The 144,179-nt window shown below is 39.3% G+C and overlaps 3 protein-coding genes across 4 annotated transcripts in view; 1 reads left to right on the top strand and 2 right to left on the bottom strand.

Moving 5' to 3' along the window:
- The first annotated feature begins 6,856 nt into the window (after nucleotides 1-6,856).
- syt6a (synaptotagmin VIa) lies at nucleotides 6,857-86,558 on the top strand. 2 transcript variants are annotated; one of them, XM_055013047.1, is made up of 8 exons: nucleotides 6,857-7,139; nucleotides 65,433-65,823; nucleotides 68,021-68,041; nucleotides 68,445-69,003; nucleotides 77,682-77,802; nucleotides 78,817-78,988; nucleotides 80,095-80,245; nucleotides 81,840-86,558. In XM_055013047.1, exons 1-8 carry the CDS (start codon nucleotides 6,983-6,985, stop codon nucleotides 81,909-81,911), a joined length of 1,644 nt encoding a protein of 547 aa, XP_054869022.1. In that variant the 5' UTR covers nucleotides 6,857-6,982; the 3' UTR covers nucleotides 81,912-86,558. The 2 variants fall into 2 exon arrangements, with proteins under 2 accessions (XP_054869022.1, XP_054869023.1); XM_055013048.1 differs by lacking the exon at nucleotides 68,021-68,041 and having other exon boundaries at nucleotides 6,862-7,139.
- Nucleotides 86,559-86,807: 249 nt separating this feature from the next.
- Nucleotides 86,808-99,837, bottom strand: olfml3a (olfactomedin-like 3a). The gene is made up of 3 exons (XM_023297584.3): nucleotides 99,500-99,837; nucleotides 92,553-92,865; nucleotides 86,808-89,111 (listed from the first exon to the last, which is right to left on the bottom strand). Exons 1-3 carry the CDS (start codon nucleotides 99,608-99,610, stop codon nucleotides 88,327-88,329), a joined length of 1,209 nt encoding a protein of 402 aa, XP_023153352.1. The 5' UTR covers nucleotides 99,611-99,837; the 3' UTR covers nucleotides 86,808-88,326.
- Nucleotides 99,838-130,689: 30,852 nt separating this feature from the next.
- c1qtnf12 (C1q and TNF related 12) overlaps nucleotides 130,690-144,179 on the bottom strand; it is a 19,808-nt gene continuing 6,318 nt past the window's right edge. Inside the window, exons 2-8 of the mRNA XM_023297582.3 lie at nucleotides 137,636-137,740; nucleotides 137,412-137,523; nucleotides 137,050-137,234; nucleotides 135,428-135,536; nucleotides 134,052-134,145; nucleotides 131,372-131,450; nucleotides 130,690-131,293 (exon numbers count right to left, since the gene is read on the bottom strand). Of these exons, the coding sequence (XP_023153350.2) occupies nucleotides 131,195-131,293; nucleotides 131,372-131,450; nucleotides 134,052-134,145; nucleotides 135,428-135,536; nucleotides 137,050-137,234; nucleotides 137,412-137,523; nucleotides 137,636-137,740 (783 nt within the window). The 3' untranslated portion in view covers nucleotides 130,690-131,194. The remainder of the gene's footprint in view (nucleotides 131,294-131,371; nucleotides 131,451-134,051; nucleotides 134,146-135,427; nucleotides 135,537-137,049; nucleotides 137,235-137,411; nucleotides 137,524-137,635; nucleotides 137,741-144,179) is intronic.

The raw sequence follows: 144,179 nt of genomic DNA on the forward strand, positions 1-144,179 counted from the left end.
ATGTCCACATCCTCCAAGCATGTGCAAGTCGGCTGTTTTGAGTTCACTTAAACCATGAATTGGCTTTAACATCACAGCCAGCAGAGCTGTTTACCAGAGGCAGAGCTGATTTTCTTCCTGTTACAAGGGAGTCGTTCCTCTATGCTGCTGAGAACAGAAGATAACAAAATATTTAAAAATTGAAAAATATTATTAAATAAATTAAAAGAATTTTTAAAAAAATCTACATAAGATAAAAACAAACAAAAAATTGCACATTGAATTTGTTGTGTTTCATGTATATTTTTTGTAGGGTCAAAATTTTAGCCATAAATTACTCAATTTGCTCTCTATATAATCCTTTTTGGTCTAAGTCCTTATATTCACATTAGATGGGTTAAGTTCTGTCATTTATACTACAGAAGGGTTTTAGCTATAATATTACATAAGTAGATTATTCTCCATAATTAGAAACACTGTAGGATTTCAACCTTAACATGTATTATAGTTTGTGTTTTAGATAATTTTTGTATGGTTTCAATACCTGTTATGTAAAGCACTCAGGTATAACCACACTATAAATAACACTATATGCTCTAAACCCCAATATTTAAACTTGCTGGGTTAATTTGTAACATCAATCATATTTTTTTCTTGCAAAAACACTTTGGTGTAAAGGCTGTTTTTAATATGCCGTATAAAAAAACTGTAGCTTGACTTGACCTGACCATGGTCCTAATTTCCATGTAAAGTGGATGCATTCTTCTAACTGCCGGCTTTTTGTTGAGGGTTTGCATTGTGTTCCCCTGTAAAGCAATTATTAGAACATCCGATGGAAAAAGGCTGATAGGTGATATTTACATGCCTTAAGATTGATATGCATGACAGCGGAGGCAGAGAATCGACTCTGCTGGACTCCATCGCTCTTGTGGGACGTGCTGACAGGAGCTCAATTAACCACCTCATTTCAGTGACATTCAGGACGTGTTTGGATGAGAAACTGCTCAGTGCACATTTTACCTGGACACAGAATGATAATGCTGATCCCTATCCATACTGGGGTTAATGTCATTCGCATTCATCACTGTGTTGTGTGCTCAGCCTTATTGAAAAACATTGTGATACGCCTCCATAAGTATTTTAAACCCCTCTGAGGGCCTCACAGAAATAGCACGTCTGTATTTCATTGTAAATCCTACAGGCTCTTGTGTAATATTCATTGGCAGATCTATTTGTTCGCAGATCATCGCTTCATCTGTATTGTAGCTGCAGAACAGCATCCATCAAATCCTGCTCACACAATTTAAGACTGTTACTAATGAGCTTAACTATGAGTCAAAATAGAAATATTTTTCTCATTGCCCCACAGCCGAGTTGGAAATCTTTGATTAACATGTCGTGACAATGAAACACACACACACACACACACACACACACACACACACACACACACACACACACACACACACACACACACACACACACACACACACACACACACACACACACACACACACACACACTAGGTTACCCACATACACACTCCCTATATACTGTATAAATCCTGCCATTGAAGCCCTCAGGAGAAGTTGGAAGTGCTGATGTTGATTAGCATAGCTTTGAGAGAGCCAGCCCTTTGTCATGCGTTTGACACGATGAATCAAGTTCAACATCTGCAGCCACCGGGCTGTCAGCACAGAAAGATTTGCCACAGATGAAGTTGATTTGCATATCAAACCGAGGACCTCGTGTGCCACATCCCTCTCATTTGCTGTGAAAAATATGCCCACACCTGCTACAAAAGTATATGGCCTCCGCAACCTTCCTCATTTATTTATAGCTTATAGGCTGAATCCTTAATGACAGCGGAAAGACAAGTCCTTAATCTGCTGGATTATTAGTTAGTGATGCTGCCTAAAATGAGCGCTCTCAGCAGCTGTCTTGATTATCGCATTTATTCACCACTACCAAACAGAGGGCTGTTTATTGCCTTTAAAGCACTTTTTGTCGCTGCAGAGCTTTAAATTATTTAGACACATTTGTAAGAGACACAGTATTTGGTCTTCTTTATAACTGTCCTTCATGAATAATTAACAAAGACAATAAAATGTACTTTGCAGTTGAATCCAAGCCGTTCAATCAATATTTCATTCTGTTTAACTTAAAGTACCTCTGAGGATTGATTAAACCCCTAAAAATCATCTGTGTGTCTCGAAGTTACATATTTAGGTTTTTTTTTTTTAAATTAAAATAATCGCTCTCTGTCATATATTAGCTTAGATGTGACTCTATGACTAGTCAGGTCTATGAAGTCTCCATTTATTTCTTAAGCTATCTCCGAGCACACCAGCTCACCTATGACTCTGTTTAAACACTGTTAAATTGCTCTACACTGCACACTGTAAGTAATAATACCGGAGCAATTCTGTCATGCATGTTTGAACCGGAAACCAGCTCTGAAGAAAAGTAATAATACTTAAAGCTCCACCTTGCAAGCTGACATAATCAACCCCTTAGATTTATAGCATCTGAATCCCAGGAAGTCTGAGTCTGTGTTTTTGAGACTGTTTTAGGTAGTTTCAAGGTGGAAAATACTCAGCCATGGCATCAACTGCTTATTTCACTCGTGATATTCTAGTATATAAAAAACACAGTATGAATGTGTTATGGTAAAAAAAAATAAATAAAAAAAAGATTTTCAACTGAGGGAGTTTCCAACACTGGTGATCAGCTGTGGTACCTTTTTTTTATTTAGTTCCTGTTGCCTTCTGCTGAATTCTACCCATCTAGTACAGTATACACCAGAAGCCACAGCATTAAAACCACCTGCCTGTTATTGTATAGCTCAGAGTCTGAGTCAGACATGACTCCACAGACCTCTCAAGGTGTCCTGTGGTTTCAGGCACCAAGACGTTAGCAGCAGATCCTTGAAGTTAAGAGGAAGTTAGGGATTCATGAATCTGGCTTGTTTTCCAGCACATCCCGCAGATGTCTGATCACTCGAGATCTGGGCAATATTAAAGTCGAGACCTTCACTTTGAACGCCTTGAACTATCTGTCATGTTCCTCTAACCATTCCTGAATAATGTTTGCTGTGTAGCAGGGAGCTTTATCCTGCTGAAAGAGGCCACAATCGAGAAATACTGCTGCCATGTAGGAGTGTTAGTGGTCTGCTATAATGTGTAGGTACAGGTGTCAAAGTAATACCCACATGGATGTCAGAACCCAAGGTTGCCTTCTTTTCAACATGCACCCTGCTGCCATCTCTTCCTCGGGCAAACTCCGCACCAAGCTGTCCACATGATGTGAGAGAAAATGTGATTCATCACGGCCACTTTCTTCCATTGCTGTATGGTCCAGTTCTGATGCTCACGTGCCCGTTGTAGGGGTTTTCAGCTGTGGACAAGGTTCCCCAATGTCTACATACATAGCACATATACAGCAAGCTACTCTGTTCTGTGTGTTTTGACACCTTTCTATGATAGCCAGCATTGAGTTTTTCAGCAATCTGTGCTACAGTATCTTTTCTGTTGAATCACACCACACAGACCAGTCTTCATCAGAGAACTTTGGGCGACTGTGACCCTGTCACTGGTTCACCTGTTGTCCTTCCTTGGACCACTTCATACTGGGAACAACCCACAAAACCTGCCATTTTGTAGATTCTCTGACTTAGCTGTCCAGCCATCACATTTGTCGAAGTCTCTCACATTATTCTACTTTTCATTTTTCCTGCTTCCAACACATCAACGTCAAGAACTGACTGTTCATTTTCTGCCTAATACATCCCAGCCAGCCATTGTAACCAGATAATCAATGTTATTCACTTCAACCGTCAGTGGTTCTGATGTTGTGGGTGATCTGTGTATATATTACACTTGTAGACATGCATTGGGATGGGAAGTTTATCTAAAACTCTACTGCATACATAGGATTGTTATTAAAGTGGACAAGAAGTAACAAGTTGCAATCTCTCCATGGTAATGGTGCATTATCTGCTTTTATGGCAGGTTATTTCCTGGCTGCCTCAGGGTGATGGAATATGAGCTAACAAGGAACCATTATATACAGATGCATCATAGTCGAACATCCTCTGACAACACTTTCTAAGCAATGTGAGAAAAAAACGAACTGCTACATCTCAACTCTGTTTTCTTCCACCATTAAAACTGTTACATTGCTAGTGTTAGCAGCACTGGAGGTAATTATTCAGCCACTCTGTTTTGACATGTAAGCTTGTGAATACAGGTAGCAGTGAACCTGTATGCACTGACAAGGAAACAGGGAAAATGAAGGGGGTGAGTCAGTTTGAGCTACAGCAGACGCAGCAAAGTAATTGACCCTTTCGAAAACCTGCAGCCCGAAACAATTTGCTATTGGCCTGTTAATCGGGATTGCCAAAGAAGAGTAGATACGATCTAACGGTGCCAGGAAGCTCAGTAGACCCCAGATTCAACCTTTAAGGGAGAGATGAGGGGGACTTTGATAAGCTCTCAATTACATAAGCTATCTCGAAACAACAGCCCGCCAACGTAGACAGCATAGTATTTACAGCCTGGTTTAACTCAATTAAGGTGGGGAGTCCAATAAGATCTGCTTGAACTCAATATTGTTTTGTAATTAGAGAGGCAAGAAATCATTTTTTGTCACTGGGTTTATTAAATCACTTTGATTGATGGTTAAGTGGGTAAAAACATAATTAAGAAATAAGTTCAAGCAAGTTCATATATAGTTCAGTGTAATGTAAAGTTAATGACAAGGCACTTACAGTACGTGTTTTTTTTCTTTCTTCGCAGCCTTAATTTGAAAGTGAACACATCTATATGTTCTGATATGAGACATTAGTTTGAATGAAATCCTCAGGGGTTTATGGAAAAAAACTGCACTGGGATCAGCTCCTAGAATGTGTTTTTACTTAGCTTCATTAGCTGCAGTGTCCCTGCAGAAACATTAAGGCAATTTCACAGTTTTATACAGCTGAAAAGTTACATTAAATCATACGAAAAAGAAACGCACTCACTCAGTCTATAGCTGCTTAAGTACACTGCAGTCAGACTAATGCAATTTAATGTAATGGTAATGTTGAGTTTTTGTGAGGAGCGGTTAGAGCAGATTCAGCTTTCTGATCATTTTATACAGAGGTGTTTCTGTTACTGTCACTGACATAACCGGATGGACAAAATAAGAGAAACTTCTGCTAGTACAGCACACCACAAATTACATCCTACAAAAGGTCATAGAGTTGAATCATCACCAGTGACGGCATACAAAGATGTACAAACCCTCAGTGATGTCATCCTCAACAGTGGTGTTGGAGCTAAGGCTGCATTCCAAGTGGCATACTTTTTCTATATACTTTAAGTATGTATATAGAAATTACGTACTGCTTCGTGCAGTATGTATACAACTGGGACATACTACTTCTGGGTTCTGGGTCCAAACAGATAAGCATGTTGTCTTACATACTGAAAAATCCATTTTTGCCACACTACATTTAACACACTATGCCTGGAGACATAATACATCTTTTTTTCCTGGCATACTACACAGTATAGAAATGTACATATATTGGAACATATATGAAGTATGGTGGCTCTAACTTTGGCAGAGATTCCTTTCCAAAATTATGCATAAAATGTATTCTTAAAACAAGTAAAAATGGGTCACACACACACACACATATATATATATATATATATATATATATATATATATATATATATATATATATATATATATATATATATATATATATATATATATATATATATATATATATAAAAATTCATCCCCCATACAGAGCATGAATAGGGATGTTAGCTGTAGAGCCTAAATCCATTTCTTGTTCCAGGTTATAAACGTGCTTTTTTACTGCTGTAAAGTTGGACATTTTAACATTAGAATGTGTGAGAATGACTTGCTTTTGGAACCAGCCTCAAGAGGCCATTCACAGAACTGCAGTTTTTGGCACTTCTGAGTTGGTTTCATTTTTCAGCCCCAGAGGTTGCAACTTGATCAAACTATCTTTCAATCCAGAGACAAAAAACGAACATAATAACCCTCACGAAGAGCAGATTTATGAGACTGCACTTGTTTTAGCTAGATGGACCAAACAGACAGTGTGTATCAGCATTTCTACATGATTGCTTGAACACATCATATACACCCTCTCTCTCTCTCTCTCTCTCTCTCCCTGTCTTTCTCGCCCAGACTATTCAACCATCATCATTACAGGTTGTAAACACTCAAGGGTCACCATCGGGGCAATGTGGGATTGTCTCGGGGAGTGGTGAGACCTGGCAGTCACAGGTGGTTCAGCTCGAGGGAAACTTATCACAGGAGACGCTCTGAACTCCGGGGACCAGCCATGTCAGTCGACTTGAGAAAAACAAGCCTAGTGGTCGTTATGAGGGGTTATTTTTGTTTTTTTTTTTAGATTGTGCACAATTAGAGAAGCAGCGGTGGTGTAAAGGTTAGCTCGAGTGAGTAGGGGGTTTGGATACAAGAGGTTAGCATTAGCATTTCAAGTTTTGCCCCTGATTTTCATGGTTCATTTAAGCTGCTTCTGTAGCATAGATGTGATGCAATAACTCTGCCCTTTTATCACCTGGGGACAATTGTGATTCATTATGGCTGCACACATACACATACACATGCACACCCACACATACACATACACATACATATACATACATATATATACATAATGGCACAAACACCACATGTTCATGCAGTTAACAATATTGGCCCAGCTTACACACACGGCAATGTTAGAGCAAGCTTGCACACATTGACAAACAAAACAAACGCCAACATGCGCACACACTCGAGTGCATTTATGTGTACACACTGTTGAGCGACCGTGGAAGAAGCAGAAGAATCAGCCGGGGACGGAGACAAGTTGCATTTATCTTGTGCATGCAAGGCTGCAGCGTGTGTGTGTGTGTGTGGGAGTGTTAGTCCCCTCGGATGAGCACACACGGCTGAGGATGCAGCTGGGAGCATGAGTTCTGACCGAGAGGAGTATGACATGGTCTGTCAGAAAGCTGTGACCCTAATTGTTGACCTCTGCCTCCACAACAGCACACTGTTGGATCAGGACACCTGTCAGGATTTCCTCTTCCTATTGTCCGGTCAGACCTCTGACCGCAAAGACCCGGGTGAGTAATATAATTAACTCCTGATCTCTATTGGGTGTAAGGCTTTCCTGTTGTGCTTTGTAAGGCTCAGTGCTCATTTGTTCCTCAGAAGAGAGCTAATAAGGATTTTGTTTGTGGTTGCTTTTCTTGCATGCGTGTGCCAAAGGTAGCGACAATCAGCTGGCATTGTAATTTAGCACGTGGTTGTCCTTCTTTTTCCTTTTTCCTTTTTTTTTTTGAACCACGTGTATGGTAGCAGATGATTGCTCTGACGCAGCTTCGACTGAACGCCTTAAGCCACGAATATATCCTTAATGAGTTTTTGTGACCCCAGGGCAATAGGGAGCAATAGGTGTATAAACAAAACCCACATCGACTCCCCAGTTTGCTCCAGAGAGCAGAGCTTCTATACCATTAATAGACAAGCCTTGAGGCTGAGTAATGCCAGCTGATGCTGCACTGACCACTAAGACTGACAATAAAAAGAGATGAAGGAACAGGAAAAAAAAATCTTTTAAGGAATGCATGTTTTATGCCTGAATGAACAACAAATACAAACACATGTTAGACAGTGAGGTTGTGTGTTTAATCTGCTAGGCAAAATTTGGACATCCTGAAAGGGATTTTTGACTTATTCATGAAGACTGATTTGCACATCTGTTGCAGCCTTGTGCATCTGTTGCTTTGGCACTTGTGGTGGGCTTCACCCTCTTTAAAGGAATAATCCCTCTCTTCAAATGCAGCAGCTCCTCCACAGACTCTGTTTTAAGTCTTTGTTTAATGAATTCTATCTATTCAGTGTAGCAAATACTGGCTGAGGTTTCTAGAATGTAGAGAAAACCGGAGAAGATATGCCCAAAGGGTCTTTGAAAAACTGAAGTGTTATAGATTTAGAAAGGCAGGATTCCCCCAGCTTTCACTGTCGAGATTTTTAGATAGCAGCACTTAAATAGTAAATGTGTCTGTGCAGTGTGAAAAGTGATACTTTATTTCTTCTTCTTCCTGTCTCATCACAGAAATAATTTGTGTGAAAAACGAAAAAGGCAAATTTTAACCGAAGCAGAACAGCAGCTTTTGGAATACTAATGCAGTAAATGTATCAGCACAAACAATTTCATAGCAATTACATGATCTGTTGCATATTGGATATCCGTAACTGGGATCATCCGTCTAATTTTACATTTTGTCTTCCGACCAAACATTTCGTTGTGAGCATTGATTTGGGGTTCTGTGTTTGATAGAAAAATGGGTTTTTAGCTTCGTCAGCAGGTGAGACAGCAATGAGGAAATAATATTTCTGGCTGCTTTTCAGAGGGAAGGGCCCCTCTTCAGAGAGTGCATGTCACACCAATCCTGACAAAATCCACTGTCACCTCACATCATCTTCAGCAGAGGAATTGAACGTACATCACAGTGCCACTGGCATCCACCACTGAGCTGTGGGGACATTAAATGCCATTGCATGTTATGTAGCCATTGATGTAAATTCTTTCTGCCACGTGGAAGCTAAAGACAAGCTGCTTCTCATAATGTTGGAGGATGTGTAGGTTGGGGGTTGTAGTAAATGTCTCCTTGCATGTATTTTCTGTGCAACAATGCGTAGGTCCCACAGAGAGGAGTGTGGGGTTGTGTTCATCCAACAGGACATACAGTGTAATGGAGGTGGAGATGAAAGTCTCACAGAAACTCCGGCTTATTAAACCTTATTTTCTTGCAACACATGGCTGTTAATTGTCATCAAAGTCACAGTAACTGAAAGCTGGAGAAAAAAAATTCTCACCATTCTAATGCCTAACTGCATTTTCTTATCTCTCATTTTTATCTGTTAGTTGGAGTGTGGCTGAAATTAAAATTTTGCTTTGCTATTGACTTTGTATGGTCAAATAGAAGATAATTAACAGATTTATTTTATTATTTATTTTCCAACAGTGAAAGCGTCCTTATATAAGCATTCTCTACTAATAATTTGATCCGTACATTTTCTGTCTGTTGTCTCTCAAATTAAGCGTGGTGTTCAATCACTTTCTGAAAAAACTGTTCTGAGACAAAATAGCGTCAACTGCAGCTATAACCACATTTACTGTAAGTCTGAAATTTCACCTCCAAGTTATGTTCCAATAGTGTATTTTTTTGCACATTTTGAAATAACACATTAGAAAGACTTGATGGAGATGGCAAAATTGAAAAAAAAAAAAACTTACCCAGTTTTTGCACTCACTCATTTGAGATGGTTTCATTCTCGGAAAGAGTTAAAGTGCATAATGAGAGATGAATTTTCTGACACATGAGACATTTAATTGACATGACTGATCTGCTGTTTCTGCTTCTTTCGGCGTTTTCACTTCTGGACAGCAAGACACATGTTTAAAACCAGCTGACATGAAAGAAGAGTTGAAACTTTTCTGACTGAAAACATTTCCTGAAGACTTCACTCTCTCATAGATCGTCATAATTTTTTGGTCTCTTCTTTTCTGAGGCGTTTTAGTAGTTGGCAAACAACTAGCTTTGTTTTCAGCTTCTTCTGCTCCGCTTATTAAAGTCATGTGCAACATACTCTATAGCGCCACCTTCTGATGACACTAGTTCTGATAACCTAGTTTATTTTGCTCCAGACAGTGAATGGAAACAAGCTTTTTTACTGTTTTCATTTTGATGTTTGCTCATGTGTTCATTTTTGTGTTTTCTAAATTAGTAAGTTGATGCTATAAAAAGGGTGTCTGTCTGATTGACAGCTGTGATAAACAGTTGCTTTGAATACAGTAGTTGTGGAGGAACTTGTGGATCTCTGTTCAGGAATGGTACAAAAGAAAACTGAAGGACTGTTCCTTCAGTTCCTGTTCTCAACTGTGTGATTTATCATCAAACTACAGTGAGTTGTTCTGCAATAAACTGATACTCCGAGGGAGGTGGGGAACCACTGCAATGCTTTTAGCAGGTGAAACAGTGTGGAACTTTTTTCTCCCCCTATGGCAATGAGAATGATTACATAAACCCTGTTGCTGTGTGCTTATGATATATCCCTCGCCATCCAGCAACTTTTTTTTAGAAGGTTTCTAGGTTTTTCTGCCAGACTCCATAAGCTCCTCTGTTTCTGCCACTATGATTGCTCCCCTCTTCAGCTCTGGATGCAGCAACCAAAACAGTATTATGGAGCCTATGGAAGAAAAACCTATAAAGCATCTATAAAAAGTAACGGTTGCTCCAGATTAAAAAAAAGAAAGAAAGAAAGAAAAGGGGAAAAAACTGCTGCTTTCAGTGTGAAGAAGAAAACAATCAAGGGCAAGGTGCAATGTGCTTGTCCCTGTAGCTACTCGCACTGCCTGAAGGGGGAGACAAAAGTTTTGAAGTTTTAAAAGCTCTTGTTTTGAAGGCTAGCTTAAATGAGAGGCATGATTTTTCACTTCACTACAGTACAGTGAGAAGAACTACTGATTAAAAAAAAAAATCCTAGTGTACAGAAAATTATGCGCATAAACACAAACCACTGACCCATTCTATGGTTTATTGTAAGTGGGAAATATTTTTTTAATGTAATGGTACAATCAAATGGTGAATTTTGACTTGATAAGCAGAAGCTGTGTAGCAACGACTGCACTGGAACTGGATCCGGACACAAAAACATTTGTGACTTGTTGCACAGTCAAAAGGGTACATAAAGCAGACTTTCTAACTAGCTAGCCTATTTGGTAGTTCACTTGATTGGCTCACTATAGTACTGTGGGCATGAGTAAGATAATAAAATAGAATTACTGCCGTGTAGTTGAATGCCTCTGCCAACCAGTCAAGTTGTAGCTTACATCCATGCCGGTCTAGACTTGGATACAGTATATACTAAAAACTTCAAAGTGTGCAAGTTCATTGAGAGAAACAACAAACAGTCATATTTCCTGCATTTCTTCATGTGCTTAGCCAATGTTGTAGCCATGACTGGAGACAATGTTTAAAATATGGATAATGTTGCAAAAAAGCTACAAATTTACCTCTTAAACTTAACAGCACTGGTGATTGATAGAATCACCAAAGACTAGTGTAACCAATTCAGTCTCCAGCCAAATGTGAAATGTGGTCACAATCTCTCCTTCTGTTCCTGAATTATGGGGTTGAATCATGACCAGAACTGGCTTTTGCAGAACGTTACAATGACAGAGTGAAGCTGACCCGTGACATTTTGGCTTCAAAAATGTCATCCCTTCAGGATTTCTATCCGATTAGACATTTATGTGAAAATGAGCCACAATTAACATTTGAATTCTCGAGTTACAATCAAAGACGTGTTTTGTGAGGTTACAGTGACTTTCAACCACCAAATTCTACATCAGTGAGTCCAAGCGAACATTTGTGCCAAATTTGAGGAAATTTTCTCATGAGAATGGGATGGATCAATGGGCTACCTGAAAACATCGTGCTTGAGCATAAAAACACCTAGAAAAGGATCACAAAATCTCATCTTATGCTCTATAGGTTGCAGCAAGATGGATAAGCAACAATGCCACATGCTGCATACTCCAGATTTATCGTTTGTGCTCTGACTGCAAATCGACCATTGCAGACTTATCGGGACTTATCCGCTGGAAATCGTATAACGACTGAGCAGCCTTGGTGGAGTACTGCGCTCTCTGAGTGCTTTTCTTGTTGGAATTTGAAAAATACTGATCATAAATAGAAAAAATTATTGTTTGAGTACAATAATTATCCTATTCTTTATATTCTAGCATTGAGGATAAGCTACAAAAAGGGTTAGAGATAAAAGTCTTGTATAATTTTAATCTATCGGTAGCATACTTTGGGATATTAATAAGGTGTTTAGTTTACAATCCACCATCGAAATAAGAGGCAGTACAGTTATGGTTCCCCACTCTCTCTTGACCTCCTTAAATTGTATTTTGAATGTAATTCAGATGCAAAAAAAGGAGAAAAAACAAACGGTAAACAAACTTAAAAATGAGTTTTTTAGGTTTATTAGTTAAGATTTGCTAGCATTATTATCATTCATTTTATATATATTGTTTTGGCTGTGAATCATGCAAGTAAAGTCTGTTATCATGGTAATATTTTACCATACATATATAAGGCAGTTAATTTAGCTTTTTTTGGTAAATAATTTACAAAATGTTCATAAATAAAGTCGCACTAATTGTCTGACTTCTAGCCCCAATTGGCTGCATCTGTGTTGAATTAGGTGTGTCACTTTAAAGAGGTTAATTATTGATGCAATCACTTATCTGGCATTTTATATTTTCAATTGACATTTCTTTGTAGAAATCTGTTTTTAACTTTGACATGAAGGAAACGTTTTGTTTTTTTTTTAAATTGTCAGAAAAGCTTAAATAAATTCATCATAATACAATGTTGAAAAGCAACAAAATATGAAAAAGAGGTCGTGAATACACACACACACGCACGCACACACACACACACACACACACACACACACACACACACACACACACACACACACACACACACACACACATGAAATAAAAACTAGAGCCAGTCGCTTTTTCATCTGAATTTCAAAGGTGTAAATTAGCAAAAATAACAATTTGTCACTTTTGCTCTACTGTGAACATACTTTGGAGGTCATTATATGATTTTTTTAATCTCAGTACTTGAGGCCAGAATTGAGGGAGACTGAAAAAAACATCTTTTGCTCTCATTCTCTCCTCTATGACACACAGCACACTTGTTTTGTGACCGTGCAGCTGCCTGAATGGAGCTGCAGCTATCCCACTCACAGCAGCAGAGTTATTTTATCAGAGCAAATGTCCCTCTGAACTCCCTGTTGTTGGCTGAGGATCCCCTCAGTAGTTTCAAACCGATTATGACAAAATAAGAACGCCTAATTAGAAAGCCCGGGACTTCAATTCCCCTGTCCCGACGTGGCTGGGAGATAATAAGCCGTCGTCTTTATTGACCAATTTGTTGAATCTTGAGATGGCTGATTGTATTCCAATCAAGTCACCGTGCCAGTCCCACCTGCTGTGAGCGGCAACGCACGACTTTTTCAGGGAGATAAATGAGAGCTCGGTTCAGCGTCTCACACTCTGCTGAGAGAACATTTCCCACTGATCAGCTGCCTGCCTTAGATATTGATATTCACTCCAGAGCCTTGATACAGGTTACAAAGCATATCCCTTAAGCCTGTGTAGCTCCTAAATGGCTGAATGCACCTTCCACCCCCTCCTCCAAACACTCACCCTCATTACAGATTCCACTTTCATTATCAGCTGCAGCTTCAGGTGTGTGTGGGCTCGAATTGACGAGGCTTATTTTTCGATCACGTTATTTCTCGCACGCCCATCTCATCTTGAGGTTTATTAAGCAAGACCTTGGCTGGCAGAGGACATTAGCATCAGCACATCATTCATTTAGTTCCCACCGGTCTGCTCCTCTCTGTCCGTGGTATTTGCAGGGACGGATGGTGCATTGCAGGTTGAATCCAAAACAGAAAAACAAGAACATCAAATTAACTGCACTGTGGAGATTAGAACCCCAGCCGAACCACTGTGCCTTTCAATAATTCATACCCACTGTCTACTGTCTCGGTATTTTATTGATACAACATTTCACTGTAGACCACAAAAGAACACTGGAGACAGTCTGTTTCTGTTGTGAGAGATAACACATGGAAAAATATCTGTCTCAGCTGTCAGGAAAAGACCAAACGCCAGTCCTCAAAGGGGAGTGCCATTATTGCTGTAATCATTAGAATAATAAATAGCACTTGGTATGTTTTTATCCAGACTTTAATCCCTTCTTTGCACCTTGAAGTCGGGAGGTAAAGATAGTCTAATGTAAGGGTCTTTTGTTGACCTGAGATGAAAATCAAACATGGCACACGGGGTCAGTGAGCCAGTTCAGTGGGCGGAGGAAGCAAGAGCAGCGATGTGGAATACATTTTTCATTCAATTTGATGCACAAAAGACAAAAGTCCAACAGTGGCCTGAATACCAATCAGCTCTTCTGTAAGACGTCTGTGAACAGCATTACAAATGCCTTCATGTCTTCCTCTGAAGGTCTCACTGGTGTTTTCCTCAGCAGCATTTTAATTTTAAAGTTCAGTGGCAACAGGGATGTCCCTAAAGATGCTAATTTCAAGTGATGTTATCTGCTCCCCAGTTGAACAGCTGTGGAACCACCATGAATGCCGATCCATCTCCATGAATAAATGATAAAAAAAATCCTCCTTCCCTGACTCAATAGCACAGGCAACACCAGGCTATAGTGCACCTTGTGTGTCTCACTCTCTGGATGGTTTTCTCCTACAAAATGCATCAGTGTCATTAATGACAAAAGTGTTAGGAGGATGAGTAATGTAGAAACCTGCAGGCCAGCACACTGGGCAAGGCCTCCGCTGAGCAATCGAGCAGTAACATTGGTTTATTGATTAAAGAATCAGGCCCCAAGCGAGCACAGCGGTGAGAGCTTCACAGGACGAAGAGAAACACAACAGGGCATGAGAAAATCTTTTTTTCCGCTCCAATTTGCCCCTCTAGACCTTAACATTATACAACAATTTGGCACAGATATACGGAGCTGAGTGGCAACTAACCCTTCGCTAACCCCTAATACTGGGGCTGTTAGTCAAGCTTTGGTTTCTCGCTTGGTGTAAATTAACCATCACAATTCAATGTCATTTTTAGTTAGTTATTTCCCAGTTTTAGGCACAGGTAGATAAAAGCAGGTGTTTGTAGTTGAAGACCCTCGTTTTCTATACTTATTTCACCACTGTCACTAGCTAGGTAAGCTAATATTATGCTAGATCCACGTCCTCTTGACCAAAGAGCAGACAGACACAAGCTGTGTTTCCTTGACATTTTATGCAGTTTCAAGTACTGCATTACAAGAAGTTACGGAAATGGCAAAACTTGAGAAAATGCCAATTTTGACGTTAATATGTTGTGACATAGAAAACATTTAACTGACGCATCTGCTGAGCTGTTTCTGCTTCTTTCGTCGTCTTCGTGTCGAGACGGCATAAACATGGCCGATACCTGCTGACACAAAGGGGAATAACTTAACTTAGCGTAACGTAGCCACCTTCTGATGATTACAGTGAACCTACTTTATCCACTTCATACCAGTTAATGGGAATAAGCCTAATTAGCATTTACTTTTTCTACAGCTGACCACTAGCTAGTATCTACAGTGAAGCATTTAGCAGCTAACAAGTCAGATAAGAATTCATTTTGAATTTGCTCTAGAAAAGGACCCGAATATTTGATTACTCCTATTTTAGGATTTGGAGATTTGCTTTTTTATGCAAAAAAGTCTGCATTGTCTAGCAATATATTTCTAGTTTGTAATTGTGCTGTTTTTTGTTTTTTTTTTAAAGTTATTTTTTTGGCCTTTTTGTCAGCTTTATTAGATAGACGCAGTGAGAGAAAGACAGGAAACAGGGGAGAAGAGTCGGGGGAAGACATGCAGCAAAGGGCCGTGAGCGGGAATCGAACCCGAGCCAGCTGCATCGGGGACCAGTCCCTGTACATGGGTCACCCGCTCAACGCGTTGAGCTATACGGGCGCCCTGTAATTGTGCTGTTAAAATATAGATATATATACATCTGAATATATCCTTAAACATAACATGGGCACTTTATGTCTCTCAGTAGCAGTCAATTCCCCTTGGTAGTTCAACAAAAGACAAAATGCTTTTGCTCTCAATTGCGTTGGAGCACTTTAAACAAAGGCAGCGAGCCCGTTATGCAGTTTGCAACTAGTGTGAAAGCATGAAATTTCACCTGAAAGCTCTAAATTGTAGGCTTTTTGTTAATGGCTTAAAAAACTGAGCCCACACTAGATATAGAATTTAAACATCTATTGTCCAGTTGCTATGGTGAAGCTGCTTTAATCCTCTGTGTGAACGTTATTGTTACACATGATAAACACATATACTTACTGGGCTTGGAAAATAGTTGCAGCTGATCTAAATCATTAAAATAAAACACAACATCTGAGACTAAGGTAGAGCAGCCCAATCTAATAATAACTTGTCCATAGATGTATCCCCAGGCATCGCAACCATCAACACCCTCAACCACACTCACGAGTAAACATAGACCTTACAGTTCCTAAAATCTGCAAGAGAAAAGAAACAGAAAGATAGCAGATGTGAAGTTAATCACTGTGGATAGGAGACCCATTAGTGTAGGAAAATGCAAGTAAATAGAACTCTGGTTCAATGGACTATAGACTTGTTAAACAACCTGTAAAGAAGCCCAAAATATTTGCTGTTCTTTGCTATCTGCTTTGCCTGCTGCCCCTGTGACCTGAACTTGAATAAGCTGAAAGAAAAGGCTGGATAGATGGATGTTACTGAAGCTCCAGCGCCCACAAAAGGGATTTAGGATGTTTAAAAAGTTTGGGAGGTCGACTCAGAGGATGATAACAATGGTGTGAGAAAACTGACGATTGAGCACACCAGAAATAAACTTTTACAGCCTGGTACGAAAACAGTTTTTGTCTCTGTAGTTAATTCCCTTGTGTATGACAGCTGAATAAGGGTTGAATTTCTACATAACTCTGCATTTCAGCTGTATTAAGAATTAACGTTATATATAGTTAAGGATGTGGCCACTTTGAGGGACAGGTCTGTACTGCCTCATTAATGTAACATTGATTGTATATAAAAAACAGACGTAACGTCTGAGTCTGAAAAGTGAAGCCAAGGCAAACATGCCTAAAACTTGCATTCTTTGCAATAGCTAGCAGAGGGCAACTCCTTTTGATGCAAAAAGATTTCCATTTGCACAGGAAATGAGTGTACTTCTGACTTGATTATTGTCTCATTAAACATTTTTCTAATGAGTTCATGGACTGAATCACTCGTTTCAAGACTTGTTGAATACAGCATGAAATTCATTTAGTAAATTATGGTTCCATTTACAGTAAAACAGGTGGTAGAGCAGCGGATGTCTTAGGGTGGGGATGTCTTGTTGTTGACAAGTTGCTACTGTATCACTGTGTGTAGTGTCTTTGAGATCTCAAGACACAGACCAGCATGGTGTCAGGTGTCAAAGTCGAGCCTTCAAAACAGCAAGCTAGAAACCGATGGGACATCATGATTACTACATCCATCTTTTATGTACAGTCTATAGACCGTCCATGGCCCGTAGACATTTGCATGGCCTTCAGTTTAACACATGCTCCATCAATTTTTGCTCCATCATTGCATATTGGATTAGCCGGGAGTTAGGAGGAGTCAGGCAATGCCAAGATGGTGATGGCTAGAGCCACCATATTGAACTTCAAAACCACTTTTCAGAAGTCACGGAGGGTTCATCCATTTTTATATGTATCCAGTGCATTTAACACATAAACACAAAACATTACACAATCATAAACAAGGCTGGTCTTAAGTATAACCTGTAGCTCTATAAAGTCTAACATATTACATGGCTGTGGATGCTAGGTGTCTAAGAATGCTGATTAGTCAGACATGCTAATGTTTGCAGCTTTGAGCACATAGAGGCAGTAGCTGTGTTTAAAATTACCCTCTTATTTTTTCATTATTCCCCATTTCATGGACAATCACTAGATACTCAGGATGCTGAACTGTATTCTACTATAGGATGGTGTAAATTCTGTGCAGAAACAGAAAAGGAGGAAAGGCTGTAGGTTTTTGGTTTCTCTCTCTGGTTTTCTGATTTGCCTTTTTGACTTCCTTGTATCACTGATGTCAAGCCCTTCTCGTTTTCCTCTTCTAACGAAGCTCCATGTACCTCGTCTGTCTCAGAGTTCCACTGGCTGGTTTGGTTCATGAAGCTGTTGTGTCATAATGGCTGTTGAGCTGTCTGTCACGCTGAAAGCTTCAGGCCTCTGGGGCTGACACTCCTGTCACACTCACAGGGTCGATGGTGTAGAATAGGATGAGGAGTCTGTGCACTTCATCACCCAAATTAATGCACAGTCTTACAGGGTGGTATCCCTAAATGAATGAACACTAGAAATACTGTAATAGAACACAAACATAAAAAAAACTAACTGATATTTTGAAAGATGCTGCTCAAAGACATTCTTTCTGTGTAATTTAGATGAACAGTGCAATGTTGTCCTGGGAAGTCTTGGGTCTTTGCATTAATATAGATGTTGCTTTGACATGCACCACCAACCTAAATATTGTTGCATTGTTGTTACTAAGCACACCCCCTCCATAGCAACCACACCATACATGTGCCCTGCCACAGTGTAAACTACTTATGACTAACTAGAGGAACACTACAAAGAGCTCGGGTTGACCTGGCCTCCAAACTGCCCAAATCCCAATCTGACTGAGGATCCATTGGATGTGGCAGAACAAACATGATCCACTAAGGCCCAACCATGAACCTACAGGAACCCTGCCAACTTCCTGGTGCCGGACACCAGAGGCCATCTCCAGAGGTATTGTGTTTATGCCCCGATGGGTCAGAACTGGTCTGGTGACACAAAAAGGACCTACACAATATTAGGTAGGTGGCTGTAATGTTTAAAATTACAAGTCCATAACAGTCCAAAACCAAAACATATCCACTCTACTATCAAATATGACAAAGAAAAGCTTCTAATCAACACTTTAGAGAAGCTGGAAATGACCAGTGTTGCTTGAAAAATTACCAAAAAGAAGAACTGATTATCAAACTTTAAAAAAAAAAAAAAAAAAAAAAAGTGGATAAGTGACTATTTATTTGAGCTTTCATGTGATTTCTGAGTTGTACACCTCTGTATTATGCCAGGAAGTTGTTTCATACTGTCACTATCATAATTTTTTACTGTTTTGTATGGAGAATATTTAATGGATATGTCTACTTTCAGCAAACTAACTAGTTCTGTCTCTTTTAAAACCAGAAAATCTGATTACTTTGTGTGACAGTTCATTATAATCCACTGAGACAAAAGTATTTTTGCCAGAGACTCACCTAAGACAGTAGTGTAAACGGCATATACTCAAATACTACACTTCAGTACAAATTGAAGACAGTGAAAAGCTGCTCTGACAGTGATGATCAACAGTTAGCAACGTTTGCAATGCTAGATTTTTGCTTGTAATGAAATATTTTAATGAAGTGGTATTACTTAAGTAAAGGATTTAATACTTTATCTAGCACTGGCCTTAAGGGACACAAGCTGTACTGACATTATTGTAATTCCTGTAAATCAACAGTAGAGGTCAATAAAGGTAACAAACAACAAGATTCTTAGGATGTTGTTCTTAAACCAGTTATTTTCTAAAAAAGCGATATCCCTAAACTAATACAAGAAGGAGAAAAAACACACATACATCAGATATGGATATAATTTATCATGGATTTACACTTCAAATAAAGACCATCCTCTCCAAAATAAAAAACTAAAGATTCTTAATTTCATGCTCACGCCGAACCAATTTTGTGCTGGTCGTCACAATTCAGAAAAGTATTAGTTTTATTTTGCAATCAGAAAGGTCACCAAAGCAGTATAATTTTAGGCTGAGCCTGACATTCCCTACTGTTTTTTTCTGGCTCAAAAGTGCCTCAGCAGTGACCCACTGAACTTTTACCTGATTCATGCATTTTTAATGGAAAATAAATCCCAGCTTGCATGAGGTTGCAAGCGAGTGCATGAGGGCTCATCTACTTTTTTGTGTTATCACACATAAAAATAAATCTAAAATCTCTGTGAATATAAATATCACATTTCCAAACATGCATATCCTACTGCAGTGAAATGGTGCTGTTATTCTCGTCATGTCTGAGGTCCAGTCAACAGCAGGATGTGAGCTGCTTCATCTGCTGCCTGTGGGCGAAGGATGTGAGATGTTTTCTTTCTACTAAAACTGTAACCACCCACAGGCTATGACAACATAATGAGGAGGAGGTCTACTACATTAAAACTTTACTCACTAATTAGATAGAGACGTTGCAAGCATGGGAGGCTAAATTAAATACAAATACCAATGCTTAAGGGACAAACCAAGGGTGTAATAAGCATTCAACACGGCATTGTTTTATACTATGATTCCAGGAGTATGATAAATTCTGCCGCCGGGTGTAATGACATTGATTGAAGATGTTTTTCTTCATTTATTTTAAGGTTCAGCCAAAGGCGAAGAGCAGCAATTTGAATTTTAGACGATGACTCGTCCACTACACGATGTGTACAATATCTCTTTTAGATTGCAGACCCTTTTGTGTCTGCATGTAAGTCCTGTTTGTGAGCTGCAAGAAAATGTGTTAGTCACAGTGTACCTAGAACATATGGTGCCTTGGGCCCTCCATCAGTTCAGACTATATCTTTCCCATTTCCTGGAATCTGTGCTGCTTCCTGTATTTTGTGTTTTTCACTTATACTGCCATTAAACAATCCCCCGAGGAAACATGACCCACAAGAAGTACAATCACAGAGATGGGGGAAGGACAAATTGAATAACAACCTCATGACAAAAGACTAGGAGGCACAGAAAAAGTGCGTCAACATGAGTGTGCACTCGTAGATTTGTGAGCATGTCAATATGCACATGTAAATGTGCAGAGTTTTATATGGTCAATCACGCAGTTGTGAGGACACAAGGTACACACAGAGGTGATCGTGTTTCATTACAACAAAAGACAGAACAGTTTTCTTCTCCTTCTTTGCACAGAACGGGGAAACAGAGGTGCAATTTGAGGTTTGTTGTGACATTTCATCCTGTGATTATATTAGCGCCCTCTGCAAAGCAGCCACTGCCTGGTCTGAAATGATGTTACCTAAGCTGACAAGAATTGATGGGATGACCTTACAGCTTGTCCACAAGTGGAAAATTGCTCTGCAGTTTCACCGCAAGACACTAGAGATGTGAAAGCAGTCATGTAGCCGTAGCTGTTGCATTTTCATTCCTCTTATTACATCAGCAGAACAACACATGACTGACACACGGGAGATCACAGCAATGAAGAGTTCTTGGAAAAACCACCAAAAAAACTCCAAAATAATATGGTATTTTATGCAAAACACTGTGAAATATATGACAGATTGAATTTTTGACATGCAGCCATACAACAAATAGATTTTATCACCACGTGCACATACACTCTGGGGGCCATGTTCCATTATTCATCTACAGATGCAGCCATTAAATCTGCATATTTCATTTGTCTGTCAGATGCAGTAATAAATTTCCATCTACAGATTGTATTCTACAACAAAATTACTTGAAAACCATTAATTCTGAGGCAGAGGGGCAAGTTTTGCCCAGAAAACAATATGACAAGAAAAAATGCGAAGAAATGCAAATTGTAGGGGTGGAACTTTTCTGAAATGTATAAATAATTCTGACACATTCTTGAGCAAGTGAGTTCCAACTTTGAGTTTACATATTTTGAAATTTTTGCTAGATGTAGGAGATTACAACAAACTTTAAAATAAAAATTAAAAAACAATAATCGGCAGTTAAATTGAAGTCCAATCTATCACTTTTTTCCCCTGTGTATTTTTAATTTGCATATTGCAAAGAGCCTGAGTAGACATAACAAATTTTAAAAAAAAAAAAAAAAACGTGAAAAAAAGGTTTTCATATTTGCTTCAGTAAGCAGTGACACACAGAAGCTTTCACTTTCACTGAAGAAACAAACACAAAAAAGCAACAGCAGTCAGAAACAGCAAATCTGTGTGCAGCGATGAAGAGACTAACGTTCCTTTAATGCATTTTTTACATTGTTTTCCACTGTTTGTGGTTTGAGTGCTGCTCTTTTGTTTCATGGATGTGTTAGGCAGAACTGCTTACTGTGCTTAGAGATGGTGCCCCATTCATTCCTTTGAAAGTTGCTCACTCAGTACATACACCAAAAAAAGCCTCCGTGGGCTTCCTCACATCCGTCTCGGACAAGTGCTTCAGAGATTTAGACCATGTCCACGCTAAGCCGACTATATTCATAAAGGCTTATTTTCTCTCCCTTTTGACCACATGTCCACATATAGACAGAGCTATTCTCCTCCAGTAAGTGGGCTTTTCCAGAATGGTCTGTGAAGTGTTTATTGATTGTTTATTTGAGTTTCCTGCACCTTTGTGGTGTCCAGCCCATACAGGCTTATAAGACTTAACAATAAACCGGATGGTCACGTAATAAATCGAAGTGTGCATTTCCACAAATTCCAAAGAAAGTACCATTTACAACATTTAATTACATAACAGAAATGTAATGTTATAAATGGATGCAGTGTCTTCCATTTCAGCTGCTGGGCATCTTCTATATAGTTTGCCAAACAAAGGTCTTGTATGCGTATTGCCCACCTACAGTACTGTAGCCCAAGCAACTCCTCCTAGCTGCCAGCCACACCACAAAAACTGCTCAGGAACAGCTCAAGGAATGTATTAAAGATGTCAAGGAGTTGACAGCACCTCCAAACTTTCCAGATCCAACCAGTCATCCATGGGAATGAGTCTGATCCACAGAGACCCACATACACAACAAAGACCCCCAAAGCTACCAATGTCTGGGTGCCAGACAGCACCAACATCTCCACAGAGCCCCTCCTTTGGTCCAATGGGTCAGAGCTGTTTTGGTGACACAAGGGTGACCTACACTATATTAGTCCTGCCTAGCCAGTCTATTCTGTAGTGCATCCATGCTGGGACTGTGCCCCTGCAAAACAGTAAAGAAGTAAAACTTGCATTCGCAGTTTCACATCCTGAGGTGAAAAGAATACACAATAAGGAAAAAAACAACAACAACAAATGACTACTGTAAACTTTGTGACAAGACTTTTACTAATAAAAGAGACTGTTATGACCCAACCTCTAGGGTCAGCTGGATGTAACAAAAAAATCAGATGTTAATGGTTCAGGTAAAGGAAGTTTATTGCTCAGTGGCAAATTGAACAAAAAAAGTGATCAGAAAGAAAATCAAGGCTGATGGGCGTTGCCAAATCAAAGAACAGAATATAACAAAACGAAGGTTGACAGAGTTTGTAAAACTATCTAAGCACAGGCAAAGTAACAAAACTCCCTAGCCAAACTTAGATACAGGAACAACACCCACCACGAGTAACAAAAATGAATACAACAGTGAATAGAGTGAATGAAACAAAACTGGTGCCTCTGAACACAGCCTCAATCTCCATTGAGTCTGGAGGCTCCAAACCAAATTAGCAGCCATCAACAGAAGCTCAAATTTGTTCGTAGTACCCACCACAAGTAACTTACGGACCAAAGGACCACACATTAATAGAAACAATACACAGAGGCACCAGGGCAGACTGGTCACAAATACCAGCCACCCAGACTGAGAGCTTGGCTGTAGATATATACTCCTCAGGTGTGGTGATGACTGTGCCCGGTTGGCTGAAGGTGGAGAGGAACTGGATGGCGGCCCAATCAGGAAGGTAGGGAGGCGGGGAGAACAAGGCTGGAGTGCAGGTCGTCTTCTCCGGAGTCATCAATTGAGCTGGCCGGCAGCTGGGTTTCCAGAGAGGCTCTGAAACCAGCCACAGCTGAGCTTACACGTCATCTACCCATTCAAAGGCCCAAAAAGAATCCACCCCCAGAAATAAGACGGCACACAACTACATGTGGCCGTAACAGAGACAAACATAATTGGATATTTAGTGCCAAACAGGTGAAGCCTGCCTATACTTTAGCTCTAGAGGATCTCACTGGACTCCACAGACAATTTGATAGTGGTGTGTGGCTCTTCCAGAACTTTATTAAAACATCATCATATGTGCTTTGTTCACAGTGATCGCCAACAGTCCATCTCACAACATAGATCTGTAAAGGACAGTCCTCCATCTATAGCTGTCAACAAATATTTCAGGAGTTTGTGTATAATAGAAAACAGACTGGAAGTTATTTTCTTGAATGTGTCTAGATCTGGCCCAGTGTAAAAACCCTAGACTGTAGCATTTTCACCTGGTTCCTCATTTTGGTGCTAATGGGGACACGACCAAAACCAAGTTTTTTTTGACACCCTTTGTCTTTGTCTACCTTCCCTAGCTCAATACAAACAATCAGCCAAGCTTGGAAAATGAAACTTTGTCCGTAGCCAGTAAACACAAGACATCCCTGTTGGACACTAAATGCTATAAAAATATTTTTGCAGATCTTTGCTGCTGTAGGTTGCTGCTTGGAGGCTGCGGTTTGTTTCCTGTAGTGAGGAAATTTTAAAATGGTAACATGCAGGAAGCAGAAGGGGAGGAGAAAACCAGCTGAAATGAGCAGGTTTATACCATCAGCCTACTTTCAGTGAATTAGACTAACATGATAGTAATGTTGTGGCTGATTGGGCTTTTAAGCTTCCAGAAAATAATCAGTGCAGCCTGTAGTTATACACCAATACTCAATAAAACTGAGATAATGCTGCCAGAATGTTAACTGTTGTCACTATAATTAGTGGAACAATTGTTTTTCTACCCAGGAAAGGTAAAGTGTCATTAATCAGCAATGATTAGTTTTTCTTGCTTCTTATATCTGTGAAATAGCTGGACTGCATTGTGATTGTAATATTAATTATTTTTACTCACATGGCAATTAGGCACATGTGTTGGTAGGTCAGTGCTGTCTGCAGACTGTGGATTGTTACCTGTGTGTGTCTGATATAATAACAGGTAAAACCTACCGGGAGTAGTAGACACGAGACACACCAATTTACAAGCGATCAGTAATGACCTAGGGGTCATTTACAGAACTCTCTCTATGTAAATAAGTTTTACAAATGGTAATTTGTCCCCTGGTAGATCATAGCCCCCTCTTTGACAAGCTAATCTCCAGCCAAGCATGTAATTACGATCAGTCGGGTATGCTGGGAATGCAGTGCATGCTTGTGATATGACAGTGAAGCAGCGGTCCGTGCCATCAATGTGGCAACTAATCACCTGTCACTGGCTGTTACTGACCAAACAGCAGCTAAAGCATTCAGTGAGCTTCAGTGGGTTTGGATGAAGACAGAGAGGATGAGTGTTACAAAGTGATGAACAGAGCGTTATTATCAAATTTTTTACCTCTGACAGATGCAGCCTGTCACTTGGACGTGTTATTTCATCTGTAGGACGCTGGAACAACCCGGATTTGTGTTTCAGAATATTACAGTAAACCCAGCAGGAATAGTCAAGGTTTAGAGCCTTAGGCATAAACCACCCTTTGCTGTGCAGGATCCATATCATTTCATTATCACTTCATTGCAGCAAAAATGGCTCACACACCTAAGGGTTTGTAGCAGAGTTATCCTGTGCTACATTCTAATATTATGATGATTACCTTACTGAAGAAACCACAGAGAGATTTACAAAAATTAGGTGAAAGGAATTATTCTCACTTGGCAATATGTCCAAGTAATGTGTACATTCTGTTTAATTTCTTTCTCATTCTGGTGAATTGAATCTTGAACAATACGGGCACATAAATGTTTTTTACAATTTTTCTCATTGACAATGCTGTCCAGTTCAAACACTAAAATGTAGGACAACAACCAGCATTTTTGACATAACGTAATTTTCAGCTTATTTTCCTGATTATTTTGTTATTCTCTGAAATTTCAAGAAAACAAAACTGAGGAAGAACAGCTTCTAAGGTAATATCTCTGAGTGTCATTGGTTGTCTGACTAATACGCAAAACCCCAAGATATTTAATTTACTATCAAATATGACAAAGCTAAAAAATTAAGAAGCAGAAACTCGAACTTTTCTAGCAGTTTTACTTGAAAAAATAATTGATTAAATTCTCTGAATGAACTTATAAATCAATTCAGTTCTGCGGTTATATAAAATATGTATTTAGAGCAATTATACTCAAATCTTTTATTAAAAATGTATAAATATAAGTTTATTTTAGAACCCTCTCTCCAAAAACACAAAGTATTATGCAAAAACAATGCATTCTCAATTACGTTGTGAGGGAAAGGTATTTTCTCCTGGATGATGCTTCGCTTGTGACATATCACTACAACATCACAAATATCTTTTTCATTTATTGTATTGTGTTGCTGTTGCTCCTTTTAAGCAAACCATTTATCAGACAACTATATGTCCGATTCGGCAGGATCCAGAGCCAGAACTTGTGGACATTTGAGGTTCTTCCAGACTAGGATCTACTGCAGATCCAATTTGGCCCCCTTGGTGCAGTTGGTGTTTAAGCTGTTCTCCCAGCCAATCCATCCCCTCCAGGTGGTCCAAACTGAGCTCCACCACGTGTTTCAGATGCTGATGTAACATCAAAGTTAAGCACCCGTGCCTTGATGTAACCCAGAAAATGGGGAAGCTTAAAAGGTGCTATGAAATGGTGTATTTTATCTAAAACAATGATATTTTTCTAAATCTAGCCAGACGCTTTTGGTGCTTAAACCCATCCAAACAGTAAGTGAAAATGTAACATATGTCAAAAATAAAGGTCCCAACGTGGGACACTAACCTATATCCAGGTTAAAAATCTATGATATATATGTCAGACTTTGCCTGTACCACCCCTCCAAACACCTCGTATGGACTTTGTGGTTTTTTAAAGTGGAAATATTTCCAACAGCATCATACTGTCACTTTACCAGGAGAAAACACCATTTCTTTGAAAATGTACCTGAGAATGCAGTTCAGTCATATAGAAGCATGCACATTGTCTGGCTGGGTTAAATGGTTACCTTTCACTGCTCTGAAGTCAGCATCATGTTGCACACACAGTATACAACCTTCAGTGAAGCTTCAAGCGTTTTTTCCCCTTATATTATCATACACCTGACAGTAACTGAATCCCTTTTCAAGGATGCTCTAAATTCACTCTGCGTCCACTGCACTCTACTAAAAATACCCATAACAGTGAGTAGGCCCTGCATACCAACAGGTTCCACATGGTAATGAGCCTGTCTTCAACACCCTATACAATGCAAAGATAATATATTCAATAGGAAGGTGTTCTTGTAGCCACAGCCTTTGTGGCATTTGGCCAAGGCTGAAGAAAAGAATGTGTCAGTGTTGGAGCGCTGCCCTGCATTCAGAGTGGAGCAGGTCAGTCTGAGAGAGGAAATGGAAACACTCTCCACGGACTGCTCAAACCACTAGAAGGAGAAGTCCTGTAATATCCGGCCTCTGCCCGACTTGATCGGGAACTGATATGTCCCTGTGTGCCTCTACTGGCTTCTGTGCTTAACTTTTATCTGTATTAGTGCAGAGAAAACTGCCAACTGCCCTCCACCCTTGGGTTTTAAACTCAATCCAGTTCTTCTGGAAGCCCCAAGAACATTCGTTACTGTCACACTATCTGTGACACGGCATGTAATGCAGTTTACAGTGACAACAGTGGCAGATTTACAACCTAAAATTAGCCATAATGTTCACAATAATGGGCCCTTGATTTCACAGAGGCAGTTAGCATAATCCTGCCAGATTGTATCAGCTGTAGCTACTTAGCAGTCTGACTTTTTACTGTTTCAAGCCGATTTGATTTTAAACAAGCACCATTTAAAATAATCTTTAATATCCATGACCCATCTCTGCAAAGGAGAAGAACATAAAGCCATTGCTTCTATTTTGAGTATAACAAGTAAAAAATATACAATCATGCCCTTATTTCAATTTAATATACCACTGTTTGACTGATTAACGTACAGACTAAAGGCAAGGGTTGAATTTGTGCTTTATTTTTGCATGTTCCAACAGTTTCAACATTAAAAAAGAAAAGGTCTTTACTGTGAGGTCTAATCCCTTAGTTTGGCCAATGTAACTATCTCAGGAAATGAGTTTGGCTCATTACATGTGTTAGGTGTTTTGGCATACATCAAACCCTAAAATTTGTGCCTCACAAATTTGACTGACTCACCCAGAAAATTAACCTCAGTCAAGCTCAAACTAGCAGCCAATAAAGCTAACATTGGAGCCCTGTAAAATCACCATCACACCCCACTGAGAACAGAAGCCATTAAAACAATGGTGACGGGAGTTAAGAATCTGTTCACTGTGAGCTACCAGCAGCCGTCACCAGCTAATTGTAATGTTCACCGTAAAAAAAAAATGGCACAAAATATGAACAAAATGGATCAGTTGCAGGCAGGTGTGTGCGGCACCAGCATGTTAACATGCCCAGTGTTTCATCAGATCCTTGGACAGCTTTGGGCTACTGTAGATGAAAAAAACAACACTGTAATACTGGTGATTCAAAGAATGAAGATTTAGGTTCATTATTATCAAACCAGCACATGGATCCACATGAAACGGCACAAAATTAGGTGCTCGGGTGCCAGTTGTAAGCCATAGAAAAAAATAAGGGAAATGACAAGCACAGTAAAAACAATATAAACAAGTGTATGCATGCTGATACTGGTGACAATACTGCCAGATCCCAGGCAATCTCACTTACACGATTATGCAAATATCTCTGCTACCAGCAAGTCATGGTGAGATACATGTACATACACAGCAATTTACAAATACAAAATGTTAATTTTACTTGATATAATAGTTAATCTACCCCATTTGCAAGTATTATCATGTCAAACGATAGGAGCTCTGGTTAGCCTAGATACAAAAACAAAACAAAGAGACAAGATACAGAATATACTAACCAACATGATGACCAAGATAACTGCTAAGAAGTAAAGGTAGTGAAATGACACTAAAATGGTTCTGGGTTCATGTGGTTTCCTAATTACACTGACAGAAAACAATAGAAATGATTCATTCAAAATGTAAAGAAACAATGTCTAGGACACAAGGCTATTAGAGTCATACATAGACATTACTGATATTTCCTTAATAACAGCTTCAGTTCTTTATTCCCTCAACATACTCTATTGCCTTTTCTCCACTCCATCCAGCACCTCTTGAGTCCCGGCCTGCTTAAATCTCCTTTAACCTTCTTCCCGTCTTTTCAGAGTTACTGTGCAGTTTCAGGTCAGTTTTGCTGATGCATAGAAGGATTTCAAGGGGTTGTATTAAACCTCCTCAGGTGAATACCAGAGTGGAATTTGATTTCATTTCATTCTCCAGGCATCAGCCTCCGGGGAGCACAGCCCTCCAGCCTGAGCTCACTTCCCTTTGAACTCTGCTTAGATTTTCTCACTGAGCTACTGGCCACAAGCAGATCCAATGTGTCGCTGAGGCCTAACAGGACAGGAGGCTCTTGATTTATAGTTCATTAGAAAGATGAATTGTGCCGGGTGCATCTCCACTGAGGACTAACCCTGCTAGATATACCGGAGCAATTTTGGAAGTTATGTATGTATTCAGGACATTGATTTCTCCACATTCCCTGAGAGTAAGGAACCACGTCAACCCTCCTAATAGAATGAAATGTTCAGCCAGGTTTGTCATGAACTAGAACATTTCAAATTCAAAGACAACTTAAGACATTTAAAGTGAGAACAAAAAATACTATGCCTGCAAGCTTTGTCTAAATCTGACTTGTGATACTATATTATAGCAGAATCAAACAAATTCATGTTTATTTGTTCAGCACTATTCAAAGAATGATCTGCCTCCCAGGACCATCTGGTTTGCAAACAAGGATTAAAGGCTTAAAGCTTTTTTGAATGGTTCCACAAAGCACAGGCTGTAAGTGCTGACAGATTTTTGATCATTTTCTGGTGAAAAGCTACAACTCAATGGGGTAAGAAATAACATTTAATTGGGAGAGGTGTTGGACCAATCAGATGATCTCTCTTTCCTTCCCTTTAAAAGTAGAGCATACTGTGCCATGGCACTCTGACATTTTCAGGATGAAGAGAGCAATAAGGAGTGGATGAGCCACAAGAGCTTCCCCTCAGAGAATATTTAGTCTATGTCCTTGTGTGAGAGACAAGGAGTCATTTTGAGAAAATCTCAAATTAAACCAGCTAGGGAGAAGAAAACATTCTTTCTTTTCCTAGGAAAAGCATTGCCCGTGCATGTGCCACCTGTAGAGGAAATGTTCTTTTATTTGAACAACCAAGCAGACTGTAAACTAGTATGGAAAAAATAAACAAAATTGACTTAAAGCCCCCGTGTGGAAAGTTTGACACTATTCACAAACATAGAGAGACAACTGGCCTGCAACATTCATGATTATATATATCATACAGCAGAAGCAAGAACATCCCTGTGCAAAATCACTGAAATATGATTAACAAGAAAAGCACTCAGAGAACGTAGTACTATGCTAAGACTGCTCCATCATTGTATCATTTCCGATGGCTGAAATCTTGAAAAAAAATCATAGTGCAAATCATGGCAACACAGAATTTGGCCATTTAATATAGATGTACCCACAAATAAAATGACCTTACGGTGAGGACATGCGTGTGTTATGCATGTGTATGTTATGTATGGATACAGAATCACATGACCTAAATATGTAGCGGGCGACAGGAATTGATGGGACTCAGAAACACTCCCACAATTTAATCAATTTTTCCTTGTATCATTTCCAACAGATAAGTCCTGATAAGTCCACAGCGGTCAATTTGTAGTAGGATCGCAATCATGTGATCATGAGAAGGCAGCTGAGGTAGCATTCACTTGTTGTCATAGTTACAATGATGCCGTGCCGCTATCTGGCAATGATCCAGACTTTAAGCTGCATCACTGCCAAAATCTAATGAGGTGGTCCTTGTGTCATTTTTGACCTTCCCTGAAAATTTCATCCAAATCCTTTACTTTGTTTTTGAGTATTGTTGTACACAGATAAACAGACAGATTAGCAGATTAACAGAAGGACAAATGTACGTCGGTCATCACATAACTCTGCCGCATTCCTTGGCGGAGTAAAAATTGTATCACCCTTCCGTAATTGTATTACCGCTAAGTTGGACAGTAGAATGTTTGCTTTTATTATTCTAAACTCTAACAATTTAGATTTGCTACTGTAAAAATACAGGCTCCACAGTGGCAACTTAGTGCAAGAAAAGTCAGTCCACCTTTCATTACTCAGAGAAATTCTTTTATTTTTCAGTACTTCATATGTCCACCGTTATTTCTGATGATACGCTCAATCCTCCACAGTACGGGGATACCAAATTTCTGCAAAGATGTTCTGCTATTCTTTAGACACTTTTTTTTCAGCTGCTCTTTGCTGGACAGGTTGTGTTGGTTTGCTTTTCTTTTTGAAATACCCCCAAAGGTGTTCTATGGGATTCAAGTCAGGCAACATACTTGTCCAGGATAGTTTTCTCTTTTCTTTCTTTAGAAACTTTCGTGTGATTTTGGCAGTGTGTTTTGGATTGTTGTACTGGAATATTCCTCTTCTGCCAAGCTTTTGCAGACTGCAGTCGTCTTGTCAGCCTGTATTTTGGAATGTCCACAACCATTAATGTTGGAAACTACAAATGTCAGCCCCATATCATCACACTCCCACCTTCTCACTGCACTGTCAGGACTATGCATTTACTGTTGTAGTCCTGGTCAGATGCACATCAAACATGCTACATCCCTACTGAGACAAAAAAAAAAAAAAAAGAAATCTTTACCATCATCTGACTAAAGAATGTGATCCCACCATTCATCAGGCTTAATCAAGCTGAATCTTTCAGTTTTGTTCCAAAGAGCGAGCAAGTTTTTTTATTTGAACAGCATCCATAGAGTTTTATGCATGATGATGTTATTTACTGTATTTTATACAATCTGAGCTCTCACAGAAACTCCAATTTTCTTTGATAACCCCTTTGCCAAGTCTAAAACTCTTGCCCATCTGTCATCTGAGCTAGATTATGCAAGTATTTCACTATTTGTGGCATCACTTTAGTTGTGGCTCTGATTAGTGGTACTATGGCTTGTTCTATACCTCCTGATTACGACTGCAAACTGTACTCCAACTCATTTTTAGGTGGTCATCTATTCTTCCTGTATCTTTGTCCATCATTGTGAAGTCTCGGTATTAGTTTTCTCATTTCCTTTGACAATTCTTTTAGCCTGTGGAGCCATGATGCAGACATGCAGATGTCAACTCCAAAACAGAGGAACTTAAGGTGTTTACTACTCATCTTATTGCTATGTTCATGCAGTTAACCTAACTGGAAGTCTCAGCTATGCTTAATTTTGTTTTAATGATCACACATTTTCTAAGTTGTAAATAACAGGTCAATTTACTGTTGTACTAAATTTCTACTTTGTAGCCTGTCATTTTTCAATATAGTCTTTGTGAAGTATTGAATTTTCAATCATTTAGCATTTTAATTGTGTTACACAGATGTGTACTCACTGTGTACTCTGTATAGTTGTCAAGTGAATTTTATGCAAATTTTTTAAATGATGCAAAAAAAAATTTAGGAATTAATTTCTGTCACGAAGGTTGCAGTTATTCTCTCATGTCAGCTGGTAGTGAACACGTTTAATGTTGTTCACAGTTACGTCAGAATGGCGCAAGAACTCTATTTCCCCATCATGCACATTAATTTTTTTTCTAAAAAGTCAAAAACCACTTCAAGTAACTGTATAAGGTTTTTCATTTTTATAATTTTACCCTTTCTCTTAGCATTTTCTAATGCAGTACATATGTATGCACATAAAAATCTGATATTAAAACACAGCTAATGACAGAATATTCCGTTTCTCCAACCTGAATGACCACATATATTACATGACCTCATTCCTTAATAAGACTCATATGGGGAGCATTTCTTGAATTAGTGACATTCTTCATTATCATGCCTGTCTCCTAGTCTTTCTTAAAACTAGAAACAAACAGCCATCTCATGTTAAAGTCAAATGTTTCATTGAACCATACATCCACCCCAACCACCTCCCACCACATACTTGGCAGATGTAAAAACTGCATCACTTCAACTCATTTTCTCCTTTGAATCCATCACAGTTACTTCAGCAACTAGACCGCTCTGTCACAACAAAACATAACTCTGCACAAATTACTCACGGGGTTGTTTTTTATGGGCGGACATCCTAACAATGTACTTGTTTTTGCTTGTTTTGACATTGCAATTCAGTGATTCACATTATTATGTACTGCTATCTGAATTAGCGGGCAGCAAAAGGCTGATGCTGAAACAGCAGCAAATACGTCTTGTGTCATGAATCATGCTAATCAAACTCATTTTTACAACAAATAGGAAACTCAATGAGCCACAAACCATGGCAACACACAGCCCTAAGTTTTTCTGGACTTGAGGATCATTTAATAGTGCACTCTGAAAACTTCTGTGGTTTCCTATTGTGTTCTGTGTGACTTGTAGGGTTTCTGTTTTTGATTTGTTTTCTGTAATTGCAGCATCTCAAAAATGCTCAAATTCATGATGTTCCTCTGTTTCTTTCTATTTATTGTGTATTGTTTGTTTGCACGTATATGTACGTATATGTGTCCATGCATCTCAGCTATATTTTACATAAATTAAAGGAGAACATCGGACTTTTAGATTGAGGTTAGAGCAAACAGGCTGTAAGTCTGGTAGTGAGAACTGACCCACAAAGAATCTCAAGGGAAATGCTGTACACATCATGAGAAACACCATGGGAGTAATGATCAAAGACAAGGTCAGGAAGCTGTTCATAAAGTGACGTCTTCATCTTTAATTAGAACAATGTAAAAAATATGTATATTTGAAAAACTGAAAGAAGCCATGGCAGGTAAAATGCTGTTTTCCTCTTCATTCCTGGCCGCCTGAGGCCATGTTTAATAGCGGATAAGATCGACTTACACAAGCACAGGTCAAGAGATTTTCAGCAGTAAAGCCACTGATATCCCACATAATGCCACACATTTGACCGTATCATCAGGGAATCTCTTCGTCTTTTAATCTCTTACCTTCTTGCAAATAGCTTTATGCACTTTCAGTAAGTCAGTAGGTCAAAGAAGTGTTCAGATCTTATGCATAAGTACAACCATCAATACAGGAATGGAAAAATACTCAAAATCCTCCACTGAAACACCCATATAGTGCTAGTAATAGTAGCAAAGTATTGTCAGCCAAATTTGCTCTGCGTATCAAAATAGAATTGGTCATTCTACTGCACTGTGAGGGGTATTATATATTACTTATTAGATATTATTGTGTTATTATTACAGATGCATCAACGTGTAAACAGCATTTTGCAGTTGTAGCCTCTCCAGGTGGAAGTAGTTTTACACAGTTTGGTAGTTTAGGTCAGTGGTTGCCAGCATAGGGGTCAAGTCCCTCCAAAAGGTCACAAGATATTGGAGAAGGAAAATGAAATAATGGTTCATTCGATACAAAACCAATAATTTTTGGAAAAAGTATAATAAAAACCTTTGTCTGAGAAGTATAAAAGATAAATGTAGTGGAGTAAAAAGTGTTGCATAAAATATGAATACTCAGGTGAAGTAAATAAGAACTGTAGTCACAAGTAAGCAACTTGTCTTCTCCTCCCTTCACTGCAGACAGTTATATGTAGCGTAAGTATTTCTGCATTTGGGTCGCTGGATAGAAATCACCCGAGTGCCCCCTAATCAGCATGACTCCACTTGTTCAGTCAAATGCACATGCTCAGGTTACTGAGCTAACTTTACCCCTCCATGAATCGTGAGGTGAATTCTGTCTTCTGGTTCTGTATGTTTACAGGTGAACCTTAGTTTCTATTTTGCTACTGCGCTCTCCTCCACACCTACATTAGCTTGCATCTCATGTCTGTGTGTTTTCGCTGTCTGTCCAGTTTCCCCTGGTTGGTAAACCACCTGGGCGGCAGCACTAACTTTTCATCGTGTTTGTGGGTACTGCTGTTTTTCCAGCTTTCTTCTGTTGCTTCCAGTTATTTATCATGCTGGGCTCTCTTTCATGGCATAGCTGTGTAAAACGGCACCATACTGACTAGTTTCTCTGCCGGTCCAACTGATACAAGGAATACGTATTTCTGCTCATTGTGATGGTGGTGCTTCGGCTGTTCTTGTGACGGTCCTTGGGGCCGTCTTCAACATCATCATCATCAACCGAGGGGATAATTCATCGCCTGCAGCTTCCTCTTGCAATCAGTTCTGTGAGCAAGGAAAAAAAAGAGAAAGTACATGCCTCCTCTCACGCCTCAGTTGGCTCACTGCATTCTCCAGGTGAAATATTAAACAAATGGATGCTGCATCAGTGCCTCCACTAAATGAATACATTATAGAACTGCATAATGTTGTATGTCTCAGTAAGAGCAATTTAAGAACTGTAGCAGCTATGCAAGACGTGGGCCTCTGTGATTTGAACCATATGGACTAAAGGCCTGCTGAAAGGCCATCATGTCATGACCCTCATTACTGTAGGCTACATGGGGAACTTCCTCTCTGATCTTACGTTTACCACAATTTCTTTCAGTCCACTGAGGCAGACTCTGCTATAGTCTTTTGCCTTTACAAAGAGTATGCTTGGAAGAATTATGCTCATACTGACTTTGTCCTGCCAAAACTCATGTCAACCTCTCAGAGCCACACATAAGCAGACAGTGTATTCTCGCAATGATGGGAACTAAACAGGGACCTTGTGCCCGACTAGATACTTGCCTTTGCAGCCCTGCTTATTAACAGCTTATTACAAGGGTGCCAAAGAGCCTGTGAATTAGCTCACACAGTGTATAAAATTTCAGATTAAGGATGTCCTTTTCTGATGAGGACTGGGGAATCTCTAGGCATTTTTAAAATAATCCTTATCAGCACAAACCTAAACCTGTTTACATCCACTGTCACTAAGGTGTCATAAAAGGAGAGAAGAATTTGTAGTGGGATTGTAGGGATGCAAATTCCTAAAAGCTTTCTTAATCAACAATCAGGTGTGTCAATCAATGATCAATAACAGAAATTATGTTTATAGACACATGGTATGTGCAAAAATGATTTAATAACTGTTGTGACTCAGTCTGCCTGTTAGGGGCCAGTGATGATCAGGCAGCTTTGTAAAACATATAGTCAAAAATCAATTCTGGACCAAAAGTTGGAGTCTTCAAAAAGTTTTCATGAAAGAGTCTACAAGTAGTCTTCAGAGTCTGATGCGAATAATGTTCATTCAATACAGAGGCTGTAAGAACAAACATGAGCAAAATCTTGAGATTTTAACTGACTACACAAAGCGTTACATCGTGTTTTATGCCTATGCAAATTCCTTCTAACCACACCTCTTCCATTCTGGAAAGCCACAACCCATCGTCCGGAGTTACATGTCACATGAAGTGACGTATCAAAAGTTAAAACCACCTGCTCTTTTTAATTTCTGCTCGGTTGGCATTATTTCTGCTTGGCTCAGCGTGCCCTAGGATTCAACTCACAAGTGCAGACAAAGAGAGGGCATGAACTTCCTGTCTTATGCCTTATATGGGCTCTATAGGCTTCCGTTCAGTTGCCACTTTCCACAGGATTATTTAGTGTACCCATAATTTCAGTTGACACATTAGGTCTTCCCATCTTATCTTTGTAATCTCTTAAATTTGATTCACACATCACATTTGTCTAATTTTCAATCATTTGTTTTTGACCCTAAATATAACTTAATCTTTATGTTGTAGATGGTGTTTACAAGTAAATGTACAGGTAGTCACTTTAAACTTACATTTGTATGGAGCATGTTCCATGACAAACACAACAGGGGGTGGTACATTGTCAGCAAGTCTGCACAGATGTGGACTAGTGGAGGGTTTTATAACTCACCTTCACTCCTCATTAATTGGCTTGGGATGGCACTAAATGTGTCAGACCCTCCACATGAACAGAGTGGAAATGTGCAGAGAGGGTGTAGGAGGTGGTTTGACAAAAGCCCTGAGAGAGCCTAAATCCACAGAACAACTGTGTCGAGATGATTCTCAGAGAGGCCTGCAACACTCTAAACGCCAAGTACACTGGAACTGGCAATGTTTTAAAGGCAAAAAGTGGCTACGCCAAATACTGCATCGATTTAGGTGTTTTTCTGTTTACTTCACAGGTTAAGGATCAACAAATGGTCACTGCATTATTTTGGAAAGTATTCTTACTTCTCTTTTAGTGGTCTGCCCCAGTTAGAACAACATGTCAACAGTTTGCTCATTTGGAGTAAGCCAGAAGTTAAGAGGAGGCAGGCACTGCTAAGACCCTAATAACCAGAGCTGCCACACTGAGCTTCAAAATCGTTCTTCAGGAACAAACTGGGTGATGTCACAGAGGGTTTGGCTATCTGTTTGTACAGGAGACGGTGGACACCAAAGCTAAAAGGAGCATAAAGACAGAATTATTTTGTGTTAGGTTGTTAGAACCACAACTTGAAATGAAAGCTGAAATTTAGTTTTAAGAGTGTTAAAATGAGAATTATAACAAAATGCAAAAACCCTAATGCACTGCTGCAATTACAGTATCTACAGAATCAAACACTGCAGCTCCTGAATCATCTTGTAAATGAGTTGCTGCTCCATAAATGATGCTCATGCTAGGTGAGCATAGATGAGCTCTGTCTGTTAAGACAGACCGAGTTTACAGATGATAACATTAACTGTATTTAGTGAGGGGAGCCCTCTGTTGTATCACTGTAGAGCAGAGGGACGTGGCGCTTCCTTCCATTAACCTTGTGATAAATGAGATGTGCACTTGCAACTAAGGTAATTACATGCAAAAATGACAGCAGCTGTAGCTTTCAAATGTGTGGAAGACACAAAGATAAAAAATGCAAAAAATGAAACAATAAAACTACACTAAAATTAACAAATATAAAATGACTGAATTTTGACCAAAAGTAATGTATTTTTTATAAAATTAAAAGGCTGTGTTTAAAATGCTGTTTTTCATAACATTTTTGGAAACAAAAATAAATACAACAGAACAAATGACTTTTAACTTGCATATATAAAACCAAATAATCACAAGTAACATTTAAGCATGCTAGTAGTTTAATCAATATATATTAATGGAAGGTAATATGAAGGTTACAAGGAGGTTATAAGAAGAGAAAGGAATTGCTGCATTTACAATTTTTGGAACCACTAAATAGCCAAAAAATCTATTAACACTGCTCTCAGTCTGAGCTGTAATTTTTGCCCTTTAATTATCACACTATAATTAAGCAGACGAGTGAGTTTCACAAGTATAGGTGGGTATGTGTGGCAAGTTTCATGTGTGTCAACTGGACTTAACGGTGCTGACCTCCTGAAGTTACATTTGGCCTTTAATTACTGTGCTCCCAAGAGCCCATATTCTGTAATTTTATATCAAGGACACAGTTAAAATATGGGAAGTTAATCAAAATTGGGCTGCTAATGTCTGGAATGTCATGTCAGAGTTCTAAAAATGTTAATTACGTCACCCTTTACGTGTGATCCCACAGTGGAAGATAAATCATGTTTGAGACAGCATTTCTTGTTCCTCTGTCAGTCGAGGCTAATACATATTGTGCTCAGCTACACACTGGCATTTGTTTGGCTAACGCTCATCAGCAGTCTACCTTTAGCTGAGGCATCACTATCCATCCGCTCGCACCCATCAATGCCCCATCAAGGGCCTGTACAGCCGCTGTCAGCTGATTGTCATGCTGTTCACTTCTTATAAACCGATCTGTCACGCATTGTTAATGTTTAAAGGATATTGTTGTGTGTGCTGTTTGCAGCAGCTACATCAAATGAAATTGAATGATGAGACTGGACTGGACTGGACAACCACTAGATTATGGGTGCATCGCTTTCTTTGATATCAGACTTTTCTTTGGTTGTTCGGAGTGATTTGATTTTAATTTTAAAGAATGAAACAACACAGCTGTAAGGCAAAATCACAATAATCTTCTTAGCAGGATTATGCTGTGTTTGTCAACTGTTTGTATCAGACCGACATACTCAGACAAAAGTGTTTACTGATGCAGGTCTTGCTGAAGCGGATTCCTGATGCCAGACAGTAATTTTCATAACACAGTTGATTTACTCATTCCTCAGTATGCAGATTATAAATGTGTGTGGGAACATAGACATAGTTAGCTAAATTTGACACATAAAACCTCCTAGTCCTAAAGATTGAATGAGATATTATATTTATTATTTGTGTCTGTAAGAAGACAGCAATTTGTATCTGACTCCAGATTAGATACAAATCACTATTATAAGGACTTGATTGGGTTTATGGTTTGTTTAACCCTTTGAATGCCAATCAATTTCTGGGCGTTTTGTTTTATTTTGCTCCTGTCACATTTTTTCTCACTGCGGGCATATTTTTCACTGCAATATAAAGTACAAGAGAACGCAAATGTATAGAAGACTTCATCAGTTAAATGTAAAAAGATGTTTGTGGGAGGACGGTCTTGAGACATCTGTGATGCCCTGATTCCATCCAAGATAAAATATGAATCAAGGACAAGCCAGTAATATTTCACTGCCATGCTGGAGTTTTAAAACATTCTGCAGGAGTATATCTGAGTAATGCATAATGCAGTAGTTACTGTAACAGTTAGCAAAGAAACCCTTTCCCTTGATGGCTCTGTGCTGTTCATGTTATCCAGAACACGCTATCTAGGATTACAATTTTGAACGCTTGCCAACTGCACCATTTAATACATGTGTGCGGTGCTTCAAATGCTTTTAATTTCTCTTTATTTTGTCATTGTTGCACAGCCAATTGATTTCAAGGTGCTCCTGCAGTCGGAGCCTCTGGAAGTGATGCTACTCTAGATAGAGGGAAGACTGGGGGTTGCACTTTTCCCTCACCCCTCCTTCTCTCCCTCTCCCTCTCTTTGTTGAAGATTGTACTGATTGTGCTGCAATATGTCGCATGACCATGGTCAGAACTGCAGATTGGGGCGCAATTCCTCCCATGCTTATTAAATCAATGGTGTGTGCCTCTTGAAGGACTGTGTGGATGTACATGTGTTCATCACAGCAGCTTACCGCAGGCTCTCTTGACACAGAACAAAGCATTGGCTTGCATGTGTTACTCATCAAAAAAAGGCTCCCTTTTGATCCTTCATGGCGCATTTGCCTAATCTCATTCTATGTAGGAATAAAACAACTCTCTGAATGTGTTATCTAGACATCTATTCACAGAAAAGCTTTGATATTTATGAGGACACCCTCATCAATATTCATGCGCCTAAACTTATGCATGTTTACTTTCTTTTTGCTGCATTGCCTGTGCTTTCAGGGAGAGAATTTCCTTACTATTTTCTCTTTTGTTGCTCTCCATCACTGCATGTTTAGTCTCACAAATGTACTCCCCAACAGAAGTTAAAGTGGCTTGCGGGTGTTTTAGCACAACAGGGTTGAAGTGAGAGGCTATTCAGCTTGTTTGACTGTTCGCTGGGCTGAGTGAGGGATCTGCCCCTAGACATTTGCACTACAGTATCCTGCTGACTTGCTTGCTTGCTCACACTGCCATAGAAACAGGGTTCCTGAGTGCAGTGGAGGCTCATTCTGTTCAGGAGCAGGCAAGGGAGAGGATCGGGAGGACAGAGTGAGAGGGGGGAGAAAAAAAAAAGAGAGAGGCAGAAAGGAGAAGAGAAACAGGGAGAGAGAAGTGGGAGAGAGTGAAGGATCAAGAGAAGAAAAAGTGAGAGACACTGTCACTGGTGAGTACACAGCTGTCACAGCAGATTGAATCAGTGGTTCAGATCTGATGCTTTGAGTGCCTTTTTTCCTTCTTTGTTCGCTTTTGACGATTGATTTCTCTGGCTTGGTTTCAGCGCTGTGAAACAGGTTGTCAGTTTGTGGGGGGATGTGAGAGGGTGAGACTCGCGGTGCTTCACGCTCAGATGCAGAGACAGATGCAGAGCAGCAGAGGCTTTTTGTTTGTTACTCTGTCTTTAGTACTGTTGTAACCTCTCGTTTTGTAATCTTCATCTAACACTGAGTATTGACTTTTGAATAATGCACGCTGACAAAAAACTACTTGTCTTTTTCTGGCAGCCTTTCTGACTATATCATACTCTTCTGTATCATTTATGAAGCCCCGTGTTAATATTTGATTAGAGTGGATGTCTGCAGCTGCACTTTCCGCCTGTATCTTACACACCTCTGCCTGAACACCGGAGAAATCATTGAGATATTGACTTGTCCTCTTCCACAGCTTTTGTCAATTATTGAACAACTGAACTAATGCGTTATGTGCGTCGCTCCACCTGTACGGCGGAGGTGAAAGGACTTACTCAGCTGCATAGCGTAAAATGTTAAGTCAGGTCACTGCTTTCTGTGTGTGAGCGCGTGTTTTCTATTTGTGTCTCTGTCTGCTTCTGTTTGCACACGCTTATGTCACTTTTTTGCCCCCCTCCTCGCTCTTGCTGGGTTTGATCAGTGTGCATCATGACACTTTGATGAAGCACCAGAGCTGTGGGGCTAATAGGAGAGAGATACAGCAGGATAGCCTGTGCCTCATGTCATTCTGAGTGAGGGGGAAATTGTGGTTTCCCGATCACTGTCTGCCATGTTGTCACTTTGGATTTAAAGTACTTCAGATCTGATAATAAGCACAGATTCCTGCCTTGAATTTATCGGAAAAAATGTGAGGAAATATCAGCCACAAAAATGTACAATTTGTTCTGTCGAGCTGAGCGTTAATCCTGTTTATGTTTATCTCTGCGGTTCACTTGGATCCCCTGCTTCCCTTCACCTGTCCCCACAGTGCAGTTAGATATTTTTCTCCCCCTCCAGCAGCAGGAGCTTTGGGAGAAGGCTGAATTAAACAAATCCACCCAGCCTTATCAGTTTTGTGCTGGCTCCTGCCATGACTGGGCCCCAGTGGCCTTCCTGGCATGCGGCATATATGTGTGTGTGTGTGTGTGTGTGTGTGGATGTACATGGTTACAAAGCACATGTGACTGAGTGCATGCATGCATGTGAGTGTATGAGTGTGTATGTGCAGTGAGCGGCGTTGACATGATTGTGTGTGATCAGGATAGCCGCAGGGGTCGTCTGCTTTTCTTTGTGAGTGGATTCAGGGATTCTGGCATTTTGTCTTCTCTCCTCTCTCCTGTGACATGTTTTATGACTTCTTGTTAAAATGTCACTCACTAAGGCTGGACTGTAAAACGTCCCTGTGCGGGAGCTTAGCGTGCGAACAATAGCGCACGGTGGTGTGATAAACCCACTAAAGCACACAGCTGGGAGTACACGGCTGCAGGATGGGTGAGATAATGCTGAGCTCTCTGACGGCCCTCCTTCCAGGAACACTTTGTTTCAATACGATATGAAATTGGGCTGAATTTTGACAGCCCTGCGACCTGGATCAATACCCCGGCTGTCATGAGCGGAAACAATATTGCTCTTGTAAACAAGAGGATAAGCTGTGCTGACCATGATTGCGCTTGTTTAGTGGATGCACAGGAAGCTATTGTTAAATAAGGCACCTGAGAGAGAAAAAACTGTGTTTATGATGTGCAAATGTCTGAGAAAAGCTGCCACTGAAATAGAAATGGCTGTTTAGATAATACAGATGGGTTCCAATCACTGGATCCATTTTGGCAAATTACTGGGATTTGTGAAGGTCCACAGCGAACAAATTTCTCATCGAATTTTTCATCCACCATCTCTCAGATAATCTCTCTGTAAAGAAAAACAAACACCATAACTTAAATATACTTGTTTACAGTTCACTTAAATCCGAGCTAAATGCAGCATTTGTAAAGATATACTAATGACACAGACGAGAACATTTTTTTGGCCTCATTCTGAAACTTTGCAACAACAACAGCAGCAGCTACTGAATCTGACACATTATTATTTATCACAAGCTTCTTGATCCAAATCCTGAAGATCCACATTTAAAACTATTACACATAACTGACTCTTGAAATTAAAGCATTCTATCGAGATGCTCAAGGAATTAACTTTAATTAGCAGCTAAGGTTTTGTACACTGATCTGTGATGGTGAGAAGGAGAGAGTCGGAGTTTAGCCAATGTGTGTAACATTATTCTGCCTTTGTTTTACCCTCTCATCAGGGTGCAGAAACACATTCACAGCTCCTGGTTTTCACTCTGAAATGCAGCGACACGTTGCTGTGTTGAGCCCAGGTGTGAGCCACGCTCTAACACTAGCAGAATGAGGGGGATAAGACGCAGTGTATTTGTCTAATTTATTTATTTTAGCAATCAGGATTTGCAAAACAGTGCAGTTACAGATTGTTAGTAAGTGCCTGGGACATTGTTATCCACTGTCCTTCATGCTTAGTGAGAATTTTTGGTGTTTTTGATAACTCGACTATGGCAAAACCTGCGCATCTGCCTACAGTAACACCAGTGTTACAAATTTTTCTGTGAACTTTCACATTTTAACATTGAGGGAATCGTGAATGCAGAAAAATCAGTCATTTATTTGGCAGGTATCTTGTGAAAGAGGAAGTGAAATTAATTTGCACTATGTCGCTTTTACATCTGCAGCACAGCCCTATCAGTGAAGCTCAAATGTCGCTTTCCCTTGCAGCAAAAGAAAAAAAGAAAAAAAAAACAAGACAGGGTTAATGAATGTCACAAAACAAAAGCAAAATATGTGGCTATAGAACCGCAACCTTACAACACTGCAGAGTCTCTGTGTTTCAGGTATATTTGTATTCAGTAGTTCAGGATTATGCCATCACTTTGCTTATTTTTGGTTTATTGTCACACAAGACAGTGTTTCCCAAATTTGTAGGCTTGTTAACTGTCAAAGTAAAGTACTGCCTGCTTCTGGCTCTTCATTTTAGGTGCTTGAAGTCAATAAGATGGATATTTTTTATTCTAAACCTGTAATTTTTCCTCATTTGAACACATTTTAAAGACCCAAAATGCAAAACTGTCTGCTTCAAAAGAAAATGGAGAGCTGTGCAGCAGAGCTGTTTATTTCTTTTTAACCTTTTTTCTGATGCATCTCATGAACCCTCACATTTCATCCTATGAACCATTAGAGGGTCCCTGAGCCCCAGGTTGGGAATCATCGACATAAGACAAGCTTGAAAAATCACACCATAATTACGTTTCCCATTTAAACAAAAGATGAATAAATAGATACAATGGAATTAATAAAAACCTGAAATCCAAGGCTACCATAAGTGGTAGCAAGCTTAAAAGCCTTTATTTCATTAGGACGCAGGCATTGCTTCTTACTGTAACTCACGTTGGTTTCAGCAGAACCTGATGTTGCTGAACACTGATCTCTTCCCCAAACACCACCAGCAGAGATAACACCAAAACAGCCTAAAGGCACTGTTTGGTTCTGTTTTTGTTGGGTATACAGGAGAATATAAATTTAGGTTTCTTCAAACGGTCAACCTAAAAAGTCGATAGGACAGTTTCTGCGTTGGAGGTTGTATCCCAGAATGTTTTACAGGAGAAGAAGTGTTTTCATGATGGAGTTGAACATTCGAACGGCACCACAGAAACTCAGACAACATGCTTTACATATATATATATACAGTATATAGAGCTTCATTAATCAAGATGGGTCAGCACAGATATGGACGGAGAAATGGGGCGATTCAGCTGCATTTCTGAGCAGTGCTGGAGTTCCTTAGAGCTCGATAATGTTCTCCTCATGATGAAATGTCTTGTGCTCGCCATTTTTCTTGTTATCAGCTGAGCCATAATGCATCATGAGGCTACTGGCTTCGGAGCACGTGAGTCGGCAGTGTCGGGCCTTGGTTGATTCTACAGCGTCTGGGTGATGCATGCATCATTTCCTTAAGCTGACGTGTTGTTTGCCGTCATCATTCAGGGCCCCAAGGCCGAAGGTCAGGTCAAACCAAGGTCCTGCTCCCACAAAGAAAATCTGATGTGATGACTTTCTTTTTTTTTTTACTGAATAAGGGCATGATTTTATGTGTCCTTGAAAAGTCGACTGGGAACAGACATGACGACTTAAATGTAAAGCATGATGAAGACAAATGACTTATGAATATTTTAATAAAGGAAAACCTTGGGTGAGAAGGTTGATATCACAAACAAGAAGCCAGCAGCTGGTCATCGTAGCATCAAAGGGAAAACGGGGAAAAACAGCTGGTCTGGCTCTGTCCAAAGGTAACAAAATCCAAGCAACTGAAAGGGTCATTCCATGAAAACCGCCCGACAGAATCAGCAGTTTTAAAAAAATGTTTTACATACACTAACTTTGACATATTTAATGAGGTCATGCAAAATATTACTTTCATGTTATTAATTACAGCCCCTCAGAGTACATAGGGGTTGGTTGATATTTTGCATTTTTGATTTGCATGATTTTTTCCAACATTTTTGAGCCCTCATAACTTCATAAATATAGGAGACAGACGCAAGAAATATTCAAGGCTGAAAAACACATTTGAGCTTTGTTCAAAACTGCAACCAAGTCAATCTTCCACCCACTCAAGGCGTCACAGTCTAAAGTCAAAATCTTGGTTTTGTTCAGCAGATTTTTTCCTATAACAAACTTTGAGGATGAATATAACAGAATATGTTATAACTTCAATAGAAAAACTGCACCAGTTTCATGTCAGTGATAAAGATGACTAGAAACAAGCACTGGTACAATGGATGTGTTATCCGTTTTCTGATAATTCACTGGATAAAGTGTATTTTGAGTAAACACATATCAACAAGTTAGAACATACAAAACTTTCATTTTTGTTTACATTTTGATACCAGGTACATCCTCTATGAGGATTTCCTTCGCAATGATTGCTTCTCGTCAGTTTTAAACTTCAGTTTTGATGTAGATTAGACAAATGAGACATGTTATTGAGGGAGATTTAAAGTGCTGGTAGGTATGGTCAGGGTTTACACTGTTGTGTCACAGGCTGTCCTTTCATGTGTGAGGTTTTGATGGTATCTGATGTTTTGATGAATTCTGATGTGAAGTCAATATCCAACTAATACTTGCCTTGAAAAAAGGTAAGCATAAAATCAAACAACATTTTTAGAATACTTGCAAATAGGTATTTTTACCAAGTTATACAGCACTACTGGTAGGTGCATTTTCTTCCCTTTAAACTGAGCCAGGCTAGCTGCTTCATCCTGTTTTCAGTCTTTATGCTAAGCTAAGCTAATTGACTACTGGTGGTTTCACAATTATTGTGAAAAACAAATGTCAAATGTGACAAAAGCACAGATTTTGATCCTTGAGAATGCAAATTTTTTGTACAAAATACCAAACTGTGAAAATGCTAAATATAAAGCTGGAGCCAGCAACCATAGATGCTCATAGCCTCAAGTAAAGTGCATCCAGAAGTGCCTTGGACATGCATTCTTTTAATGGCCAACAAGGGGCGAATCCTCTGGCTTCAAAAATTCATTGAGAAAATGTTCCTACTTATCACTTGATTTAATAACTCAGTAAGCATTTTCCTAATGAGTTTAAGGTTTCGATCCTTAGTTTCAAGACTCCCTAAATACATCATTATGTCCATTTTGTAAATTGTGGTCCAACTTAGACCTGCCCAGTGTGTCCCCTGCCTTCGCCGTAAGTCAACTGGGATAGGCTCCAACCCCCCCGCGACCCTAATGAGGATTACGTGGTGTATAGATGATGGATGGATGGTCCCATTTAGAGTAAAATAGATGATAAAGCAGGGTATACTTAAGAGCATGACAACCTTCTCATTGAAAGGTTTCAACCCTATTATGTAGCTTATGTAGTGTCCTCGATTCTCAGAGAAATTTAGTTGTCACCCGTCAGATATGGTTTCAAAAAACGAAGATAGAGACAGCCAAATACAAAAACAAGTGGCTGACATCACACTGGCTATGTCCGTCATTTTATAATGTGTATCCCAGCCATAAATTGGCTTAGCTTAACGTTAAAATCTCTAAAAATTGTTGCAGTGTTTTCAGTTGAGTCTGTACAAAAGACAAAAGACATCATGTGATATTTAATGATCTTTAAAGGTCCTAGTAGGTGGATTCATTTTGTCTGTGCAGAAGTATCCTATCTGTGTCCTCTTGCTTACAATCTCTATGCTAAGCTAAGCTAACCAGCTACTGACTGCAGATTGTCTTCATTTGTTTATCTTGCTATTTTAATCCTGCGCAGCACTTTGGTCAGTTGTGGCTGTTATAAATGTGCTGCACAGATAAAAAGGCAATCAACATATTTTCCAAAATGCCAAACTGAGTACTTAGGATGCAACCAGTTGCTAATAAGCTTAGGTTAGCATAAATACTGTAAACAAGAAAAATAAGGTAACCCACTTCATTCTAAATGAGGCATGAAAATGCTTTTACTCAAAATACCCAACAATTATTTTTAATTGCATCAACTACGACAAACAACAACAACAGATATTAACAGTCATATTAATATTATGTGATGTGCAAATATTTATTGCCTCACTCTGGCGATTAAACAAACTATTAAATATCCATTGCCCTCACAGCCTCTGGTAAACAATCAAACATTTTAATAGGCTCTCAAGAATGTGCCGAAACATCAGCATTTCAATTATGTTTCTCCCACATGGTTTTCCCTAAACGTCATCAGGGACATTAGGAAGCTATAGCATCTACCCACTTCCTGCGCATCACTCACATCCTCCCTGTAGGCACATGACAGGATAGCTGCTAGTCATATTTATTTGTCATGATTAACAATGCAATATTTCGGGGCAGTGAAGCATCTTGAGAGGAGCAAAAGCTTTCATCATGCAATACTAGGCACTGCCTGTGATGGATGTAGCACATCCATTTAAATTCCCTGATGATGAAAATTACTGAGACTGAAAATGAGCTCAAGCTATTTTTAAAGGGTCAGAATGCAGCCTGTTAGTTTTATTGCTCTTCCTCTAGAAATTAAAAAATCCACAGTGACATGCAGATAGCCTGGGCCTGATCAATAAAGGCTCTCCACCCTTGTAATGTCATAAATTTATTCTGTGAGAGCATCATGCAGCCACCTGTTCAGTTGGTCCTGAATTCTTGTACTGTAGCGCTTCTAACTCCATCTGGTTTATGACATTCCTTTCCTCCGTATCTCATATAAAACAAATCATATGACTTCTTATTGGATATAATATTTATAGCTCTCTGCATGGTAAAAATTCATTAGTTACAGAGTGACAGGGCGAATCTCTGAGACAACGCTGTGGAGGATGATGGATCAAGCAGGAGGCAGATGTACCACAGGTCAGGTGGCTGGGGAATGACATATATCTAACTGACAACAGGTGCAATGATGAGGTAACTCAGAGTCAGGGGCTCAAAGCACCTGAACAATGGGAACTGATCCCTGTATGTCACTACTCTGGGAATTGCACAACCCAAACATAATGTCTGCAGAAAGAAAGAAGCTGGACAGGTTGGGCGTATCTCTAGGCGTTACTTCTATATTGGAAAATTCTGCATGATATATGTCCAGTGTCAATGTTCAGTGTCAATACAGAAACTAATGTGCCTCTTATATAGCAAAATGGATTGCAACACAGTGTCTCACCCCTCAGGAGCCTGAAGCTCGCAGGTATGTTTATATGAACAAATAATTTACATACTCAGCTTTGGTTAGGCAATAATTTTCTTCTGTTGTCACCACAATGGCAAACAAAAAAGTAGCTCCTGAACAAAATGTCTTCATTCACATTGTCAAGCCAAAGTAGCTAATCATAGCTATGTGACACTGACGGGGGAAATTTTACCACCAACACTGGCTGTTCACACACTTGCATAGTTGATTTGGAGCAGCTCTCAATCAGTTTCTTCAAGCCAGAGGACTCACAAAGCTAATTGGCAGATATTTGACTCTTGAGTAAAGGGGGAACTGACGGGAGACTGTCCTTTAGAATAAATTCTTAAAACATGAAGTTCTACCATGTGTTCATAGTTGACAGACTTGTTACAGTGTAAAGAAACAACTGGAGAAACTTAAAAACAGGGATAACAGTGGCTCCATTGAGACATCGACAGTTGTGTTTAGTTGTACACATGAAAATCCTGCAAATCATATGTCATGTAGTTGTAAAAATGTTTTATATGGGCCTTTAGGTTTGGCATGAATGCAATGAATGCAACTACTAAAAGCTGAAAGTGTTGATTGTCACTTTAAACTCTGCGATAACAAAGTTGGGAGTGCTACTTTCCTTAGTTCATAGAAAATGCAAACATTAGAACGCAAAACCAATGGAAATCCAGTAATCAAACAATAAAAATAATGTAATTATACAAAAAGTTCTCCATACATGGACACACACTAAATACCAAACTGACTGCAGAGATGAGGCTCTGCTGTAAATAACATGAACGGATTGCACTGGTCCAACTATAATACTGCACTAGAGTGGAGTCTATGATAAGTAGTAACAGGAAATATGCTATTCCACAGTATTAAATAACATTACTAATAGATATTGTGCATGAATAAATAAAGTGTGAGATGAATAGCAGCATGATGAGTGTTTTTCATAGTGCAAGAAGAGTTGCATAAACAGGAAATGTCTAAGTGCTTATTTAAGACTCCGCATTTCATCTTTAGAAAAGACCATGTGAGCAGCGCAGCCTTAACATTCTGGTGAATGCAGACCAACCAGAGCTTGAGGATCCTCCACTATCAATATATAAAGGAAAATTCTTTATTTCTCGTTTCCGCTGTACCAAAAACATAAAAAACCAAGCAATACCCACACACTCACCAATCCCGGTGTCGCCGACATTCAGCATACAGTTTGGACAGACTTTAGGTTTAAGGGTGGAGGTCTGGGTGGAGGATGGACAGGTGGTATGTCCAACTTTTAGGCAGAAGGAGGAGTTCGCCATTAAAGATGGTTAGTAATAATAAAGGCAATTTTTAACTGATCTATATTGGCACAAATCTAAGCACAAGTGTTTGTTTACATTTGCTGTGTTGCAAAGTTTTGCAAAAATTTTCTGAAAATATAGCGATATCATTTAATAACTATTTTGTTCCTTTTGCTACTCATGTATACTGGACGTTTAACCAGTTCTTATCATACTATTTTAAGCTACACGCATGATACCGGTAAAAATGGCAGTTGTTACATGTGCTACTGGGATATAGAATCATTTTTTAGTTGATTCTGGCTTAAATAAACATGTGCTTACTGCAGGCCATTAACTATCACAGGGCACTTAGTCATGGTGCCCTTTTACCAGCTAAACTATCACAGTGCTCCTTGTTTACCAACACAGAGCTGCCCAACTACTCTGGTCGCTACGGTACTTAATAGCAAGAAGCTCCACCTGCTGTGTTTATCAGATAATAAACACAGCAAAAAATTTAAATAAACTTGATCAGGACGTCCTCAATGTTTTCATATTTAACCACAACCATTAACATAACTGCCATTTTAAGATAAAGCTACAAGTTACAGTGGAATTTTAAACATTTTTATTATATATTAAAAAATGCTGACAGTGAACATCACCAAAGGCAAATGTAATTCGAGTCTAGTAGTAGGATTAGTTTGTCTTGTAATATTTTGACAGTGTTCCACACGTTAATGCAAGCAGCGCTGCAGTGAAACTGTCTTGTAAGAACAAACTCAACTGGATAATACTTACAGGAATAACACTGCTCCCTTTCATGTGCCAAATATTACATGAGCATGTGTCTCTTTCTATAAAAGTCTTGTCATGTCTGCACAAGGCCATGAGGAAAATTACACCTACAGAATACCAAATTGCCATTACTGTAGTCTGACAGAGAACAAAAGCATTAAAACTTTTAAAAGTAAAACACTCAAGTGATTATGTAGCATTGTATTATTATTTATTGAAATATTACACCTCTTTGTGCTTATCGGCGTTTTAAACATGAAGGAGGAAATTTAAAAAACAACGTGTCTAAAGATCTTCTGATTTTTGGTCACTACTAAAGCTGCAGCTCTTTAAAAACAAATGAAAATGGAAGAAAAAAAATCAACATTTTGTGCCAATATTAACACTGTAGTCTACAAATATCCGCAGATTCTGTTTGAAAATGCTCAAAACAGCAGGCATTACAGTTTTAGCTGCATCTGCTAGTGAAGTAAGAGTAAACAGTGCATTTTTCAAAACAAATTTTTCAAGTTTTCTGAGCTATTTTAAGCTGTTCGATGTCCAGCTCAGAACAGCTTTAAATAGTACATTGCACATCAGAAGGACTTTCGTTATTAATCTGTTAAATTTCCAACCTTGTGTTATAAAAATCTGTCACTTCTTGTTAAATGTTGTTAAATATAAACACTCCCTAAACAAATAAGCCAAGCTTAGACTATTTCATTTGTATTTGATTAAGTAAATGAATGTTCACTCATGGTTTGCCTCAGGAAAACCACAATACAATGTAAGTGATAATGAGAAATTAGTTGATTTTACAGTGCACGTCTTATCCACCACTCAGAATTGTCTATTTTTATTTTAAATGTTTATCTTAAACAGCAGAGATGCAGGCCTGTGAAGCTCTGCAGTCTAGTTTAATATTTGCTCCGTGCACACAGCCCCCTTGAGTAAAGGCAACTTGGCACACTGGAAGCTGTGTGACAGAGATAGGGGCTCCTGGTCAACAAGCAGGTTAATTGTGTGATAGGACCAGATGCTAATACTGGACTGAACTCGACACTCACAGCCTCGTGGGACGCTCCCCCTGTGCCTTCTGATTGGCTGCCGAACACAGCAATCAAATGACATTTGCCACGACAGAGAAGGTGCACAGGCAAAAAATGTACTGAATTCTGTGATGAGTTTAATATTTTAAGTTTCCTGGATAGATGACAGCAGTTTCTGAACCGTTTGGAGGATTAGAAGAGGAGACAAGAGACTGCACTTTGATTAACTTCACACTTGTGGTGGAGATAACAGCTTTCTGAGAGTCTCTCCTGGGTGGATTATTGAGTGTGAGCGCTGGCACATTGTTTGAACCCTCTAAAGTCCATTAGCAAGATCAAGTCATTACGTAGAGAGGCAGTGGGAGCACAAGTGGAGAGTTTGCACATTTGGATGAAAAGGAATTAACTTAAAACGAGTCAGTTTCTGAAAGAAAAAAAATTAGGCAGAAGAACAATCAACACGTGACTCTAGTTAGCTTTAAACTGATGACTGATGCTGAAAGTAAAGGGTGCCCTTCAGTGGGAGTCATAAAGTAAAAAGTCTTGAGTGCACTTAATATTAAAATACTGAACATTCCAGCACTGTACCATCTAAAGAGTAATTCAAGGCCCCACCACTGAATTAAATGCTTACTGTATGATAAAAAAGATAATTTACTACGTTAGATAAACCTTTAAAGTTACAAACATCTTTTCTGTTGGGTTGATATAACTGACAAATAACTCGACAGAACTAGACAGTTTCTGCTATTTGCAAGCAGTGACTGGCAGAAACTATGGAGACAGCAGCGTTGTGAACTGTTCTCATGCTATAAACTGCAGGAAAATTTCAAGAAAGGAAACCTTTCTGTCAATGCAGAATTAACTTGTAGCGAATTGGACTTAAGTACTGTGTTGGTTGCACTTGTTGCTTTTCCCCCTGGAATTCATGTTAGTATGTAGAACTTAAAAAAAGTACTTTGGCATGGTTGAGTCTATGGAATGATTGTACTCATGCTTTAGAGGTCCCATATGGTGAAAATCCATTTTTATTGTGTTTTGTGGTTGTTATAAAGTTGGGGATGAAAAGTAGAACCTGTTAGCATATGAACATGTCTACTTCTGCTATTCCTCAAGCCCCCACAACTACATCTATCCTCCCAGCTTTACAAGCCAGTAAGAATTTTACTGAGCTGCTACCAACTGAGGAATCAATATTGTTTGGTTCAAACTTTGTATAATCCTGCCCCCTCACTGCCCACTGCTTCCAGGTGAACCATTCAGAAAGAGCTGCTGCCTCATAGTCCTCCAGGTTTATTTACTTTCTAGAGCGCTTTTGCTAACTTTAAAATGTCTCAACCACAAACAAAGCACAGCAAATGTTCCACTGTTGGATCCAAGAGTGAGCACAACAGTGCTCATGCACTCCCAGCATCTGGGAAACTGAAGATTCTTGGGACTACTTTTATTATTGATGGTAATGTCCCCACAACAATAGGATAATCCTTTGTGTTATCACATTGCACAGCGAATGTCACTAAACTTCCCACTAGCTTTCCTAGTATCACCACTGCTTAGAGCTCTGTAGAAACTGTAAAGCTATGGGACATTCAGAGATGGTGGAAACTTTAAGACCCATTTGAAACCAATAAAGAAGGACTGGGTGGGTTACTGTGTTTTCATGTTGTGCTTCAGTGCAACATTTACTCAGTCATTCTTTACATCTGTTTACTTCTCTCCTGTTCTCTGTGCTCACATATTCTGTATTTTAATACAGTAGAATTCCCAATGAAACTGTTCTCATTTACTATGTTTTCTGTTTCAACTGTCAGACAATGAAACAAGTATGAAATAGTGAGTGAAACACAGTCAATTAGAACTCCATGCTAACTTGCAGTCACTTCAGAGCCATTTCCAATCCACTGCTCTGCACTGCAAAACTACTGGTTTTATACCCACATTGTCACCTGACAGACTCTCCATACACGAATTAAAAACAACAGCTGAACTGTAAATTCTGCAACATTTCTATATAAAATTTCATGTCTGACTGAGCTGCTACCAACTGTTTTGAGCTGCGCTGTCAATCACAGACACAGAGAGAATCTTCTGCAGTATTTTGAGCCAAAAATTGAAAGACAGATTAAGGAGACATATGAGACTTTCATACATTTTCTAAAAAGCTATGGAAACTTTTAAACACGTTGACCATCAAAACAGGAGAAAAATGGCCGTTTTGTGTGTTAAACAAATAAATTTACAGCCGTACCTTTGGCCTGTGAACATGAACATTTGTCATTTTCAGGATCTTGTTGAAACGAATGCTGTTGTCCTTCATGTCTATGGATGATTTAGTGTTTGTCATTGAGTTGTATGGTAATTTTAACACATCCCCACATGTAGTTTCTGCTGTTTGAAATGTACATTTTTCCTGGGTTTGTGTAATTTTATGAAAGCTCATTTCATACTCCAATATAGGACTTAAAAATTAAAAAATAGACAATAAATGCCTTTGGAAACACAAAAACTGTCAATTTGCATTTACACAAAAATTTGTCATGAGTTGATTTTTTTCTAAACAGTGAAAACATGTTCATACACGCTATGGTGACGTTTTCTGAAAATAATTTTTTAGAAACAAAAACTGATATATTTTCTCCTACAACCTACAGTACAAGATGTGATTCGAATCAGTGACTTATCAGAAGTTCATTTATGTCAACTTGAATTCTGGAAAAGAAAATTCTAGAGAAAAAGTTCCACCTGGACCATTTTGACAGCGTTGTCTACAGCATGCTCAGCTGAATTAGTCCTTAGAGCTAGCATACAGCGCACAATTTTTATTGATCTTGTATGATCTGGCGATGCACATTACACATTTTAGACTTTGTGAGACTTTTTAAATAATATCCCTACTTGTTTTTAACAAGAAATTCTGTCTAGATACATGGTTTTACAAAATATCTCCATACACACAGGAACGCAAAAGTGACTACAAATGCTCTAACAAGCATGTTGGACCGGTCTACATTAATGATGCTTTAAATACCAAAGAAGACTGTCAATTCATTGTTAATGTGGAGTTTAGAGCACAGATGCAGTGGACTGAGTAGCACTGGGCACTGCAGGGGCTTTAATATGCTGGTAAAGCGATGCTGCAATGCACACTTAAGCAGTACACTGCCATTGTTGTTTCAGGTGCATGCTCATTACACTAACTCTCCATTTTAAATGTCCACATAGATACACATAAGTTGTTGTTGTTTTTTTTTAAATCCTCAGTATTTGCAAAAAATCTCAGTGTGATCAACCATATCTGCTGTTTCCATGTAGATGAAACTTCAACCAAACACAGAGGAAAATGTGGAAGTCACACTAAACACCAATTCTCTAGCAGGCAGCGCTACTTTGTGCAGGTCTAAGGTTGAAATGCACTGCTGCCTTTAATGGTTAATTCAAGTCAAATGGAGCTAATTCGGGCAGTTAGCTCGAGCTGCGTTGCTACATACACTTGTGACATGCTGCACTCTCCACACATCACCTACTAAACACACCCTCCCAATTTAGAGTCTGTTTGAGCTGCATAAATTTCCCAGCTCTCCTCCTTTGACACAACGCTGCTGCATCACTGCCTGCTCTATCAGCTCCCCCACTGCCCCAGCATCCACCTGTGGGGGAAGATACTTTCTCATTATTCTTTAAAAAAAAGCATATCTGTATTGAATGATGAGCTCAGAGTGCAGATGCCAAACTCTAGCTATTTTCTGCTGCTTAAATAAAACATTTCAAATGAGAGTTGCCTGGCTGAATAATGAATATTTAGTGCTTGTCTCAATGCACATGCTGTATTTGATTTATTTTACTTTAGAGTAAACAAGGTAATGCGTTATTTATTTTCATTGTCTTTTTTCTTTCTGACAGTGACTGGGGGCCCTGCTACCTCAACAGTATGAATTATGGCAAATAAGAGAGTCTTGAATATTCACATTTTTCTAAACCAATGACCCAAAAAAAGCCTTCTTTTTCCATTTTCTGCTGTACCAAAAACATCCCAAACTGTGACTCCACGTACATCTCGATGCAATACGCTACCTAATAAATATGAATACAACACACACTTGTGTCACAGTTCAGATCTGGTAAGCACTGTTTGGTATTTTGCATTTCATTGGCAGGCTGCCTACATCCCTGAGCCGTCTAGGAGTTCAAACATTTTCACCATGACAGTTTCCTGGACATATCTGTGGCATGTTTTGGTGAAAGTAGACAGATTTTTATTTTTTTTTTTTTTAATAAACACCTGCTTTAACAGACAGCTGCAAAATATTTGAACATATTTCCGGCTCACAGTATATCTTTGCCTCCCAGGTTCCAACTGTCAAATGGACAGAGTGATTGAGCTGGGAAATCTGGGCAAACAGTTTTAAGTGGATATAGACAGATCTTTTGTCTGCACTGTTGCCTTTGACAAAGTATCTAATACTCAGCTTTTTCACTTAAGGCAGCTGAGTTCACTTAATGGGAAAAAAATGTATCCGTTGTGTCTTTAAAGGTCTTTTTATCTTTACTGCCAACACAATGAGGTACCCTCAGTGAAGTTTACAGTGTTGTAACAACTGCTGCAGAAAGATTAATTCAAATTAAAGCAAAGGGAGTATTTTATATTGTTTTTTGCCAATTTAGAGAATTATCCTCTAAATGTAACATCTTCTCCCACCTTGGTAAAGCAAGACAGCATAATTTTCTCTCTGCAGCCCCAGATTCTTCTTTACACCTCCGGCTGATCTGCTGGAGTGTAAACTCATGTGGTGGTGGGGCTTTAGGATTTAGGGATCTGGGGGATTATGGGATTTTCTGATTGCTCTGAAAAAGACACCATGGGACACAGAAATCCAAAACTGGCTGAGGTACCCACATCAAGATTAGAGCGTATTATTTCGCCCCTTAGGGAAAGAAGGCAGGGGAGCCACCAGTGACAGCTTTGAAACAAGTGTGTTTGTGAGACATTTACAATTTAAGGATATTGCAGGCTACAAAGCCTACTGGGTGTTGAAGTTACTGGTATAAAGTCGATGCACATTTCCAATTCCGTGAAGTGTCATTGCCTGTTGTGAAAGGTGTACTTTTCCCGAACCAGTTTAATTTTCTCAGAAAATTGCCACCATTAATAACAAGTGCACTGAGCACGATCCTTCTGTGTTTTATATTTGCGGCTGAAACTACTTTTAAGCTTGCTGCGGGTTGTTCAGGCACACTGTGTTGCATAAAAGAAGAATGCTGAAGGGAGAAACAAGTCAGTTAAATAAATGAATGAGATCTTCAAAGACAGTCTTCTATCTGAACATAAAGTGTGCCTTCAGATTCATCCCTTTTATGTAGCTCTTCTGTTTTTCCTGCAGAAATATGGGATGTTATAGCCTTGTGTGACAGGCAGAGAGTTTGAGTAATTTTGGTCTACAGGGTACAAACAGCACCAACACCGTCATTACACATCAGCCTTCAGGTAATTGAGGCTGTTGCTATTGATCACTCAGGGTAGTTTGGGACTATATGAAAATGATTTGTGAGGCAGAAGGAGCTGCTGGTTCAGACTCTGTATTCCCATTTCAATTTCTTATTTAAATCGTAGCTGTCACAAACGATGGCTGGATTATTACGCAAGAGGCGGCTCAGTTAATCACTACTTTGAATTACGCTGTCAAGTCTCGGTCCACTCCATATGTTGCTCACGGTCTCACAGATATATGGCTTTAATAAAAACAAAATTGAAGCCATGGCTAAGTAGCATTTCTGCTAATTTCAAATTGACTTGTGTGTGCAGAGTTGACTAATTAAATACATATGAATATAAAGAATAAAGCAAATGCAGTTGGATTATTAGGTAAGAGGCTGCTCAGTTAATCACTACTTTGAATCATGCTGTCAAGCCTCAATCCACTTCCTATGCAATTTACATATAAATATAGAAATATGTCAAGAAATACAGAAATGAATCAATAAATACAACTACAGAAATAGCCTAAACATAGGTTAATTTATGCAATTTTCATTACTAAAATGTCGTTACTTTCCATTTATTTATGTTGATAATTATCTGCTTCTACATTCACTGTTTAATTTATTTATACTCAAGTCATTCTTGATCATGTAAACTGCATACATCCCTACATATCAAGTCAACAGCAATAAAGCAACAGATGAACTTTGGGTTCCAGTTTGACATGAGAGACAATTATCTAGCTTTTTACCTTTGTTGTTATTAGTGTCTGTCTTTGTTGTCGTATTTCAGATGTCCCGGTCAGCGTTTGCATCAGTTGACAATTTTCTTAGCTGCTCGCCTTCTGTGTGAGATCTGCCTTCAATCTCTTGCAGTGATTAACAGGAAAACTATGTTGCCTGGTTCTGACTGATCATATTGAGCCAATTTCTACCCTTTTCATTTTAAAATATTGGCTGCAGCTAGTTGCTACAACTACAACAACAAATGATGCTAATTATTCAGCTAGTGAGACACACACAGAGCACAGAAACACAGGACTTTCCCAAGAAATAGCCACCAGATTAAATTATTTCCATTTCATTTTTATTAAATCATGATTTGACAAATACGTAGGCACTGACGATGGGTGTAAAGAACCATCGTGCGTACCTATGCTTGAGTGCTGTTAGTATGAAGATGAAGTCAGTTTGAGAATCACAACAGGACAGGAATTCTAATATCCGTAACTGTTGATACAGAATTTAAAAATTAACCAGTTCAGACTGTAGACTGGATTTTTAGTTATCTGAGCAATGTTATCCTAAGTTCTTGCTTGCTGTTAGCTGCGTATGTGATAGAACCTTGCTGATTGTTTCTAACCAAGATGGATCTTCAACATTTTGTGTATTCAAGGTTCAACTTTTTTCCCAAAAAATATATTTTCTAACACTCCATTTAATAATACAACTAAAAACATGTTGTTGCCTTTTGAAATAATGCCGGGCTATGACTAGAAGTTGTCAGCAGTTTCCAGATTTGTGGAAAACTAAACAAAATAGAAAATATTCATTAAGTCTATTCTTTGCGATACCTCATAAATGAACAAGCATTATTGACACTGAATATGTGAACTGGGTCCAACATGTAATGTTTCTTTATATGAAACATTTACCTTTCCTTTTAATAGTGAGGGTGGGAATGATAGTCAATAAAGATCCAGTGTGTTCTGTTCTTCCCAACAACATATGAACATGTTGGTCTCATTAACTACCATTATCGACTGATTGTGCAAACAGAGACACGTTGGTGCACCTTCATGATCCACACTAAAGCCATCATTTACACCTCCTTTGCATAACCCTTCTTTAAACAATCATCCCTGAAAAGATAAGCTAAAATAAGACACAAAACTGAGGTGACCAAAAAAAGAAAACTCCAGTACAATTCCTGTCAAACCGTGCCTAAAGCAGCTTTCTATTAGCAACCAGCATGTGTTATCTGCAGCTGGATGGACTTTTCCTGCCAAAGATGAATCAATTCATGACAGCAAACACAGAAGGTGCATGGTCTCTCTAATGACCGGGTTGCTATGGAAACCAGGTGAGAATTGAAAGAACTCGATTTAAAAAAAGGAAAAACCTCAGGTTTCACTTTGCTGCCTCACTTCAAAACAAGCCTTAATTAGAAAGTGCGCATCCTCAGAAACACCCGATAACATGCAGCCAGTTCATGTTTTTGGGGGAACCTCAAGTGGAAAAGAAGCTCAAGATCAAACTGAAACATGCAAAGTGGCAGCAGAGAGACCAGCCACCGGTTGCATGCATAAGTTTGTGGGAAAGGGTAAGGATGCCACAATGATTTTACAGCACCGGAGCTGTCACTGCATCCGCGTAAACTCAGAGGTCCTTACCTGAACGCCTCATTTTTTATGACCTAATCGCCCATCTTTTCTTGCCCTTTGCTCCTGCCCTCAAACCCAGCTAAGGAGCTTTGCAGTGAGATTGATTCTGCCTCTCCACTATTGATTGGGAAAGGGGTTTTCGGCATCAAAGAACCTGAAAAGACCCTTTTGATTGACTGCAGGACAGTGATAGTCCACTTCTCCATGGCATGGGTGTGATCACTAATGCTGTGCTAAACCCTGAGGTCAGTCTAGTCTCACGCTGTCAGGGGAGGTTGAGTCTGAAGGGAGTAATATGTTCACACAGCTCTGCTCCATTACCCATCTGTCCGGAGAGGAGGAACAATGGCTTTTCTATCACACTCTATTTCTCTAATGCTCACACCGGCTTCCTGTCTCACTATCGCTGCATCATTAGCTCCCTGCATTCACTTAGTCTTGTCTTGCCAACAGTGTAAGGCAATAAGACGGGGAAATTAGCAGCATCTCAGCTTCAACACTTCTATTTTTGAATTCATTATAGCAGAAATGACTTACTGTGCTGTATGCAGAGCAAAACGGGAGTCCTCTCATTAACCTTATCACAACGAAGCACCGCAGGAACGCGTTTCAGATTCAGCTGCTGTCAGTTCTCCCGCTTTTTATACCTTGATTAGTTATGTCATCCAACAAAGTGTGAAAGTTCAAGAAGTCACAGTGGAGCTGTGAGGTGCACAAAGCATAATTACACAAACACTCACAACAGGCCTTCATCTGTCTGCGTTCCTGTCTGGACTCGTGTTCTTGCCGTCTTCATCAGTTACAGCTCGAGTCCAGTTCGAAGTCCGCTCCCAGCCAAGTACAGCGAGTGTCGAGTGATGCAGTGCCAGGTTGAAAGCTGTCACATTCTTCCTCTGAGGACAGCAAGGCATCAGCCCATTCTGAATCAAATCTGACAAACTACACAAGCACAAAGCCTCACGATTCAAATGATGGAAACCATTCGGAGAAGACCACAGCAACCATAGTTCCTTACAGTGTAAAATGAGTGTCCATCCATTATCTATACACCGCTTAATCTTCATTAGGGTCGCAGGGCTACACATAGAGACAAACAAGCACAAACCCACGCATGCACATGGAGAACATGTAAACTCCATAAAATGAGTGTGCACACTATATCTTTTTCAGTAGTCTACAGGCATGTACCTGTTGAATGTGCTGCACACCAATGAGCTAAATGCTTCACAGTTTTTGGAAGAAATGGGGCTTGTTTGTCCAGATCCAGGTTTTCTAACAGTCCCTCTGAATTTTGCTCCAACAGTTTTCATCACCTCTTCTGTGGGCAAGCACTTTGGTAATTTAATTTACCAGATGGTGTTCAAAGACCCCTCTGTTGAAAATCACTTCTTTTTTTACCTTGTTAATGTCCACCTATGCTATTTTTCATATACTAGACGATGCATCAGAAGCAAGTCAAGCATTTGTACCTTAAAACACAGTCTCAAAAACACAGATTCAGTCTCAAGAGGTTTCATGTAACAAACTTAAGGAACCAATCCCGTTGACTTGCAGGGGTGATTTTCTTTATCATTCTTCTTCATAATTGTTTTCCGGGTGAAACATATTTGCCTGAATTCTTCCAACACTGCAACTTGCCATTGTTTGGTGTAGTTACAACAGTGTTTGAGCAGAGTCACAGGTGAGCTGGTGTGCTCAGATTGCAGGGTGTTTGGAGAACAAAGAGGGGTTTATATTGATCTCCACAATATAAACAAAACAATGATGTAGAGTTAATCTGAGCCCCTTCAAAGCAGGACGGGACTGTTTCACGGACAAAATAAATATATTATCTTGGATACACAGAAATAAGCTTTTTGGGATTAAACCAATGACCAGAGAGAGACTTTAAAAATAATATGCTGCTGGAAGTTGTCTGAAAGTAAAGTTTTATGTTTTTATTAGAGGATACACAGTCTCTGTTGACTTTGGGGTCTTTAGATGTACAGATATCACCACATTTCAGTGATATTCAAATATATTGAAACAAAAATGAACAGAGAGTGTGTGAGAAACATAAAATTTCATAGGGAGAGACTGGGTATTGAACATCTTTTGTCTGTCCAAGTCCCGAATAAAATCTCGTTGAGGGTCTTTGAGTTGAGACTTTTTTGTCACAGTAAAGCACAGTCGCCTTCATCAGAGCCCAGCTGGTATCAGCAAGAACAATACTGTTCCAATGGCGAATCGTTCTCCAGTCCTCTGGAGTCTCCGGATGTACTTGAGACTCCAGAGTTGAAAATGTCAAGTTTAAACTCCCAAGTATGAGTAGCTGCCATAGTCTGTGTCGACACAGATTTCATGTCTTCCAGTCGGCTCACACGCACCATCTTTAGCTGACGTTTTGAAGCTGTGAGGTTCACCAAAAGATATTTTGTGAGATGGAAGAGGCAGGTGAAAAGACCCTTATCAACGCCATCATCACTTGGAGTTGCAGCATCAAAATTCATACTCAGTATCCCAGTCAGACCTGAGCACACAGACGTGATACATATGGATTTCAATTCAGTGTGATTTACACTTATAGTACAGAGGGTGTCAGTATCTCTGACGTCCAGCATAAGTAAACATGCATAAACCTGCTTAGATCTGAAATAATAACTCTTCAAGTAACCTCAGAATTGCCAGAGAATTTTCCTGTTTTTAAGTTTAATTCAGCATCAAAGTTATACAGTAAAAGCTGTCTGTACATCAATGGATCCATTGGAATCAGGCCTGTTAATGGCTAATTCAGTATATGTTTAATGCAGCCAGATAAAAACGCAAACAAAAATGTGGGTTAAAAAATGTAGAAGAGGTAGAAGCAGATGGCTAATGTACTGAATCCTTTTGGCATTTTTTTCTCTTCTTACATCCTTTATAAGCTCTGGTTTGAAAAGTTAGATCATGGTTAAGTTCAAAATTAAAATAAGACAAAGAGTAATGCTAGGACTGACAAAGCGCATTACATTCAGCATGGCTGAGGCCCAGAATGTCCCACCAACTCAGGGAGTTTGGTGCGTTGTCAGAGTGGTGGCTCAGCGCTTCAGTGGTTTCTTCACTTTGAAGGGTGTTGCTGCAGTGGACGAAGTAAAACAAGCCGGAGTTACATGCTCAAATACAAATTTCTGACCTGTCATCACGTTTCGTAGCAAACGATTGTCACCACGGGTGTGCAGTGGCATATTTCAGTATGCGGCGCAGGGTCAGCTTCAATTTGCCGTGATGGAGGATGAGGACTGTGCAAGCGACAGTCCAGTTGAGATGAAGCTTTGTGGAAAGCTGTGTGAAATTTCAGATGACATGGAGAGGCCAGGGCTGTGGACAGCCGAGAAATCCTCCTGAGGCATAAATCCTCCAGACTTGAAATCCAGTCCGCCGCTCGGCTAAGCTATAAATTCGCCTTAGTGGGCACTCCGTTTCGTTTGAGTTTTGAACATGAAAGCTCCTAATTTGTGCAAAAAAGGGTAGCAAATTTTAGCCTTTTCATAACTTGTGGAACTAAGTATGGTTTAAATATAAACACGGTAGTTTGTCATATTAAGTGAGATATTATTAGAGACCATTTGACATCAAAGGCCAGTGGTGGAATATTCTTTACTTGTGACTTTTAATTTTATGCTACTTCATACTTCCACTCCACAAGATTTTAGAGGGTAATATTCTACTTTTTAATAGAGTCATAATATTATAACATTTCTTAGGAGCCATTCTGCTGCAGAAATTTTACCTCAGTAGTGGAAGAACTGCTAGGATTTTTTTATTTAGTTTTTACCACAACAGCAATGTAAAAATATTCCATTACAAGCAGAAGTACATGAGTATTATCAGAAAAATATGGAACTTTAAATATCAGATTCACTCTTTCTGTAGAAAGTGGCTCTTATGAAAGCTATTTTCAACATATTGTTAATGTATGAATGTTTAAACTTCACATACAGCTGTAGGTGCCTGAAGTGGAGCTGCTTTTAACTACTTTCAATTTAATGTTAGCAGTAGCTAAAACAAAGAGAAAATGTGAGAGGATGGGAAATAAATAGAAAGAGTGAAAAGGTGGAATAAACAACATGTTTGGACCCAATCTGTATCATATTGTGACATATTTTTTGTGAAATATTGGATAATTTGACTTCTCTGGGTCTCAAACGATTATTTAAACAACTGCTTGGTGAAACTGCTAACATGTAATGAACATTTGAAACAAGGCAGCTAGGAATGTATGCAGTTAGTCTAGGAAAAGATTAAACACTGCTTCCCTCACAAGTGGGAAGCAGAAATACTACTCAGTAACTTAATATTTTATTATCTACGATGCTGGTTAACTGTTTGCATTGAGTCAGTGGTGAACCAGTAAGGTGGAAAGTGGGACAGTATTTTGGTATATGCAGTGACCATAAACGATGTTAAACCTGAAGGTTTAGCCTTAAATAAGGTGGGTTTCCACTTCAGATGCGAGGCGGCGAGAAAGTTTGTACCAACATTTCCCTAATCTACCTTTTCAGCCTCTCTGGTTCGACAGCTTGGACCAAGATGTTACCTCTGTATCGTGATTTTTTTCTTTGTTGATGGCAATGTTAGACAGGAAAATATGATGAGGGCATCAGAAGCCAGAAACACTGATCAGCGTTGAGACTCGCACTGTAGTTTTTTTCCCACTCAAAAGTAACCTGGAGTAGATACATTATTCTGCCCTGAAAAAGGCCGTGAAAGAGGTTCTACAGGAGCCATTCTTGGAGTTGAAACATGCAAGAACAGCCCACAAGTTCTTACAATGGCAAACAGCTTATTGTGCTCAATTTTTAATGTCTTCTATTTTTTTAAACTTTTAGACCAGCTCTCAGGTTTATATTTAAATTTCTGTTTAATCAGCAAGGACATTAGTTGTTACGTACATCCTCAATGACAAGTGTTTTGGAAGCAGTTAAAAAGAACGCTCAGTGATTTGCATTTAATAAGCCTAGAAAATGTTTTCTCATGTATTATAATATTGCATATTCACTTATTTGTAACTGAAGTTATTAGATGGATAAGAATAAAGTAGCATAAAATGTAAACCCTCAAGTGAAGTGCAAGTACCTCAAAATTGCACTGAAGTGCAGTACTAAAGTCCATGTACTTCTATCATTCCTCAACCCTCTCTCACTTTTCCTTATTAATTATAAATTACATATTGTCTCTTAAAGTCTAACCCAGAATAAATACAGCTTCACCTGCAGGTTTTAAAGCTTCTTGATGCTCATATCTTACTCCTGTGAGAAAAGGTCACGCCGAGTAAATAGAAAAGAGCAGATGCAGTGAGCCTTGAAGCGGCTCGTCGCTATCTGTGGTGGGTTATACGGTGAGGGGGAGTTCAGGGGATCCTCCACGAAGCCACGAGATGCTCCTCAGCATGAACTATTGTGGATAAATCTGAGCAATCATGCTGCATGGAAAAGAGCAATCCAGCAAAATATGGAGAATTGAATTCAGTCCTGACTGATGTGTGTGGAAGACACTCCAAGCATCAGGTGGTGGAAAATAATTACTTCAAGCAAAAGTGTCCCAAAGGCATAACCCAGAGATACATGTTCCTGTGTTTGGTCTTTTTTCTCGCTTTGGTCCCTGTGAATGTTTGCAGAGTGCTGGTCAGCATTCTTGGTACGTCTCCAGCTCTTTGTATGCTGCTTGTTCCCCAGGAAGCGTTTCCATATACCAGAAAATAAATTAGTTTAACTCTGCCCGGCTCCTTTTATCTGTTTCATGGTAAAAATCCCAGAGGAAGGCCTCTGACACCTTGATCCTATTCCCATGAGTCTTTTTACGAATTCAAACGTTTTTTGTTTGATTTTTTTTATCATTCGTCAGACTATAATTACTTTTACCTGTACAGAGAGTACAGTGCCACAGAGTATTATCTTTGCATGTGTGCATGAGTGGATATAATATCCACATTTTAATTCTGTTTACATTAGCATGCTTTCCTTATTCCTCGGCTGAACTGAAGACTGATGGAGGTTGCTTCAATATTTATGAAGCACATCTCCCAGTGTATTCGCTTGCTGTCCTTATTCTTATATAGAAACCATTGCTATAGCACTGCACCATGTGGGAAAATCATGTCCTAATATATTCTGTCTCTCTCTCTCTGTCCTCTCTCACCCTTGTAATCACCATCTGTTTGTCCATATTGTGTGATCCTCTGTTTCTGGTCCCTGCGGTTCACCACCAGACGCTACTTTTGGCCTCCTGCTCGGTGTGTTTGTGGTCTGTGGCCTGGCTCTGCTGGGCCTTCTTTCATTTGTCTCCTGGAAGCTGTGCTGGGTTCCTTGGCGGACTAAGGCCCATTTCCGCAGTCCCTCCCTCAGCCCGGCCCGTGGCCCTCAGGACTGCCCTCTCCAGCCGCCTCTCCCGCTGCCTAGTCCCCAGCAGTCGCCGGTCACCATGGCTACAGAGAAGGTGAAGGACCCCCTGGGTTCGATGGGTTTCCTGGAGGCGGCGGTGAAGATAAGCCATACTTCTCCAGACATCCCCACTGATGTGCAGCTCTCCATGAGGGAGCACTTCCTACGTCGCACACAGCGCATGCAGAGACAAACCACTGAGCCGGCTTCCTCCACTCGGTTAGTCACATACATGAGTGCATGTGTTTACAAAACTGATAAGACTGTGTGATGTGGTTACCCATGTATAAGAACGCTTAGGGCTACATGCAATGATGAATGCAGAACTTGAGCCATGTGGTGTACACTTCAAAAGATAGTGTTTGAACTCAACAACAACAACAAAGAATTTGTTTGAATCAATCTTTTCCAGTTTAGGCAACTTCTTATGGAATAATGTTCAACCAACAAACTACACTGTTTTCCAATCAGTCGAAATTGTTTTAAAGTACCACTTACTTAATGAGGGCTGCACAGTGGTGTAGTGGTTAGCACTTTCGCCTTGCAGCGAGAAGATCCCTGGTTCGCGTCCCGGCTTTCCCGGGATCTTTCTGCATGGAGTTTGCATGTTCTCCCTGTGCATGCGTGGGTTTTCTCCAGGTACTCCGGCTTCCTCCCACAGTCCAAAAACATGCTGAGGTTAATTGATTATTCTAAATTGCCCGTAGGTGTGAATGTGAGAGTGCTTGTTTGTCTTTGTATGTAGCCCTGCGACAGACTGGCGACCTGTCTAGGGCGTCCCCTGCCTTCACCTGAGTCAGCTGGGATAGGCTCCAGCACCCCCACGACCCTAATGAGGATTAAGCGGTGTATAGATAATGGATGGATGGATGGACTTACTTAATGAATAGTAGCACAAATACAAGTTTTAAAGTTTATTGTCCATAAAATGCAAGTTGTTCCAACAATCATTTCCATGGTCTTTAAAAGGATTTTTAAAGTGTTAAGCACTTAATCATCTTAATTATCATAAGTGTCAACATAAATTCATGAATTGGCAAATTAAAAAAAAAAAATTAGTCATATCAATGTTGCATAGGTAGGAGATTTGAAATGCTAACCTGAAGGTAAAAAATGTTTAAAAAAATTTTAAAAATTAAAAGAAAGTTTTAGTTTTTAGTTTTAAATCAACTATTGCTGAATTTTTTTGTTTAATTTACACAAAATATTAAGTTGACGCAATTACTAACATTATTATGACAAGTCAAGCCGTTGAAATAATGTTTAAAACTTAAAACTATACCACTAAACTTGATTTTTAAAAACCATGCATTCATTAAGTGATGGGAAAAGGTTCCTTGAATCACTTTTTTTGATAAATCCAACATGAAACAAAATGTGTAAATTAGGAAGATGGTTGCTGCTCGACGGCACCAAATAATCTTTGATGGGAGTAGATATTTTCAATCTAAACAATTTCGTATCTACAGAGTTAATCCTTATAGTGTGGCTGCTGAACTCTGCCTCAGAGGCGTCTCACTGCAGATTATTCTGCTAAAACTAATTATATGTGTAGCCTTCTTAAGAATTAATGGAATAGAGCAGAAAAAACATTTAATGTAGCTTCATCAGCAGAACCATGGTTTTCCTTCAGTTTAAAGAGAGCTTATTTGCTGTCTGGATTCTGGTAATTTCTGTGTTGTTTTTGAGTATTATCCTTACCATACTGTCCTATTGTTTTATTTCTAACTGTGATTAGAAGTTAAAATTGTAATCATAGTCCAGTCATTTCACCTGATAACATGGTTTAGATTTTACAAAACATGGATTACCTGAACTTAACACAAAGAAAAAAATGTACATTTTGTGATACCACAAATCATCTGGGAAGTAAAACTGGACCGATTCTAAGACTTTCTTGACTTTCTATTTTAATCGCTAGCAAAACTAGCCTGTTACCTTCTGTTTAGGTCTGATGCTAAACGATGCTTTCAACTTGATTGTAAAGCAGCACTTTCTGTTAAAAAATGTACTATATGGACTGTAAATACCATCCAGAGGTGATAACACAGAAATATACAATCACTTGTTTCATTAACTTAGTGATTAGTATCTGTCAGGTACCTAAACATTCACCCAAACACTGATCAACTTGACTGGCAGATCATTCCTACTGCCAGTTTGAATTTCCATTTGAAATCAAGCCACCTCTCCATTTTTTTGTTAATGCATACAAGTCTTACCATTGTTTATACATTCATTCTGATGTGGTTGAATGACCAAAGGTGCCCTGCATTTCAATGCAGTGCTTCACATAGCTGTCATTGTTTTGTTCTTGTTATTTCATAAGTTAATTGTATTTCATTTACCTTGACTGTTATCCTTATACAGTATTTCACGTATACCTTTACTGTGTTTCCCATCCCTCATGCAAAAGTGAGGAATTCAACAGTGTCAGGTACAAATCAGACCTGTTCTTAATCAGTATTCAGTAGAAGTATATTTTATGATTGATAGTGGCATGAGAATAGTCGGCTAGCTTCCTAACATAATTGTTTTCACGTATTTTTAACAACAATATAAATACATGCTGTAGGCCAGTAATTATTTACTCCCACATGGGACATAATTCAGCTGGCTGCTGGTTGTTGTCTTTGATCAACTGGAATTTTAACAGAAGACATGAGGTGCTATGGGTTAACATATTCAATCACTCTTTGTTAGTACTAGCTCTTTGCGGTCAGTTTGGTGCATCAGAGCTCTTAAATTCAAAAAATCTGCATTCCTCTTCCCTATAGTTCTTCTACACTAAGCAGTTACCTGTCAGTCTTTCTTTATTCCTGTCTTTTCTGTCCCTGCAGGCACAATTCATTCAAAAGACACCTGCCCCGGCAAATGCAGGTGGGCAGTCTGGACCTGGGAAACGACTATGTGGACAAGGATGAAAAGCCCACCAGCATCGGCCGCATCCAACCAGAGCTCTACCAACAGAAGACCTTAGATTCAGAGGATTCATCCAAGAACGGCAGCAGTAAAAACTGTGGCAGGATTAACTTCTCTCTCAAGTACGACTACGAAAACGAGGCCCTCCTCGTCAACATCCTCAAGGCAGTAGACCTTCCTGCCAAGGACTTATGTGGCACATCTGACCCTTACGTGAAGATCTACCTGCTGCCTGACCGGAAGAAGTTCCAGACTCGCGTCCACCGGAAGACACTCAACCCCACATTCAACGAGAGCTTCCAGTTTCCAGTGCCTTACGATGAGCTGGCCGCCAGGAAGCTCCACATGAGCGTCTTCGACTTTGACCGATTTTCACGGCATGATATGATTGGGGAGGTGGTGCTGGAGAACTTGTTTGAGACGTCAGACCTGTCCAGGGAAACAAACATATGGAGGGACATCGACTATGCCACCAGTGTAAGAAGCTTTTTGTTTTTTTTCTGTTTCTTCTGCTAGATCCAGTGTCAGATGACACTGCTGACATGCTCTCTGTAGTACTTCTGGAAATTTGGGGGGAAAGGTTAAAAAAGGAAGACAAACTAGATACCACTGCTGATTTAAATCGCCTAATTGGTTTTTCCAATTTTAGAATATTTTTCAGATCTGTTGATATTTGACCCGTCTGACAGACGATTGATTATATTTCTGGCATGACAGTAATTGTGGTCGACATCTGCAGTTTGAGCACTTCCACTTTCTAATTTCCCTCATGGCTTGTGTGAAAGGATCTGTTCAAAACTAGTGAGCTTCTTTAGATATTACTGGAGCCGTATTTTACATCTTGTGGCTAAAACTCCCGTCAGCTCTGATATTAAACAGAATGTTGCTGCAGATTTGACAAAACAATGTGTGACTCTTCCAGCCATCTGCAGGGCCAGATTTGTAGATTTACTCAAAGTAAAGCTGCCTTTCTCTCTTTTTATTTGACACCGTGAAGGACACAGTTGAATAAACTTTACTTTAAATTTAAGTGGACAAAACTGACCAGTGATGCAATGTGAACTCAACATCATAGCTGTGAAGGGAAGCCTTCATTCTACAATGGAAATATTTACACATACTGCAAGGGCAACGCAAACTAGTGCAGGCAGCACTTTTTAAAATGTTCAGATCTTGAAATGTACTTCACTGATCGGTGTAGTATTTTGTTGCTCAGCATGTACATACACTGATGGCAGGTTTATTTAAATGAGGTACCACAGAGTGAGTTATGTGTATTTGATACTGAAAATATTCAGTCCAAGGAATCATTTGAAAGAAGTGGCCTTACCATACGTTTTTACTTTTGAGGCGAGCAGCTTGAGACTACCTTAGCTAGGGTTTGACAGGTTTTCAGGGAAATACATTGCAAGCCTGACTAACAATGGGTCATTTGGTACTTAACTTATGGCAGCTTTAGCAGCTATGGTACTTTAAGCACAGCAGCTGACATGGTTCGTTGAATATGTTTTGCTCTCGAAGGAAACAAATCTGGTGGTAGATGGCTTGACAGTTCTCAACAAGACCAGTAGGCAAACAGGTGTAGGTTGTCTCTCACTCCATCAGACTGCACAGAAGACATTTTAATTTGTTGTCTAGGAAAAGCACAGGTGAGGCAAAACGACGGGTCCCAGTGAGCCTCAACTGTGCATCAGGTAACATTCACACCTGCTTTTTCTCCTATGACACGACAGAATATCTGCTGTGAGAAACAGCTGTGCTTCTCTGAGGTAACTAGTGTGCCCTGTCGACTGGTATACACCTTTTTTATTCAGTCTGTAAAAGCATACACTGGGGAAAAAAATGCCTCTCAAAATCTGCCAATAGAACAAGTGAAAAATGGCTTGGTCAGATTTCTTGAAATAAGATATGATATTTAGAATATTGAGATCTTAAAATTTGCGAGTAAAACTATTTTAAGCTCTATTTGACCAAGATTGTCAAGCTTAGGTGTCTTAAAATAAGCCAAACATGCTAAAAAATTGTAGTTTTTTGCTCAAAAATAGATTTTTGCGTTCATGTACCCTCCTAATTTCAGATGTATTAAACTTATTTTGAGTTGTATTATAGTGGCACTTCTCTAGATTTAAGACCATGTTGTACTTGAAATAAGATTACAAAGATTAATTTAAGTATTTTGAGATATGTCTTCTCACAGTTAGCTAGAAATCCTAATATTTACTCATGTTTTGACAGCATTTGGAGGTGTTGTGTTTTAGGGTAAGCCAGCTATGCCCAAAAGCAGCTGTTTTTAACTCAAAAGTAGAAATTTGCTTTTTAAACTTCCATGCTGAGTACAAAATTTAAGATGTATTTTTACTTATTTTAGGTTGTATAACAGTGACATGACTCTAGATTTAAGACCACCTTGTCCTTGAAACAAGATTAAAAAGTGTGATTTAAGCATTTTAAGATATCCATCTGCATACAGTTGGTTGAAAATACATTTGTTGCAAATATGAACATGGTTCTTTCTCCCTCACTTATAAATAACTGTACACCGTGTAAACAAGTCTAGTATAGAAATCAACAATTTATTTTCGAATAATGCAACACATTAGAAAACTTGACAATATGAAGTAATTGGTGATTTTCCAATAAAACACATTTACTTGAATCAAGTGAAGTTTATTTCTTAAATCAAGATTGTGTAGCTTCTACAAATAACACCTCAGCTTGAAAAATGTATGAAAAGTAAATTGAACCTTGTTTCTTGTAAATTACAACTCAAAACAAGATAATTTCAAGATTGTTTGACTTAAGATATTTAAGATGCATTGTCTTAAAGCAAGTCCCTCTATCTTGCTGAAAAGTCACTTGTTAAGTGAATTTGTCTTAAATCAAGTGGGATGAGACATTTTGACTAAAAACAAGACAAATAGACTCGATAAGATTTTGAGTTTTTGCAGTGTAGTGTTTTTGCTGTTTTTACAGTATAACACAAGTGAAATGAGTGCCAAAGTGTGCTTTTACACTATTTTAAAGGCTATTTTTTTTAAAAAAAAACTGTGTTTCATGCATGTACAGCTTGATTGATTGTGTTTGGTTCCGTTCCAGAGCACTGAAACTGGTGCTCATGCTACACCTTAGGTCTTGAAATGGTACAGTGCACAACCCAACTGTTACCAATTTATTCATTTTATTAAGACCATACTAAATATTTGCATGGATTAATGCTTAAAATGTGAATTAAATTACTTTAATAAAGCACAGTATTTCCATTTAAATCAACTTCAAATAACATTTAATGTGATTAAAGTAGAATTATTGTTGCTGAAGTCTACATTTATCTTCAATTTAAGACTTATTCTTAACATATCTGTTGTTTTAAATATGTATGAACCCTTTACTTTCAATTCAAAATACAGCAAAGCACCAGTAATAACGTAACATACAACACAATTCTGACTGAACTAAATCATTTTTTATTTGTTTCAATCATAGTTCTGTTAGGATGCAAATAAGACGTCATGAATTGATTAGGTTTTTAAAGCACCACTTCAGCTACCTGTGGATGCTAATTTTGTGGCACATGTGTGTTCACATGTCATCAGCATGATTTCCAAGAGAAGCTCTCTTCATTTGTTGTCATGCTCCACCATGACCTGCCACAGAGAGCGATAGTGTGATTAAAATAGGACCTATATCATTAAAATTTCACTACTTTTTATGATAAATCAGTATTCCACAGCCAAGTCATCAATCTTCAAACTGGCAATCAAATTTTATTCAGAAGCTAATACCTCCAACATAAAAGGATATTTTCTGACTCTAAACTCACTCATTCGGCTGCCTTTATTTTTCTGTTGTTACTTGTTGATGATGTCCATGGGCTGTTTTCAGGAACAAAGTGTTTCTTGTCTCTGGCACCTTGTGAGGCGCCCTGGAGCCTTCGTCACTTCATTGCGTCCTCTGAGCCCTTCTGTCTGACAGCCCCTCCTCACCCTTAAGTTGCTGAACTTCTTTAGGGGTCGTTCAATAACCTCAACATTATTGCTTAGTGGCCAGAAAAGCGGGCAGCTTTCTCCTTGGCACACAGACTTTATTGAACCACCGAATGATTTTATGACAAAATCCCTTGCTCACATTAAATTCAAGATTGGCAACATAAAGAATGCACAGATGGTGGGTGTTGAGCAGAAATAAAAAACAAATATGAAGTGGTGTTCGATTAAGACTATGTAAGACACTGCAGAGCTTAATGAGCAGACGGAGCAGGCTGAAGAAGAATGGGCAGCAACTCTCATCAGTTTACAGATCAATGAGTGATATTTATCAATAATATCAACCTACAAGCACTACTATTAAATAGAGTCCAGAGGAGACCAGATGCTGACTGACCTTCAGACTATTTCTGATGTATTTGATCAAACAAACTATCCTGGGAAGTTTTTTACAGGCTCATGAGTGGCATGAATGGAGATGATTTTTTTTCAGCTGTGGTGGTGACTAACAGCCAAATCAGTTGCACTAAGGCACCCATAGTGCCCCAAGCATGTAAAGCAATGTATATGGAAATACAGTAAATGACTCACACTTAATCAGCAAAACCAGACTCTGCTCTGACTTTGATACTGAAGTGCTTTGAGGTAAATGCTAATTTGCTAAATGCTAAAAACAGAGCTGATAATATTTTTAATATGCTACAATAGCTAATAGAGGACAGAAATGTGAACATAGTAATAATAATGAAACTTAATATTTAACTAAAACAAAAATGTGTTCTTTTAATAACTAAAATCAGAGAAAAGCACATCAATGAATCACTTGTGCACATGTTCAGAACTGCAGGAAGGAAAATATGTGTTTTGTTTTTTTCTAATCAAAGGATACTTCAATGCTTCTTGAATTCTAAATCCTAATTTAGAGTGTTCTCCATTTTATTCTGGTGCCAGCAGTTCACCTGAAATTGCACAATAATTTACGGAGATCAGGGTTTTCCCTACTATTTTTACAAGATTGTGTGCAGTACTGAATGGTTAATTGCAGCATCTCAGTAGAAAGAACAATTTTTCAAATTTTTTTCCCCAAACCGATCCACGTCATTTAATATTTAGTATCTGCCGATATCCAATTCAATTTTCCAGATAATATACACTTCAAGTATTGTGGCATTGTTATGTAGCTGTAGTACCTGGTTGACCCACCAGGTGGAGCCTCACACTGTATAATTCTGTAGTGACCAGAGGAGGGCAGGCAGTTCTGTGTTGACAAACAGAGAGAACTGATGTGATTTGGCTGGTAAAGGGGCACCATGACAATGTATTCTGTAATGTTTAATGGCCTCCGACCAGCACACATTGGTCTAATCAAGCTGAGATTAACCTGTATAAAATTCACATAAAGCAATGGTATAGGGAACAGCTGCCATATCATGAATCCACAGCTCGAAGCAATAATGTTAGCAGGAAACAAATATCCAATGAGCTGACCTTGTCTTTTATATTGACCAGTTACTGTTTGATAATGTTGCACTTACAAAGTAAATTATTCACATTTATGACACCTGTGTGACAATGGTCATAAACAAAAGGTCGGGCTAAGGGATCAGTTAAAAATGGCCTTTATCCAGACATCCCTATTTAGAATTCTCCACTACTCTGCAGAGAAAGGATCCCAACCATTGGCCTGAACAAACGTGGGGGTCATCATGTATCAGTGGACATGACAGTTGTTATTTTTGAATGGAGATGTTTGGAAGTCTGGGTTGCTGTCGCAATGTTGCTAGTCTAGAGAGATGGTGAGTCTTCAGAGTTAATCAGCACTGCAAGTGTTTGCTTAGCTCAGTTAAACCTGCAGAAGATTGTGAAGGCTCCTGTAATGTATTTTGCCGCCTTGGAAGAAATAAATTCATGATGAGCAGGGAGAAAATCAGCTGTCACAGATGAGACATCACAGACAAAAAGACAGTATGAAAATGCTTATGCAATCCCGTCTACTTGCAGCACCAAAGCCCTTCAAAAACCTTGTGGACACCCTGGAGATGTGGCACGGGTCCTAGTGTTGTGGTTAATTATTATCAACAAGTGTTTGACAAAGCTCAAAAAATCCCATTATGTAGAGCATTTATCAATATTTATGGGCTGTCAGGTTGAATTCTGAATCTCACTGTCGTGTCCAACTTGAGTCAAATGGCTGAGGTTATCCTAAGGTCAGAAGCCAAACTATGACCTGATAGCATTAAACATTATTGGAGGTATTCAAAAGATGAAACCTACAAATGGATAAATTGATCCCCTGACTTATTGCATATCTAAACAGATATCAGATGGATTGCATTTACAAAGCTTTATTATTATTATTATTATTATTATTATTATTATTATCCCTTATTTATCCCACGAGGGGAAATTCTGATTTTCGCATATCTCCCCAACTGGGGGAGTCAGAGCAACGGGTCAGCCGCAGTGCAGCGCCCCTGGAGCAGGAAGGGTTAAGGGCCTTGTTCAAGGGCCCAACAGTGGCCACATCTGACCTTCTGATCAGTAGTCCAGAGACTTAACCGTTGCGCCACCACTGCCCCAAATTACGAGACCACCGTTTTACTCATTGTGCTACTGATCAGCTTTACTTCCTAGTAGTTGTTAAGGTGTTTTACTCTGCACCAAAACAACAGACTGACCGAGCCTCTGACTTACATATTGCCACACTGCAGCTGAGAAGTGATTAATGTAGTACAGATGATACTGACTGGCACCAAAACAGCTTATGCTTCTCCAAGAACAATCAAAGTGTCTCTTCATGCTTTTACAACACTTGACATTTCTGCTGTGCTCTCACATTATGGCTGAACCTTCACACCCTTCTAACAAAATCCCTCACTTCCACAGCGGAAAAAAGCCAAATGGCAGCTGTGTGAGAGAGGAGACGTTAAGACTGCAGCGCTCAGACAGACGTGCTGGGATTTGTCAATCAGGGAGTTTCTCACCAAGCTTATTCAGGGTGATGAGGGGCCTGTGTAACCTTAATGCTGTTTATAGGACGGGGCTGAGAACTCACATGATAGCAGGACACTCATGTCACTCGAGACTATTTGCTCAGTAGAGACTCACAGGACTGTGTGTACATTAGTGAAAGTTCATGTTTCAACCGGTAGACATGCTGTGCTTTGAAAAGTTCATTTAAAAATCTTGCAAGCCTTATTTGATGGTACAAAGCTTTAACCTTTGGGTTTCATTGCTCTAAGTTGTAAATGATATATACTCTCAGTTATGTTTTAATTTACTGTAATGTAATGAAAATGAGAATCATCAAATTCAGCATTTGGCAAATTCATCGTAGAGCCGATCAGAAGGTCGGCCATAATTTTGGTAATCAAACCAAACTGTTCCAGCTGGAAAACCTCAAGGATTTAAAATCATACTGTTGATGGGGAGAACTTCCCTGTTCACAGATGCAAGAGATTTGGTAGAAAGGAAAATCTCACAACACATTCTCTGTCTCAATTAAGATTTTTTTAATTGATGGGGGTGACAGTGTCAGTCAGTCAGTTCACCACTTTAGTCCAAACCATAGACCTTCAAAATGTGGGAAAAATGGATGTTACCATCTGGTCCTGATGACGTCATTTGAAACCACAGTTGAGAAAAAGAAAACAGTTGGCACAGTGGTCTAATAACTGTTTCCAAAACTGTAGGGGGTGTGGTTAATAAATTATACTGCAGTCAGCCACCAGGGGGAGGTCAATCCACTATTTTAACATTCAAAATAGAAAAAAATCAAACACAATCTTATTTGCAGTTGCCCTCATCTATTAAAGTGTTTGATGAAAAAATTGCTTTTGGCTGCAGGGGACTCTTTATTTGCAAAACCACAAGTGACCACTAGGAAAAATTAGACAGTAAATGTGATTTGTGGATCCATATCCCGGTCTCTTAACATATCCACAGAGCTTTCAGTGGTCGATCTTCAGATATCGTCTTAAAGTTTAGACTGGAAAATATCTACAGCTATCAGATGGATTATGCCAAATTTCATTCGTGGTCCACAGAGGATAAATCCTATAGACTTCTTTAGTCCTCTGACTTCTCCTCTAGAGTCATCGTGACATTTAATATTTGAAAACTACTGGATGGCTTGCCATTATAAATCTGACACAAACATTACTGGTCCCTTTAGTGGGAATTGTAATAATGTACATGCATATTATATCCTGCATGCAAAACTAATGACATTTCCATGCTTTCCGTACTTTGTGTTCATTGGTAATTAGCAAATGTTAGCGTGCCAAGAGATTCAACTAAGATGTCGTCAGTGGTTAAAGTCACACCTCAAGGTTACCATCATGTAGATTCTTAGTCCCTTTTTTCTATGACTTCACAGCGTCATCACCAATAGATGATATTGTCTATGAATGTATCTGGAAATTAGTATTTTCCTCCTGTTTTGGAGAAAATGAGCAAACTTTAAAGTTTAGAGTTCCCTTCAAAAGTGCCCTCTTGGCTGAGGGGTGAGGATGTCAACCATGAACATCTCCGGCTCAAATCCGGCTGCACTCTAATTCCCTGTGATCTCTCCTCTGGCTCCGTTTAATAAAGGAATAAAATGTCCTCTCCCTTAAAAGAAAGGGGGGGATTTTTATTGTTCTGTCTGGAACAAAATGCAGACAACACAACTCATTCTCTAACTCGCAGTGTGCTTTATAATAAAAATACAATAACAGCTAACAATATACCTCAATGCAATCTATGATTGATGGTGCAAATAACAGGTTCATAATATGGATGATTTTTAAGCCAAAAGCGTTAAGAAGAAATTGCTCTACTTTGCATCACGTCACGTCTTTAGTGCACCTTTATGTGCAGTCTTTGCACTGATTTTGCTGACTTGCTGTTGTGTCAGCTGTGAGAATTGTGACGACATCACGAATTTGCAATTTCACGACGAGGGATAACAGATAACTCAATCATCCATTAGATAGTCATTGCTTCACTGAGTGCTGTAGCGGTTACAAAGAGCAGACTATAAACAAAATGTAGGCATTGATCTCAGTAGCAGACCTTGAGGAAGCAACCCTGCACTCATTGTACATCACTTCACTCAGGATGGAAGCATCAGCGCTGAATATAAATGTACAACTGAAAGAGATTTTTGTGCCTGTGTGTGTGTTCCCACAGGAAAGTGTCGACCTTGGGGAGATCATGTTCTCACTATGCTACCTGCCCACCGCAGGCAGACTCACACTTACTGTCATCAAGTGTAGGAACCTCAAGGCCATGGACATCACTGGATACTCAGGTGTGTTGTGCTGTGCTAGTGTGTTTCCTTTACAGCTGCAGTGACTCCTAACTGAAGGACCCTCCTTTGAATATTCAATTGTAGGCATGTCAGAAAAAGCGAGCAGCGGAGCCACCTCTCCACTGCTGAGTTCTTTTTATTTCAGCAGTTATTAATATTCAGCACTTGCAATATTAAGACATTGTCAGCAACTAGTTGCAGGCAGTCTGTTTATTTTAATAGATTGCTGATCCACTTTTCTATTTCCCTACAATAGTGATATCACTTGTACAATGTGACATTTATTGTGTATTAAATGCCAGGGCTGAGGAGTAATTCCAATTGAATGTGGTATTTTTTCCTCCCATGTTTAATGACATTTCACAATTTTAATGTGACTCACAATTTTAATCCCCTGAGTTTGTAGGGCTTTAGCTGTGTGCCATTATTTCAATCTGTGCGTTGTAAACCTGTGTCTGTTGAATTGTGCCTTCGAGCACTGTTTGTTGTTTATGGATTTAGGGCAGCTCACATCTAACTGAAATGTGGTATAATGGATCATAGGAGCCGATTTATCGCTGACAGACGAAGACTGAAATCGGTATTCAGGAAGCTTTCTCACTCATGCTATTTAACAGCTATCTGTGGCCTCCCATCTGCTTTATTTACACAAGGCATTGACTCATCTACTTTTATGCACATTACTGATGCCAGGTCCTCCAGGGGTTCTTCCATGCTTAAGAAAGAAACCACAAAAAAAAGAGAAAGCACTCACACACAACCACCGTGAGTGATGAAATGGAAAACTGATAAATCTATCTTCGCGGACATCTTTGAAGATGTTTTGGCAGTCGAGGCAAACACTGATGCTTTGTTTGTTTAATAAGAACAGAAGCGTGATCTTTCTATAATAATTACTGTTTTGGCAGTTTTTAAATGAGCCGGATAGCATGGAAAGTGTCCAAACAAGCTGATATGTAATTATAAAATTGTGTTTTCTGTCCTTGTTCTCTCTCTTTTCCTCTCACCGATTAGATCCCTACGTCAAAGTGTCACTCATCTGTGACGGCAGACGTTTGAAAAAGAAGAAGACAAGCATTAAAAAGAACACACTGAATCCCACCTACAATGAGGCCATCATCTTTGACATCCCACCAGACAGCATGGACCATGTCAGCCTGCACATCTCTGTCATGGACTACGATCTGTACGTACATGCTGGAGCTTAAACGATGAGTAGGTCAGACTGAAATCAGTGACAGAAAATGTCAAACATTATCTGGTTCCAGCCTCCTGAGTAAGAAACTACTGATGTTCTTTGTTAGAAGTCATTGTAAGATAAATATCTTTTAGTTTTGGGCTTTTGAATGACCAAAACAACATGCTGAGGGAAAAGGTGACGGTTAAATCTTATTGAGTGAAATAACTGTTAACTGCATCCCCTTTATACCCAGTAGAAGTGTAGTAATAGGGTAGTAATGTTAAATATTAGAAATCCATTTCAGTTATTGTTTTTTTATTGACATTAGAAGGCTACTTTAACATTTATCTGCTGAAGATGGAAAGATTTGCTCAGTTTTCACCTGAGTAGAAGATGTATAAACAGCATCATTTTGGTACATTTGGTATATTTTGAAACTAGTTAAAAGCTAATCATGGTCCTAGGCACTTAGAAATTAGAGATGTCTTGTGAGAAGAAAAATATTCATGGATTCTGGATCAATTCTGGGATAAATAGATGCAATTTTCAGGTTGAAGGCAGCATATCCAAACTGTAATTCTTCAGAAAATGAGCAGTACAATACAGTGCCATCATGTTTACAGTATGTGGATCTATATAAGGAAAGGGAAACGAGGGATACGGTGCGGACAGCTGACAGAATGGGAGCATATGTGTTAAAGGTCAGACTGTGTGCCTTTTTATCACTGCGTAGTATAAAAGGAGTGGATGCTTCCAGGATTAGAAGTCGAGCCCCGTGTGTTTTCTTTATGGTCAGCTATTATGAGAGGATTAAAATGAAGTTGTGCTCATAATCTGGGGATTAAGTGAAGTAAAGAAAGTCTCCTTTCATTTGCACTTCACACAGTGTGAACAGGTCAGCTTTGGATGCCTTCGTGAAGCGAGTCAGTTCTACTGTCACAGAGACAATCAGCTGCAGATTCACTGTATCAGTCGACAGGACATCCACACTCAGATTGGTGCCTCCTTCTATTAGAAAATGATCTTCTTGTAATTAGAAACAATGCGATGTATGAGCTATCTTGTCAGGTCAGATCAGACGTTTTCATACCAGTACGTGTGTGTCCCCACAGGGTAGGTCATAATGAGATCATTGGCGTGATGAGGGTTGGATGCAACGCCGAAGGGCTTGGCAGGGACCACTGGAACGAGATGCTGGCTTATCCACGGAAGCCCATTGCACACTGGCACCCCCTGCTGGAGTCCAAGAAATCTGAGAAGGAGGTAAGTTTGGGGCTAGAGTCATTTTTAAAGAACTAGTCTGTACATGCTCAAAATGAATGGAGGAATCAGGAGGTTTCACAACCTTGTTGTTAGAGAAGTTTTAAACTGTGAGGGGAGCTGTGGGGGGTACAGACAGCGAAACGTGGGGCAACTAAGTTGAAGTTAATGTGACGTGAACGCTGGTGTCCTAAAAACATGTGAAAGGTGGTTGATTGTCAGATTTGGCCCATTTATCTTCACAATCTGCAGCAGCAGCAGTGCCAGCAAAAAAGCTACTTGCAGCAACAATTCAGTTCAATCTGAACACACTTATAAGATTACATGTTTTTGAAGCTAATGATGTTTTCTAAGGATAAGAATGACCTATGAAGACCATCATTAAAGACGTTCGTGAATCAGACAAGAAATTTTAAAAATGCTACTTTTTAATGCTGTGTTTTTAACTTTTCTTCACTAATAAAGTAATGCTGTGATAGTTGTCTGGACATGTGTGAGAGCACTGCAATTAACAGCAGTTAATAGCAAATTCAGTACACTTTTATTGGTGCTTCTTTACCAAAAATGCAAGGAAACAAAAGCTTAAAAATAGAAACAGAACAGCTCACTGAATCCATTGGAACAAACTTATGGTTTTCATCCAGCAAAGCCTTTTGGGAAGTGTAGATCTAAAACTTTGATTTAAAAATATGATGGATAATTAAGACAGTTCTCACAAGCGAAGCTAATAATTGTCTCCTCCATTTCCATTATGATTAAAGTCAAATTAAAAAGGCATGTTCTTGTAATTTACAGGTAAGGACCTGTTCATTTTTAATTGATTATGAGGGTTTATGCGAAAATTACCATTAGTTAAAAATAAACCTTTATTGTATTATTTAATGTCAAGAAACTGCACCCAAGGACTGCACACAATAAAAAATAATGTTTATACTCAACCAACCAAAAAAAAAAACATCCCAAATTCCAGTTGGCATCCATCTTTTTGAATTGTGAAAACTTCTAATGAAATTTCTGTTTAACCAACCTGCAATGGTGAATTTGGGGGAATCAGCTTTTTAATGACTCCTTACTTAGTTAGATTTTTACGTTTTTAGGTTTTTTATATACTTGATTACCCTAATTATGAACACAAGTTTTTAAGTTAGCAAATTTTAAAAAAAGTTTCTGCTGTTAAAGATGTTAAGGGGGGGGGGGCATCAAAAATGGGTTGCAAACCCATCAAAATAATGTTTACAACTTAAAAGCTTTCTCTAATTCACTAAATTAGAAATTTTATCTTGAAACCATGCATTTAATTAATTGATGGAAATGGGTCCCTTCAGTCACTTTTTAGTGTGTATGGCATGATGGGCAAGTAAGCACAGGCTTTGTTTTGTTTTAAATTCAATATTAATCTATGTTGTGGAGGTATATCGCATGTTTCAGATGAGATTTAATGCAAGTATTTTGTCAGGTTTATTAAATGTCCCTTGTATGAATGCCCTCATTCTCTTCCTGGAACACTCTCCTTTAAACTGATATTTGCCCTGTATTGAAAGCGAGCAAAGCAGCATGTGCCCTATGAATCACAGCCTTGTGTTTGTGTGTCCTGCAGTGGAAGGCGAGGACAGCCAGCTTTGACAGCCAGGGCTCCTGCCCCTCACCCCGGCCCCCCGCCAGCCCCTGAGCACAGCCACCTGTGACCCAGCAGCCCAGAAGGGGGTTTCCTCCCTCCTGCTGATCCACATCCCGTCTGTCTGATTGAGGAGAAACACAACCCCACTCCCTCTCTGTCCCTCTCTCTGTCTGTCCCTCTCTTCCTCGAGTCCAGTCCCAGAGCACTCCCAAGAACTGATCTAGGACTACCGCCAGTCAGTTAGTTGTGTGAAGCGCAGTCTTTTTGGGTTCAAATTTAGGGTCCTCGGTTTGAAATGTGGATGTTGTGACGGCCCAGAGTCGGTTTTGTTGTTCTCAAGAGAAGATTGGCTGGACATCCAGTCTGCAGACATTCATTACTGAGCTGTCCGAGCTGAGGTGAACTGATCTCGGTGTCCTCACAGGAGACTTTCCGAACACTGAAGATTCAGAGACGCTTTGATAGAAAAACTCTGTCGGATATCGCTCTCTGAAGGCAGCGGAAGTTTCACAGATGGAAGCTGAAGGCGCCGCCGGGGTCGAAAAAGAGACGATCTTAAAACGGATCTGAAGCTATTCTGAAACTATACAGCTCTCTCCCATTGAATTTTACAGTGCTGTATTAGCATAAAACGATACCGAACTGTAGCATTGAGGAACAATTAGGTACAAAACCGCTCCATCATTTGTTATTGTTTGTGATGCTCCAGCTGAGTTGACTCCTACTTCCAGTTTCATCACTTATATAAGAAATTATCAGATCTCCAGCTCATTGAGGAGACGCTAAATCAGGCTGAAACTAATAAATTCTCATTTTGACAATTTGCAGCTTTAGTGTGTCTTCAAAAGCAGCCATTTTACATAACAAAGAAGAACAAAAACAACAGGATTATTGTGCTTTACAATCAGAGCAGGATGGCTGCAGTTTTTTGTCAATCTTTGTCAATTTTTTTGGTTAAATCACCTGATAAAGGCACAATTAACTGATACAACTATGTAAAAGTCATCAGAAAAGAAAAGAGTTTTAAAAAGAAAACGATAATAGTCATGTTTTGTCAATAGCCTGCAAGGGTTTCTGTACACAGAGAAAATGCGAGGACACTTTACACACCTTTACCTCTTTCTGTTCGATGTTTGCTTCTGAGCAATCTCACCCTTTCTTCCAAGCGAAAACTCAAACAAACACAATGTTTTCCTCACAAGAAACACTTTTCAAAAGCACTTCTTTGTCTCCTATTGTGCTGTTTTTTTTTCTTTTTTTTTTTTAAATCTGATTTTGGTGGATGTGTATAGCTTTATGTATAGGCGTCCTCTGGTTACTGTGTGTGTGTTTTGTTTTTCTAAACTAAAAACCAGAAAAGATGTAAAGATAGGAATATATTTAAAAAATTTGGATTTATGTAGCTTTGTTGGTGGTGATGACTGAGAAAAACCTAAATGAAAAAGAACATATTCTTCTTTTTAGAAACATGCAACTTTCTTGATGTTTATTCTGTCACTAATTATACTGTTTACTTTGTGTATAGAGATAATGTGTTTATATTCACATTGTTTTAATTTAAACCTCTCACCCCCATTCTTCGGCCGCAGTTTTTGAGGATATTAGATGTGACAAGAAAAGTTTTCTTTGTGTCTGAATGATTAATTTAACAGGTCCCTGCTTAGTCAGATAAAAGCTTAAGTCAGACAAAAGATGCACAAGATCACAATTAAGGCCTTGATTACTGTTCTATAAACAATTTGCCACTTGTTCAGGTGTAAAGCAGTGATGCAGTCATTTTTATTCAAGAATATTACATAATGCGGTTCCATATTTGCTTTATTTTCCTTGAGTTTCCCCTCCAATGGTGGTTTTATTTGCAGTAAAATACAGGAGAATTGAGATGCAAGCGCACAAGGAGTAGAAAACAACTAATTCAAATTCAGACAACTTTATTTGTCCCCAGGGGGCAATTAAAAAGACATTGTTTTTGTGCCACAAAACACATGAATCACAAATGCAATGCATGAAAATCTTCATAATCCAATGAGAAAGCTTTATTTCACCTCTAAGAGCAGCTAAACTTTCCAACAACCACCAGGCTAGTTTTAGCCACATGCTAACAAAGCACATTTTCAGAAACATTGCATTGCAGTTCTTCTAGCTGGTGAAGAACAAACAGCTCATGCTATTAAACTGTGCATATTTGTTGCCATGTTTATATGATACACAAAACTGTGTTGGTTCTGTGTTCCGCTTGTGTAATGGGCAAACAGCAGGAATTGCTCACGATATTTGCCTGTGCTATATTAGCATATTAATGCTAATGTAGCTTGTGTGACAGGAGCGCCTGCATATTTCTGCATATTCTGCATATTTGCTTTCAGCCTCTGAAAATTGTCATCTCTCAGCTAGCTTGAGCTAAAGTTGTGTCATCCAAGGTAGTGTTATCATTGCTATTAGCTCTAATTTTCCCATTGGAATACAATATTTTAAGCTAACATCAAAGTGCAGCACATGAAAAGGCTTTGGGAGTGTGGAATTAAATCACTTTTACACTATAGGTTTACTTGTTTTGCTCAGCAGGCAACCAGCAGAAATTAAATGTATGCTAATGTAACTTGCCCAAGTTATATTAGCATATTTATGCCAATAGCTATAGCTTGTGTGACGGGTTTGTTCAGTTTTACTTTCAACCTCTGCAATTTCTTATGTTTCATAGCTAACTCAAGCCAACTTTCTGTCATCTGGCTTATCTTTGCGATTGGTTTCTCACAGAACGTTGGTATATTAGCAGTGCAGCATGTGGAAAAACTTCAGTAATGTGGGATTAAATCACCTCTGCACTGTAGTTTTATTGATTTCGACGAAGTAGTCAAAGGTTGCTGATAAGTTTGGACATTTTGTGGTTTTCTAGCTTCTCGTTGCAGGCTCATCCTCAATTATTTGTCTACGAGAAAGCCATGAATGGAAATTAAAGGTAATGGTGGTTCCATTTAGCTTCGCAACCAGAAAAAAAAAGACAATTCATCATTTTCTTTCACGGTCCAGGTTTTTACCCCCCTGTAGCAGTAGTTTTGTTGCTGTAATTGGAAAGCACAGATACAATCAGTACATTCAGGCCAAGAAATGTTAAGTCATAGAGTAAAGTCTCAAGCAAGCGTAAGTTATGGCAACTGGACTAACCTCGTGTGAGTCGAAAACGTTTCACCTCACCTGACTGCAGTCAGGTGACCCCCAACCACCCTCCTAGAAGGCTGGGAGGGGTAACGACCGCCCATCAAAGGCTAACGACTCACATTAACACATTAACACCTAACGAGTCTATTGGTTTCGGGTCTTTGTCCACTTGTTTTTGCCACCACCCTCCTGGTGGATAAATATCTGGTACTCCCCACCAGGCTTTCAGAACTGAAGAAGCCTCTTGGATGAGAGGTGAAACGTTTTCGACTCACACGAGGTTAGTCCAGTTGCCATAACTTACGCTTGCTTGAGACTTATCATGACCTGGATGACTGAGAACATCCACAGATTTATTCATAGAGTAAATATCAGGCAGAAAAGCTGCCAGGAAAGATTTACAGGTTTTATTTGGTGGTGCTTAAACAGATAATTTCTGTTCAATATGAGAACTATTTGTTTAATAATAGTTTTGTATAATCTCAACAGTAACTTTAACCTGATATGTAACAATGGTCTTGGCATGGTGCGGACGAGTCTAGACATCTGGGCAAGTAGAAGCACAGCTCAGCAGCGGACTGTTGCACAATGAGAAGGCTATATATCACAGAGTTTGTGAAAATGTCATAGAAAAACTGGGGCCAGACATCAAGACATGAGCAGATGCATTCAACAGACACAGCAAGGTCTGTTTCAGTCATTTCCTTCCTGGGTAAGTTTACCTCATGTGAGTGGTGTAGTACGTCGGTGTTCGTGCTGGATGCTGAGATAACACAGCGAGGGCAGCTGAAGGGCGGACAGGTCGGCATCTACAGAGCAGCGGCATTTCTCTAATTGGCACTTGTTATAGCGAGAATGAGTCAGTGCGTTATTGTTCGCGCTTGACGTAATCTTTGACGGCATCAACACCCCCCTCCACTAACATGACAATATAAAATTTGCTGTTATTCACACAGTCGTTTAAATGGTGAAATTCCTCTCTAGACTAATAACATTATTCATAGCTTTGATTTAAGTGTACAATTTGAAACAAGTGTTTGGACAATGATGTAGTTTCTGTTGTGTTACAAAACGTGCTTTATGATGGTCATATATTTCTCTGACAATGTGCTGTGTTTTCATAGTAGAAACCTGTTAAATCAATTGCCTCAGTTCATGGACTGTTTCAAGACCTTCTGACTTTGCCTAATATTGTAATGTTTCTTGATATGATCTCGTATCCCTTCCAACTGTTATAATAGCACTGAATTTACAATTTTTTATTGAACATTTTTGTATTTGTAATAATAGAAATGTTTGAGAAAATGTTAGTTCAAACATCTATTATGATCTCCTTTTAGATTCTAGATCATTATCAAGATTCAAAGTCTGAGTGACCCAGTGTGTAATAAAGTAAACTGAACAACATTCTTTTGTTTCAACAAGTCTGAAAATCAACATCGGAAAATAACTTGGTTTTTCTCCCATGGGACGTGATGTGTTATCAGTTCTGTGACATGATTTTCTTTCTTTGATTAAAAGACTCATGCAAAATGCTCACCGGCCTGCTGGTTTTGTGCCATAACACACCATTTAATAGCATCCACTGGCTTCACAAGCAGGAACAACTACAAAGAAAATGAGATTTCGTCTGAATCCAATGGTCAGATTAAATGAGGAGACGTGACAGCCTCTTGTAGACTCAATGGCATTTACATGTATTTTGCTTGTTTTGTTGGATAAAGTGATGTATAGATATAGGATGGACGAATGTTTTGGTGTATCACACACATGAAAATGAAAACATAATAGTTCAGCGTTTAATTTATTTGCTTAAACATTTGTGATATTACGAGTGATGTGTGTTAAGTATACAGGCTGTGATTTGAGTGCAAAGCTATTAAAGTACTTTGATACCCACTTTGTGCATAGGAAATCATGGGCCTATGCATAAAACCCCAGAACAAAGTGCCGTTAGCTATTCCTTTCACTCCACTAATATGGGAAAACAGCATGTCACAACATGAAAGGAATAATGTCATCATACCTCTGCCTTCTTCTAGCAAGACAACCTGGAGAAGTGACTTCACGTAACATACAGCAGCATATTTGGCTGCTGCATTGATTTCTTGCTCAGCTTCTTCTTCTTGCTAAGAACAATCTCAAAGGTTCAGAGGCTTATCAATGCTTACACAGCAAAAACGTTTCTTAGCACATTTACTACTGCTATCTAGGGCTACTTGTTTAGGTCACTCTCGGAGGTGTGACCTCTAGGGCGGCTGCAACAAATGATACTTGGTATGAAGTGGATTCTGATTTCCCACTAGTTTTTCTTTCATGCTGTAAGCACTAGATATACAGGCCAACAAGATGTGAAAAGTTGCTGTTAAGTGCAACAAGTCTGCTGTGATTTGTAAGGGGAAAAACCTACCAGGAGATCTGTTCGGAGATATTTTGAGTCAGATGATCAGATGCAAGTTAGAGACAAATAATGTCACAGAGCACTTTGAACAAAGCTACTGAACAAATACAAAAACTTGAAACTCCCCTTAGCTCCCCTAGAACGCAAACCTTCTAATATCATTGAAGTCTGCTGTTTGGCAACGCTATTGTGTAAAAAAAAAAAAAAAAAAAAAAGCAGTAGAATACTATAATGTCAATGAAAAAAACTGCAAATAAAGGAAAAATAATGATATAATAAGAGCAAAATACTGTTGTTTCTCTTTTACAGTCAGTTTTACTGTGTGTAAATTAATAGTTTATCTGATTTTACTAGATCTCTGTAATTCAGGAAGAAGGGGGAAATCTGTAAAATAACAGTTAAAAACTTATTTATCATTTTTCAGTTCCTAATATACATAATTTGTCTTTCAAATTATGGAAAAATACCTGTAAAAAACATATTTTTTGCGGATTAATATTTAGTAAAACAAAACTGTGTAATTTTATCATCAAACACTGCAAAGGAGCAAGTTATCATTTGTAAAGACATAGATTTTTATGTGGACATCATGTACAATTTTTGCCTGTTTGTTCTTTTATGGTTAACATGTAAATGAATACTTTTTTCTTTGATTTATTAACTATAATTGAAGAATTGGAATTGTTATAAAAATGTTATTCTTTTTACAGTGTAGTTTGTTCACATTAAACATCTGAAATAAGGCATGTTATATGACTAGCCATTGCAGACGCCAGTCCAGTGAAGCAAAGAACTTGAAACCAGGCAGGGAATCATGAGATCAGATAAAAGGTGGACAACATGTACAGATTCACTGCTCTGTTTTTTAATCCTTGCCTTTGAAAACACAACACCCTTTCTCAGCGATCAAGCCAGGAGCTTCCTCTTCATGGTCAGCCTGTAAATGATTTGGTATCCATCGTCCCAGCCGTATAGCTGCTTCTCCTCGGGGTTGTATTTCAGACTTGTGTGGGCTCCGTACCTCCTGGGGAAGTAGAGCAGTGGAGCCTCCTCACTGATCACCATGTCGTTGACGTCAAACACACACTGAACCCTGGAGCGGCTGGCCAGACGGGTGTTATAAACCACATATACAGTCCCGCACACCACAAAAGCCGCCTCCGCATTCTCCCTCGGGCACCGGGTGTCCCAGATTTGCTCTATATCAAGGGTGGCAGCGTCCATCTTTGCCAGGCTGATGTTTGGTTCACTGTCACTGGGGGCGTACAGGAGCCAGAGACCCTCATCGTCTGCTGCGAGGTCTGCAACAGTCTCTGGATTGAGGTTGTAAACAGAAGCGTGGCTCTCCACCGGGAACATGGCTGTGTCTGTCACAGAGCCGGTCAGCAGGTCGTATCTGACCACCTGCACGTCCATGTCAGAGTCCTGCTGTATGTAGTACAGAAAGCCGTTATAAACAGCACTGCCAGGGCCGCTCCAGTCAGAGGGAAGCCTGATGTTTCTGCTGCTGGTGATGCCCAGAGAGCGAGAAAAGTCCCGGACAGAGTCGAACTGGTAGATGGTGTCTCCTGATGTCCCGTTAAAGACGTAAACCTTGGACGACCTGGGGTCTCTGGTCCACATGCCCTTGGGGCTGCCCACTCTTTTCAGGATCTTCACTGATCTGATGCCAGAGATGATTTCCACACAGTCTGCAGTGAGAGACAAAAACCCAGATTGTTTTTCAGCTAACAGAAACAACCATGAAAGAGTGAGTTCACAGTGACCAAACTGCTGCTGCACCTTTCAAATTCAGCACATCACAGAGTTTTGAAACAATAGGGGCTGGTCGCTGCATGTGTTTTGTTGAGTTTAGCAAAAAAAAAAAAAAAAAAAAAATGCTGCAGAATTTTAATTAAAATTCATATATGGAGCTTAAATTAATTAATTTCATGTTTAATTTTTTAATTGGCTAACCCATCTGTCCATTCTGCTGGCCGAGGGCCAGATTAATTATAATTAATTAGGAATTATGTATTTATTAGGAGTGTAACAAAACACTGTCACCAAAAGTCCAACAATCCCAGAACTATTTCTATTGCTGTTTGTATTTCACAACTATAAGCTATATCTGCGTGTGTTTGAATACATTTAGCTTGCTGAACCCTGTTAAAAGCTAGTTAAAGGAAGGCATCGGCCAATTATTTACCTGGCTGGTTGTCGGAGCTAATATTCAGCATTTTTGTGTCAGGAAGCAGCACCTTAGATTACTGTCTATGAATCATGAATGTTTCACATATGTGAAGTAATTTAAATTTATATTTCTTGTCACAATTATTTTTCCAAAAAAATGCCAGTGCTCAGCTGAACTGTACAGCATTTGCAGCCTTCAGAAAGCATCAAGCATCCGTTGATGTCTTGCACTCCAAATTAAGGCAAATTCAAACCAGTCGGGGAAATTGGACACAGACTAATAAAGAGAGGAAGTACGGTTGTAGCACACAGTCAGCATGAAGATGCATCTGTGGATGAAGTCAGACTAATACCATGTTTTCATCCCCCACTCTGATGTATCCAGGAGCAACATTCGCATTATGCTCACCGATCTGAACTGGGTCCCTACAATGCTGTAAAGTTCATTCTGGGTCACTTCACAGACCTTCACAATGGATCACTTTGTGCAGAACTCACTCCTGTGAACATGAGCTTTGAGAGTAACGCCGCTGACCTCAGGCCAGTTTCCTGTCCCTCCTCCATGCATAGACACAGGCTGCACACAAAGAAACATTACAGAGAAGGCTGTTTTCTGCATTGTAGCATCACTGGCTTTGTATTTAACAGACCTGACTGTGTGGTGCATTCAGACTCTGTGCACACGGTTTATGATATTACAGCATAATTCTTGAATTTATGTGGTATTGACTGTCTTATTAAGTCAGCCAGTACAATAAAGAAATCAATATTTTTTCATTTGCTTTGTGAGAAGAATAAACGGTACCAAAGGAATTTAATGATCCATCTGCAGGGATGTAGGTTGTGGAAACATTAACAACAAGTGAAAAAAATTATAGATCTCGTGCCACATTTAGAGAAATGTGCCAATATAGAGTCAGGAATTAAAATTTGATTTCACCACTTTCCTCATCATGCTTTAAGCAGGTTCTAAGTGTCTGTATTACCTGAGTAAATGACTCAGAGCAGCAGCTGTAACTCAGCATCGTTTGGAGCGGCACGCCTTGGGATGTGAAGATTATAATGACAAACACTGTGCTCCAACAGCACAAACAGGGGAGCAGCTCTGCAGAAATAAATGAGTTGCATGAAGCCACATCTCTGCTGGAAAACATGACTGCACACTCATTCAATGCGCTCCGCTAAATGACTTGTAACAGCACCGTGTTTGTTTCCCATTTTCCAGTGGCACAGCTTTTCCAACAGAGAAACTCCGCAAAAGGAGTGGGGTGATGCCTGACGGGTGTGTAATGCTTACTGCACAGGCCATACATCCTGTAAATTCTGACTGCGCCAGACCACGTACTTTTTCTTCTTACTTTAAGTACGTACTAAAACTGCCCTCACAAAGTGCATACTGTTTCATGCAGCATGCATGCAAGTGGGCCATTTCAACTACATTATAATATTGAGCCTTAGTATTTCACCATCACGGTCTATATTGCAAAATGACCTGAACGCGATGGAGATATGTGACGATCGACATACGTTTGTCCATCTGTCTGTTTGTCTTTCTGTGCACATTACTCAAAAACGGAATAATGGATTTGGATGAAATTTTCAGGGAAGGTCAGAAATGACACAAGGACCACCTGATTAGATTTTGGTAGTGATGCGGCTTATAGTCTGGATCCAAAGAGAAGAGTGTTGAAGAGTTCTGTATCATTGCAAGATAGCAGCACAGCGTCACTGTAACTATGACAACAAGTGAACGCTATGTGAGCTGCCTGCTGACGATCACATGATTGTGATCCTACTACAAAGCCACTGCTGCGGACTTATCGGGACTTATCCGTCGGAAATTGCACAACAACTGATCGGCTGTGGCAACGTACTGTGCTCTCTGAGTGCTTTTCTTGTTCTATCTCAAATCATCAGGGTCCTTCTGGATCTCTCATTTGCTTTAAACTTTTTTTAATCATCAACTATGGTTGTTTAAAATATTATCTGTGTGTTAGCTTGATACATCAAATCCCACATATAAACTTTAAAGTTTGCTGTTGACCCACTTTCTGCACACTTTTTAATCATGTTGAAATTGAATCCTGTTTTTGAATTATAATATTTCAAGAGTTACTAAAGATAAAAGCTTGAAATTTCTTATCATGTCATTAATTCAAAATCTGAAATATTTGTCAAGTAGATGAAAAAGTCTCCTATTATGGTTGACTTGAAATACATCTACCAATGTCTGAGCCGACATTAACAAAAATAAATAAATTATGCAAAAGTCAACAAGTGATATTGTCTAAATTATATGCAGTTGCTTGACACAATAATACAAAAGCTGTGGAATACATTTTAATAAAAAATACTTGGTTATAAAAATGGAAAAGCCGTTATGACAAGTTGTACCACAAAAATAACAATATTGCTAGAGAGCCAAATCCAAGTAAAACAGAATTCTGGGGCTTCAACATGTTTTCTTTATTTAAAACTCATATTTCAACTTACCCATAATCTAAGAATATTTATTCCATCCACATTGCAGATTCTGGATCAATGGCATGGTGAGATAAAGATAAAACTTCAGGTTATTAGATTTAATACTTCCTGAGATACTGATCAGATCAGATTTCAATGTGCAAAAAAAAAAAAAAAAAAAAAAAAAAAAAATCTGCTGAAAGTGACCCGATGGTTGATTTTTTTTCCCCTGAAAATATTTGATATAAGAATCTAAAATTTCCAAAATATCTTTCTAAATATCAACATTTTATGCTAAGAAAATCTTTGGGAAATCAGGGATGGTTGAGCAGAAACTGTTCTAAAAATGGGATGATTTGAGATGGAATGACCCGATTGCAAGATGTGACCGGATGCAGGAGGACACCTTGGTGTTTCTGGCATAATACTACGGATGCATCCTGGAAGATCAAAGAAGATGCTTGTTTAAAGTGTGTATGTAATTCTCTGCAGCTCACCAGAGACTCTGGAGAGCAGTTCCTCCCACTCCTCTTCATCCTCTTCCTCCACCCTGCCCTCCTGCAGCCCCCAGGCCTCCTGCTCCACCACCTTCTCTGCCTTGAGTGCACAGGCCCGAGGGGAGGTCTGGGCCTCAACATAGTCCATCTCTCGCTCCACCCGGTCCACTCGGACGCCAGCTCCTTCCAGGTCTTTGAACAACGTGCTGTGATCATTCCTGAGCCCACCCATGGCCTCAGCGGTTAGTTTTTTGAAATCTTTCATCTCTGTGTGGTACCGCTGGGACAGATCATGCCACAACTGCATGCGATCCTGTGAGACACGGAGACAGCAACACAAATGTTACAACAGAATGCAGAATGCGTTTTTTTCTGCTTTTGTAAAGAAGCCAGGGTCGGCCTGTCTGTCCATCAGATTGGGGAAGACTAGTCTGACTCACCAGATGTTGAATGCAGGCTGCCATTTGCTGCTAATTTCAGGTGGTTTTGTCATTCCTTTCTGCTTCCCCAAGGTGCAGCTAGATCATTACTACAGAATAGGCTGGCAAAGCAAACTAAGGGAAGACTGAAATATCTCACCAAGTATGAGACAGTTGTCATGACATTATGTTCAGACTTGGGATATCTAGATCAGATCTCAAAATCTGAATCAGGGCCCATCAAAGCATTTCTTAACTAATCAGTAGTGTTGTAGTACTCGAGATCGGTCTCGGTCTCGAGAACGGTCTTGAGACCACTTTTTGAAGATCTCGGTCTTGTCTCGGTCTCGGGCACAGAGGACTCGGGATTTTTACTGCGAGACCAGCCGAGACCATGGCTTCACCAACAGCACTGAACTACCGCTCAACTGTCTCATTTGTTCAGTAACAGCTTTGTTGTGATTGGATGCAAAACTCCCCGCCTCGAATGTAACCAATAACTTAACTGATTTTTAATTTGGATTATTTTTATGGGCTGTGACCTGTTAAGCTTGTTTTATGGTTGCCACGTCCGCGAGGTCCTGTGGCTCCATGCGGAAAAATTATGTCATTTTCGCACCCACGCCCCCTCCAGCGACCTTTCTGTGCAGAAAATTTCCGCTCCGTGCACCTCCACATTTTTCTAACCAATGCGGATGGAGCCGCACGGAAAAACATGGCGGAGGGCCAGGACCTACTCGTAACTGAAAGTCTAGAAATATGTGAACTTATACGATTCATCACACAGAGATCACCGTGGTAACCGGGTTATGAACTATTCATGGTGTAAAATTAAAAGTAACTGCTGAAATGCTTTTATTCGGTAAAATGCCATGTTTTAAGTGGTGTAAACCAGTGTTTCTCAACTGGTGGGTCGCGACCCAAAAGTGGGTCGCGGGGCCGTTTTTGGTGGGTCGCGAGCCTTTTTATAAAAAGAGAGAAAAATAAAGATAATCCAATTTAGTGGCGAGTCATTGTAGTTCCCCTCCGCACCCGCAGGGGGTCGTCGTGTCAGCAGCGACCGGTGAGGACACTCGTATTACTGTAGAAGAAACTGCATGTTTTCATAGCAACAGCAGCATGGCTAAACGCAAGTACGACAGCGAGTACATTAAATATGGATTTTCCTACATCGAAGACAAAGGAGTCCAAAAGCACGCATCTGAATAAACTTTTCGAGCGGTTTAGCGACTACTTTCCCGATAAACAACCCGAGGACGACTGGGTGCGCGACCCGTTTGGAATAAACATGGAAAGCATCACGTTGCCTAGCAGCGATGAATGTCAGCTGGTGGAGCTATCATGTCACCGCACTCTCAGAAAGAAATTCACAGAGGTAAGCCTTTCCCAGTTCTGGTGCAACGATGTGATGAGAGAGTATCCCTCCATTGCTAGTGGAGCTGTAAAAATCCTCCTACCATTCAGCACCACATACCTCTGTGAATGTGGCTTCTCAGCTCTTGTTGAGCTGAAAACAAAATACCGAAATAAACTGAACATTGAGCATGACCTCAGAGTTGCTTTATCATGCATACAGCCACATTTTGAGACTCTTGTAAAGGCCAAAAAGCATCCTCAGCTAAGCCATTAGAACTTCATGTAGTTCAGCAGTACTTTTATTGTGACTTGTGACTTTTGTTTATTTGTAAGTGCTTAAAAACACACTTTTCTTTCAATATTGCACACTATTTTTTTCCCCAAATATTGGCTTTCAAATATAGTTAAGCCCTTTGAAAAAGGTTTTATTGTGTTTACATTTTGAGATTGATCAGAACATTAAGCATTTCTTCACTTTAATAATTTGTTGAATGCACTTCATCAGTTTTCATGTTTTGGACTCTTTTGCACATATTTCTATACATAGTTTCTCCAGCTACAACAGCAATGTTGCAGACTTGTGCAGTATTATGAGAAGCTACTGGTTTTGTTGAATTGCACTTTTTTTGTAGAAAAAAAATGCACTTTTATATATCCTGAGAACTACTTGAGGCTATTGTTCTACTTGTTTCAAAGTCCTCAGTACTTGAATTAGTATTGCTGCTTGATTTTGAGTTGTTGTGAAGTACTTGAGTTCAGGTTTAAAAGTTTTGTCTTCGAACGCTCAATCAATAAATTGTTGATTTTTGGAGAAATATTGTTTGGGTCACGACTTGTCATTTCAGTTTTATGAAGGGTCCCAGGCCCAGACCAGTTGAGAACCACTGACGTAAACAATGGCAAACTTCTTCTTCTCTAGTTTAGTACCAGAGTAGACCAGGTAGACGTGTGTTTGCGATACACTGCCCCCTGCAGTTTGGGAGCAGACGCCGCACGGAGTATAAATACACACGTTCTCTTGCGCAGATTTCCGTGCAGCTGATTTCCGCGCGGCTCGTTCGTGCGGAAAGTATATTCCAGCCTTCACCTACCCCGGCCCTCTTCACACGTACTCCGCTACAGTTAATGCGGGAGGCGGAAGAAGGAGTCCGCTCCTTGGGAAAGATGTCAACTGACTCTGCTGTAATAAAGTTTGGCTTTTCTAACCATAAACAGTTTATCTGTAAATCAACATCAAAAAGAAAACACAGCGCTATATGCAAATTCTGCAACGCAACGCTCACTGAGGCTGCTGGAACCACATCAAACTTTTATCGACACCTGGAGAGGAAGCATAAAGAAAGGTAAGCTAACGCTACATGGCGCTAGCGAAGTGAGCAAGATAAATTTAACAAGCTGTAGTTTGTGAATATGTGTGTGTCTGTGTGTGTGTGTGTGTGTGTGTGTGTGTGTGTGTGTGTGTACATGTATATATATATATATATATATATATATATATATATATATATATGGAAAAGGCATGTGGTAGTGGTTTACGTTGGCCTTGCGCTTCTCATAAACGATAAAGAGACAGGCTACATGAAGCTTTGTTTATGTTCCATCAATGTTAGCTAATGTTAGCTCTGACATAGCAGCACATACCGCGGTACCGCTGCTCACTTGGATCAGAGCTACTGATGTGACAGAGGAGTGTCCACTTCAAATTATGCACCCCGTCTATGAAAAAGTTCCATCTCACGTATGCAACTTGGCCTGGCAATGTACACACTTCATTTTAGTGCCAATTTTTAGAATTAAAACACACAATTGCATAATAAATGTCTAACTTAAATATAAATTAAAATAAATGTGTATAAGTAGAGAGGGTTTTTAGCAGAGGGGGCATTATAATGAGACCCCATCGTGCACGTTTAGGTCACAAAATGTTGCAGTCTCTCATGCTTCTAAAATGCAACCAAACTCTACTTTAAACTCACTTCCCATGATGTAATTTTTAAGGGCCGTGTTGTTTGTAGTGTTTATAAACGACCCTTTCATGTGTTTATCCTTGGTGGTGAGCTTTGAATAACAAAGTATTTTGCCTCAGCAGTTTGTCAGGGAAATACTTGTAGTTTGGCCTTTCAGTGTCTGACCTCTTTGAAGATACATCGACATTATATTTCATTGCATTTTAGATGCTGATATTTGGCATTGTTTTTTCTTTCTATTTTATGGAATAGTGGTTCCAGGTTTTTTCTTTTACAATAATACACCTTTAAAAAAAAAAAAATTCACCCAAGTTCAGTTATATCTGATTTATCAAACAAGAAATATTTGTGGTGTAATAGAAATAAAGAGGCCACTGTTCTAGATTAAGATATGTTATAGAAAATTAGACATATTTGTGCATGGCTTGATACTGTTTTGAAAACAAGACAAAAATGAAGATGCAAGTATTAAATATTTGTTTGATACGTTCCATATTGAATGGTTGTTTGTCGTTGCAGACAAGAGTATTACAGGCAACCTTACACTTGCCTAAAAACTACATTGAATAAGTACTGAATAAAATGGTTAAGTTAAATTTAATATGGTCTCGGTCTCGACTTGGTCTCGCTATGTCTTGGTCTTGGTCTTGACTCGGTCTCGACCCCTCAAAGTCTTGGCCTTGTCCCGGTCTCGATACACTGTGGTCTCGGCCATGTCTTGGTCTCGGTTTAGGTGGTCTCGACTACAACACTACTAATCAGTATCAGTATGAACCAAAGTCCAATCCTTTGTTGACATTGGCTGTCACACAAGGGAGAGCACTATTTGTAGCAGGACACTATGGATGCAAATTCTGTGTAGTTCTCTGAAACACTAATTAAAATGTTATTTATTCATATTCATGTTTTGATATCACTGTTTTGGAAAAGAAAAGTAAATGTTGCATGATTGCATATGTCACTGGTCATTAGTCATCTCAGAAGTCTTTGTCATGGTGCCTGTTGCTGGCTAAACCCCCACAATGTTCTCTGCTTGCCAACACAGATCTGCCTATAGGCAGAGTAAACGTCTCCTCTGACTGCTACGATATTAAACAGTAATAGGCTCCACCTAGTGGTAAAACCAGAAACTACAGCCAATCTACAAAAATTTCAATGTACTTGAAGTTTATATTATCTAGGACAATGATTTGGCATTGGGACTTCGGATTGGATATTGACAGTAACCAAAGAATAAATGTCTTGGATCAGACTGCATGCAAAATAAACTTGATCAGGACATCCTCCATATGTATGTAAAGATTCAGAATGTTTTTCAGAGCTGTTTTTTCATTGCACAGAATGGACATTGCTATGTTGCAGTGGTGCAACCAGTTACTTTCTTCTCCTGATAACCTAAATGGCAAGTTTTGATAATGATGATTGGATCATGCAATAAGACAGGCCTGCTCTGACCTTTCAGTGAATTACCCATTCTAATGACAGTGCTCGCCTCCCGGCATGAAAAATTTCCATCAAACTAAATTCTGCTAACACTAATTTACAGGCACACCGCCCAAGACAGCTGTGATTGAATTAAAGAAATACATGCAAGCCAGAGTGTTTTTCTCCTCCTCTATAGCAGAATAATGAGCTGCAGTCAGATCATTCTCCACTGGAGATAGGTCTGGCTATGTGAGACCAGTAAGAAGATGGTCCATGTTTTTATATAATCCGGCACAGATGGTGAACCTTATGTGCCATAATTACCATTTAATTATTTACAGTTACGCATGCACGCCTCTCATCAGGCAGCAACTCGAATTGGGTAGCAACATGTACACGACCTGCATTCTCTCTAACAGCCAACAGGGGGGCGACTATTCTAGTTGAAAAAAGAAGTCAGACTGTACAGAAATGTATGAGAAAGTGATCCTACTTCTTATTTAATGTATTACCTCAGTAAACATTTTTTTAAGCCAAAATCCAAACTCGCGGCCTCAGAATGACAGCCCAAACAGCAATAGGTGCCGCTAAAGTCACTACGTCCATCATTTAGTACAGTCTGTGTGCATCTACCTGCACACATCTGTGACATGCTAAACATCAGCTTGTTGTCATTGTCAGTGGTAGCATCCTGACCTTACAGTTTTCTGCAGAGCCCCTCAACCACAAAGCTGCCAACAGGTCTCCAGACGCTCAGTGATATTTCCTGCTATGATAAATCTCTTATGGTAAAACGTCCCAGTTTCAATCAAAGCACTTTCAGCATCACCAAATAGAAAACAGTGCTGTGTTTCTCAGCACACTGATTGACGCAGTGAGAGTGGCAGGTGAATTATACAGAGCGAGATGTAATAACTGACGGCTCAACACCGTCTCCTCCAGCTCGGTTTCATTTTCCTCCTTTGCTTGCTGCGGGCCCGTGGATAAATGGAAATGAAAGTTCAATGAAAGCTGGCTGATGAATTGTCGTGTTCATATCATTGCAGAAGTTGAGCCAGCATATTGGAGCTGAGACCGGGTGGAAGCCACAGGGGGCGAAGTGAGCAGAATTGAGCTGCAAATCGACAATTCATTTCATGCTTGTAACAGTGTTAAGATTGTCATTCTTGCACGGGAGCCAGGCAGTTGATGAAAAAGGAAAATTCAGACTGTAAATGTACTCCAAAAAGAACAGATTAAAGGAATTATTTAAATTACACCCTGAGGTAAGCAGACATGTAATCCTCTTGCATTTCATGTCACAGTCACTTCAAGCCAACAAAAGTCCTTTTTACACAAGTTTCCCTGCTCTTTTTAATGACGCTGAGACAGATGCCTCCCTTTTAAGAAACAGTACTGAACTGTTGGTAATTTGATTCGTTCATTCTACCTTTGCAGAACACGCCTTTCTATTAGTCTGTTGGAATGTTTGATGCCACAGCAGCAAAAGCTGAGCTTGTACTCATTACTGGTGTGTCATTGTCTTGAAACACTGAAGAAAATGTAATGTTGTTGGACAGAGGCTGCGTGTTGCATGAGAAGGAGAGCTCTGCATGCATCAGCTGATATTCCCCTAGAGGCCCTGCGAAGTTGATGAGCTGGGCAGAGATTGCATTAATTGGTTTGCATTAGTTAAGACATTAAATTCAAATAAAAGGAAGAGGAGGAAGAGGCATTTTTAAATGACTACAGAGGGATCTGTTAAAGTACAAGCCATTTAAAAAACAGAGTTGCCTCTTACCTCAATAGCCAACAATCTGTTCTCCAGATAATCCATCAGCCCCTGGTAGTAATGCTGAGCCCCGGTGAAAGTCCAGGCGACGGAAATGAGGAGGACAAACAGCGGCTTCATTGTGAGCAGATCAATGAGACAGCTGAGCTTCTTTGTCCAGATTTAAGAGGATTCCTCAGGTTTCTCTCTTTGATGTGATCCTCTGCTGAACTGTCCTCAGAGTGTCACAAACCCTCCATGCATCGTGCTGTAGAGGACTGGACTGTAACTACACATGCAAAAAGGTGAGAAGGATAGCGAGAGTAAGAGGCCGCTCTGAGAGTTTCCGATTCTTTGACCGCTCTCACTTTGCTGGAATGTTTTCACAAACTCTCAGGGAGGAGCCTTGAGCCTCTTACCCCTCTCTATCCTAAAAAAAATGAATGTGCTGCACTCATTTTGTGCATGTGTGCTTGTTGCACATGTTGTACTCACTGTCTCAGGCATGTAGCAGCACAAACAGAACATAACTAAATACCCATTTGACAAGACACTCGTGTGCACAGCATTCCTGGGTCTATCCAGGTTTAAATATGATTAAAATCATCACTTAATCTTTATAACGGTGAACAATATCATATGCTGCTGATAAAATCAGTATTACAGCATGTATGAAAACATGACTATCGTTCACGTTTGAATCTTTTTTCACAGCAGACATTTTGACACTTTGACTTGCTCTTGCAGGAGAAGCACAGGTGAGACAACTTGTGTTAACACTGGTTCATTTTCATCAAATGTTCAGTAACACCTCTTGAACCAGCATGAACACTATTAGGACCCTTTAATTAGCTAACCCAGGCTTTGTCCACATGTGACTTTTAAAATTCAGCTTTTTAAACCTTCAGCATTTTGCCATTTCATCCACATGCAAATGCAATGTTAAGTAACTGAAAAAGGACCTTTTGGAAAGCTTATTCAAGGTTAAATATATCCAGAAGCTCTGCTTGCAGTGCTGACATGCAAGGCAGTGAAAACTGAGCTTTTGGTTGCAACGTTAGAGTGTGCATCGTTATCTTCTGTGTTTATATGGCAGACATGGCCAAAATATCATCAATACTAACCTTGCTAACGGGACTTTAAATGCTGAGACATAAATCTTCAGTTACTGCTCCACTATATTGAGGAATAGAGGCAGAAAAGGTGTCAGGAAAAAATATGTTAAAAAGCAGTGGGCTCCTGTAAATAGGATGAAAATAATGACAAATATCTGTTAAGTAATTATTATTATCTGACTTAAATACAGGAAAACAATGTAACTTTATGGTCAAATACTGTAAAAGAACAACCTGCTGTATGTACAAGTACAAATTTTAGATGTAGACATTATTGACATTGTATATGTTTGTTTGTTTTTAAGAGTTCATTTGTAAATGAATACTATTTTCTGTCATTTTACTAGATTAAAAAAGAGAATAATCTGTCAAATAACAGTTAAAAAGGGATTTTCCATATTTCAATCCTTAACATATATTATTTTTAATTTAAATAACAGAAAATATGTGTAAAATCCTGCTTTTTCTGATTAAATACAGTTAAAAAAATAGTGTAATTTTACAGTCAAATATTATGTAAGAACAAATTACCATCTGTAATAAAATACAATTTTCAAATTTGAAATTTATTACAGTTTTGTCCTGCTTTTGTTTGTTAATTTATTTTGTTTTTACAGTTACCATTTAAATAATAATATTTTTTCTCAGATTTTACTAGTTTTTCTTAGATTTTAAAAAAAAATTTAAATTGATGAGTGCAAGTTAGTGTGCAGGAGTCCGTTTTTGTAGCTGTTGGATGTGCTCTTCCCTCTCCTACGCACCTGCACCACAGAAAAGATGTATGAAAAGTTCCTTTAAGATTTTGCTAGTTAACAAAACAGGGAAGTAGCCATCCATCCATCCATCCATCCATCCATCCATCCATCCATCCATCATCTATACACCGCTTAATCCTCATTAAGGTCGCGGGGGGCTGGAGTCTATCCCAGCTGACTTAGAGTGAAGGCAGGGGACACCCTGGACAGGTTGCCAGTCTATCACAGGGTCACATATAGAGACAAACAATCACACTTGCATTCACACCTATGGACAATTTAGAATAATCAGTTAACCTCAGCATATATTTTGACTGTGGGAGGAAGCCGGAGTACCTGGAGAAAACCCACACATGCACAGGGAGAACATAAAAAAAAAGAATCATAATTCTTTTTTTTTCTTTTTTTTACAGCATACTGAAACCAAAGTGTTGTTGTCTTTTTTCAGGCTTTGTAATGACCAACATGGCTTTAGGACTACAGTTGTATTGGTGCCTGTTGGTTTGGCATGTTTTTGCTTCTATTGTGACTTTTTCATTTTAATTTTCTTGAAAACAGTTCTATGTGTATTTTTTTAATTTTATTTTGACAACAAAGGAAAAAAAAGCCCTGTTTAAACATGGCTGTTTACATGCAGACTGAGGCCTAGTCACAGCATTATTGTTTTTAATGTGATCAGTTACGCCTGTGCTTTCTTTGCAACGACGTACCTAAATGTCTGCAGCTTTAATTCACTGGTACACCTGCTTATTCATGCTATTATCCAAACAGCTAATCATGTGGCAGCAGTGTAATGCATAAAATCCTGCAGATAAAGCAGTTCCAGTTAATGTTCACATCAAACATCAAAACGAGAAGAGATTGGGATCTCCGTGATTTTGATTGTAGCAAGATTGTTGGTGCCAGACAGGCTGGTTTGAACATTTCTGAAACTGCTGATTTCCTGGATTTCCACAAAATTTTTCTGCGTTTACTCAGAATTGTGAAAAACTAAACCCATCCAGAGACGAGACGCCTTGTTGATGAGAGATGTCTGAGGAGAAATGATCAGACTGGCTGCAGCTGGCAGAAAGGCCACAGTAACTCAACTGACGACTCTTTACGAACTGTGCGGAGCAGGAAAGCAGCTTAGATTGCACAACCTTGTTCCACCTTAAATAAATTCTTTTGTAAACACGGTAGAATCATGAAACCTTGACCTACCCCCTTATATGTCCACACGGCCTTTCCAGTGAGCCTGCCTACGAGTCTGTGTGACATCAGGAAGTGGACGTTACCTTGGAATTTTTTTTATTTTTTCTGTATCTCGGGAACACAAGGTCGTAAAGACTCGGGACCAAGACTGGCGTGTTCAGCATGGCTGAATTATGTCGACGGAACACACTACCAAATGTCTAGGATGTTCGGTTTGGGGGATATTTGCGAACATTTTTGCCTATTCACTTTCAATGGTGATACACAGAAGTGACATTATCCTAAGTGCGACTCCCAAAATTTACCCCACAGAGAGGGCTTAGGAGCATGTTTCAGACCATTCTGAGTCATTTGGGCTAGATTTCTGGTGACACTTTTTGGGTCCCATACTATGAGTTAGTGTAAGATTAGGGTTAGAAATAGGAGTAATAACCATGATCATCGTTTTGAGGATCATCTGTTTTTAAGGCAGAGGGGATACAACAGCAGAGGAAGACATCAGCCAAGAACCAAAATCTAAGGCTACAGAAGGCACAGGCTCACCGAGGCTGGAGAATTGAAGACAGAACAAATGGAGCCTGGTCTGATGAATCTGATGAGGCTGCAGATGACAGATCAGAATTTGGCGCTAACAGCATGAATCCATGGACCTGGCTGCAATGTGTCAACAGTCCAGGCTGCTGCTGGTGGTGTTGTAAAGGTGTGGACAATGATTTCTTGGTACACTGTGGATACCTAAAAGCTGCAGAAGGCAGAATCTGGAAAAGGGTGCAGCTCTACTCTCCCTGTCCAAAGCTAAAAGGTAACATTGACCTTTGACTTCATGCAGGACCTAAACCCCATTCCCTGAGTGAAAGTCTGGTGCATCACCAATTAAGCCACCACTTACTATTAACTGTTATGCTATCTAACCTATCTGCATGAAAGGATCTGTGCTTGGCAGAAATCTCCCTTTGCGGGAATGTTCTAAAACCTGAGCTGAGAGGTTTCTTATCAGACCTCTTGAATTATGATATGCTGAAAGGATGTCATGGATTTTTTTGCTCAGTGACACTCCCCCAAAAAACTGCCTACCTCAGCTTTAATACCAACAAACTTGCTGAGCATATGTACCCCTTTGTGGCAACAGTTTACCCTCTTCTAACGGCTACTTTTTGCAGCACAATGCACCATGTCATGAAGGAAAAGTCGCCATGAACACGACGAGTTCAGCCGACTTCACTGGTCTTCCAGCTCACCAGATGTGAATCCAGCAGAACACCTTTGGGATGTGGTAAAACGGGAGATTAGCAACGTGAATGTCCAGCTAATAAATCTGCAGAAATAATGTGATGAATCATGTCAACATGGAGCAGAATGATTCCGTGCCACCGAGAACTGAGCAGCTGAGATTCAGTTTGCTGTTCCTAATAAAGAGTGTGGATTAGGATATCAGAACAAATATGAGAGAACAGAACAAGCTGCTGTTTCTGACAGGATATTTAACGATTAACAGTTCCATGAGTGTGTTTTCTACATCCGTACTATCAGTTATTTATTCATTTTCTGATGCTGCCTCCAGCTGAAACTCTTCAGGCGTATTTTAGGGAAGCTAAGCCCTCCTGCTCACTAGTGTTTGTTAAATGGTGATAAAATACTGAGAACAGTGACATAGTTTTTTGGACTGTGTGTAAAATCCATCTGATTATTAAAACAGACGTTAGAGAACAACTTAAATGAGTGTTTATGTCCTGTCACATCATTAAGTGTTAAGGAAGATATTGTCACTCATCAATGAGCTATTATCTCTCCAGGTATATTCTAAATGCACTGAAATATAATAAGTATAAGTTCCTTAGGTTGTTTGTTTACTTTTCATAACACAGCTATTTGTACTTGTAGGATAAGCCTGTGGGTCTCAAGTTTGCTCATTGTAATGAATTAAATAAAACATGCAGAGTAACTATAAAAGTAATCACATTGTTGTTTATTTCTTTATTACTTTCTTTATTGGGTCAGTCTGTGTCATTTCAGATATCAGAGTTAAGCCACTGTCTCATATCTTATTCAGAGTTGACTAATTGGCAACCGAAAATTAAGTTTTGTAAAGCATTTATGTGGAATTTTGGGAATTTCTTACGTGTTTAGAACTGTGGATTTTTGTACGTTGTACCTCAGAAAGCATTTCAAGGGTTAAATATCTCCAGAAATATAAGTTCTGCAGCCATGAAATGTGGTGAGGACACAGACGGAATAGTTTCCAGCAGATCCAAATGGTCGAAAGGCTTTAGCAGAGGCCAAATTTTTAATTATTGGCCCTTAAAAAAGGGGGGACATGGTAAATATTTAAACTGGTGTGGTATTAGGGCGCCAGAACATTTCTGTAAGTGTGTATATACACTACCGTTCAAAAGTTTGGAGTCACCCAGACAATTTAATGTTTTCCATGAAAACTCACACTTTTATTCATGTGCTAACATAATTACACAAGGGTTTTCTAATCATCAATTAGCCTTTCAACACCATTAGCTAACACAATGTAGCATTAGAACACAGGAGTGATGGTTGCTGGAAATGTTCCTCTGTACCTCTATGTAGATTTTCCATTAAAAATCAGCCATTTTCAGCTAGAATAGTCATTTACCACATTAACAATGTCTAGACTGGATTTCTGATTCATTTAGTGTTGTTTTCATTATCTTTCAAAAATCAGGACATTTCTAAGTGACCCTGAACTTTTAAAAGGTAGTGTATATGGATGTTATTTTATTTCCTCCAACAAATACAGCCTTTTGTTGACATTTCACTAACTGTTGAGATCACCAACGTTAGAAGAAATTAATGTGCGGCAAGTAAAGCAAGCCAGGGTTCCAGTTTTTTGATAACAACAAAAGAAATGACAGAGGATATCAATGCTGTGTTAAAAGCAACAAAAGAATACAATGCACAGGAGTCCCAATAAATATGAAGACCACTTGACGTTGCAGATAAGTGAGATGCAATATAACGGTGCAAAGAAATGGTCACAACAACAATAAAATAGAACTATACAGAGGCAATAAGAGGCAAAAAAAAATTGAAAAAGCGTCAAAAAAGAAATTGTGGAAGCAGACCTAAGGTTACGGCACTAAAGCAATCTGTACCGCTTGTACCAAACTGCAGTTGTATAAAAGAAGAAAAACATTGTGGTGCATTTGCTTCATTGAACAAGATACAGGCATTTATGGCTTCAGTGGTCCCTACGCTTGATCTGCTTTATAGGTTCAAGCGTGCAGCTCCTCTCCCACTCTGACAGCTGGGATTAGTCAATAACACTGCGTTGCTATTTGGAGGGAGATTGTATTTCTGTGATGTGGGTGAACACATGTATCGTAGGCATCGGTGCATGACGGCTTGTTTTCACAGGTACTGCCTGACGGCATGTGACCTCTGACCCCAGAGGTGGTTTTACTAACTTGTGAATGCAGGAGGCTGGAACACACTTCAAAAACTAGCTCAAATTTAAAGCATTCACATTCTAAAGCCCTATGAATAGTTGTACATGAGTGTAATGCCACGTAAACAACAATAATATTTTAATATGGAGTCAGAAATAGCTGCCTTTAGTAATTCCAATAGTTAAAAAAGACATCAACAGCTGATGAGACAACAGGTTCCTGGACACAGATGTGTAGAACCTGGAAGACTGAGAATCTACAGACACTTTGAAGGTGTTTTGTTTCTTTGTGGTTATTTCTGTCTCTTTTTAGTTGCGTCTCTTTTTCTCCCTCTGTTGTTTTCCATTTCTTTGCGTTGATTTTGCATGTTTTTGTCGTCAATTGACATCACTTTATAGTCATGCTAAACTCTGTGTTTTTTGTTGTGTGTTTCATACCAGTTTGTTGTCATTTTATGTCTCTTTGTAGATGTTTTGCATTTATCTATGTATTTTTTTGCATCTCTCTATAATTGTTTTGTGTCTTTGTGGTCATTTTGTACCCTTTTGTCGATGTTGTTCCTCTCTTTGTAGTCATTTTGTGTTGCTGTTTGGTACATCGCATTTCTGTGTATTGTTTTGCATATCATTGAGGGCCGTTTACATCATGTTGTAGTTGTTTTGCATCTCCCTACATCATTTTATTTCATGTTTCTTTGCAATCTATGCGCATCACTTTGTAGTCATCTTGTGTCTGTTGTAGTTGTTTTTCGTCTCTTTTGTGCCTTTTTGCATTTGTTTTAGATCTTGTTGTAGTTGATTTACATCACTTTACAGTATTTTTTCTTGGGGCCATTTTTTGACTGGAGCTGTGTTGTAGTCATTTTGCATCTCTCTAAAAGTTTTTTTTATTTGTGTGTGTGTTTTTTTGTACCACTTTGTAATTGTTTTGTATCCCTTTGTAGCAAATTTACATCACTTTGTAATTCTTTTGTGTTTCTGTAGTCATTGTGTGTCTCTTTGTAGTCCATTTACATCACTTTGTGGTTGTTTTGTGTCTCTTTGTAGTCCATTTACATCACTTTGTGGTTGTTTTGTGTCTCTTTGTAGTCCATTTACATCACTTTGTGGTTGTTTTGTGTCTCTTTGTGGTCCATTCACATAACTTTGTGGTTGTTTTGTGTCTCTTTGTAGACCATTTACATCACTTTGTGGTTGTTTTGTGTCTCTTTGTAGTCCATTTACATAACCTTGTGGTTGTTTTGTGTCTCTTTGTAGTCCATTTGCATCACTTTGTGGTTGTTTTGTGTCTCTGTAGTCCATTCACATCATTTTATCTTAATTTTGCATCTCCTTGTGATTGCTGGTGGAGGCACCAGGGGGTCCAATCAGCTCTGACCACCCGTGCCAGATGCAACCCTTCTGGCTTTGCTCCCGTTTCACCGCTGCCAATACAGATCAGGCTGTGAACCATGAAGGCTGTGTACACTTCAGAAAACAAACCATCACGTTGTTGCAGCTTGTTGCTGCATCATCAGAGTTTGATTAAGGGCCGGCACCAGACACTCCAGCAGCCTGATGACTGTGGTCTAATCATGCTCTTTTTTTTCTTCTCGATTGTCTGCTGCCCACTACTATCTCAGCGAGCCCTGAACTGAACCACACAACCCCCCGGCTATTTTTATGCCGGCAGACAGCAGGCCAGACTGCGAGTGTCGTCATGGTAACAAAGTGCCGAATGTCTGCTTTTAGAATTGAAATGGGTAACCTGGAGTTTGATCTAATCTGAAATACATTGGCTGTCTGGAGCTGGCAGGCCGGGGTACTAACAGGCCAGTTGCTGTAAAACCGTGTGTGTTCATGTGTGTGTGTGTTTTTATGCCCCAGAGGTTTTGTTCCATCATAGTTTCTGATTGATGTGGGTAATTACAGTTTTAGTCCTGTTTTTCCATTTTGCTAAATCAATTTAAAGCATGCCTCTCCTACTGCCTGCCACTCACTGTGGATTTTTAATCTATTATTAATTACTGGCTTAATTGCACCATCGACTACTGCGATGTGATCAAAGGGCAAAGCATCATTCAGGATTCATTATGTTCTACTGAGCATTGGCATATTGCGGTCTCATAACCTTTTGGCTCAGGGCTGGTCTGTGATGAAAGAGTGTAACTGTTGCTCAGACATTTGTTTAGGGTGGCTCACACTGATTCAGTTAATGCAAGTCAGAGAAGACAGAAATGTCCTGTGGCAAGCTTTTCTAAACCCTCTGTTGTGCCTTTACAAAGTTATCCACAAGATGGCAGCATCTGTCTTTATGTGAAAAAGTCACTGTGAAATTTTTAGATATTCTGCTTGAGTAAAAGACCCATAACAAGAACAAGTTCTGCATTTAAAGTGCAACACAAGTACAAAATCATCATTGCAAAACTGTCAACAGTTCTACAAAGTGCTGTTAGACTTAAATATTACATTTTGCAAAATAGTTCAATAATACTTCTTGTATAAGAAGCATTTACTATTGCTGACGTCTGGTCTTGGAGATGTTTTTTCATCCAGTGCTTGCCAATATAAAGGTCAACATGCTGCAAGGGGTCACAACATAAATGTCAGGGGTCATGATTCTGCTTTAAAACTTTAAAGCTGTGATGTTCAAACAGTCAAACTTCATTCGTATAGCAGTTGATGTAACACAAACTGTTACTGAACAAACGGAACAAAAAGAAATAAAAACAACAAATTATTTTAGGTTCATTCAGCTTAGAAACATAAATTCCCCTGCCGACTGAAAAATACTTCATTTTACTTTCTACGGTTTTCTACGCTACGGTTAATTCATTTGTTCAAAGTTGTGAAAGTATCAAACTAGCCGAGTTAAATTAACTGAACTTGAGAAAACAAGTTCACTGAACCTAAGATATTTATTTTAGTCAACCAGTTGCTTTTTGATTTTTTTTTAAATTTTCCCTGAGAAACTGTTGAAGCCATTTTGAGTCTGTATGAAGACTATCGGCAAAACTACACGAGATAAATAATAACCCTAACATTTGTCATAGTTAGAATTATTTTAATAATTATGAAAAGAAACAGTTATAAATGAATTTCAACAACTAAAAACAGCAGGTTTTCTCAGAATACAAAAAACAAGAGTCTCGATGGAGTTTTAACTCTCTAACAATGAATCCTGTGAATTCTGCTTATATTATGATAGGTTTGTTTCTTATAAACTAAATTTAATGAGTTGAGTGAACTCTCCACTGTTCATTCATTGAACTCATCGTTTTAAGTCAAAATGCCTAAAGGCATAAGAAGTCATATTTTTAAGTTCTGAAGTGGTTTGAAAATAAGAATTTGACATTTCAAGGTCAGTTAACTAGAAATTAGCAAACTCATGTAGTTACATTAAGTAAAAGACAAGTGGAGTGGGCTGAATTTTGTTATGTTTTATTGCTTAAAATGTATCATATTTGCACACAGCAGTGTAGTTGTATGCAACCAATAAAGTTTAAAAAATTATCTACCATTTTAAAAACTCTAATATACATAATTTTACTTTCACATAACAACAAATGTCTGAAGAGCAATTATATTTTTGCTGATAAATACTGTACTAATGTAATTCTTTGGTGAAACATTGTGGGGGGGGAGAACAACAATGTATAAAAATACAGATTTTTGATGTTTAATGACAGTTTTGGCATCGATTTTAGGGTTCACATGTAAATGAATACTTTTTTCTTGTGATTTTACTAGTTGTAATTTAACAAAACAATGACAATCGGTAAAATAACAGTAGGTTGTTTAAAAATGCTGTTAAAATTTGTTTAAAAAATTTTTTTCAGTGTAAAATGTACAGTAGACAAGACATTTTTACTTTAATTTCTCTGCTGCCATCATCTGTTTATAAAACAATCTTCTCACTGAGGAGTTACGCTTGTTCATGAATATATCTGACTAGTGTGACATTACAGCGTGTGAAAAACTGTTCAACAAATGTTTGCATAATGCTCACAAATTCCAAATAATTAAATCACTACTGTAAATCTGAATGACCTCCAGACCTTCAGAAAGGTGACTTTTATAACAGGTTTGAATAGAAGTGGCTCTGCATGCGTGTGTGGGTGTTTTTGTGTGTTTTCTTGTGTATGTGTTGGTGACACAGTGCAGAGGATCTCCTGTAATCTCACGTCTCTCTGTGTGTTTGCCTTCACACCGGGCATCAGGAGGCAGCCATAAAAACTTCTTTCCTCTGCAACTAAACAAAAAGCCAAACACCCGTAAAGGCAACATTCTTTATTACCCCTTCGCATTGATTGAGAGGGTCAGAGAAACGCAGCAGTCCGGTGCCAGGTCGTATAAAAGCGCAGACCGAATGGGTGAAGCAACGTAAATCCTTTAGTCCCTTGTAAATAGCTTTAATACACCCGAGGCGCCAAATCACTTGACCTGCGTTAGCCCTGCCGTTTGGGGGCTTTCTGGCTGACTGAGCAGTGTGGAGCCAGAACTTCTCCTCCCATTCTCTGGCTGTCAGTCCAGGTAATAGTCAAGGCCTTATTAGTGACACACTTGCTCCGCCTGGCTTCAAACCTTCATCTGCTGTATTTCACTTTGCTGAGGCCACGTTTTTCTGCAGCTCAAGTTTTTCCAATAACCAGCTTGTTTCTGCTTTAGATTTTGTTTTTCTTTTTATTGCAACAATTTGCAGAGACCAGTTTGGAACCCAGAAAGGGCAACATTAACTTTGCTAGGAGGCAGAAAGAGGCCTTAGAGATTTAACATCTCAGAAGGGGAGTGAGATTTTGTTTCTTCAGAGACACCTGGTGTGTGGATGTAAAATTTGATTACCTGAGTTGCTCATTAACCAAAACTGGTCAGAATTTGCATCTTCACTCCAGGATATTCTACATAACTGAGAAAATAGCGGACAGGCAAAGAGATATTTAATTGATTGCAACTGAAGGTGTTCAGTACTGGATAAAAATTATTAAAATCGGGTAGAAATAGATTCACTGGAGTAGAGACAGAAATTAATGAATGAATTAAAGTTCTGAGGCCACCAGGGTCGATAGGTTCAAGGACCGCTGCTTGATTCACTGCTGGTCCATACATTTCTTGTCATCCACACACTTTCTTTCCTCACATCTCAGATCCTTTTCAACGACAAAGCAAATGTCCTAACAGTAATCCTCCCAAAATATATACATTAAATGGTGATAATTGGTGGTCTCATGCATATTTATTCATATTTTTGTGAAAATATTTTCCCACTACAAGATATTTTCTGGCTGTAAGATTTTTTTTTTTGATGTAAAAATGTGGTGTTGGAGGACATTCATGGCTCTCAGTGAACGGTCTGACTCATCAGATGTTGACTGCAGGTACAAGCCTGTCATTTCCGGTTTATTTCACAATGTTGTCTCCTCGCCGACCGCTCTCTGCATGTTAGCATTTTCCAACAAAAGCGTTGGACTGCACAATAAGATGGGCCTGCTTGGTTCTTTCAGTAAATTAGTTATTTTAATAATGACAAGATACAACAAAAGTTCATAAAATCATCATATTTTTAAGGATTGATTAAAGCACAAGAAGGTGTATAAAAGCAAGACAGTGTTAAAGTGGTAGAGAAATCATTAAAATAGTAATTATTGTCAGTAATCGCCTCTTTGATGGCTTTTGTTCCACCAACAATTTTCCCTCATTATTTTGTTGGGGCACCATTCCTGCATCTGGGGCTTAACGATTTGACAACTGTGATTGGTTTAAAGAAATACAATCAAGCCAGGGTGTTTTCTTCCCATAGAAGAATGATAATGAGGTGCAGTCAGACCATTCTCCAGCACTGACACTGCCCTTTACAGATAGGTCTGGTATCTACAGGGGCATTGTAAAAAATACAGCCAAATTCTAAAAGTGTACTGTTTTCCAAAAATGTGGTTAAAAACAATAAAGTCTGATGCTTTGTTGGAACTAAAAACAAGAATGACTTTTAACACCAGGCTACGGTAAAAACTGAGGATGTGAATTAAGCAAGTTTTTATCATCAGTCCTGCAATTTCGTACACATTGTCAATCAGTTAGAATGTAACTTGCCTTATCCTTTACTATTGTAGGTGTTTTAGTGCTGTATGCATTTTAATATGTAAAACAGAGTTGGTCGATCTCATTTCTGGAACATAAATATTAAAGACACAATGGTATTTGATATTATACATTTTAATATATGTTAGCAATTGACAGTTTATACATTTTAAAACAAGAAAGTTCACTTTACAGGCAACTAATGTTTTTTTTCTGTTAATCACACAGAAGTCGACTGCTCAGGCTGCAGACTGAATTGCGTTTCATGTGCTTTTTCTTCTGTGCCTGACAGACATCTGACACCATTCAAAGGTATGTGTCTGCCTGTGCCCATCTTCAACTCCGTTTTTTTCTTTTGCAGGGAAAAATTTTTCCATAACAGTTGTGTCTATATGCAATCAAAGCGGTGCCAGGTCTCTGTGTTTGTGTTGTTGGCTACATAATCTTGGAAAGTTAACAGCTTAGTGTGACAACAAACCGACTTTGGGAACATCCACAGAGCATCGGTGAGTCATGTAACTACCATGAATTGTGAAATGGTTTGAGGTGTGAGATGTATCCAAGCCAGACTTCAATGAGGTATGCATTATGTACACACGTCTAGTACACACTGTACACAGGTGTGTCTAGTTTTAATTTGTTGCATACAGATGCTTCTTGACAAAAATGTATTTTTTATTTTTACATGATATCTAAAGTAGGCTGTTCTCTATAATGAAAACTGTCTCTTAGTTTGAATGCTCATTTCTTGCGGCCCTGACAGCCCTCATGCACTTGCTCTGGTTGCTGAGCAGACGAGAGCCCGAGGGGCTGTGGACAGCTGCTCGGAGGGGAAAAACTCCTCACAAAGCTGCATTTATCCATGGTGGGAGCTGCATGGGAGCTTGACCGCTGGAAATAAAGACACAGTATGTGAGAGAGTATCCAAGGAAATGCCGTCACAGGCAGTTGTCCCTGGACAGGAGAACACAGCTGTTAGCCATACTGCTGCTCGGTCTAGACGCTGCTCTCTGCTGTGCTGCAGCATGATGTCGGCTGAGCATCCACGAACACTACAAGCTGACTGTCACCGCCAGGCAACAAGCTCCATTACTCATTAAGCACTTTAAAAGAAAGATTCACATTCTTATATTAAAAAAGTTTTTGCTCAGTGTAATAATTGAACTTCCAAAGATTGCTTCACAATATACTTTTAAAAAAGAGACAGGAGACATATTTGAAAGTTCCCCTCAGTTCCCAAAAGTTTATCTTATTGAAGCTAAAATCTATATTTTCATAACAACATGAAATGGGTCACTAGCACTGATGTCAAGCTTCAACTCATAATTCAAATGAGCAGAATGGCAATGTTACAGTTTTTCTTCCTTCGTGTCATGTTTAGCTGTGGCAACAGCTCCAGAACCAACTCTCCAGCAAGTGGACTCCCACCGACTCTAAAGGTAGTAGAACAACAGCAGTTTTGTGCTCTCTGACATTGATTCATACTATTTAATCAGTTTCACTCTACTGCGATCTGTGTTTGCTGCATGAGGAGCAAAAGCAAAAGGTCCAACACTAGCACAAACAAGAAAAAGAGTAACTCACATTTCTAGTTGTTCCATGTAATTTAGACACAATTAGCAGTAGACAGCTACAACAGGTAAACTGCAAAACTCTGCAGAGTACAAATACACTATCATGCTTAAGCCTTTAGCCACTAGCTGGTAAATCTAGTGGAGTATTTGGAAGCTAAGGAGACAGATATTTCCTTTAGGGGTTGGTGGAAACCCAAAACAGAACTATATATGAATATATATATATGAATACTGGACATGCATTTTAAAGGTACTGAAACGATAACTCCAAATGATGATAATGTTACTCAACATGTTTGTGCTGCCACCAAGTGGCAAAATAAAACTGTTATTGGAAGTTTAAGTTCATTTGAGGCTTTAGTTGTTGTTTTTCCACCAGCACTGTTTCCTCACAATGAGGAAATATGACATTTAAAAAAAATTAAAAATGAAAGCTAGTCCCTTGCTTACATTGTTTTAGATAGAACTTTATAAATCCCAAAGGAAGTTCTTTAAGTTTCATCTTAGATTAAAAGTTCCCCTTGATTGTTGTTGTAAATATCGGTATGGATGGAAGGAGTTCAATAAACATACAACTAATTAAGTACTATTTGTAGACAGATTTGAAAATTTGCTAACTTTTCCTTCAACATGTATGGCAGGTACAAGAGGGAACAAAGAGTTTCCGTGCTGTCAGCAGTACTTGGAGCTTTATTCTGTGCAATCAGCCCCTGACAATGGAGTGCCATGTAGAAATAAGATTATATTGCCTACACACCCCGCCAACCTGAGCTCGTCTACATGACATGTTGCGGCATTGTTCCTGTTGCCGTTTCTGCGTCTGGAGCTGAGTGAGGAAACATAGCAGGGGGTGGGTTTGTGCATACCATTATCTCACAAAGCACTCATTACAGGAGTGTCTCCCATATCCTCTATACCAGCAAAACATGTCACGTCATGCTGTCCGCCTCGTTCTGAACACCGCAGCACTCAAACCCAACACCTTTCTGGCACAGAGATCCACTCTGTCCATGACTCACTTGAGTGAAATGCCTCAAACGTTACTGTTGCCAAATTATGAAGTGAACAGAAATGTATGCACTGGGCTCGGCCTCCTGTTCCTGTAAGCTGGGCAGGAGGGGGCACTTGATGCAGCCGCTTGTGACCCACCGGCAAGCCCACTTTTCTTTAAAACACAGCGTCATGTTTTGCTACCATACATCATGCCGACATATATTTCATTTACTGTAAACACCGGAGCAATAAAAATGATGTAATAGTCTGCGCACGAGAATGTTAAATTACAGCTGCCGTAATTGCTCATTTTCATTATGAAGGCTGTGCGCGACACTGATTAGAGCATAAACACCAGATCCAAGCAGTTATCTTGCCAAAAATCGCCACATTATCTGACTTTATGTTTTGTTAAATGCATGTAAATGAAGCAGACTGTCTTTAAAAGGTAATTACATGTTTAGTGGCTCCATGTTTGGATTAGTGAAAGTATGAATGCATCCTGCCCTGAGATTTATCTATAGCTGCTCTATAATTACCACGCGTCACATATAAAAAAAAAAAAAAAACTCCAATACATCAGCTATGACAACCATTGCATCATGTTAAAACCTGCGATCACACTGATAAGCTACAATTAGCTACAGTATGCTGCTGCAAGATGGAAACAATTTCCCCGGACTCCAGTTAAATTAAATCAAATGTTGCAGGAAGCCCATTAGGTATTTTGTTTATCAGGCCTTTATCTTGAGGTATGTCCTTATCTGAAGAGCAGTCAGAGCGTCATGGCAGACTGCAGCAGAGAGGTGGACTTGTCAGCAGCTGTTTCAGTCCGTTGCACGGTGAGGAAAAGCTCTGTCATGGCCTACCTAATGGTAATTGTTTGGAGCGGCGAGAGCCCACCGTCTTGTCTGCATGCTGGTATCTCAGGGGTTCGCAGTGGAGGCGACAGCAGTGGTAGCATAGCACAGTGAGGAGGGGGTCTGTTACTGGATATTTCTTCAAGATGATTCATTTGTTACAGCTTATAAAACATGTTTATGCATCCATGTGCACGTGATATTTGAAAAGCAGGCAAGTAAGGGACTGTTCAAAAATGATCAGGGAGGATGGTTATGGAAAATTTTCTGGGAGAATGAGAGGTCCTTCTAATTTATTTTGAGATTTTATTGCCCTAATTTTGTTGCGTGCACTGTTTACGATGACAAAAAAAGCTTTCTGATTCTGATAAGTGTAGATTTTTTTTAAAGTGACCATTTAATTTTTGACTTTACTTCGCAAAATGGGCAACTAGTAGCAAATAAGGATCAATATGTCAACTTTGTAGATCATCAGTGTGGTTGCAGGGCACTAACATATCGAACACAGATATGTGTGATATGTCATGAATCGACGGAAAGTTTCAAACATGAGCAGACATCTCACAAAAGCACATGTAAACTATTAAAGTCCAGGGATTCATAAATGAATTAAAATGAAATAATTCATCACTGAACTAAAAAGATGCCACATACACATTCAAAGATGTGATTTCCCCAAACAACAGACAAAAAAGAGAACAGATGAGATAATCCTGTATATACATGTGTTGCATCAGCAGGGATAAAAAGTTTATCTACAAGAGATTAAATATTTGAAATATTTAAATTCAGAAGTGCTATACTGGACTTTATGCCTTTGTATTCCAAAATGCCTACTGCCCGAATTTGTTGCTTTCTTTTGCTGCATGAATAAAGTCATTTCCTCCATAGAGACTTCTACCAGGAGTTATGATGCCTGTTCTCTTTTAACAAACTAAAGGCTTCAAAATGAAAACATGACTTACCAACCTACTCTTCACAACAAAAGTACAAAAGGAGGAGCAACCTGGTCTAACTTTTTTTTTTTTTTTTTTTAAACTGGAAGTGACTTTTAACCAAACGGAGTCACTACCCTTTGCCATCATCACGGTTATGAAACTGGTGAAGCAGGTGAAGAGGGTCTGGATGTAGCCATCAATCCATGGAAGGGACTTGCACAAACAAATTTACATACAGAAGAAGGTTAAACCCACAAAATATAGGGGGAAAGAACACAGCACCCCACGACCAAAACAAACCGAGACATTGTGTTATTTCAGCATTGGAGCATGTAAACTTAATCTACTAGACCCCAAAATTGAATTTACAGACTTGTTAATGTGCATAATATGGGCTCTTTAAAGTGCAACATAACCTCCAGCACTCCTTCCAATTCTAACAATTTTATACGGTCCCTAGGATAGCAGGAGAGGTGAGGAAAGAGGGAAAAGTGGGAGAGAGGGAGAGAAAGTGTCAGGAAGAGAGAGCGATGGCGTCTCAGACAGACTGTCTGGCTGCAGCAGGATCTCCAGCACTCAGCGTCATATGATTCTGGGGTCAGAGGTTATCCCCACTGATGAATATCGGGCCGAGCCTCGTCTTCCTCACAAAAGAAAGGGAGTTGTTTTCACTCCCCGAGTCTGGAAAGTTTATTTCAGGAATCCATCCTGCCAGCACGAGACTGTAAACCTGTCACAAGGCAGAAGAGTTACGTCCACAAATATTACTTTTTTTTATCAGCCTGCCAAAACATCTAGAGATGTTCATTCAGATGCATGTATGTGTGTAATCACGTAGCAGTGGGAGCAGGAAGGTACGTACGAGTGTGTATATTTAGTAGTGAAACATACACCCCAGGGATTTTGACAGGATTTGGAAGATTACAGTGTGCAGTCTGTGGACTGTGTGAAAGTACACTGATGTTTTGTGTTTATCTTTTCACACTGAACACTTCATCCCACAAGCCGCCTCATTATATCCCAGCGCCTTCAGGTCGTAATACTGCAGATTTTTGGGCAACGGAGGTGAACAACAGTCCCAGCCAGTTACGATTTTCTCCTTGAAAGAGCTTATTTTTGTCCTTGCACTTGCTCCATGTATCTTCATCTTTAAAGTGCTTCCCACAGATGTGTAAACTCTCTAATGAATAATCACAGGGGCATTTCAAATAACACTGTCAGCAGGATTTCTACTAAAAGCCTCCAGGAGATTATAGCTGTCCAGGAATGACACGTGTGATATATGAGATCACACATGTGAACAAATGGATGGCTGAACGTTTATGAGGATCATTCTCTGCCAGAAATGATTGAAATGAAAAACCACACCGGCTGTCCTGCACAGACAGAGATGCTGATGTGAAACTGACTCAAGTGGTTCTGAAGGTCAAGCTGGCAGCCTCAAGTCCAGAAAGATTCTCCGAAATTTAAGGTGAATACACAGCAGTGGATGTTAATGAGGCAGAGTGAGTTTCATTAACATACTGTCAGAAAGAGGAGTGAACACTGCAATGGAATAGGACGGAGATGAGAAAAAGCTGGAGAGGGATGACATAAAACTCCATAAAGAGAGTAAAATATCAACAGAATCTGCAATTTCTGTGTTTTCTACTCATGTAAGGATCTGCGCAAAATCAATGTTTTTAACTTACAGAATAACTCTGTGCAATATCGTTACATTATACATTCAAAGCAATCGGTACAATATCTAGATTTTCTTCTAGAATCTGTACAATATTAGGAAAATTTATATATGTTTTATTACAGGTGTTCTCTAAGTTTTTGTACCATCTTTGCTTCTGTAAAGCTTCAAATTTCCCAACTGTGAAGTAAATCAAGTTTTTTTTCCCATCTTATCTTCAAGATTAGTTGTAGTTTTTCCACATCCTGAATCCTGTCAACAGCAGAAATAAAACTGGTGAAAAATTAATGCTTAAATAAAAAGTTACTTTTCAGGTTCAGGATCATTGACTCCAGTCAGTCTAAAGTCCTTCCACTGCTATAGACTTGATGAATTGCCATGTTGTTTGGTTCAGATCTTCACACTCCTCAGTGGATAAATCTGTCTGACTTTGGCAATTCCTTGATTTTCCATCTGAAGTCAGTGTGATGTGATATTTTATTTTTGTCAAAATATCTGAACAACCACTGTATGGATTTCCATGACATTTGGTTCTGACCACTGAGTGATATATGAAGATGCATGAAACTATGGTTACGTCAGCCACAGGTTTCCTGAGCAGCAGTTTTGGAGCTCAGTGTGGTGACTCCAGCTGTTGTCATCTTGGCAGCGCCTGACTCCTCTTAAGGTCAGTGTAGTAGTGCACACAGTAAGCAGTAGTATGCCTGCGTGGAATAGGGAGACAATGATCGACAAAGTCTCTATGGAATGGAGTCCTCCAAGCGGAATAGAAAATAGAATAATAACAAGAACTTTGTGGTATTGTCTGTGTGCACATCTGCAGGGGAGTAAAATCAAGGCTTAACTCCCAGACAATCCAAAAATAGGCCAATAGATGAAACATGCAACTGTCAAAGTGCAAAGTCGTGGACTGTCCAGTGAGGGCACCCACCTGTCAGTAAAAGACAGGTGGCGGATGATTTAGTTCTGCGTAGCTTTAAGCCTTAATACAACTTTAACAGGTGAGTTCTATAAAAATGAACTCCCCATACAGCTACCATGAGCAGTTAAATTAGCTAATGAAACCAAACCTGTTGTGGGTACCAGGCTGTAAACATGTTTATTTGTACTGTAAAGTTGGACATTTTAACACTAGGGTCTATAGGGATTGACTTACTTTTTGAAGCCATCCTCTAGTGGACATTCAGGGAACTGTAGCTGTTAGAACTTCTTCCTTGGATTCAGTTTTCAGCCTTGCAGGTTGCTGCTGGATTCAGACATTCATGGTGACCAGAAGATAAATTGTAGAACTTTTGACCCCTAACATTTTATCCAGTGCAATTATCAGTCTTTCAACCTAGACCAATTTTCTGCACGACTAATATAATTTAAATGAGCCTCAGCTGTACCTTAAATTAGCTAAATCAACAAATGTTATCATGTTAAGATGCTGAGCTATGACGGTATGTATGTACACTGTAAACACCAGTATTATGCAATGTATAATCTGTACATACATATAAAATTGGTGGAGAGAGGTGTATATCACTTTTGTATATTTCAAAATAACAAAAAATAAAGATATAAACTTCATAGGTTTTTGTGTACCGATATATACATAGTTATGTACACACTTATGTATAATATAGTAGCTAGTGATTTGCAGTAATGTCTAATAGCAAGCTTCCATTTGAGTATAGCTTGATAGGCAAAAAGAGAAAATCTGATTCATTTAAAATAAAACCTTTAACACAAAACCTAAAGAGGTTGTTATTGAAACACACAGCAGTATCACTTGAAAAATAAAACACAGCACTATAGTGCATCGATGTGTTGACCAAATAAACTGTCCTTTAAATTTAGGAAATACATTGTAAGTGATTGTATCATTCCAGTTGCACACCACCTGCTCCATCACTCAGCCATCCATACATCAGTCTTTGCACTCATTCAAGGTCTTGTCTTATCCACACCAGCCTCAGAATCACCATACCCTGAGACATGAGCTACTGATCTACAATCAGACCAACAGTTCTGCTGTTTTTACTCACTGAGTCCTGAGTCTCAGTCACCCCACCTGCAGCCCCACTCCATCTTCTGCTATCACTCACGGAAAAGAAAATGAGGGATATTTGCCCTTATTAGTGTCAATAGTGCTATTTAAGGTCTAATCATCTGTCATATGGAGAGGTCTGACATGTTTAGTGCTGCTGTTGCATAAGGAAGCCTGAGAATATAATGTTCTCAGTGCTGCAAGAAGAGGAACATCTATTTATCAACAGGTTTAATAGGTCAACATTTTGGGAATTACTTTTAATTTCTTTCTTGCTGACAGAAAAATACCAGTCCTGTTTTTTCAACAATAACCATGAATGCGATAGCTTTCAGTCAGGATTAATTCTGGCTGTGTCTCAAAGGAAACTGACCTCCAGCACCTCTGCAACTCCCAAATAATCATGTTAAAGGTGTCCAATGGAGCCCCTTTGTCCAGCAAATTATTATAATTTTCACGTCCCCAGAATGTGGCTTTCTCTTTTTCATGTAAAAATACTGGAAAGATGTTTAATTTCACCATGACCGTGGAACTCCTAGTTTTAACCCTGTTGAAAACGGACTGTTTCAGTGTATGTCGCTTTAAATGCAGCTGAGCTGCTGCTGTCCTCACCCTCTTCAGTAAGAAGACTCTCTCTACATCAGTGATTGACCTCAGGAGCAAAGCAGTTGACACCACAGATGCTGACATAGATGTGAATGAATGCATGAGACAGGGACTTTTTCTAACTTTGCTTCTCAATGACCATTTTACATGAAAAATCAACAGAATTCACAGCACAGTTGTTTTTAACTCATGTGTTTGGTTAGTTTTTTAGACAACATAGCCGTTATAAAATCAGTAGTTTTGCAGTGCAGAGCAGCAGCTTGGAAGTGGCTTTGAAATGACCTCTGGTTAACATGAAGTCTTAATGGGCTGCTTTTCAGTCTCTATATCAAACTTTTTCTGTTGTCTGACAACAGAAACAGAACAATATCTAAATGAGAACAGCAGCATATGTTAGCACAGGGAGCAGGAGAGAAAAAAATAATTGTAATTGACTGTCAGAAATGAATTTTTGTTGCACTGCAGCCAAACAGAAGACATGCAATCACAGTAACCTACCCAGGCCTTGTTTACTGGTTTCAAATCTGTCTCAAAGACTGCATCATCTGTAAGGATTCCTGATCATCTTCCTCATCTAGCAGTGTACTGAGGCATGAGTAAAGTCAAACCAGACAGGTTCCAAATGTGGCTAAAAAAATCTGTATTTTTATGGTACAGTTCAGGCTATAAAATGACTGCTGGTTAACATGTAGTCTTAGTGGGCTGTGTGTATTTCATACTTATCCTGTTGTCTGACAACAGAAACAGAAAAACATGTAAATGTGAACAGCCTCATGGGGAATTCGGCTGGATTAAAATACAGTACACATGAGCACAGAGAGCAGGAGGGAAGTAAACAGGTGTAAACACTGGTTGAGTTCAGGTTGCACTGAAGTCCAACAAATGCCATGAAAACACAATAACACAGACTGTGTTTACTGGTTTCATATCGCATTTCCACCATCTCTGAATGTCCTGCATCAATCTCCTCATTTAGCTGTTGCTCAGAAAAATAAATCAGATCAAATAAACACATTTCCTGGGATTCCTTTAGCTCACACAAACTCACAGACACAAGCAGAGTACTGAGGCATGAGAAAAGTCAGACTAGACAGGTTCCAAATGAGCACAATAGGTCCTGGGTCTGCGTGTGCAATTGTCCCTAATTATGACAATGATTCAAGGGAGCTCCACATTCCAGTGCCTCTTATGGTTTTGCTGCTATGTATCTTGGAGCCTGTGGAGCCATTAATACGATACCAATCTCACCAATGGCTCCAGTTTGGGCCTCCCATGGGCTCCTGAATGCAACCTGTCCAGCTCAGGGGAATCCAAACATCCAGCCCCCTCTCTCCCCTCTACCCTCACACACTTTTCTCCCCAGGGAGGTGGGCATCAGGACAAACAATCAATGCTAATGACAGATCCATGTCAGACAGAGGATAATTATGGGAACGGCGTTCTGAAAGATACTGTGTCATTAAAACCCACCGTCTCCACTCCAACAGACTCCTTTCCTGCTGCCTGTTCATGCTGTGAGGTGTGTGTGTGTGTGTGTGTGTGTGTGTGTGTGTGTGTGTGTGTGTGTGTGTGTGTGTGTGTGTGTGTGTGTTTGCTGTGTGAATATCAAGCTGGACCAGCGTTTCTAATGCGTCCTGTGTCCTCGTATAACTTTGGGTGTAATTGCACCAGAGGCTGTTGAGTGAACCTGTATAGAAGCAGAGATCGAGACATGAGACACAATTTGAGGGGCCATGCATGTTTGAGGGAAGCCTCAAAATGCACTTGACAGCCGCAATTTGAGATCTAAATTGCTGAAAATACTTACATAGCTGCTGTCAGATTTTGCAACCAGTCTCGCCCGAACACCGTTACCGCAGCAGATTATGCGAAAGGAAGATGTGACACATTCATTTTGCATGGGTTTGCAGAGAAGTGGTCATGGCATTCATTTACTCAGGTATATTATGATATTGTCCTGCAGGCACTGCATAAAGACATGATATGTCTTTTTGTTTCTCTTCTTCTTCTAGGCAATAATTAAGCTGCTGAGACAAGCAATAAATCATGTAGTGGAAAAAACAACATGTAGGAACAAATACAAGAGTATTAAAATCTGTCTCTTTCTGTCTCTCTGTTTCCATTTCAATTTACAGCCCTCTGGAAAATCAATGAGATGGCAGCTGAGCGATGAATTACAGACTTTTTCAGCCTGTGTTATTGTCCCTATTAGTATGGCAGTTTTGGACTAAAGAACCCAAAGAAATTTAGATGTTAATTCAAACTGGAGTTCATCTTTTTTACCATATGAATGACATACAGGTGGACACTCTGTCCAGTTAAAGGACCAGCATGTAGGATTTAGTAATGCTAGAGGGATTACATATCTCATCTGGCCTGGGAACACCTCGGAATCTGCAGGAGAAACTGAAAAGCTATATTGATTTAATTTAAGTAAATTTATTCCACCATTATACTTAGGTACAAATTTGTGGTGCTTTAATACTTCTTATATTTTGAGCTAGTCCACTACATTTCTCTGGAAATTGTTTTTATTTTCTTTCACAAAATTTATTTTAGTGTCTTTACAGATTAAGATTTTTACAAGTAATACATATGATGAGTTATGGTGCAAATATGATGAGTTCTCGTACAAATATGATCATGATGATAGCTTAAAACCAGCATTTCGTTGTTTCAGCTTCTTAAATCTCAGAATTTGCTGTTTTACCTTTAAATTATTTTTATAATTTGAAATTATTTTTTAATGTACTTTTACTTTACAAAAGGATCTGAAAATTTCTTACACCACTGGTGGCAGAAAACCAAAACAATCAGGAGAAAAACAAGGTTTAAAATGTATTATATACAGCTACTGTGTGCCGTGCTAGAGGAGGATTATATACAAGGTGTTAACTCCAAAGTTGTTCTCATTGATGACTCGAATAATACAAATTGGGTCATTAATTGCAGCTTAAAATGTATAAGTAGAAGGTCAATTAATAGAGAGTAGTACTAGGATCATGTTAATGTGAACACCAGCACATAATGAGCTTGTCTGCATTTCATTATCTTTCATCTCGTTCTTGGAGGATGGTATCACAGCAACAGGTTTGTTTAGGGCAGCCTTGGTATCAGCAGGACTTGGACTCTGTTTGGAGTTACTTAGGCTGCTGTGAAAAAATCTAAGGCATGCTAAAAACATAATATACAGGAGCCTGGCATCCCAAAGAGAGAGTCTCACTGTCTGTTGCTCTCTGCAGGTAGCCATGTTTGGAAGTGCTGACAAACAGAGAAGAAAGACAGAAAGCATGAGGTGGCTGGCTCCTGGCCAGAATGTCACATCCTCTTCATATTTGGGCTCCAACTATGGTCACCTTTCGTAAGCAGGCTTGACTGCATGCTTTCGGAGTAAACTTAAACACTTTTAATAATAGCTATTAGTGATTTGGATTAATTTCCCTGATTTATATGAAATGTTGGAGCTTGTAAACTAAGCAAAACACACTAAATATGTGTGTGTTGCCAATATATGGTCAAATTTAAGTGGAGGATAACAGCTCCTACTTATGAAGTTAATAATAAAACTATTAATCAAACCTATTTTGACTCAGAGTGAAATTCAACAGCGCTCCAGAGGTCTCTGAAGTCGGTTATCCTTGATGACTTCAGGGCAGAAACAGAGCCGAGCATGCCTCTATTTTCTGTCTGATAATAATAATAATACTTTACATCAAGTAGTATAATTAAGAAAAGAGTAGTTTCAGTCTTTCTGTTTTTCATCAGCTGTGCAAACAAACAACAAAAGTAAATCTGGCATGACGGCGTGGTACTAAATTGTCCTCATTATATGATTTGACTTTATTATACGTATTTGCATCATTTCTGCTTTTCAGTCAACTTCACATTATTTCAACCCTATTTATTTAATTCTACATTTCACAGTGGTTTCAGTAGCATCTAGCAAAGAGGTATAAAGCTGCAATCTACACTAAATAACCCATAGTGACAGGGAAAACGTGTTTTTAGACAGTTTTGCAAAATTGTTGAGAATAAAAAGGAGCTATCTCTCATTTACAAAAGTATTCAGTTTTTGCTGCGAGTATAAGTGTGGTAAGGTGCATCCTAGTGGCTGCAGTTATCCTTGAGCTGTGTCTTGAACTTCCAGTTGTGGCAAATTGAATTGATCTGACATGCTTGAGTTCATAAGGAGACACATACTACAAGGGACAAAAGCTGAGTCAAGAAACACTCCTCCACTATGAAGCTAGAGGTGATTAGGGTGATGGTATAACACAACTTCTGAAGGTTTGAACGTTACTCAAGCATTGTGAAATTAAAAAATATTCTTCATGGTGTCTATCAAGCCAAACCGAGCAACCGAGCAAGAAGGTCCTTGGTTAGGGGTGTTACAGTTCCTATCTTCATCATTGCTGCCTTTTGTCACACCCCATCCATCCATCAGAACCCTTCCTGGTTCCACCTTCCTGATCTTTATACCTTTCTTGTCTTTGTTCTTTACAAGATATTGAACGTATACAAAATATCTTGGTTCCTGTTGTTGTTCCACTATTGTTGTACCTGGTGTTTGCAGACTGCACTATGACCTGGTACATAATGTTGTGGTCATATGGAAACACTTCTTTTGTCCACATGTATATGCCCGTGCATGGTGGTGGCATCAGATACTGATCCTTAGTTTTATTTCACACCACAATGAAAGCTCCGCTGTAGCTTGTGTGAATGCTACCTGCTGAACTACTTGCCTAGTAAAAGAGTTCTTGCACATTCATATTGAGTGGTGAGGGTGTCTGCATGAATGTATTCTGTAAACATGTTATTCACTGCACTGGAGACTCAGTGAGCTAAGAATTTCATTACACTGGTTACTTTTTATTGCTGTATATACCAATAAGGCCTTTGAATCCTTTCAATTCTTGAGTGTCACTACTGTTTGATTCAAAAACCAGCACAGTTACCACCATGCTGAGAAGAAATAACCTACTAATGCTGTTATGGTACTTGTAGGGACGCTATAGCCCTACATTGACAGTCATTCTAACAGAGTTTTAGAGATGGGAGAACCTGCTGGAAGGACGTCGATCTCAACTATGCTTAATTGATCAGGTCATTATGGTAGAGCAACTAGATGGAAGTCACTCTGGGTAGAAGTAAGTAGCCACGCCCAGGGCAGTAAAAAGAAGTTAATGCCAAAAACTACAGCCTCTCAAAAGGCTACTTGAGACTGACTCCAAAGGTGAATAAATCCCCATAAAATGTCTAACTTGTTACAGCCTCATACAAAAAACGTTTTGGTCTCTGTAGCTAATTTCCCTGTTCATAACAACTGTACAGGGTGAATTTTTATATCACTCACCCATTTACATTTTAATAAAGCTTAAAATTCTGTATAATTAATGGCGTGGCTGCTTTGAGTGAAAGGTGGGTGTTGTCACAGGACAGTCGAGACATTTGCATGGCCTGCCTCAGCTCTTTGCTCTTTTTTTTTTTTTAAATAGCGGGTAGTTAGGAGGATGCAGGCACTGTCAAAATGTTGACAGCTAGAGGCACCACACTGAGCTTTAAAAGTTGTTCAGGAAACCTATGTGGGAAGCTACAGCGGGTTTGTCCATCTTTATATTCAGTAAATGTTAAAGGTTGGCTTGGAGTTTGCCAAAAATCATTTAAAGGATTCTTAGGCCATTTGAAAAAGACTTACTGGTGTGATGAGACAACATTTAAAGTCTGAAGCATTATCTGGCTACTACCATCCCAACTATGAAGCATGGTGGTGGCGGCATCATGCAATTGGTTAAGTTTGTGTCTCTCAAAACTAGTTCTTAAGACAAGCAGTTGGATCAAATTAACCATCAAATGAGTTTATAGTTTAATCAAATTTTCACACCGGAAAAAAAGTGTCAGCTGTCATAGCGTTGGAGAAGGAGGTGCAGGGAAGTGGGCACAATATTATCTGAATAATATAATAATTGTTGTGATCCTGCTCCAGCCCCTGCCCTTCTTTCCCCTTCTTCCTCTTTTTCCTCCTTTCTCCCTTGGGTCCTGATTTGTTTCTGTTTTGACCTGTCTGTCTCTTTGGCTCCGTCCGTCTGTCTGTCATCTTTTCCTCATGTCTCTCTCTCTTCCTCATGTCTCTCTCCCTCCTGCTCTCCCTGTTTCACCTGCCTGCATTCTGCAACCTGCTGATTACTACAATGAGTGTCAGCTGCAGTAATCAGCTCACTCAGGACACCTGTTCACAATCACCTCTTGCAGTATAAAGCTCAGCTCATTCAGTTACACCTTGCTGGATCATGAAGAATCTCATCCCTTCAGAGACTTTGCTCCCCTTTTGGATCTTGTTCTCCCCACTGAGGCCTGCTACCTCTCGACTGCCTCAGCCCCCATGGACTCTGCTCCTCTCCCCCTGGATTCCCTGAGTTAGCTTCCCTGCCCCTTCTGTCTAGTTTTTCCCCTGATTTGTGAGTACTCTGTTTGTTTAGTGTAGTTTTAGTGTTTGGGTTTTTTCCTTTGGACTTTGGCGTTGGATTTGATAGTTTTGTTTGGTTTTGCATATTTCATATTTAGCTAGATTTGGTTTTCCCCTCAACCCTGGTTCCTGTTGTATTGTCTTAGCTCGTTTGGTTTAAATAAAGTCCTTCCCAATATCTATGTCTGTGCCTGGGTTCTCTGACCCCCCCGTAACAATAATATTGTTATTGCAATATTGATAATGATAAATGTACAGTACCTCACTCCTCTACCACTTCCTCATAGCTGACCAATCACAGCTTAAAGTGAGCTATAAATCAATAGGTAAAGTAGGCCATAGACACCCCGTGTCCAGTGTCTAAAAGGTGAAGGGGTTTCGGAAGCTGTCTGATAGGACAGACCATAAATCCATCATGAGTCACTTTATAAGTATGTCTTATTGCTCTCCCTAAGCAAAGACCTTTTTTTTCCCTCTTCAGTACTTCAAAGGTTTCAGCTTTGTCTTTCTTAAAGGTTTGCTAAATATGGGCCCTTGTCTCCTTTTGTCTTAAGGAAGCTGCACACAGAGGGATTTGCTTAAAGCCGTCACCCAATGAGTCAGTCACTAAGGTAGAGGAATCTCATAATTAAGGTCTCATTAAAGCTACACAGCCCAACTATGTTGGTTTACAGGGCAGACAGGAACCTCAGAGATTCACAATGGGGCCTTTCATAATACCTCACTTCTCTGAGGGAAAGGAGAAAGAGCAGTTGCTCTTAGCATTTGGGCAGATGTAATTGCAATCACTCAGCTTGTCTGATGCTGATAATGGGGCGATGGGAAATTCCTGTCAGAGTCGTGGCGCAGAACGGTTTCGCAACCACTTTGGCAGGCTCCATGTTCCACTGCAGGGCAGCGAATGCGTTATGGCATGCTCACATAGCTGTCATTAAACACATTTGAGGAAAAAAAACATGAGACAATCAAAACTCACAAGTGTGCCATTCTCCTGCTTCTTGAGCAATGAAAAGACAAATATTATATCGTCTGTCATCCCTGCACAGTTAAATGCGCTGAAAGATTGCAGCTTATGAAAAAATGGAAAGTGAATATGCTTTTGCAATCCCCTAATACACTCTATAAATTCTGGCTGTGCTATTTTCAACATCTCAATTTTCCTGTTATTTATCTTGACTGGTAGTTTATGTGAAAATTAAACTGTGGGGAAATGTTGGTCAGTTCAGTTATACATAAAAATGTAATGTTTGTTTTCAAAATTTTGGGTGTGCTTTTCAGCCAGCAGCCCATTCCTGTCTGAAATGTGTGCTACAGTAGGTGGCTGAAATAGCACGTGGGTGCGACGTTCTTGTGGTTGGTCCTCGGGTACAGTATGTGACACTTGGCATCTCAGCAATGCTTCCATGAGAGGCCTCTATTAGAAAGCATTCATGCAATGATGCTAACAAGCTCATTTTACTGACTGGACAAGCATTCGTGCCATTAATTCCTCCTTACTAGTACCTTGTGAGACCACCCAGGAAACAATGCACTGATATTAAAGCTTTTTAATAATCGCCACAGAAGTAGCAGTAAAGACCTGATATATCAGGATTGAGATGTGTTTTGAGGGATATCAGCTATCCAGTTTTAATTAAACTAGAAATTTGAGCAATATGAGCAAAGGGAACACATGATCCTGAGTGTCATGCAGATGCTCATTTCAAATACAGAACATTTTAGCAATATTTTACAGATAACTGCAGTTGTGGATATACTTGGCAGCCTGCCAGCAAAGGTATTTGAGGTATTATGGGCATTTTACAATTCAGATGACGCCACAAAGACATAAAAAGCTTTGTTGCACTGCTTTCATGAATAAGTAAGCTCCAGAAAGCAACTACCTTCTGATGGTAATTCAGTGAAATGAAGATATTGATCATTTCCATCCTGGAGCTACTGATTACTATACAAAACATAATTAGGTGTGTAAATGAACTCATATCACTATAATCATCATTATTATGTGCAGAGACCAAATGGCAGCATTTTTAAACCTTTTAATTTCAAATTACAGTAATAAAAATGGTAAAGATATGAATTTAACCTGTGGTTTTAACAGTTCACACAAGCGTAAATCAACACAGGATTGATACATTTTGCCATAAACTGCGGTTATATTTAAACATAAATATCAAAAGTCAATGCTCTCCAATGTTACTGTTGTATCAGTTATGATAAATTAAAAATATCTGTATGTAAGAAAAGTATAAAATACAATTTTTAAAAAATGAACCATATATAAATGACAACACAAACAGGACTGCAAGAGTAATCTTAGGTCTTGGATTTGTCTGACACACTAAAACAAGATGAAAGCCGCTGTCAAGCACACACCCTTTCTGTTAATCTGAGGCTAATTTAATATGTCAATCTCGTGTGCGTTTTCATTAAAGTCAGCAACAATCTCATCAAGTGAGACCTTGTTAAACTAGACAAGCAATAACAAATAACAAGATGATAGCATATTAACATAGGACTTTTTGATGTCTACCAATGATGCAGCTACTGATGAGGCTGTTAAGAAGCTGCACCATTAACCTAAACATCATTCAGAAGCGACAGATATGATTTTTCCATTTTTTGAAAATAATAGTAGAAATGTTTCATTAAAATGTCTGGAAATTGCAACTTACTGTACTGTCTAGTTTCACATGCTAGATAAATATTGTGTGTCTACACCAGTTTTGAATTGTCTGAATAAATCAGTAATCTTCATTAATCTAAAAGTCAGTAATGCCTGATTAGTCTTGTACAGTCAGACCATTCTGCAGAAAAGAAAGGTCTGACCACTATAGAGGAAGAAACACTCTGGCTTGTTTGTAATTGTTAAAACCAGTCACAGTTGTATTGGGCGGAGCTAAGCGAAGGATCAGGGACACTGTGGAATAGAAATGGGGGAATTGTTTTAGTGGAACATTTGCACAAGGAAGGCGAGCGCTGTCATTAAATGACTAATTCACTAAAAATCCCTTGGGCGGCCCAATTGCACAATCAAAGATCCTCAGCAAAATGTAATTTTCAGTGTGGCAGGTTGCGGGCCAGAGGTGGCTGATTCCTGTAATAAAGGTAATTTTGAAAAAAGTAACAAGTAGATAGCAGAAGGGGAGGAGAAGTCAGTGGTAGGGTTATTCCTGCATCTTACATCCAGGGAGTCTGAATAATGTCTGACTGACACAAAAACATCTCTTTAATAGCTTAACCAATTCTATTTCTGAGAAGTCTACAGCCATGTTGTAGGTCTTCATAAACCTTGTCTAAACATACATGGGTATTTTTAAAATGTAGCATCTTCTGTGCATTTCGGCCTTCTATTCGCATGCAAACACAGTTTTAGGGCACTGAGTATGAACCTTGTGGAAAGCTCCTTTCAGGGTGAAGATTTTCAGAAAATTTGCGACTTTTGAAAATGATGACACAGAGACCCACATCTGCTTCCTGATTAGGTCGTGAGCGTATTTCAACGGTCCAGTGTACTCACAGAGTCTATGTACCATATAACATATATAAAAGTGAATTTTAATCCAAAAAAAATAATAGTTCGAGAGTGTTTACACAACAGATAGAATAAACAAAAACAATATGTCAATATACATTAAATGCACAAATGTACTATTTCTTGTTCCCTAGCTTTTCCAAAAACTACAGAGAACATTAAAAAAAACTGCTTGGTTTACTGCAAGGTCTTCCAACAACCATGAAAAATATACTGTAACAAACATATTCATCTGTTTTATTTTCAGGTTATTTTATTGGTGAAGCAACATGCATCCAAGTTCCTGGGGGAAGTGGCAGTGCACTGTGAAAAACAAACTCAGTCCTTGAGTCCTTCACATTGTCCTTTCACCATCTGACAAGCAGCCAAGCCAGTGTTAGCCTTACTTCATTCCTTCAAAACTCCCCTGTGATTTGGTCCTGTGTTATGGTGCTCATGAGCAGTCCATTAAACGAAACAAAATGGCAGCAGTGGACGGCTGGGAAGATGCCCTGCTAACATGTAAGGCTATACACCAAGTAGCATGCCCATGAAATCTGAACCATTCTGTATTGTAATGGAAGCACCAGCTGCGTTATCCACAAATATGGAGGTGTACTGCCCAGCCTGCAGAGGAAAACATACACCGACGTTAAAAGATTGTACATTTCTTTCTATTTTATGCTTGTGCGTCTCTGAGCTCACCTGTAGCTCCAGCAGGCCCTGCACACTGACGGTGAATATCTTGCTGTTACTTTCTAATCCAACAATCATCTCCAGTGAACTGCAATGATCAGAAAAATAACATTTCTGGATAAATACTGTGTTTACAAAGTTGTACTCGTCAAGATCTTATTAAGTTTAACCAAGTGTAAAATGCCTTATATTAAATAGATAGTCAGACATTGGAGAAATATGCAGAACTGCTTTCTTGCCAAGAGTCAGAGGAGAGGATCAATGAGGATTTTTCCTTGACATGTTTTCTGTGAGGATTTACAGAGGAACAATGTATTGCTTGTTTATGCCCCAGTGTTATTGTTGTGGATTTCTGTGGTAATATGGGTAGCCATGGTGACTAATCAGTCCAAAAAAATGTCGCCACCTGTGTGTGGTTGTCGGTGGGACTTTGCCAGAAATGTCATGCAATGTACAAGACGTACTCCAAAAGTTCCGATACTGTTTGTGGTGCACACAGTACGTTACACATGCACAACATATGTGAGCAGCTGCTGTCAGGAGACCACATAACATGGTGCTATTAACAGTCGGACCTGTGCTGCACCGTGTTTTGTGACCACTCGCTCATTTGCAACCCTAAAACTGGAGAAGAGAAGAAAACGTCAAATTCTTTAGGTCAGCAGCTGGGATGATGCAACCTCCATGTGGAGGACCATCACTGCTGACAAGATGTGGGTCTTCAGCTAACACCAAGAGAAGAAAGAGTATTTCTGTGCACCGTAAATTTGTCCTTAAGGGTCAAACTGTCAAGGCAGAGTTGTACTGTAACATACTCAGGTGGATGAGGGAACAACCTGAACTACGGCACGTTGGTATGTGGGTCCTCCAGTGTGCTGTGCATGTTACGTTGCAGTGATGATGCACTGCTTTTTTAGTCACAACAGCACAGTCGTTGCCCTCCACCAATGCTACTCACTAGATTGGGCTCCTTGCAACTTCTTTCTCTTCTCCTAAATGAAATTCAAGTTAAAGGATCAGTATTTTGTGATAGCTTGGGAGATTAAGCGCTCATCACAAATAGTGCATATTTATGTAACAGGACTTCCAGGGAGAGTAACAAGTGTAGCATCAGCGCTGCGAGCACGGTGCTGCTTCACAGGGAAATACTTTGATGTGGACAACATCCAAATTTAAATTAGGTACAGTTTTTCATTGATAAAGGCACATCTTGTACGTTTTGATCACCCCCTGTATAATCACTTCTTGCATAAGTCATAGTGTGCAGACTTTCCAGTTAGTTTTGAAGATAAATAAGACAATACAATAACTTTATTAATCCCCAAAGGGAAATTCAATAAATAAATAAATGCCACTGTCTTGTTTGTGTGGTACATATGAGGCCACTACTAACAGCTGACTAAAATACCTAAAAACAAAGGATAAAAATTTGAAACAATCAGCTTTAAAAGTTGAATATGCTTATGAAAGGTGCTTTGAGGTCAATTTTGTTACTTTGGACAGAGCCAGGCTAGCTGTTTCCCCCTATTCCTAGTCTTTATGCTAAGCTAAGGTAGCTGGCTGCTGCTGGTGGCATCATATTTAGTGGACAGGCACGCGTATGTGATATTGATCTCCTCATTTAACTCTTGGTAAGAAAATGAATGTTTCCCAAAAGTCCTGCTTTTCCTTCAGTGATTCAGCTCCCACAGAGTCTGCAGAGATGGTTGTAACATCGCTGCAGCCTTCAACCACACAGTGAGAGCACTGGCTCCTGTTAAGTGGAAAATGCTACATTTTTATGGCAAATCAGTCATGTTTGTCTTTGCTCCAACTGCCATCACAATGAGCCTCATTTCACATTCTCTGCATTTTCATGTGTGGGAGGGCGAGACATGCTGGGGCTTTGGCTCGAAAAAGCAAAAGCCAAGCACTCTTTTGGGTTAAGTAACCCATCATAATAATATTATTTATACATTCCCCTCATTATACCACACTAGAAGGGAGGCTATGGAGCTCTGTACAGTCTGGGGGAGACTGTAGGGAGCAATTCATTTCAGCAATTTTCACTGACTTTATGTAAATAGAAATTTTTGAAATACTGGAAAAGGCAGAATCGTTTTGGGTTTGTAATGTTTTGCCTTGTAGGTCCACTGTATCAGATACTTCATTATCTGCCTCCCTCATTACAAACAAGGGCATTTCACTGTTGAGCTGCTGTATGTAACAGGCTGCCTGCAGTGTCAAAGGTGAGTCTATAAAGATTAGTTAGGCGACAGGGACGAAGGCTCTAAATGAGAGGACATTTCCTTTAAAGACGGGCTCTGCTTTTATACAGGAAATGCCAAACTGGTTCCATACAAAGTGTAACAGACAACACCTTTAACAGCTCATAAATTGTGGTGAAAGTTGAGGCAGCATTAAACACCAATAAAATATCACAGTACTAAGGAAAAAGTAAACAAACTGTCAAAACAAGAATGTCAAGAATGCAAAGTGTGGTCGTTGCAGTCAGATTAATGACTTCTCAAGATCATTTTTATTAACTCTTACTGGTGATCGGTGGGGTTATTACTCAGCAGCATGCCAGAACAAATGCAAACCACATGGTTACCATGGTGTTAGGTGGCTTATATATGATTTAGATTCAGGGGATGTGTTCGCAGGAGTCTCGTCTCCAGCATATTGAACAGTCTTACAGAATACCTACGTGTATCTGTGACAGAGGGACTCGATGCAGATCAACACCCGAACATTGTCTCTGGCCTTCAGCTGACTCTTGCTCCTCTTCACCTCATTGTGATCTGTAATCACAAAAATCCAATAAACATAGTGGCTCACCAAAACATATGTTCCCTTTTGGATGTCATTAATCAGCCGTGATAATTTCTAAATACAGTGTAAGAAAACATTCTACACTGACCTTCTCATATAGAAAACAGGTGAAGTATTGCATTTCCACAGATAAAGATTCAAGGCAAGTATTGTACTTTTTATTCCACTACATTCATTTCATAACTTTAGTTACTGGTTGCTTTAAATATCCAGACTAATAATAAAAAATGCCAGCCTCACACAGTATTGGAAGATATTTACAGTTATTTTAAATATATAATAAAATAAACCGTAAATATATCCCAATAGTGCTAATTCATATTAAAAGCATAAAACTGAACCATAGGCTGACTTTTATTGTGAGGCAGTCACTGGAAATGTAATCTATTTATTACCAGCGTTCAAGCTGACAGCAATTGTAGATCCAAAATCCAATTATAACTCAAAAACATTCATCAATGTCTGCATTTTGACAGAGGGACTGTTTTTAAATATTGCAGAAAGTGATGGTATCAGAAGGAGGAACCACAGTGAGCTATTGCACAAAGAGTTGCAGCCTTTTCCTGCGAGATAACCATCGCCTTTCATCTGTTTGCATAAAATCATGTCCCAGCTGCTTGTAGCATGGATGAGTTCTTGATTGAACAAATGGAGTTTGTTTGGCTGCACTATAAACTTTTACTCCAGTTGTTCATCTTGTCATATTGCTGTCTAAGAGGCCGTTGAGTGAATGTCTGCTACCATCAGATTTCTGTAATCTGTTAAAACATCTTTATTATTATTCACAGTAACCATTGTTGTTGCCATATTAACTAGAATTTAAATTTTACAGACTATAATATTCTTTAATTAATAGCGCACAAAATTCTGCAGAATCAAAAGTGCTCTGTGGCTATTTTAGGCAATGCTTGACAGTAAACTCTCTGCACCAATAAGACTTATAACAGGCTAACTTGAACAGTTTTGCCTGATTCTGACCTTTTCAGCACATTAAATGGTTGTTAATTTTGGTCTCGAACTCCAGTTTTCTGAAAGTTATCTAACTTATGCCACAACCACTATCCCCCCAACCTACAAATGCTGCCTTTTGTTTGTTCTTTCTGTGTCAAAACACAGCTATATGTTGGCACCCCCACCATTAAAAGAGGATGTAACTGGATACGCAATTATCCAGCAGGAGCATGAACGCCTTTAACTCTCACGTGGCCTGTAGGGCTTCAGTACATGTAATACTCCATACATGAGATTTACCAATGTGGACGTTAGCGGAGAACTGGTAGATCCCAGTGATGGGAGCTGTGAACCTCCCTGTAGACTGGTCCATTCCTGACCCTCTGAGGAATGCTCCTTTAGCCGGTGGCTGAAAACAAAGGAAAACCATATTACTGTGTGCACATTTGATGGCTACAATGAATCGGTCCCTCAGCCGAGACCTCAAAAGAAAAGCTCAATTGCAGAGCACATGGTAGATGCTTAGTGTCTTACTCAAGGACACTTTAGCAGGACTAGTCCTAAAATCAGAGTCAAACCACCATTTGTAAAATCAAGAAGTGTTGCTAAGATGGTTGTGCAGTTAAATCACTGCAAGTAAACTTAATCAGTTTTGATGAACTCTGACTGGCTAGTTCGCACTGACGACCAACAGCAAGCCGTCTAGGCAAATGGACAAAAGTGGAGTCAAAATGGAGGAAGCTAGTGTGGCTTATTAGCTGCATTTCACTTTTTTTAACCTCCTCTGAGTATCAACTTCTGTAAAGAAGAAGAATTGTTAAACATGAGAACTTATTGTCCCCTTAGTGGGAGACAAAGTCGAGAGAGCTTTGTTTGCCCTTCATGCAAAAACTACCAGGAAAACTTTCATGAAATTTGGTGAGAAGGGGGAGCATGTGCAAACGAATAATGCATTAAATTTTGTTGTGGATTCACACCACTCTTCTTAAAATTGCAAGACTGCATTGGACTTGGTGGAGGACTGCAACCTTCTAGCTGAACCATGTGTTTTATGCGGCTCTATGGAGGAATTTTGCTATTCCACTTGATGGTGTGACCAAGCATAGGGCAAGTTCTATATACAGTCGCAGGAATTGTTTGTACGAGCAAGAAAACTGGTATCCATCAATGCAGAACAAGCAGAATCTGAAATGAACAATGATAATCAAAATCCTAGAGGGCTTAAGGCAGAGCTACAATAGGTTAGAAATGTTTCTAACTATGTGCACATTTTCAAGCACAGGACTAGTCCAGATCCTATATGTAGAAATGAGAACAGTGTGGTGTTTATGTGTGGCTGATAATGGCCCATTTTAATCTTCTACATCCTTATGTTCTTCATTCTGTGCCTCTTAACTTCTGACTCTGCATTAACTTTGAAACATAACTTTCCAAAGCCATAGTAACACGTCTTCACGAACACAGTGTTGCTTAATCCTCCCTCCTCCAGCCTTGTCAGCCCATCCTAACAGGGCATAGTTCTTCCACTACAGCATGCTGTTTCAAACAGTGTCTATTTCTGTCCTCTCCACACTTTATTCCAAGTCAGAGACAGAGTGCCTTTTGTATGCCGCCCATGATGTGTAGAATTGAAAAAGTAGATATTTTTGACCAAAGAGGCAGTCTGAGTCTCGGAGTGGCACTGCAGGCTTTGCCAGTGCCAGTTACCAGTGAGGGGATGATCCGCTCATAATTCTCCCACATGCAGCAACATAAGCAACGATTACCAAACACTCTCAAAGACCGCTCAGACTCAAAAGGCACAGGCACAAAGCACGTAACCATGCAGAGGAGGATTAGCCAAAACTTTACTTTTTCAGCCTCAAACAGGGAGAGAAACCAAACCAATTCATAAACATTTACTTAGTTTTAAACAAACTTACTGTCTGAAAGTTCTGGAGCTCCACCAGAGTCTTCTTGTCCACCACCACAGGTCCCTTGAGCTTGCAGTGGAAAGCCTCTTCTATTCGGCGGTAGGAGGTCATCCCCTCCAGGGTGAGGAGGGCTGTAGGTAACTGGCTGGGGCTGGTTTGTCTGTCGAGTGCTGCTGCTCTCCTCTCTGTAGCCTCTGGCAAAAACAGATTATTACACTGCAGAATGATTTCAGGGAAAATTTCAAACTATTCTGTCAGGAAATTGTGCGTATACAAATATAGGTCTTCTTTTCGAAATTGACAAGAGAACAACCTTGTAGCCTAAAGAGGAGCTGAAATGTGCCTGGACTGTAAAATCAACATGCTTCTACCTTTAATCATCTCTTTGAACTCCTGGAGAAGAACCTCTTGGGTCACTTCAGCCCCAGGAGAGCCAGGAGGTCCCTGGGGACCAGGAGGACCAGGAGGACCAGGTGGGCCTGGCTAATGAACGACAAATGTACAAAACATTGTCATGCATCAAACTAGATCTGAAAATCAAGTGCTGTACATAAGATGAGTAAAAGCACAAGTGTTTGGAAAAACTGCAGTTTACCAGGGGCCGTTTGCGTTTGCGACACTTTCCAGGGAAGTTTCCAACTGGTCTTTTAACAAAATCCATCCATGACCCCAGTGGATCCACCCTCTGGTGATCAGAAATCTGTAGAACAAAAATAAACAAACAAATTAAAAATATTGGGCCACTATGAGTATTTAAGAGTTTAGATTATTGTTTTTGGGTAATCATTTTTACTGTTACAGCTTTTATACATTTAAAAGGTCTGTAAAGCTACAAAAAATCAGAGTCCAAGCGAAAGGGATTTATTCTCTTCAACAGAAAAAACGTCTTTTGAATTCCAGCCTTTTCTTCTGTTACCTGTTTATACCACCATGTAACACATTTGCATTACAGCTGTCTACTGGCTAGTTTAGCCCCCAAACAAAGAATGAGCAGCTTCCATACAGTCTGAAAATTATTTCCACGCTAGAACTGCATCTGCCTGGGCTAAGTCTCTCTGCTTTGACTCAGATGTGTGGGAATATGGTACATAACCAACATTACCTATCTTTTGTCTGGTTAGTTGACCAATCTGTGGCAACTGAGCTTTATCGTTAAGGACGTCCTAAAAAAAATACAAGCTAAAATACAGTGTGTCAGACAGAGGCTGGAAAGAGTTGCTGTAGCAATGTACAGTGTGACCAAATAAAGTGACCATTAAGTTATGTAAACATATTGTAGACCCCCAGAATAACAATAGAAATGTACGAATGTGCATAATAGGATCATTTAAAGCTGGAGGGCGGAACTTTGAAAATTTCCCCGCTGCGGGATCAATAAAGATGTAATCTATCTTCTAATCTATCTATACATATAATGAACATCCATTCCATTCAAGTCCTTGCCAAAAGTTCACACAATGCTTATTTAGCTTTTCAGTAACTAGTAACTCTCTGTATTTTGCAGTTTTAAATCTGGTGTCAGTGTCGACATTCTGGCACCGGCACACCAGTAGCGATGTGTTTCATGTCAGCCAGCACAGACCGATTTGGCAGAAGTGAAGAGAGGAGCGACTGCAAATAGGAGTATTTCAGAAAAACGTAGAAACTGTCCGTGAAAAAGTTTCTAATGCTCCAGAAGAAGAATTACAATCTCAGAAAAGCATTTCCTAAGCGTGTCAACAATATTTGTGTAATTACTCTCACTGACAGAAGGGGGAGACAAAAGTTCTGCAGGTTTATGAAATAGACTATCAAGGAAAATTATGGCATAATCAAGAACAATTGAAGTGATGTCAGACAACCTAATATCAGTTAGAAAGCACCGCAGTATTGTAAGCCTGTGGAGAATGTGCTGTTTACTAGATAATTATGCATTTTATGTGTCGGGATATGATGCAAACGACCCGAGTCAAATGTGCCATTACTTGTTCCTTTAAACTATCTTTGGAAAAGCTTGCCCTAAGATACAATTAAATGGAGCCAGACACCAGCAAAGGTCAAACAGGGAAACCTCTTCCCTTCTGTCTCCCCTCCCTGGTTGACTGCAAGGCTTCTCAATGTGCCATCAGTCACCATTCTCCACTGAAAGCTTCATTTTGTGCTTATTTTTTCACTCCAGATAATTCACTCAGGTGCCACGTCATGTCTTGTTTGCCCAACAGGCTCGGATGAATGTAAACAAACCGTGTCAAGTTATTTTTTACAGCGCATGAAAATTTCCATGAGCACCCTGGTGAAAAATGAGTCTGCCTGTCTATGTGTGATTCTGTGGACCGCAGGCCTCAATTACTGTAGTTTATAACAACATGTCAAAGGGGCCAACACTTTCTCCCTCACACAGAGACATACTAGTGTTTTCTTTTATTAATACTGTTCGTTTGAGTAACGTAACGATGGAAATTCTAATAAGCAAGATAACATATGTATATACAGCATGTATACAAGGCTGGGGTATGTTGTAGATTGTGAGTCTGTTTTCTAATCGGGGTGTATGCACTGAACTAACTCATTTATGATGAATTACTGTATAGGAGCCTGGGATCTGTTCAGCAGATAAGAAATCAAGAAGGGCTCTGGAAGCAGCATTTTTATGCATAGTGCTACAACTGGCTTGTTTTCATTTTGCTAAAATGTCAGTCTGAATGAATTCCAATTACAGCAAGCTCAAATCTTACCCTAACCCTTCCCCAGATGTCAAGAGCCTTCAGTTGAGATAGAAGAGGAGATAAAGACGAGGCATGGAGGTGAGCTGTCTGAAATGGAATTTGTTTAGGTTTGGCAGCAGGACACGGATCACTTATCTGCTAAACCAACATGCCCCTTTCTTCACTGTTAAAGACTTGCCTCTTGTTCCACCGCAACAAAGTCACTCCTTGTTTGTCTTTTCAATATGCTGGAATAAAAGTACCGTATGTTTTTTATGTTTGGGATTTGCAGCACCCTCACTCTCTGTCTGTCTTTCTCCTCTCTCTGACAGCAGACAAAATAAACTTAACAAGCGCTGCGCTGGCTGTATGTCGGATTGCTCTGTGTTTTTGTTGTGATTTTGAGGCTTGGAAACAGATAAAAGCCAGCCTGATTTGGTCAAGAGTACTTTTACACCACTCAATACTGTTTCCATAAGGCTGGAGGCCTGCTGGATAAAATCCTTTTTCCCTTGCCATGTCAATTTTTCATGTTTGTTAGCATACACTGCAAAGACTACAGAGCTGACCTAGTGCAACAATCCTATATTTAGGTAAAAAAATCTGATTAGTGTTGTTTTTAGAACTAAAAGGACTATCTTATTATTAGAGTAAACAGTCACTTGCCTTGTCTTGCTAAGAACCTTTATCTTTATTTGAATTATTTTTAACTAGATAGAAGGGACATGTGTATCTATAAGCGTCTTGTGCATTAACTAGTTTTTAGTAGATTGCGTGAAATTAGTCATTTTGAGATTGCTTGAGATTTGGTTGTTCTAAGTGCATGGACGCCTCTAAAAAGTTTAGGCTTAAATTTGGCATTTTTGCAGTTCTGTAAGAGTTAAAAGGAATTGTTGCTGAAATGTAGGTGAAAAGATCGAAATCATTCCCATATCTGTCAGCTTATTATGTTAATGCCAGTAGCAGGTTAACTTAGCTTAGCTTGAACACTGGAGCCTAGCCTGGCTCTGCAAAGGTAACAAAATCTGCCTATCAGCACCTATAAAACTCACTGAGCAATATATTATAATTTGTTTTATGCATACAAAATCCAAAGTTTACATGTGGGTGTCATGTCATACTGGAAATGTAATTACAGATTTGTAACTTGTACATCAACATCTAAGTTGTGTTTAGGCAAACTCAGATTTCTCTGCCTAATAACATGGAAAATCAAACATACACAGATACCTTATATTAGCCAAAGTCAGCCGTTCAATGCAATTTAACCTACTAAGCAAAAGGCTACTTTTTCAAATTTCCACCTGAAAAAATACCACCAAATTTAGTCAGAAACAGGCTCACAGCTGTGACGCCAAAACCATGGATCCTATGAGACACTTGAGAGAATTTGTGAAAGTTGCTCTGTGTTCTCAGTAAGGAAGAAAAACTGATGATGCCAACTAGCTGCTCTCTCTAATTTATCCTTTAAACATAAAAGTAGTTTCAATTTTCGTATCTAAATATCAAAAATATGGAACTACTGCTTTACAATATCAGTTCTATGAGCTTAAATGAATATTAACATGTTGACGAGTGAAGGTTAAGGTGGTGTTTCTTTGTCGGTAGTTGTGATATAATAAAACCCTCACAATCTTGGATCTCTTAGTTCGATCTAAAAGACACTTATCAGGTAATTATGAAAGCCGGTGGCGGTGAACATTTGTTCTAAAGTCAGTGTCACAGATGACTGCCTTATCTTTTCAAGTCGGCCCACACGTGAATTGTAATTACACATCTTTCCATTCCCTATGTAAAAATAAAAAAGACAGCATATCATTGCCAGGAAATCATCCATACTCTGAGCTTGTTACCCTCTTTAACACACGCCATTGTAATTAAACCATTAAACCCTTGCCCTGAAGGATTTTCTGTGCTCAGGGAAGAAAGGCTATGACCAAGGTAATTATTACTTTCATTTCTGAGCAAAACATAACAGCAAATCATTGTATAAATAATTTAATCATCAGCTTAAGGAATGCTCAGCTCTTACCTTTAAACACACTGTGTTTTTTTTCTTGCCTATGTGTACTATCAGTGAGACACATGCACTAGTGACGGCTGGCATGGCTCACGCCACTTGCCAAAAATTGTCTGATTCATTGTATGCAGGTGGGCGTCTGTCTCGGGCCGAGAACTTCAAAGACTCCACACATGCAGACATGAAAACCATATTGCTTGATGACACAGAGAAACCTGTCAGAGGCATTCAATCTCTCACTTGCTGCTATTGACTGGGGAATAAAGTAAACTATGGATTCCCTCGCATAGCTCCGTATCAGCACGTACAAGTCGTGAACAAAGTGGGGAGGGAGCAGATCCAGGTATCAGTCTGAGAGCTGATGAAGAACACCAGGGCTCTGGCTTTGATCACCACTGGTGTGTGAGTGCCTCAAAGTGGCCTCGTCTGTCGGCAGGTGTGAGCGCACGCCTTCCCAGCACAGACCGCGAGAATGTGTCAGGTATTCTGTCTAAAGGTGAGAAACGTTAAATCTTCCAGACAGTTTATCCTCGTTGAAGGGGCTCTAAATCACTCCACATTACTGAGGCTCAGGTCTTGAGAATAAAATACATCATGTCCACAGGTACAAGGCGTTTCCAGAACTTCACTAAAGTAAAAGCACCTTTACACATGTCGATCTACTCCATTATAATCTAAAGTTTTACGTAAAGGAATAGTACAGTACTTCAATGAATATGCTTATTTGCTTTATTGAAGAAAGAAGGTTAATATCATCGTCACTGGCTGTCTGCTAAATATGTAACTAGACTGGAAGCAGTTGTCCAACCGTCCAGAGGTAGAAAATGCATCTACCAGCACCTCTAAAACTTAATAACTGCGATTATTATCATTTTCATAAATGTGTACAAAAAATATATATTGCAGTTTTATGGTAAACTGTCAGTATATCACTTCGAGAAGTCTGTGTTGTTTGTTTTGGCAATCGCATGTCGATGACAAGATTTGGACAAAGCATGGCTAGCTGTTTCCATGTGTTTCCAGTCTTTCTGCTAAGCTAAGCTAACTGCCACTTATTTGACAAGTGAAAACTCTTGGCTATGGCTAAAGCTGACAAAATCACCCTTCCAAAACCTCTAAATCTCAGTTGTTAACTTATATATCATTTGTTTAATCCATACGAAAAATACAATATACTTAGACTCACATAAAAACATCTAATTCAAGGTTTATGCTATGCTAAGATAAGCTAACCATTAGTGGTTTCCAAAAGAAAACTCTCCAATTTGCCAAATGCGAATTTGTAAAATGTCAAGCAAATCTCAGCAAAATATATTTAAAATATAATATTAGCAATACAAAAACATTAAAGTACTGCACCAGCAATCATCTTGCATCCAAAACTTTACTTAAAAGATGAGTTAAACATTTTAGCAAGGAGCTCATTGTTTGATATGCCTCTCTTCTCTGATTGCTAAATATGAAGCTATGGCCAGCAACTAGTTAGCTTAGCTTAGCATAAAGACTGGACACAGCCATCTCCAAAGGTAGCTAAATCCTCCTTAAAGCTCAGGAATGAACACATTATATCTCATTTGTTTAATCTTTACATAAACTACGTACTTTTACTGATCAAGTTGGCGTTTTTGGCGGTTTCTGTGTGACTTTGGATAGAGTTATCCCCAATACCAGTCTTTATGCTAAGCAAAACTAATGGGCTGACCTTATATTTATCTGACAGACAGGAGGAAATGTTCAGCATGAAAGCCAATAAGAAAATCTCCCAAAATGTTTCAATGTAGTTTTATGTAAAAATACAGAGGTACTATCAGAAAAAAATACATCTGATTGTTACATTATTATTTTTGAGAGTGTTAGTTGTAGTTGGTTGAGGCTGGGTTTTTTTTTTTTTGTTTGTTTGTTTGTTTTTTTAATTATTTGTTTACTGTTAGCTAGTTTTGTGGAGTTGTCAGACCCTGTCGAAGGGCTGCAAAAAATATGAGCGGTCAAGAGATGATTTATGGGGTGGGAATAAAGAAACACAGGCTAAGACTTTCTGCACAAATTTGTATTCATATTTTGGACATGGGCCTCACACAGTATATGAGCTCATCTGAGAAGCTTAGAGGCAAAATGTCTGCGTTGGAAATGCCAAAAATGTTTGCAGCTTGTCTGTCTTTTATGTAAATTCTTGATCGGAAAAGTAACTATGGCTGACACATGAATGCACAGTTGCTTCTGACCTGTAGCTGAGCTACTATAAAGAAGGAATATTGACTTGTGAGTGCCCTAAAAATTCTACCTTTTATTATTTGAGTGGGCTTACTTTGTTACACTCATTGTGCCAGATACCCACAGCCTGCAATAAAAGTGTAGAGAGATTATTTTTAGCACAGTGAATTTACAGTTTTTGGATCAATTAGTAAATCAGTTATAATCATTGTTGAGCATTCACA

Source organism: Amphiprion ocellaris, chromosome 8 (genome assembly GCF_022539595.1).
Source record: "Amphiprion ocellaris isolate individual 3 ecotype Okinawa chromosome 8, ASM2253959v1, whole genome shotgun sequence".
NCBI classification, from domain to species: Eukaryota; Metazoa; Chordata; class Actinopteri; family Pomacentridae; genus Amphiprion; species Amphiprion ocellaris.

Coding starts and splice junctions, on each gene's coding strand:
- olfml3a (XM_023297584.3), bottom strand. CDS start 99,610: ATGAAGCCGCTGTTTGTCCTCCTCATTTCCGTCGCCTGGACTTTCACC. Junction 92,866..99,499: donor ACAGATTGTTGGCTATTGAG/GTAAGAGGCAAC, acceptor CGTGTCTCACAG/GATCGCATGCAGTTGTGGCA. Junction 89,112..92,552: donor ACTGCTCTCCAGAGTCTCTG/GTGAGCTGCAGA, acceptor CTCTCACTGCAG/ACTGTGTGGAAATCATCTCT.
- syt6a (XM_055013047.1), top strand. CDS start 6,983: ATGAGTTCTGACCGAGAGGAGTATGACATGGTCTGTCAGAAAGCTGTG. Junction 7,140..65,432: donor CTCTGACCGCAAAGACCCGG/GTGAGTAATATA, acceptor GTTCACCACCAG/ACGCTACTTTTGGCCTCCTG. Junction 69,004..77,681: donor ACATCGACTATGCCACCAGT/GTAAGAAGCTTT, acceptor GTGTTCCCACAG/GAAAGTGTCGACCTTGGGGA.